Source organism: Coloeus monedula (assembly GCF_965178545.1).
Source record: "Coloeus monedula genome assembly, chromosome: 17".
Classification (NCBI taxonomy): domain Eukaryota; kingdom Metazoa; phylum Chordata; class Aves; order Passeriformes; family Corvidae; genus Coloeus; species Coloeus monedula.
The window spans coordinates 5,688,534-5,794,473 of record NC_138797.1 but is presented as its reverse complement, the minus strand read 5'-3'; the positions used below and the strand labels follow the sequence as shown (position 1 = coordinate 5,794,473).

Genomic DNA, 105,940 nt, shown 5'->3' with positions numbered 1-105,940 from the left:
GCCTCCCTTGTCACGCCTCCCCAGCTTTGCCATGAGAGCAGTGATGGAATTTCTGCCCCAAAGCCCAGTAGGCATTGAGAAAACAGTAGTTTTTCAGCTCAAATCCCAAGGTCATTTGGGTATGTGCACTGCAGTGGAGCCCATGGGAATAGCCCAGGGCTTGGCTGGGGTGGAAGGTTCATCAACATGTTCTCTTTTATTAAGTACCACCTTTCAGGGATGCCCTGACTGCATCCATGCTGTGCAGACAAACCACACTCGCCACAGCTAACTGGAAAAAATATTCTTTACAAAATAGTGACTGGCAGGGGAAAGTAATCATTAGCTGCCAAGTGCGAGCCTGGCACCACTCAGGGCTTTCAGGAGACTGTGGGATGGAGAAGCAGTAACCAGGCTTATGGAAACCCAGCGGGAATAAACAGCATATATTTTAAAATTTGTGATTTCTGGGGTCACCAAAAGGTGACATCGTTTCAAGCTCCCAAAGCTTTGAAAGTGCTGAATTCGGGAAACACACCCCTCCCCTCCCTGGGTGTGCACAGATGGTCTGGGCACAAACAAAATAGTCCAGGAAGGGTACAGATTAGCCACTGGGTGTGAAACTGCCTCTGGGCAAGGTGAGCTCTGGCTCACATGGACCATTTCACCTGCATATCATGGGCTTTTTTTAGCAGCCACCCAAAAAGCATCTATTTTGCCTAGATAATGACTCACAACATCACATATTTGATGTCTGACTTCTGGTTCAAAGCAATTACAACACAAATGGCCCCACTGTGGATAGACAGTGCTTTCTAATGATCTTCTGTGGGCGAAGCCCTGCTCGGTGTGTCATGTACACTGGGAGGACAGAGGTCAATTAGAGCATTTATTAGAGATTAATGGAAATTACAGGGTAAAAAAAACCAGCCTGCGGGTAATTTTCTGCTGGGAGGAGAATTGATAGCAAAGGTAAGAAAGAGGCAAATGGAGCTGAACTGGCCCCATCGACTGGGAATGGTGCAGTAAGGGGTTTCTGATGGTTTTTTTTTCTGCTTAGCAAATACACGTGTGCTGCAGACTCAGCTCTTTCCAGGAGTGTCAGCACAGTGCATTCATTGGACACAAGTGTGTTGCAGAGCCTTAGAAACACGGCTTGGGCTGTTTTTAATTGACCTGACCCTGATCCACTTTATCCATCTTTACCACTGGCTTGATCAGGTGGTTGCAGTAGCTGCTGTGCTGTTGGTATTAAATCTGTGTTTCCCTATGAGAACACCACACCTCTCTGCAGCCAGAAGGCTCAAGAAGAACAAATCTGTCTTTTAATGGTGAATTCCCACTTGGGAAACCAGAGGGGGACAAACAGGGCCCTGTCTGGACAAGCACAAGGATGCTCTGGGGCCATCCTGGACGAAAGCAACAGTTCATCTGCACATTTGTCTGGTCCCTGAGGTTGATTGTTTATCTTTTTTATTTTTAGGGAAAATTCCAAGCAGCAAAGTAGGGGTAAAACTGATCTTGGAAGCTATTCCAATGCTTATTTCCCAGGAGCTATATTTAAACCTGCTCCCTTTCTCTTGCCCCCAGAAGTTAATACCAGCTGTGTGTCAGGCTTGCTGACACCTGCAAACAGCTTTCCAAAAATAATAAGTAGTGTGTTTATGCTGGGCTTAGATCTTAAAAAAGGCACTTTTCTATTCTGGTTTGGGGTTTTTTGTTGGTTTGTTGGGGGTTTTTTTACCAGATACCAGCATCACACTACAGCCCATTCTAAATAGCTAATGGAGGAAGATGTGTTTAAATTCATTAATTCTACCAGTATAAATGGTAGACATCATGACATAAAGCTGTACAGGTCGAATTTGCCAGATGAGACATTCTCAGCCTAAACATCCATTGCTTCTGCAAAATTTTTGGTTTTGAGACAAAGCCTTAACTTATGTCAGCAATTCCCATTTAATTTCTGCAGCTTCCCTGCAGGGCAGGGAAAACCTCTGCCCCTGGGTGAGCCACCACTGGAGTCACTGGTGGGAACTCAGCTGTGTCCCATTTGGTTCCTGCTGGGGATCATGGGACTCTGTGGTCAATGAGAAGGGCAAAAACCCCGCTGAGGATCCACCCTGCTCCCCAAAGTGACTTCGTTTCCCCTCTGCTCTCAAAGGAGCTGGAAGCAGACACAACACTGGCCTCCAAAAGCAGAAGCAGATCCTGCATCAACCCCTGGTACCAGGCAAGCTTTGTCCCAGCTCTCCATCAGCAGGGAGTGAGTGCTGGGCTTTTCCTAAGGATATTCAGGCAACTGCAGGGCCAAGAGCATCAGGACAAACAGGGCCACTGAGCAGCTCCTCGGAGGGTTGATGACACTTAAGAGACACCACTGGGCAGACTCCTCTGGGGAGCTCCTGTCTGGCACTGCTTACAAGGAAACCACAACCCTTACACCACTAAAACAACACCAGCCTGAAAATAGAAAGAACCTCTGCAGTAGAACCCCCCTGAGACACACCCCAGGGAACAGATGGGGCTACCCTGTAAACAGGTTGCATTTTCTCATTTTGGGGCATTTTTGAGCAGCACAGAAATGCACACCCAGCTGATGACATGCCCAGCATAGGCACATCCCAGGATGCAGCCACTGGCAGAGCCACGTGGGCTGCTGCAAGCCTGCTGCACTGATCCCCTAACCAGATTAGGGCTGTAACACAGGGCAAATTTGCACCCAGCATCATGTATTTTAACCTATCCTGAACATCTTCTGGACAATAAGGCTTCCTGAAATGACCTAGGGGGCAATTGGACTGCTCCAGACCCCACAGGACAAGTACACCAGCCCCCAAGGCTGGTATATAGAACAGCTTTGAAAGTAATAAAGCAGAGAGAAGGCAGAGAAACACAGTCAGTGCTTTGGGCTGTGGGAAAGAGCAGTGGTCTGAGTCTGGCAGTCTTTCAGGCTTGGAAATGCCTCCAAGGCCCACCCTGGAAGCTGTGGGATGTCTAAGGATAAAGGCAGCCCCATTCTCACAAAGCAATTTGGGTCACAGGGTGCAGACAGACCCTCCCAGGTGAGAGGAGCACACAGTCCCTGTGGTGTAGAGCAGCCTCACCTCAGCAGGGGCACCACCCTGCCCTCTCCCCTACCTGCTTTGTCAGCCTGTTTCACTGTTAAAATCCAGTGTTCAAGTTCAAGAACAAGGGCGTTATCACCACAAATGGAAGCAGGGTTCACCTTGCCAGATAGTTCAGCTCCTCCTGGGCTCTTGGGCTCTGGCTACCCTTGGATTTCTCTTGTGCGTAAGGAGAAGAAGCCAGCTCCACCCCATGGAAAGATGTGGCCCTGTCCCTCTTGTGCCAGTGCTGTCAAGAGGAGCTGAGAGAAAATCTGAACCAGCCACAGCAAATAAGACAAAAACCTCACCGGGATGTGACCTCTGACCAGGACAGACCAACTGGTCTAGATCCAAGATCATCCTGAGGAGACCAGGAGATAAGGGGGTAGGTGGATACAAGGCTTCCCTGGCCAAGTGCACCCACCACCTTCACCACAATGGATGATGCCTCAGGCACTGGGGAAGGGCTTTGTTGCTAGGGAATTACTGAACTTGCTGCTGCTTGCAAGATTGGAACCGATCCTATCGATGGTGGGATGATAAAAGGTCCCCCTCCTGCCTGGGTCAGTGCCCGGAGACTCCCACCATGCCAGGATAGGGGACCCTTCTGCTGCCTGCACACCAGGGGACTCCAGCCCCAGTACACACCAGTCCCTTCCTGTCCTGACCCAAATTTTCAGAAACAGAAGCCCAGAGACAAGAGCAGCACGTGAGCCAGGCATGTTCCAGCATATCTCAGTGGCATGTTCTCAGCATATCTCATATCACCATGCTGGGAGGGTCTCAGTGCAGCTCAACCTGATTTCCAGCAATCAGGAGGTGGGGACACCTTCCTCTTTTGTGCTCCTTAGAAGAATGAACACATCCCTGATCGTGGCTGGCTGCAGCAGAGCCGTGACTCAGCAACACAGCTCTGCCACCCTCTTTGCCGAGGTTGCTGCCCTCCTTGTAAACACCTCACACCAACAGAGACAAGGTTTGCACCCAGATTCACCCCAGTCTGGCACAACAACATCCTCCTAAGGGTTTTTTTCACCATCTCAAAAGGTTCAGCTCACCTGCAAATCAAAACCTCCACAGGAACAGCACTGCTGTGTCCAGGCTGTGGCTGGAACATGGCCCCAGTGCCCCACTTTGACCTTCCTGCCCACTTCCACAGAGCTGGAACAGCCCTTCTGTGCCTGGCCCTGAGCACCCTGAGCCCACAACGCAGCCTATTGCTCTGGGGCCTGTTGGGGAGGAGTGGAGGGAAGCGTTCCAGGCCCCATCCAGAACACATTCCCCCCCACACCCCTTCCTGCAGCACTTCTCTCGAGGGAATTCCACTGGGAGCAGGATGCCCTGCTCCAGCAAAGGGTCATTGAACAGGGCAATACAGATGCAGCTCCCAGGCTGAGCACAAGCCCAGCTGTGGCCAGCTAGCACATGTCTCTATTCAAGTTCACTTTTTGAATGAGGACCAAGAGACACATGGGCTGACACCTCTGATTTTATCTCTGCAAGGCAGGGCCCAGAGAGCCAAGGCTTGTGCAGTTTTTCACGTATGCAAAGCTCCACAGCCCCAAACCCACAGTGTCCCCCCCAGCTCTTCCCCCCAATCCAGAGCTCTACAAGGAGCAGCTCTCCATCCTCACAGGCAACTCACAGCTACATCCAGCAAAGGAGCTAGATCAGATGCCACACCATGTTCCATGGCCAAGTGCTGCCCAGAAGTCGCAGAGTCACTGGGCAGAGTGACAGGGATCCCAAAGGAAATCTCTGGCCAGGGTGCTGTCTGCACACCCCGCAGCTGTGACCAGCAGGAATAAGCTTCTCTGGCCCCAGCAGAGACTCTGCATGCCCGGGGTTTAACAGCACATGTTGCACTGTGGAGGGCTGAGCTGTTCTCCAGCCCTCAGGGTAAGCAGGTAATTAGATTATCAGCACACGGCCAGACACTGCCACCCGGGCCACTAAAGGACAGAGAGGAGCTGAGGACATCGTTTCTCAGGTGCTCACTGGAATGGCACAAAGAAAAAGAAAGGGAAAATGCTTTTGCCAAATCTGACCTTCTTAGAGATAGTTCGGATGGGATGGAGCAGCAGGAAACAGAAATGATCAGCATAATATTGCCCCCCTCAGACTCTTTCTAATATCACAGCCTCAGCCCATGCTGCTGCCACAGCAGGAAACCCCAAATCTCCCCAGCTAAAAGCTGGGGGAGATCCCCTGCCCAGGGGAATTTGGGAGCTTCCAGCTGAACCAAATGCCACTTCTCACCTCGCCACAGGGTGCCCAGACAACACCTTCTGGAACCTGGTTTGTTGGGTTGTCAATTCCCACATATCCCAGGGATCCACAGGATCAGCTTTGTGCTTCCTCAGGGTTTTTAGCTGAGCTCTCAGCCCTTCATCACACACTCATTTTGGGTGGGACTAGGGGAAGAGGGGTGGGAGCAGGGCTGGTCAGCTGCTGCAGGATGCAGGAGACACGGCTCACAAGTGGGGAGGCACTCTCTGTGGAGCCCCTGAGTACTGGGGGGAGGTGGGCATTTCATCCACTCAAAACCCCACCACAGCAGGGATTTAACGCCTCTGATACAAGCTCTGACCAAGCCCTCCTGCTCAGACTGTAACACAGCAGTGCCAGAGCTGAAGGGGTTCCCTGGTCTTCTCAGCAGCACTCACAGGCCAGGGCTAAAGGGTCCATCATTGCACCATAACTTCATCTCCATCCCAGGCCCAGCCAGATCTTTGTGTCTGTGCCCAAACTCAGGTGTTGGGCCAGAAAAGAGAGCAGCACGGACCCAGATGTGGCAGCCAGGTCCAGCTGAGAGCACAGATAATGAGGCAACACCACAGTGATGGGGCAGGTCCCAGGCCCAGCCAGGAAGTCAGTCTGACCATCAGGGCTAGGATCAGGTCCAGGAGCACCAGCAGGTCCATAGCAATGGTGCAGGGCTGACACCAAGCCAGGAAAACAGTCAACAGGTGGAAGTCAAGATGAAAGGACCTATGGCCAGGCACCACCGTGGCTGTGCAGGAGCCTAGTGTTCCCCCAGCATAGCCAGGAAGACTCTGAGGCCCTGGGCTGAGCTTAACTACAGCTCCTGGGCACACAGGCATGGGGCAGGTGAGGCTGGTCAGTTAGTGCTTGCAGGTCACATCCTGCAAAGCAAAGCTGGGGGAATTGTCCTCACTCTTCTGCCACCCTGACCCTGCAGAGCCCTTAAACCTGGCAGACAGCAGGGTTTGGTCCTGGCATTGGTCCATCCCTGCTGCTGCCCCACCCTGCCTGTAGGTGGCTTTGGTACAGGAGCTGTTTTCATGCCCAGATTTAGGATCTGAAGAGCAGAGCAGTAACTTAAATTGTCCTCCCTGATCTCAATTCAAAGGTGCCATCCCAGGATGTCCAGATCACTCACCCTGAAATGCCAGTGAGGGTCTGGCTGATTCCAAACGGAGGATCCCAAACTGAGTACTTACATGAGATATTCACTCCTCAAACAGGGCTTGCTGAGCACCAGCTGAAACATCAACACTAGGAGCTACTGCAGGTACAGAAAGGCAGGTGAAGGGGAGAAGAAGCAGAGGGAGAAGGGGAATAACCAGGTGTTCCCACATATCTCCTTAATGCTGGTTCCTGGCAGGACTGGTACTAGTGGGCTATCTGGGGCACTGCCTGGCTGCTGTCATGGCAAAAGTGGCTGCAAGCCCCAGGGCCAACTGGTCGCAGCCTCTGCTTCTGCAAAAAAATGTTTGAAGAGCAACCAGTCTTCACTGTTTCGAGCTGGAATTTTCTGGAGCATCTGGAGATGCTTTAATTTATCTAATCCAGGGCCCTGACCCAATTAATATTCTATAGGATCTCCTGGAGCTCTTGTTTTGTTCAGCTCTTGGCTTCAAGGGCAGCAGAAGAAATTGAAAACAGATTATTGGGAATAAAACAGCTTCAACTCCCAGGCAGCTGTCTCTAGTGAGGTTGGCTTAGTATCCAACCAGGCGTGATGCAAGACTGCCTGTAAAGAGTTTTCCTCCAGGGGCAGCAGAAAGGTTTTGCTAAAAAGCAAGAGGTGAATGTCCAGGAGCGGTTCTGGCCCCTCTCACACCTCCAGCACCCGCCGGCTCCGGCTGGGATGAACCCGCGTGTGCTCCCAGCGAGGGCCACGGGCCGGCACCACGGGGTGCGGGGCAGTCGGGGAGCCCGGAGCGCGGCTGAGCCCCGCAGCCCCGGCTGAGCCCCGCAGCCCCCGGCTGAGCCCCGCAGCCCCGGCTGAGCCCCGCAGCCCCCGGCTGAGCCCCGCAGCCCCGGCTGAGCCCCGCAGCCCCCGGCTGAGCCCCGCAGCCCCCGGCGAGCTCCACAGCCCCCGCTGAGCCCCGCAGCTCCCGGCTGAGCCCCGCAGCCCCCGGCGAGCTCCACAGCCCCCGCTGAGCCCCGCAGCCCCCGGCTGAGCCCCGCAGCTCCCGGCTGAGCCCCGCAGCCCCCGGCTGAGCCTGAGCACAGCGGCCACCAGAGGGAGGCAGAGCCCGCGCGTTGCCGCGGGACCGGGGCTGCGGGATTGGGGCAGAGGGATTGGGGCAGAGGGATTGGGGCAGCGGAGCCGCCACCGCCCGCCCCGTCCCGGCCAGACCACGGGTCAAGCCCCCTGCCCTCCGCCCCGGGAACCCTCGTTTGTCTGCTCGGCCTGGCCAGGTGAAGAGGCCGAGCACCTGAACACACAGGTTATGGCTAAAGTCCTTTCCAAGGGCTGTTTTCTTCTCCTCGGATGCCAAGGCTTTGTCTCATTCCCAGCTCACACCACAGCATGGGTTGTGGGTGGGATATCTCGCAGATGAGCAGCAGGACCGGGCAGAGGGGAACACCTGGGAAATCCCTGTGGTTGAGCTCCCACCTGTAAATCCAGGGCAATCACCCCACTGTGCATTACAGAGGGACTGTCAGACAGACAGTCTGCACTAAGCAGGGCAGGAGCTCCTCACGATGGGCAGTCAGTCCCCATTGCCCACCCTCTGTCAATGGTTCTGGCTCAGCCCCAGTTAACACCATGACAGATTGCACCAGGTGGGTGCAATCCCAGAATCCCATTCCTACCACAGGTAGGAATGCACAAAAGCACAGTCAGGAAGCCCCAGTGAAGCTCATCATTGTCACACTCTGTGAATCAATGATCCCTTTGGATACTGCTGACACACCACTGCTGAAAAACCTGAACGCTCGCTGACAGCACAGACTGGGCACTGGCAGCACCAGACACGCCCGGTCAGGAAGAGGCAGTCGAAAAGCTGCAGAAGTGTGTGGGCTACCCAAGGCCAGACCTATGCCAGGGCCAGGAAATCACCTAGTGGAGGGGAGCGAAGCATGAGGAAGCTTCTTGTTGTTTTTAAAATCACATCGTGCCAGGTTCAAGCACAGACTTTACAGTGACACACAGGAGAACTGGCTCTTTGACACAAAAATGGCCCAGACAGCGACTCACAATAGTCCAGTGGCATTTTAAACACCTGATTTTCAGCTAACTAAGAACAACCTGAGGTCAGCCCTGTAAGCTGCCACGTTATGAAGAAACCACTCCTTGCAAAAGTCAGCCTTTTGAGGGATGTTGCACAAGGGGTGGCACCTGGACATAGTGGAGCCAGTCCTCTGGCACTGTCAGCATGCTCATGTGGCCAGGACAGTGCCAGCAACACTCCAGGCCAGCGCTTGGCTGCCTCGTGGATTTCCAAGACAGACCAAAAGTCCAAGGCTGCCCACCCTCCCCATTCACCAGCTCAAGAAAGAGACTGGGGATGGCAGAGGAATGTAAACCAGGCCAGAGAACTCATTCATCCTCCCGCTGCCGGCTTTGGTGCATTCCAGGCAGTCTTACTACAACGCAGCATTTTGTGTGCTGCAATCCATCCGTACACACGCCTGCCTCTCATCCTCTGCCAGGGCTTACTCTCCCGAGGCACCTCGAGCTGAGTCTGTAATAAATCAGGCAGCAGCCTCCATCCAAGACACGCATTCCCTGGGTTGCTCTGCTGAAAAATGAGTGCTGAGCTTTTCATCTGAACACCTGCAGCAACCAAGCAGCCGTGCTGAGCCCGGGTGTGGTATCGCCTCCTGGATTAAAGGCACGTTGCTGTTCAGATACTGTGTCCCTGGCAAGTTTGCTGTGCTCAGGCCTGGGATTTGGCTCCCACACCTGATCCTCCAGGTTCTGGGAACCCTGGTCTGGCTCGAAGCCGCCAAAGTGAATTTGAATCCATCAGCCTCTGAATTTAGTGATGGCCATTGCTCTGTAATGAGCTGGTGAGAGATTGGCAGCAAAATCCTCCCAGTGGAAGGAGGCTGGAGAGAAACCTGAGAATGGGTATATGCAGTGCATGCTAGAGGGATGTGCCACAGGCATCTGGAGAAATATCTCCAGCAGAAGAGGTGGGAGCAGGGAGATTTTCCCCAGGGCTTCTGTAGTAGCACCCTGGCAGATCCAGCCTGGGGCAGGAGCACAGCTCTGTCAGCCATTGGAGGAATGGCAGCAGTGCTGCTCGGAGCCCACTTGTAGCACTGATCCACTTGGGAAAGTCAGAAGAGTGACCAGAGCCCGAACACAGGGTGCAGGAGGGTGGCCACACTCGCAGTGAGTGGCCAGTTCTGCAGCAGGGGGGTCAGTGCTGGTCCCACTGCAGCTGGACAGAGCCTGCAGGGACAGTGGCTGGAGGTGAGGAGTGCACAGCCTGAAGATCCCTGTGCTCCACAGAGGAGCATGGCCCCACTTGGGGAAGCTGAAGCCAAGACAAAACTCATCTGGCTTTGCTTTGCACACTGCTGAGATCTTTCCTGGGTTTATTTTCATGCAGAGCCCCAGAATGCAGAGACAGGCGGGAAAGTGAGAGCTGAAAGCAAACAGGAAAAAGGCAGGTTCTCTTCGTTTCTATTTTTAACACTGCAAACAACATTAGTGCCATTATATTTAGAAAAAAAAATATTCAGAGCGTTTCCTGCCTCCCCTTTCAATACCTTCAGCTATTTCCTTGCAGATGTTTCCAGGGGCCAGGGCTCAGAGGCAGGAGGAGCAAGGCTGGGCTCTCACCCTGCAGCCCTGGCAGAGGTAGGTTGGCTCAAAGCAGGTGCCCGTGGTCCTGCATGGGGACAAGGAAGACAATCAGGCTGTGGAGGATGTATCCAGGTCCAAGCAGGAGCTGTGTGACAATGCAGGACCTTCAAGCTGCCTCTCCATAGGGTTGTAGCACCTTTGGTGCCATCACAGGAGGCACGAGGTAAGTGTAACGCAGGGGAAGGCACAGCAGCACTGTCAGGTGGAACTTAGGGAGGGAGGCTGCAGCAGCCAAGGCTGGAGGCACGGCTCTGCCTTGCTGCAGGGAGCCTGGGCTGAGCAGAGCATCCCTGGACCAAGCTGCTGGGCAAGGGACTGGTCTGCAGCAGAAGCTGCACCACGAGTCTGGGAACTGTGGCAGCAGCGAAGCGAGATCTCAAAGCTGGGGCTGCATGTAGAGGGTGGCTGGTGTCCCTTGGAGTCAGAGCCTCTGCACTTGTCCCTTGCCCACTTGCATGTGCCAGGCTGGCTTGGCTTCTCCTGCACAGCTCCGAGGATCTTCCCTTTGCTCCGACAGCCCTCGGCTCGTTGCCTCCCGCTCGAGGAGTGCGGTTTGGAAGTGTTTGTGTTTAATCCTCATGCAGTTGATCCAGAGCAGGATTTCTGGGTGGCAGGCCAGCAGGATGGCAGACCACAGCTCAGCAGGACCAAGGGATGCAAAGAAAACCAGGATTTGAATGCGGTCAGCTTCTAGCAGCTAGAGAATGCGGACAAATGCCGGGGAAACGCTCTTCCAACCCCAACCACGTTGTGCTACATGTGGTTTCCAGCAAAATCACAGACCAGCATTTCTCCATGTGGCCTGGGGAGCTCCCTGCTCCTGGAAGAACATGGAGGTAATGTCAGAAAAATATCATGGACAGCATACACAGCAGCCAGATCACCTCAAAATATCCTCTGCAGCCTAGGCCAGTAGGGAGGGCAGAGGAGCAGCCTGGCTGCCCCATGCACTCACTGCTCTCCACACTCCAATTGCTGCCCTGGTGACAGGGGTTCCAGGATGCATTTTCCTTCCTGGGGTTTGGTTCACGAGAAGAGCTGCCTTTGAAGAGCTGCTGCATTGTAAGACATTCCTCTGGGGCTCTGGCTGATTCCAAACTGGCTGGGAGCAGCTCCTGAGACAAGCCGAGCCATAGCCAGGCTGCCACCACCAGCCCTGGGTGACCAGGCGCAGACAGCCACGTAAGTCAAACACTCCCTTTCTCTATTTCCCTCCCCAAAGCCCTTCAGCAAGTGGAAACCCACCCCAAAGGGTCTTGATTTGAAAGTACAGGAGGGATGCTTTGCAATTCCCAGCCCAGCCCAGCCCATCCCGGTTCCCAGCGTGGCTGAGGCAGTGCTGCTGCAGCTCCACCACAAACTGCCAGGCTTTTCCCAGCTTGGAAGCAGTGGCTGCAGATGGGAGCCCTGCTCTGGTGACCCCTGATAGAAGCTCCTGATATTTTCCACCTGGGGACACAGAAATCTGGAATGTTTTCACACCATTGCACTACCTCCCTCCATGATGTCTCTGCAGATGGCCCTGGCGGTTTGTGGCCAGCTTGGTGGGGCAGCAATGCTCTGTGAGGCTCAGGGGGCTCCTCTCACTCTGGATTGTCTGATCTCTCAAAAGGAGATCACCAGTGGGCTCCTTGAAGGAATCATTCCTGCTGATGTGGTGAGAGCCAGGGAGGTGCTGATCTCTCTGCCAGAAGCAGAACTGGACCAGTTATGCAAGCAGAAGAGGCAATCCACAGTGGCAGTGCTCAGAATGAGCAGATTCTAATCCAGAGCCTGACACATCCCACTGAGTCACGAGTCACAGGCTTTTCTTGCCTTTTTTTTTTCTTTTTTTACCCATTTTTTAAGAAAATCATAAACACTGTACTCAGAAAATTAAAAACCTCCAGAACAGTCTCCTTCCCGTGGCCAGGAGGGCTGTAGGTGCAGGGACCTCACACAGGCAGGGCTTGCATGGCTGAAAGCCAACAGAGTCCCATTCAAAAAGAACCAGGGAGTTTTCCAGCAGTTGCTAATCAAGTGTCCTGTGGGAGAGAGACAGCAATAGCAGCATCAGGTGGTGGCTGTCACTTGCAGCCTCACTGCCACATAAAGATGGAGCTGTCACCACCAAAGACAGGGACTTCAGCTTGTTTGATGGGCAGTGGCAGCTCGGAGCCTCAAGAGCAGCTCAAGTGGGAGGGTGAAGCCCTCACCACTCCATCTCCTCCTGCCCCGTGGTGCCAGAGCACTGACAGCTCCTGGCCCAGGAGAACTTATTTCCTATTTCTGCCTCTATCCCTGCTTTTGGGGACACTGTCCTGAGAAATCTCGATAGTGGGAGACATTCACAGTGGGGTTCTTCAGTCTCCTGGGGAAACAGCAGGACAAAAATGAGACTGTAACAGCCCTTCTTCCCTTTCCTCACCATGTCAGAGAAACCACCAGTTCATGGGAGACCCCCATGCCCCAGAGCACCTTTTCCCCAACCCCAGCTTGCTTTCACAGGGGGAAGTTCCTACCACCTTCATATGGCCAACAGGCATCATTCTTGGGGACCTGCTGCAGGGGATCTTAGAACCACAGGATGGTTCGAGATGAAAGGGATCTTAATGATCATCTACTTTCCAATCACTGCCACGAGCAGGGACACCTTTTACCAGACAAAGCTTCTCAAAGTCCCATCCAACCCGTCCTTGATCTGCAGGGATCTCCCAGGCTCCTCCTCCTGATCTGCCTCTGTGGGTGCGGTTCCCTAAGACACAGCCATGCCCCTGAGGAGGCAGCACCTCTGCCGTGCGGGTTGACACGACACTTGGCACAGCTCGGGCTCAGGCGGTAGGAGGCCTGAGGGCACTGTCCTCTCCAGCTGTGTCCCCATGCTCCTGCAGTTCTCCACTGCCCCCTCAGTGCCCACACAGAGCCCCTGCCTGGGCTGTGCTGGGTGCCAGCCCACCAGCACCTCCCCATGCTGTGGGGGCCACCATAAGCCTGTAAAAGGCCAATCTTGGCTCTTGCATTGTGGTCAGAGCACAGAAGAAGCCCAGCCAAGCAGGCTGGTTGCTTTTATTTAGACTCAGGACCTGCATGAGGCAGTCCCCTCCCTGTTCCTTTGAGGGGGATTCTGTTTGGGGACCACCAGTTTGCAATTAGCAAATCACTGCTCTCCCACCTCCCACGGCATCAGGTCACCCTGCCCTGGGCAACCCAACAGCCAGGGGAGAGCACACCCAGCCAAACACCTTTTACAAATCATTCTGCATAGTTCACATTCTCGGCCGGTTTATGAGCATTTTAGCTCCTCATATTGATCAGGGCTGGAGCCGAAGTAATTACATTAATCAGAAATAATTTCCCGTGATTTTGAGTCATATTTGAGCTGCTGCCCGGCTCCTCTGCTCGCCCCTCTGCTCTCTGCTCCCTGGTACATACTTTCCAGGCGACATCGCTGCTTTCATAACCATAGTGAGACCCAGAGGTTTGTTTTCCTCGACTGGATCCCACACACACTCTAAAGGTTTCAGTCATGTCTTTATTGATTTGGCTGGGGAAGGGGACAAGAGGAGGTGGTTTATGTGAAGTTCATGCTTGGGAAATGTCTCCAGATGTCTCTGGCATCAGGAGGGGGCATAGGGAAGGGCTGGGGGCCTGGGACTCCTTGGCACATGGAAGCGTCACTTGCTTCAGCTTTTCCAGTCTTGCTCAGAAGATGGAGAGCAAGCCCAGCCATTGCTTTGTTCCCTGGGGTGGAATTTGGAAGTGGGACTCACCTGCAAAGCCTTTGGCATTAGTCCTGGGGAGAGGCAGCATGTCCCCTTGCCAGCTGGTTTGGGTGGTGACCAGTCATTTGGGGTTTTCAAGTGCTGGGTGTGAAGGGTGAGCTGGCAGCCCTTCAGTCCCCCCCAGCCCAGCTTCCCAATGTGCCCAAGGTCCATGCTGAAAGCTCCTGCAGGAGCCAGGCTGCTTCCAATCATCAGGGATGCTGAGGAGTGCCCACTTCGCTGCCTTTGGGAAGGTCCCAGCCACAGCCAGGGGTTTGCAGAGCATCCACTGGAGCTGTACCAGCTGAAGAGGGCTGTCTTTGACCCAGGTCACCGCCCTGTCCCACCATCCTGGTTCCACCAGCACCCTGAGCTGCTCCTGCTGATGGTGAGCCAAGAGCAACCCTGGGGATGTGAAGGGCTGTGACATTTGGGAACAGACACAGCCTGTGTCACCCAAATCTCTTGCAGCAGCACATGCTTCCCAGGCATAACACCGGCTGCCTCATGTGTGCAGCACTTACATCTTCAAAAGCCTTGCCAGAGTCACAGAAAGCAGGGCTGGAAGGGAACACAGCCACCACCAAACCCCTCTCAAAAGCAGAGCTGGCACACTTACAGGGTGAGTTTGGAGCATCACTGGCTGCACATCAGTGAGTGCCTCCATTTGCAGCCTCTTTGATGCTGCAGGGGACATGGCAGCTGTGTTAGAACACCCAGCACCCTTGAGCTAGACAAGAACTGAAGGAAAAACACTGTCTATTTTAGCCTGAAACCATGAGAAAAATAGAGATTCAAAAAGAATGACCAATTTGACCAGGAAACATGAGTGAGCCTTCCAGTTCCACGGAAAATATAAAGGGTCTGTCAGTAACCACACAAGGTCAGGATCTGGGGATTATATCTTGTCTGGAAGATAAAACTTCTAGTGATATTTTTTGAAAGAAGTTTATGTTTGATGATGTTTGATACCAAAAATAAACTCCCAGAGGATCACAATGTTGAATGCATGATGATTTCTGACACTGTTTTCCAAATAATTATGGAAAACCTCATCTGGCTGAAGTTTCCAAGCTTTGTTTTACAAAAGTCTTATTCTTTGAGTTATCTGATTGTTTAACTTAGGGGGACAATTATGAATTGCTCTTGTCTGGACTGCAGAAAAAAAAATCATACAGAAGTTTTGCCCAGGGTTTGATGGGTTTGATATGTCTCTGTTGTCCCTCCACAACAGCTGATACAAGGCTGTGCTGTGCTAATGAGAAGCCCCTCGGTCTGAAGGATCAGGTCTCACTACAGTTCTGGCTAAGCCAAGCTTTTTCTTGGTTGTGATAGTCCATTTGCTCCTCATGTAATTGCTCAGCTCCTTCCTCTTGGCAATGTCATAGAGCAGAACCAGCCCCAAGGCCCATTTATCAGTGCTTCTTTCTAGTGAAACCTACCTAAAAATGTCTGGGAAGTGGTGAAGGATCAAGTGTCCCCAGCACCAGGCATCGTTCCTGTCTCTCCTTTGGCAGGGGCGATGCCCAGCTGCTGCCTTGCTGGGCCTTGCCACCGTGGCTGGGAGTTTGGAGGGGTCAGCTGGTCCCAGATGTAGCCAAGGTTCCTGATGCAGTTGCCTGACCATCAGAAGCTGGACGGCAGCCCTGAATTCTTTTCTCACAAGTCACTTGGCCAGGCACCAGCTGGTAAATACTTTCAGTCCCTGCATCCCGGGTCTGGGGTGGAAGCAGTGACCTCAAGGTAAAAGACTGCCTGGCCCATCCCTTGTCCCTTGGGGTGGCCAGTCCTCTCAGCCTGGCTCCGCTGTCCAGTTAAGGTGTGAGACCCAGAGGGAATAAAAATGACCAGACAGGGATGGAAATAGCCATCACCACCTCTCTCGGCTCTTGCTATTTGAAACTGGAGCCAGATTCATTCTGGGTAGGAAACAACTCTCCCATCCTGCCAAAAGCAGAGATATTTCAAAATTTCCCAAAGCCATGGTGTTTTCCAGAAGTCTCATGAAAAACATCCAGCAGCCACCCCAAAGTGTTCAACAACTGAAAGAGACCTGAGGCATCTCCATTTCAGCTCATGGCTCTTGGTTTTTCCAAGCTGGATGTATGTCCAGCTTTCCCACCAGTGCTGTCCACCCTCCATGGGCAGCCCTGCTCCTCTGCAGTAGGGATTTGAGCCAGGAGTGCCCAGGGAATGTTCTCCCCACTAAGGTGTGAGGCTGGGCTCACCCTAGACCCATGTTTTCACAGCCAGGACCCAGGACAGCCTCAGTGCTCCCTGCCAGAGTTGGACATCCAGATCCCGCTCTGACTTCCCCCAGCTCTAGGGAGAGTGTTTAACACATGACATAAAGAAGGGGAGTCTCCAGCAAAGGAAAGGCATGAAGGGATAACATGCTCAATACCCATCCCAGATGGATGCAATTTCAGCTGAGCAGGGTGTGCAAATGAGAGCTTTTCTGTGTTATTCACTATGGCACGTTAGAACAGCAAACACATTAAAAACTCAGCGCTCTGAAATGTAAATTCACTGGGGCAGTTCCTTCATTTCTATAGAAACAGCAGCGCTTGCCAGCGGCTAACTCAAAGGAAATGTATTCAGATCCCTGTATCAACTATTTTCTTGCACAACTGACCACAAAAAAAAAAAAAAAAAAATTACGACCCCCCCAAAAATCTGACAATAATGCCATGGAAACTGTGGAGTGAGACATATGGACTTAATTACTAGCTCTGAAATCACACGTATGGTACAGAACACATATGGGGTACATACTCCAGAGGGGAAGGGCTATAACTGAGTATTTATAACCTGAACTGCTAATGTGCTGATCTGGTGCAACTTTGCACATCAAAACTGGTGCAGGTGCTGATTCCCTGTGCCAGGCTCTGCCTGCAGCCCCTGCAGCCCCAGCACAGCGACCTGGGCAGGCAGGTGGGACCTGGAGAGATGGGAGAAGGGAAGCTCAAGCCCATGTCACCCATGGAGAATCCTCTTTGGGAAAGCAAATCATGGGAGATTTTGTGGCTACCCCTCCAGATGGCTCCACTGGGCGCTTCCAAAACGCAGCAAGGTACCGGTGAGGATTGCCAAAGGCATCGGAAGTGTGGGCAGCTTGCCAGGCATGGGATGCTGGGTTTGGCCCCACCTGGCTGCTTGACTCCGGGGTGTTGATTTGAGTCAGGCTTGACTCGGGCTCTCTGTCACTGCCTGAGCTCTGACAGCTTCCTGGTGATGGCAAACCATCGCAGTGATGTCACCTTCCTGCATCTAAATCCCAATGACAGCAGGTGTGGGGGAAGCAAGGCCCCCTCTTGTTCAGAGGTGAGGAGAGGGTAAAGAAGGGAGATGACCCTGTACCCAGGACACATCAGGTGACAAGGATTTGATGTCCAGTGAGCTTTCCTGGGCAGCCCTGAGCCTCAGCCTCTCCTAGAGGTGCCCTGCTGCCTCCTGAGACCTCACACACAGGTCTGTCGGCTGCTCCAAGGGTCATTCATTGTGGGAAATGAGAGGTTTTTATTTCTGTTATGAGCACTGTCACTTGATTTCTAACTGGGAAATGAACTCATGGCCATTAATCAGGAGTCCCTAATGAACACAAGCCTGGAGTAATTAATTGAACTGTCCTCCTGTGGCAAGGCTGGATCAGCACTTTGGCTCTCCCAAGACACTCCCAGGATGTTTGGCTGAGCCGTGGCCAGTGTGGGGGCACTGGCTCTGGTGAAGAAAGTGGAGCATGAGAGGTGTCTCCAGCCTTAGGTATCAAACCCTCGGCTTGTGAGCACCTGTCAGTGGGTCCTGAACCTCCCTGCCCGTAAGTTCAGAGCAATGTGCCATCCTCATGCCTCCTCTGCCACAGGCAGGGCTGCCAGAGCAGACCCCTGGATCTCCAGGCACGGCTTGGGTGATGCACGAAGCTGGGGCTCCAACATGCAGAGCAGAGGCTCCGGCACTGGGATAAGTGACAGCAGCCTTTGGAAAGTGGCCTGGTATTCGAACAAGCTGCCATGACCTCGTTAGCAGCCTGATTGCAGCTAATGAAGCAAAGCCAGAGCGGAGATTTGGGGTGGTAATGTGAGAGATCAGGCTGTGCTCCTCCCTGCTGGGCTGTGCCCTCCCTGCTCCATGCCCTGGCTTCCAGGCTCTGGCAAGCGTGGAGCTGAGGTCAGGATTGCTGCTCAGGTGACTGAGAACCTGCTTCACAAAGGCAAAACAGACAGAATAAATCCTGGAGGGAGAGATGGGGCATCACTCTTGGTTGCCTGGTTTTGGTGATCTGCTTATAGCACTCAGCATCTCCTGTGTGTTTGCCAACACATACCTGATATCCAGCAGCAGTTCTCATCATGCCTGAGTGATACAGAGAGTCCTGTGCACAGCCACCAGGATCCATCCCTTGGGCCAGCACAGGAGCAGTAGTCCTGGCCCCCAGAACACAGGCAAAGGGCAAGGGTGCAGGAGAGGAGCCAGGGAGAGCTGCAGGACAACCTGCATCCTTATGCTCAGGCCTTTCCTTTGAGCTCTGGGCTCACCACATCTCCTCTCACATCTTGTGATAAGATCTGGGGAATGGGAATATGGAGAAGTGGCTCTGTCTAGTGGAGGTCTTGAGGTGCTTAGGTTTGTCTAAGAGCCAGCCTCACACCCTCGATCACAGGGGACAAGAGAAAAGCTTGCACAAGACAGACTGAGAAAGCGTTGGGAGGCAACTGCTGAGCACCTGCTTCTCTTCCCCAGACTTGGATTTATAATTCTCACAATTGATTAAGATCGTCATAATACTTCAGGGGCTGAAGTTGCATTTACAAGGCTTAAAATCAGCAGGGTCAGACTGCAGCCTTCTCTGCATTACATACCCAGGACAATGCAACACAGTGTGCACCCAGCCACCCCACCCCAACAGCCTCCCCAGGTGGCCATAGTCCCTCTCAGGATGGAGATGATGTGGCAGCAGCAGCAGCACCACCACAGCAAAGCCATTTCCAGCTCCTTTGGGTGACACACCCCTCTTCCACAGCCTGCCATGCACTGGGTGCAGCACTGAATATAGGGGTGGGTACCCTGTTCCTGCCTGGTCATGGCATTGTCCCACAGCAGCAGGGACAGTCCTGTCAATCCCTTCAAACCTCAGGAGGAAGATACCAGCTCTACCTGGACAGACCTTGATCAGTAGGATGGGGCATGAACCTTCTCTGCCAGGCTAGGAGAAGGGAGCTGGGTCACCCCACCAGCCTGGTTCCCCAGCCTCTCTCCCCTGCTCCCCAGGGACAGCACAGCATCCCTTCCCTGCCCTCCTTCTCGGCAGACACATATTCTCACCTTGAGGAGAGTGGAAATGGCAGCTGGAATGTGGGCTGGAAAAAAAAAGAAAGGAAAAAAAAAAGAAAATCTTGAGGCTTGTCCAAACCTACTCATGTTTATATTGGAGCCTGTGAGTGACATCAGAGCAGGGAGAGTATAAACACCAGCAGGACCTACTCTGGGCTTTCAAACCTGCGAACACACCACTGCCTCCAAACTGCCTGGGGGGTGATGTGCTGAAGTGGCAGAGGGGAGAGCACCATGAGGCTCCAGCTGGAGAAGCAGCTCCTCTTCCTCTCTCTCCTCTGCGTTCTCTCCAAGGTAAGGGAGATGGGGCACTGGGGCAGCTTTAGCCATGAAGCACCCGGTTCTGGCAAAGTGAGGTGCAGGGGGACTGGGGTGTCACCACAAGCCCCGCGGCTCTCGCCGGCCGGCAGCCAGGCTGTGTTGATGCAGGGGGCAGAGCTATGCTTGGGAGAGGTGTTTGAGATGAAGCAGCAGGGTCTGAGCGTTCCTGGGCCCAAGGCTCCGCTGTGCGAGTCCCTGGGGCACACAGGAATGCCAGCAATGCACTGTTTGCTCGCCGTCCCTGCAGCTCCCCGGGCTGGGCTACGTTCGGTCCCCGCGAGCCAGCGAGCAGCAGCTGGGCGGTAGCGGCTCCTCCAGGCTCCTCCATCCCCGCCCAGGCTCCCGAGGCAGAGGCCAAGCCACGAGCACCAGACCTGGCATTACTCAGCTCTCCCCACTTCTCGGAATGCTCACGCCAAGCCAGTGCCTCCGATGGGATTTGGGTTGCTGTAGCGATTTTTTTTTCTTTCTCTTGGACTCTGTGTGAAAATATTTGCCTGTGCAGAGAACAGGAATGTTGAAAAGTTTGGGGCATCTCAGCTCCAAGTTCTAATTGCTGCTTGAATCCCCAAGCAGGGATGTCGTGGCAACGTGGTGCCTGTTTGACTCTCTCCCCAGAAAGTTCAGGTCTCTGACAGGAGCCACATTGTCATCTAAAGACAAGTAAATTACAAGGAGCAGGGGGAGATGGATTTATGGCTTGGCTAATCTTTCTAAAACATCAATTTGTAACAGCAACCTCCTGAAAGATGAAAAATGCCCTTGGCTGCCTGGGTAAGATGTAACAGAGCAATGATTCTTGCCCTAGGTGCTCACGAGTGCCTGGAGGATCACCAAGGACCATTGTGCTGCCAGCCCAAACCTGGCCACCACAGCCAGCCCCTTGGTCCCTGCCACAAGTTTCTCTCTGGTTTCTGTCACATTAATAATGCTGCTCACTGACAGAACTAGAACAAGACCCAGATTACCCAATCCATTTTGGATATATTTTAACTCCAATTACTGGCACTGACACTTCTACAGCCCCATGAAAAGCATCTGAACTGCTGCAAGTGGGGAACAGATAGTGCACCAGTAGCTACCCTCTCTGTCTCACTCATCATGTCAGACCTGATGCCACTGGGAGAAACTGAAAGGAAAAGAAAAATGGTATCTAAAACCTACACGGCCTGGCTGAACCCATCACTCTCCTGGCAGACTCAGCAGTCACACCAGTACCTGGACCAGGGCAGGGATGAATGTTTTGGTTGCATGCTTGCTGTGCTGCACATGCTGGCCCTGCATCCAGCAGCATGTGCATGGTGTTGAGCAGCGTGGCTGCTGGGGGCTCACATGCACTGTCAGGCCAATACTGGTAAAAGATTCGCTTCCAAATTGCAGAGCCAACTCTCGTGGCTTCAGGCTCTACATGCAACAGCTCTGTCAGACCTGACATGATTGGAGCTCAAACGCTGCCTAAAAAAGCTGTTGGTGCCAGGGTGGTTGTGCAAGCAGGATGAGCCGAGGGTACAAACATCCACCTGCCCAGGTGAAGTCCCATGGGCACAGCCCTGGCAGGCAATTGGCTGAGCAGGCAAAGGACCGCAGTGCACAGCCCTGTCAAAGTGGTTACTCAGTCTAGCCACGAGGGAAAAGTCCTTGAAAACCTGCCTATCTCTGGGCTCCTCACCCAGTGGGCCACGCCAGGTGAGGATGCTGCAGCCAGGGACAAGCAGAGGATGCAGCTGGACCAGTGAGGAATGCAGTGAGGTCTGCCTGGCTTCAGATCCCCACTGCTGATGCAATGTCTTGTTTCTTGGCATGAATGAGAACTGTTAAGACCATTAGGAGTGAGGTGCTGTGCACTCACCACGTGGATTCAGTCCCTGCAAAGCCACCTCTCCAGCTGGGTACAGCCTGCTGCCTTGGAGGCAGGCATGGGGGTGGGCTGCTTTCCCTCCCTCCCTTCCTCCCTCCCACTGGGCTGCCTGGGGCTGCTGACCTCATTAAATAACCACCTGGGATGTTCACCTTGTAGCTCCATCCTCCTCCTGTGTGTTCAGAGCAGTGGTACATTAACATCTCCATCTTGCAGAGTGCTGAGCATCTGAGCATCCTTGATTCTCCGTGGTTTTCCACAGGTGCCCTTCAAAGGGGACAGTAGCTTTCCAGGCTGCTTCGACATATTCCCATGGATTTGCAGAGCCTCCCTCCACCAAAAATCTGCCCCCATGACTGAGCCAAGGTTACCTGTCTGTCCCAGTGACAAAGCAGCTGTTAGCCAAAAACCACCTGCATGGATTCAGCTTTGCCTCCACAGGTTTGTGCCCAGCTGTGCCGGAGACCATGCTACTGCCCCTGGGTGCCACCCCGCTGCCCCCGCGGGTCCCCCCTGGTCCTGGATGGCTGTGGCTGCTGCAAGATCTGTGCCCGGCGCCTGGGAGAGCCCTGCGACTTTCTGCACGTCTGTGACCAGAGCCAGGGCCTCGTCTGTGACTACAGCTCAGCATCTGCAGGGACAGGAGCCACCTGCAACTGTGAGCACAGGGGTGCCCATTTTCCCCGGGGATCCCCCCACACTCCAGCCCAGCTCCAGCCATGACCTGACTTGGCTACAGGCATCCCACAGCACTACCCGGGGAGTGGTTAAGGCTAGGAAAGCAGCTTTCCTGAGGATGATGCACACAGCTTGGCCATGGGGCTGTGCCCCATCTCCTGCCAGCTCTTGTGCTGCTTTCTGACAGAGGATTCAGGGTGGCTTCAGTGAGAACGGACAGGGGGGTCCCAGGGATGCTGCAGTCACCCAGTCCAGGTCTGGAGCCTGGGGGTCCAGCAAAGAAATCTCAGAGAAACTTCTCCTAGCCTGGAAAGCCTGAAGGCAGGGTCAGAGCCAACGGGCAGGGAGCTTCTCACAGCTTGTGAGCTGTTGCTTTGAAAAACCTCAGAGATGAGGAGAGAAGGCAGGGGAGGGGAGGAGGCTGGGTGATGAACATGCTGCTGCACACCCACGTCTGCCCTGCGCACCTCTCAGTCACTTCTGTGGTCCCCCCACTTCAGCCCCTTTGTGTCAGCCCCGCAGCCACCCCCAGCAGTGCCCCTGCCATCCCCATCTCTGTGTCACTCTGTCCCTGACGGGCTCCCCGGCTGTCACTTGCAGTTGAAGACGATGAGGAGGGCTGCGAGGTGAACGGCCGAGTCTATCGAGAGGGGGAGATTTTCCAGCCCAGCTGCAAAATCCAATGCCAGTGCTTGGACGGGGGCTTCAACTGCATCCCACTCTGCCAGGAGGATGTCCGGCTGCCCACCCCGGACTGCCCCTACCCCCGGCGCGTGGAGATCTCAGGGAAGTGCTGCCCTGAGTGGATCTGTGAAGCCCAGGACCAGCACCTCCTCCGGGATGCCAGGGCAGGTAAGATGCAGGGCAACTCCAGGGAGGGGATGCCCACGCAGGTCTCTGGGGATGGCCCCTTCACCCCAGGCTGTGAAACATCAGCAGGAGACACCTCACGGTTCGCTGCCACGCAGGGCTATGCCTGCAGCACCACAGGGCATCTGCACAGCACCTGGCTCCAACCACCCTTTTCCCCTCCCATCTCCTTTCTTGCAGCCCCCGGGGCAGTGTCCCCACTGCTGCGATTCCCCTGCCAGGAGTGGGGCACGGAGTGGAGCGCCTGCTCGGCCACCTGCGGCGTGGGCTTTGCCACCCGCGTGTCCAACCAGAACCGCTACTGCCGGCTGGAGACACAGAGGCGGCTCTGCATGGTCAGACCCTGCCCGGCCCTGCCGGCAGCGTTCCCGGCGGTGAGTGAGGGCTGGGTGGAGCTGCTGCCTCTGGGCAACACCTTTGACTGACAAGGGGAAGTGCCAACCAACAAGAGCCAAGGGATTCCCGCTTACCTGTGGGCACCCCATCAGCCCTCCTCAGCTGTGAGCTGACCGTGCCTCAGGGACACATAAACCATCTCCTGAAACTTTGCTTGGAAAACAGCCGATGGCAGGTGCAGACCTGAATTTTGGGGTTTCTGGAGGTCTGAATCCAGGAGCACTGTGGATCCCACACAGGTGAGCTCGGCCTGCCCCTATGGCCAGAGATGGATTTGCAGCTCCTGCCTGGCTCCCTGGGCACACCCGGGAGGTGGTTCTGCCACCCCTTTATTAGCCTGGCACAGGCCCAGCGTGGGCACGGTGCAAATCTGCCTTGCTGGCATGCAGTGGTTTCTGCCCACTTTTTTCCCCCGGCACCGCCACTTGCCCCCGCTCCGCAGCTGCCAGGGACACACCACCACCCCACTCCATCTCCCATCGGTCTCCATTCTGCATTTCCAGAGGGGAAGAGGAGGTCGTTTGTAGCTGTGCCCACCCCGGATTCACCCTTGAGCCAACGCCTCATCCCGGCAAAGAGTCTGGCACGAACCCATGGCACTGTGGTTACGGTGAAGATGGAGGATGTTTCCATTGGGAAAATAGAGAAGAAATGATGAACTTTGGCTGCAAAGGAGGCTGGAAAGAGAGAACAAGATCCCCGTGTCACCCATCACCTGCCTCCTCTGCACACCCCACTGCCCCAGGTGGGGTTACTGGGCAGCATCCCTGAGCTTCTTAGGCTGAATGAAATGGGAAACGGGGAAATCCTGCTCCAAGCATAAACCCACCCAAGAAACCAGGAATTGGTCCTTCCTGGATCAGTGGAGCTTCTGAAGAGATAATGCTGCTTTTCCACCACATCATGCAGCTCTGCTTTGCAGGGCCATCAAGAGAGACCATCTCCAGCACCTGGAAGCCAAAATCCCTGGAGGGAACCCTCACGCCCTCGCCCCCCCAGGGAGGGAACAGGTCATCAAGCTCCACCCCACAAGTCACTGCCACACCAGGCTGAGCTGCTCGACCATGCAGGGGCTCAGCCATCCCATGGTACCCACCCCGCAACCCAGCAGCCGCCTTCCCGGGCACGGGCAGGGTCCTCCTGGTGGCAGCTCTAATTCACCTTCCCCTCATCCCTCCAGAATAAACACGAGCCTTCCCGCTCTGCCTGGCCTCCTCCTCTCCCAAGCGCTGGTGGTTTGGCAGGGCTTCGGCCAGCGAGGAGCTCAGACACCGGAGACTCCGCTCCGCAGCACCAGACATACCGCCTGCCATCCAAGCACATTCCCTGCGAGCCGGAGCTAAGGGAAAAGCAGGAAAAAGGGAAAACAAATCGCAAAGATGAGTCGGGGCCGTCTCCCGACGGGCTGGAGCTGCTCCAGCCATGCAGGAGTCGGCGCAGGAGAGCTGCTCGGCTGCTGTGGCTGTACTTTTTCCCAGTGAAAGTCCTTCTGGGTGGTGGAAAATGAAGCCCAAATGCCCTCTAATGGCCTCGCACAGATGTGCAGAGGGAACGCGCGTCCCACCACGGGAAGGGCAGCTGGAAGGAGCAGCGGTTTGGGTGACGCGTCCAGATGAGAAATGGACTTTTTAGATGCGTATTTCTGAAACTAAAAATAAAGATGTGCTCATCCAGGTGTGGAGCTTGTCTGTGCAGGGTGGGCCCAGCCCGGCTGCTCAGGTGGGTGCAGTAAAGTCCTGGCATAGGGTGGGGCAGCTTGGAGGTACCTCAGTTCAGGCTGCTTAGAGTAAGACAAGGAAAAAGAAAAAAAAAAAAAAAGTGAATCAAAGCACTGAACACATTTTATTACATCCTGGGTTCAACCCTTCACTTTTACCCAGCCATAAGCTCTGCTGATGGCACCAGCCCTGGCCAGGTCTCCAGTGTTGGGATGTGCAGGGCAGGGCATGGCACTGGCTGCACTGCTGCGGGGTCTGCAGCCACAGGCACAGCCCAGGCCATGCCTCTTCTCAGCTTCCCAAAAATCAAAGCCCAAACTCCCCTGTAACTCATCCCTCATTCCACACTTCCTCCAGTTCGCCTGGACTGGGGTTTCTCCAGAATGATGCAACCATCATCACCAGCTGACTGTCCTCCTGACCCAGGGCAGCGTGAAGGGGCAAAAGGCTGACTGGCAGAGGGAGCTCCCCTCTCCAGCCCAAGGAAAAGCCTCCCCAGCAGCAGCAGAAAAGGCAGCAGGGCCAAGGCAACTCACCCACTCTGTCAGGCCCTGATAATAATTCATATTATTATGAAAATAAAATGAAAGTCAAGGATGCTGTTCAGTCACCTCTCGGGTGAAAAAAAATATATATAAGAAAAAAAAGAAACCTCACTGCTCTTGCAGTAAAACATTGCCTACAAAGAGAATTATTTACTGCAATCATCTGGTACTCGGCCTGAATGCAAATCATTAATTCTGTTTGATACAGGGCACATGGTGAACCTCCAGCAGGCAGCAAATTGCAGAATGAACAGCTTTGGTTGACTTTTTTAGCTCTCTAGTGGCCATGCCAAACAAGTGGTGACCTAAAGCTCATCTAGACTCCAAAACCACTACATTCCTCGACTGACACAGATAAAACATGTTGTGGGTACTGAAAATCCTGGTTTTAAGCCAGTTCTTGTTCAAGCATGTTGGGACTCAGCCACCAAGGCCGGGTGAGCTGCCAGGGCTGTCACACACTCCCAGATCCTGCCTAGCCACCTCTGGGTGATGGTAAAAATCAGAAGGTCACTTTTTAGGCAGCAACCTGCAATTCTCATCTCAAACAAATGACTCAACACACCTCTGCTATAATTATCTTTTTTTTTCCCCTGCAGAATGTCTCCCTGATTCACTAAGCAGCAAACATCTAAATAATGAAATAATGATTCCAAATAAATCAGAGTTATTTTTCCCTATGAATACAGGGAAATCAACTCTTGCAATTTGATTGCCAGTCTCACAATATTTGCCGTTCCCTCTAAAGCCCTGCTACCCTGGAAACATGGTTATTTGAGGCTCTGACGCAGGGTCCTGGCTTTGCCTGCTCATGTGGAGCAACAGAGAAATATTCCACCCCATCCACAGGTAACGTGTAAAGATAAAAATCCCCAAACTAAAAGAAAATTCACTCCTGTCCTCAAGGCACAAGGCCACATCTGCACACAGTCTGAGATCTGCCAACCACGTTCCTAAGCCAGTGATGAGCAGCAGATCACAGCTCATTTCTGTGCAAGCACACGCAGCAGCTGAGAGAAGACTGTCCTGCTGGATGAGTAAACAGCATGCCATCAGAATGTCTTTTCCAAGCCATTCTCATGATTGACGATTTTTAAATGCGTGGAGTTGGGTGAGAGAGGGCTGGATGAGGCCCTTATTAAAGCAAAATATTTTCAGAAACTGAGCACAGGAATGCAGTGCTCAATGAAAAAAAATAAAGTAGATCAAATGGGTTTTTTATTTTTCCTGGAAACACATGATTCAGGTTATGTGTTTGTAGGAGCTGTCTTGGCCCTGTGTGCTCATCCTGGCATCAGAACTGCTGTTCCCTGCCAGAGCCAGGAGCCAGAGGGGAGCGTCCTCATGCAGAATGTTTGGGCAGAGCTGGCAGTAGCACCTGTACTGCGAGTGAAACCGTGGGTCAAGTGAACACCTAAAACACACAAGAGAAAAGCTCTGTGATTGTGCCTCCAACGGGTCCAGGGAGCAGGAGATGTGGAGGGCACGGGGCTGCAGCCATTCATGGGCAGTGCTCCTCTCTTCCCCTGGCAGGAGGCACCAGCTCCAAGCTTTCATTCTGGGGACAGGAAAAGCTTTGCCTTCACTGCTGGGAGCAGCTCACGACCCTTCCCATGATCACAGAAGTCCTCCCAGCCAGCTGTTGTCTCTGCCTCAGTTTCCCCGAAGGCTGATGCTCTGGGACAAAGGGAACTGCTCCCAGTCTGTTCCTCTCCTCTCCCTGCCTTTCCACACCTCCATAAAGTTGCTCTGCAAGTGCTACCCCAAGCCCAGCTGCAGGAGCAGCTTAAGTGCACAGAGGTGAAGGGGACAGAAGCAGGGCAGGATAGAGAATCACTTTCCTAAGCAGTGCACCCCCATGGACCCCCTCCTCTGCTGTTGTCACTCCAGGAGCACAGACCCACCAGAGCCTCTGCAAACTTCAGAAAAGCCATATCCTCACCACATGGAAACACCTACACTTCACCTCTCCGGCATACCCATGGTGGTGAGATTTTATTACAAAGGCAGGAAATAACACACAACGTTTCCCCATCGCTTATCTGCTCTAGCAAGCACTTTTTGAAGTCAACAAACACACTGGTACTCTCAACATGCGGCCACCGCCGCTCCATTGGCATCCTGGGCTTCCCCACCGTGTCCCCGAACTGCCGTGCCTGAGCGTGGTCCAGCGGAGATGTTCAGCTGCTCCCAAGGATGTGCGGTCGGGATGGCTGGGCAGGACTCACCCTCCCTCCTCCTCCTCCTCCACACTGGCTGCTGAGATATCAGCCTCCTCCCATCTCCTGCCCGGATTCAATTCCCGGAAAGCAGGCGGCCGTGGCCCTTCCAGAGCTTTGCCTTTCATCTCAAGTCGTTTTCCCAAGGTCGTTTTCCTATGGCTTATCAGGGTAAACATTCTCCCTGCTGATTGCTTCCCTGTTAACTCCCGCGACTGCAGATGCAAGCGATTTCTGGCCCCGTTTATGCTGCAGCAGCTGCTCAGCAATGCAGTCGGGGCTGCCCTTCCTCGAGGTCTGCTTTGGGGTCGCTGGTTTTAGCTCTTGCCCCAATTTCACAGTATCTGAGTGTCTTCTGCCTCACGGTCCCTGTGACAGAAAAGGAAGGGGGTAGCCCCTCTCACGTCCTCCCTGCACGGATCTGAACCGCTCGAAGGAGGAAGGGGGACAGGGTTTTTGTGTTTGGGGAGGGAGAGAGAAGTAGGCAGCAGGAGCAGCTGTAGGGAGGGGGCAGCTCTTGAGCAGGGCTCGCTTTGCCTGTGCTGGGGCCAGGCAGCCTGGCACATCTCTGCCTGCTGGCACTGCCTGCGGCACCGGGGATGGCAGCGCGAGCCCCATGGAACACTGCCAGTCTCCTCCTTACCTCTGCTCCCGGTATTTCTAGGCGTTGGAGCCAGGAGAAGGGCTGTCAGGAGTAGCAGTGAGGGCGGCTCATGGGGTGCAGGCTTCCAGGTCTGGAAAACTGGAAGGTTTCCCCTCACCGCAAGTGGGACAGAACCGAAACGGGCTGAAAGCTTTGGCTCCGCTCCTCAGACATCTCCCAGCCGCTCCGCGGCAGAGCCCCTCCGCCCCTCCCTGCCTCCTGCTCCCTCCAGGCAGTCCCAGCACCCAAAATAGCCGAGGGGCTGCGTGTCCCCGGTGCCCGGCTCAGGGTGTCCCGAGTGGGCTGGGGGGAGGCGCCGAGGGAGTGGCGGAAGCCGCCCCGCCGGGGCTGTCTTCGGCACATCCTACCCGTGCCCCGGGGAAAGTCCAGCGCCCTGCAGTCCCAGGCCGGGCTCAGCAGGAGCGGAGAGGTGAGGGGAGCCGCAGCCCGTGCCAGAGGCTGGCACCGGCGCCTCCGGGCACTGCCACCAGCCGCCACCCGCTGCCACCCCGGGCAGGGCCGCCGCGGCGCCCCATGGCTACGGAGGCTGTCTCCACGTGGCCCGGCAATGGCAGTGGGGCTCCTTGCCCCGTGGATTCCGCCTTCGCCCAGCGCATCCTGCCCTCCGTGTACCTGACCGTGATCCCCCTGGGGCTGCTGGGGAACGGGCTGGGGCTGTGGCACCTCTTCACAGGGCCCCGGGAGACCGCCCGCCAGCCCCTCAGCCTGCTGGTGGGCAACCTGGGGCTGGCTGACCTGCTCTACGTCAGCACACTGCCCTTCCTCGTCAGCTACTACCTGCGAGGCAGAAGGTGGCTCTTCGGGCAGGCCTGGTGCCGCCTCACCCGCAGCCTCTTCCACCTCAATCTCTATGCCAGCATCGGCTTCCTCACCTGCATCAGCATCCACCGCTACCTGGGCATCGTGCACCCGCTGAAGGCACGGGGCAGGTGCCAGGGTGCAGCCTCTTCAGTGTGGCTCAGCGTGGTGGTCTGGGTGTGGGTCATTGCCCAGATAGCTCCTGATCTTGCCTTCAGCAAGATGGATCACAGCGGGACGCGCTGCCATGACACGACAGGAGATGAGCACCTGGATGTTTACCTGCCCTACACCTTTGCTGTCACCGTGACTGGGTTCATCATCCCGTTCCTCATCATCATCGGGTGCTACTGCCACGTGGTGTTTGTGCTCTGCAGGAATGACAGCGTGGACCCCAGCCTCAGGAGGAAGAGCATCGGACTGGTGATTCTTGTGATGGTTCTCTTTTCCATCTGCTTCCTCCCCTACCACATCTTCAGGAACCTCAACTTGTTGTTTCGTCGCTGGAAACTGCAAGGGTCCTGCACACAGGCTCTAAAGGACGTCTACATTTCCTACCAGGTGACTCGGGGCCTGGCCAGCCTCAACAGTGCTCTCAACCCCCTGCTCTACGTGATTACTAGCAAAGACTGGAGGTCACGGATGAGAACCATCCACCAAAGCGCCAGACAGTGTCTGAGGCCACCCTTCCAGAGCAAAACCTCTTACCAGGCATCTGAGAAGAAGAGGAGCACCATTCTTTGTAAGGGGGAGGCTTCTGACAAGCTCTGAAGTACCCGATACCCCTGCTTCTGCCATGCCAGCTTGTGCTTGGCCCTTCCCTGGGTGCAGCCCCCCGCCTTGGCACCTGCTTTGCAGAGATGGTGACAGCAGCATCACGGGCTCCATCCACACAAGGGATAGACAGGACTGCCAGCATCAGAGAGAAAACTGGGACCAGACTTTACAAGCAAAGCTGCCCAACCCAACCATTTTGCCTACAGTGTGCCTGGAGATGGAAAGAGGTGAGCATCAGGTTTGCTCCAGTACAAAGTATTTCCCTCCAGCCTCTCATGCAGCAGTCTGAGCTGATTAACATCCCCTTGCTTCCCAGCTCCTCTGTGACTGAGGGATGGGAGGGACTGACCCCTTGTCCCTCCACTGCATCCTCTCTACCCTAGTGCACATGGGTTTGAGGCATCTTTCACCTAAGGAGAGATCCTGCATTGCAGGACAGCTAAGAGGGTGAATTTTTGCAGGGGGGAAGTGCTTTGGCAATGGAAATTTTCATTAAAAAATCAGGTTTTAAGTACATGACTAAGCTGTGCCAGTTCCTGGGTGACTGTGCTGTTTCAAGACGTGTGGGATCCTCTATTGCCCACCTCCTCTGCAGAAGGAAAAGACATTTTTGGCATTACTCCCTCTCTTTTGGAAGAGCACTTAGCAAAACTAACAAATGGGCATTGTAAAGTTTTTGGAGGCTAATGGTTGGGGTTTTATTTTGGAAGGTGAATGACTGCAGTAGCCTGAACTCCTGCTTTTGGGGGGCATATGCCAAGAGAGTTTGCAAATCTTCAGGTGGGTGCTTGCATCTTGCATCCAGCCTTGTGAGGGCATTTGATTTGACTTGTTAAATTAGATATGCAAAAAGTAAAAGAGAAACAGCACTGGCTTGAAGGCTTGTGAAAGCAGGATGTGATGATGAGGGCAGCTGTCTGTCATCACCAGGGGTGACAGATCTCTGCTTTGAGCAGAGGCTCCCAAGCAGTATTTTGGTTTTTGATCTTTGTGTTACCCACACAAACAGCTCGAACATTTCAATTCAGTAATGTGATTTGCAGCAACAGCAGCTTTTGCAGCCCAGCTGAAGGAAGTGGCCTGTGAGTTAAAATCAGCCCTTTCTGGGAAAGCACTGGCCCAGGGATGGACATTGTGCTCTTTTCCTGACATTTGTCTCTGTCAGCTGTTCCTTGCACAGACCCACCTTAGCTGGGCAGCGGAGGGAGCACGCCTGGCTTTCAGCGCTGTTAATATATCTGAAGTGCAAATAAACACCTCATGCTTTCAGTTGTGAGTTGTCTGCCTTCTTTTAAAGCTTTATGGGAACCTGGGAGCCAGCTGGCCTGCGGGTTGGAGCAGGGGCCTGCCTGCTCAGGGAGTGGTGATGATCTTCCCAGTGTTCTGCAGACAGGGAAGTGCTGGGAGACTGCAGGCAGCCAGTGAAGAGTGATCTGTGACAGGCACACACTGAAGAGTCTGCTCAGCGCCGGTCAGGGGTCCAGCAACATCCAGCTCCCACCTCAGCCAGAGGAAACCTGAAGATAAAGCTTAAATTCACCAATGAGATCTCTCTCTGTAGTAGGAAGGTTGAGACATTAGGGTCACATCTGGTCCCTTCTCCTTGCACACATGCTCCAGATCTGGGCTTCTCCAGAGCTCTGAACTCTTCTCCTTTCCTCAAAAAACACCCATGCCTCTGAAAGCTGTCCAGCTCTTCCATCTTCACACATGGATCCTATCTAAGATGCTACAGCTCCCCACAGAACCAGCTTTGGCTCCTGCAGCCCATGGGAGCTGTGACACCCTGTCACTGCACCCACTTTGGGCATGATTGATTGAAGTAAAGCATCACCGCATGCTAGGGAGAAAGCACTGCGTAGGAGGTGCCAGCAAACTCTGCTCTCACCCCCTGCATCTTTGTGCCCAGATACATCTTCTTGTCTTCTCCAGTGCCCCCTCCCATCACTGTTAACAATGATTTAAAGATCTGTGTCCTGAGAAGCATCTCTGAGCCCCAGGGACAGTTGCAGACATAAATCTGCACATTTTTCTGTGTCCTGTATCTATCAAATCAGCAAAAGCCAGTAAGGATCTGTGTGTTGGGCTGACATCTCAGATATTTGGGGTGGAATTTTTAATTCTTTTGTTAATCTATAGCTTCACACTCCCCTTGATTCTCAGACAGCGCTGCTTCCCACTGTGAACTGAGGAGAATGAGCTCTTTCCCTTTATTAGGTGTGTGTGTATAATTAAGGCTCAGCCACTGGCACATGAGCCTCTTCACAGCTGGTGGTGGGGCAACAAAACAGCCCTCCTTCCTCCCGCCTTCCCTCCTCCATCCCTCCTTCCTCACTGCCAGGGAGGCTCCTTCCCTCCCAATGAGCAGCCACTGCTCTCTGCAGGACATGGAGGTGTGTGGTCACTGCAGGGATCCTGCTCAAAATGTGTGGGCACTGCTCACCCCTCAAAACCTCCCAGGGCTCTTTATCCCCTGGGATGGGACCAGAGTGTGGGACTGTCCCTGGAGCAACCAGCATGGGCAGCTCCCAGTCTGTCCCAGTTCCCACTTGTGGCACAGGAAGAACTTTTGGGAGTGGGTAAACGGGCAGGAAAGGAGGAGGAGCTGTCATCATCCCCCCTCCCCTTCTCCCAGCACTCTGCCAGGAATTGGCAGGGCCACACACAAGCATATGCTGCTGGCAGGAGGGGGCCAGTGGCACTGGAGAAGCTGTGCCATGGTTACCTCCTGAATCTTCACCCCTTTTGGGCTCCTGGCTTATGATGAGCTGAGCATTCCTCTTTCCCTCACTTGGCTTTCTGTTGCCAGACTTTGAAGATGTCTAAAAGCAGGTGAGAGGAATCCCACCTGCACTCTGTGCTTTTCCCACAGCCTCTCCGGTACAGCAGCATGGAGCAATGATCTCGTCTGCAAAAGCAGATTTTTAACTCCTTTACCCAGATTAGAGCCAACCAATAAATCAAACATGGTGGAAATTCTCCTCTTGACACTAATGGGATCAGGATCAAGCCTGGAAATTTGGCAGCATTTCTTGCTTCATTAAATAAACCACTCTTGGTTGAGGGTATGTTGCAAACACAGTCAAGATTTGTTATGTTACAGAGAACTTTTGAGCTGACAGCCCAGGGAAGCCAGTCAGGCAGAAATAACAGGCACACATACAGATGCACAGATGTACAACCACTTTCTTCCTCCAGAATGCAGAACTGTTTTTCTTGGCATGCAAAACACTCTACAAGAGGAAAATATTGCTATCAGCAACATCTAAATGCACAGAACTCAACTCTGATTAATTCTTTATTCCATTTTGCTCACGTTAGCTAAAATCTGGCTCTGACTCAGTTCAGGGGTGTTGGTATGGCCAGTGGAGCCCTGATTGCTAAATGAGTGTGGGTTGGCTGCCCTGTGCTGAGAACATGGGCTCGTGCCTTTGTGTCAGAGACTTCCACAGCCCAGGAGAGCCGGAGCTGCTGCACACAAGGGCTGGGAGTGCCGGGGACATCACTGTGGGACTGAGATGGTGCACAGGTCCCTGTTGGGGACCCCATGGCCATAACATGAGGGCCCTCAGGCCCAGGCGAGGTGTGAAGACCATGTGTGAAGCTGGAGGAGAAGCAGTGAGAGCAGGAGGCTCCTGCAGGCCTTGGCTCCCCATTGCTCCAGGCACCCAGCACTAGGACTTTGTGGAGCATCTTTTGCAGCGTGGTGGGAGGCTGCAGTGTGCACACAAAAAGGGATGAGTCACTCAGGTCACTAATGAAAGGTCACAGCATCCTCAGATTCTGTGAGAGGCATTTATTTATTCAGCAAAACAATTTCATTGCTAAAGTACCTTTGGCTGCAGTGACAACAGACCTGACAGGTTATCCTATTTACCAAGGATATTGATCAGACTGGGAGGGAAGAGTAGATGCAATTATCCAGGTGAACTGGGAAAAATGGTAAATAAACCTGCCACTGGGGTGCTGTTGGTGAAAATTGTAATAAAAGAGAAAAATCTGAGTCTTCGTCTATACTACGTGGAGCGTTCTGGCATCCGAGAGACCAACAGCTTGTGCAGAAGAGCAAGTGACACAAATAGAACAACACTTAGCGTGCCTGTGTGAAGCCATCAGTCTAATACTACTCCTGCCGCGCATGCAGTTATAAATAGGTGATGCCGTGCAGCCTGGGACCTGGGGAGCGTGTGAGCCGAGGAAGGCTCGGCCAGCTCCCGGCCGCGGCGCTGCGCCGCTCCCAGCCCCGACGCGCATTTGTATGTGCGCTACAGAGCGACTGCGGCTGCACCCTGCGGGCACAGATTTGTCCTGGAGGACTCGCCGAGCCCTCCGGGCTTAAAGGAGTTGTGCCATTTTTTACCCCATTCCTCTAAATATCCCCCCGCAGCAAGCCCTCCTTGCCCCGGATAGCCAGCACAGGAGCAGGGCAGTGAGAAAGCCCCGGGAGCTGCTCAGTGCACCGCGGCCTGGTGCTGCCTCCTCAGCACCCTGGGAGGAAGCTATCATTTGAATTTTGCCCAACACCTCCACTCTGTCATGAACAGGAGACATTCAGGTCCAGTCTGGCTCCCTGAAGAGCCCTTCGTGCCAACACACAGCCCAGCCAGAGTGAAATTCTTCTGCTTGTTTGGGCTTATGGGCAAAAAGTTTACCCTAAGAAGCATCAGAGAGCTCCCAGGCTTCCCAGAGGCACCACAACTCGTCCTTGGAGAGGCTGCTTCCATGCTGTGCTGAGGACATCCAAGGACAGGAGACAGATTAACTCTGTCCTGGCAGCCTTTGCTCGGATGCAGAGGTGTTGCTCCCTTTTGCTGATCTAGAATACATTTTAAAGAGTCATGTGTTCTTTCAACAATGGCTTGACTTGTGGGAGAGTAAGGAACACCAAAAGTGTGCCAAACCCACCACAGCTCCCAGTCTGGTCTTACCAGCAGAGCCCACCCTGCGGCACCTCTGTGTCTCCAGGCCAGGCAGTGGGGAGACAGTCCCATGGCAATGGGAAGCTGCTGGCATGGAGGAGAGCTCAGGGGTAGGTTCACTGATGGGGACACCAAGATCCCTTCTCACTGAATGAAGTGTACTTGGTTTGAAGGCAAAAATCCCCCTTTGAAAGCACATAGCGCTGGTCACACAGTGCCATGCTGAGAGCCTAGAGGAGATGGGGATGCAGTTCCCTTGGGATGCAACTCATCCGGGAGCCTGGGGTTGTCCAAGAGCCCAGCAGGTCTGCAATACCCATCATGAGATGCTGCATCTTCCTCAGGGCTGTTGGAGGAAAGAATTTTTCTGTGTGCAAAGCTGAAACAACAGAACCAGCCCTGTAGCCACTATCCCACTGCACTGAGCTGGGATGTGGGACAAGCTCAGGCAGGGTGCCCCAGGGCAGACACCAGCTGCACAAGGGGCACAGTGAGCGAGCTGAAATATTATTTTCCTTTCCAGTGGGGCATGGAGAAGCAGAGGGTGGCCCATGGATAAACAGCAGACTCAACCTGGGAGTACGGGACACATCCTCTCCCAAAGGCACAGCACGGGGATGAGTGCTGGACTTGCAGCCACACCAGCATGTACCAGTCCCAGCCTGGGGGGAGTTCTTATCTGCCTCCATAAAGGGGGCTGTTCACACGTGGGTCGCAAGCCAGAAACCCCAAAATGGCCATGCTCTGAGTCTGTGCCTGATCCTGTGTGGAGATGCCCAGGGCATACCTAGAGCATCACCTCCTGTCACTGCTCAGCGCCTCAGCTCCCACCTCAAGAGACTCTCAAACGGGACCCAAAAGTCAGTTAAATATTTCAGAACACAGAGAAGCCTCTGGTTTATTGTTCCATTTACCTCAGGTGGTCTGCCTGCCTCCAAAAAAGCCTACTGTTAATTTAATTCCCTCTAACTGATTCATGGCAGATCTGGCGTCCCAACGCCTGGAACAGCTGTGATTCCTGTGGCACCATTTGCTGTGTCCCAGGGACACCACACAGCTCCTGAGCATGGCTGGAAAGAAAGGGCCAGGGTGGGAGCAGGGGACAAGCAGCTGGGCCAGGCAAACACAGGGACATTTTTGCATTTGCAATTCGGAGAGGATGTGTCTTATCTCCCCAATTAGTCCTTCCAGAGAAGAGCCTGGAGAGGACCAACCGGAAACCCTTTGTATATAAACAAGACTTAGTAAAATCTGCAGGTTTAAGGTGGAGGAAGAAATAAGTCCCTAATACGGTGCTTACACTGCAAGAGAAAACAAATATTTCATTTTGTTCCGTTCATTCCCCACTGGGAACCTGCTGTGCTCTCAGGCATGGGCAGCAGGAAAATTTTCACGGGGCATTTACAGCTCCCTTGGCTGGGAAATCGCTTGTGGCCCCAAACCCAGAGCCATTCTGGCCAGTGGAGTGTGGGACCAGCCACGGAGCATTGCTGGCAGGGGAAGAAAAATGAACCTTGGAGGAATCAAACCCTGCACCGAAAAAAGTCGGTGCCTGGCTGGGAAGCTCAATCAACCTCTCAGCACCGGGTTTTCAGAGGAAAACAGGAAAGGACATCTTGAGTTTTACTAATAAATGCACTTTACTCCAGTTGAAGTCCTGGGGCCTATTTGCTTCCTAGCGGGTTATTTTTAGCATCGAAAGGAGCCATTTGCTGTAAACCGCCTGCTCGGGAGCGGAGCGCCGGGGGCCGCAGACGGGACTGCGGCAGTGACCGGCCCGGCTGCCCCACGGCCCTGTCCCACCCGGAGCGGGGCTCAGCTCGCCCATGGGGCACGACCCACCTCCGTTCCTCTCTGAAGCACATCCAGGCAGGCACAGGCACTGCCTCCTGCCCCACCAGCCCACGGTGGGGGCACCTTGGGGAGGGAGGTGCCATGGGATCCGGGGGACCCGGTTAACGCACCCACCGTGCGGGCAGACGCCTTTGGCACTGAGGCCACCCGGTGCTCACCGCATGGCAGACAGCAAACAGCATGGCAGAGCCCATCCCTCCCCCTGGGGCGTCCCACAGGATCCCTGCAGCTGTTCAGGACCTTTCCAATCCCTGCAGTGCAGTGGTACCATGGCGTGGGCTGCCTCGTAGGACAGGGGAGAAGCTGTCACCGGGGAAGCCTCTGAAAGAGCCTCACATACTTGTAATTCCTTCCCAGACCCTTTGTACCCACCGCCCCTGACCTTCCTGGCAGTCCCACAGACTGTAATGCAGGGCAGTAATTTATAGCATCGTGCTGCTGCCACCTGGGATCAGGCCCTGCTCCCCCTGGGGCCACGTTCCTATGCTGAGTCTGTGGTGGTGGTTGTGGCAGCTCATCTCCAGATTCACCTTGCCCAGAGTGGGACCCTTCTCCAGACACACTCCCAAAGTCTCTCTCCTTCATCACTAGGATCCAGGGTCTCCTGGCAGAAACCAGTCCACCCTGGCACCAGCAGCAGCACCACAGAGCCTCCCACCTCCAAAACCCAATCCAAGCTGGCTGACAGCTTTAACAGGCTCTCTGCAAATATTCCCACAAGCTTTTAAGTAGAGGCATTATGATTTTATCTTATTATTTTATAATTAAAGCCAAGATCCTCAAACAAAATAAATGAACCCACTAAAGCGCCCAAGACCAAGAACTTGCTAAAGCAGAGCAGCACCTCTCCTGTTTGGTTGTGGTCCAGGCGCTTTATGGCAGGTACTTTGTGCCTGGCTGATGTTCAGCTGACAGCTTTCCAAGCATATAAAAAACTTATTAGGCTGAAAATAGAGTTTGTGACCATAAACTGTCAAGACCACTGTCAGCATTTCCAGCCCAGGTCTGCTTTGTGTACAACCACTGGCAGATCAGGCTGCTGGGCTGGGAGGATGGGGCTGTGTGTCCCCTCATAGGACCCATTTTGGGCAGGAAGGGTAGTTGGGAAAGGCTTCCTGATGAGCTCTGGGGTTTTAGGGGGTGGCATGGTGAGGTTTAGCATGGCTGGTACTGGGCAAGGTGGTTGAAGAGTCATACATGGAACTGTGTCCACCTGCTCTGGAGTTGGAAACCTGGAAGTCACATCCATTGGAGACTGTGCAGAGGCAATCTGCGTTTACAACCAGTTTATATCCAATGCTTCATCAGTTCCCTTGCTGAGCTTCCAGATCACAATGCAGAGCAAACTGCCTGCAGCCATCTGAGCTACAAAGAGCCCAGGAGGGAGGCAGCGGGAATTCTCCGAGCCGAGAGAAAGCCATGAGGTTCCTGAGCCTGCAGGAGCTCTGAGCATGGCCGAAGGACAGATCCGAGGCTCTGGTGTGCAGGAGGATGTTTTACAGGATGATTTGTGGAGTCTTGGGACAGGAGCAAACACATCCAGCCAGGATCCAATCAGGGATGCTGTGTCTGCAGAGGAAGGCATTGCCACAGCACACAGACAGGAGGGATCACTCCCTGTGCTCAGCTCACAGTGCTACCTGGCTGGGGGCAACCTAGCAGTGCCCGGAGTCTGCTGTGGTTTTAAGGACATCATCTGGGCAGCTGCAGCTGGTTATTCATACCCCAATACCTAATGCTTTCTAGAAATTAACTAATCTGTTACTTTAGAAATACCCTGTGGCTTTGCCAGGCTATCTATAATCTAAGTATTAAATGGCATTAAAGCTAGAATAGCTGATGTTTTTACTAAGGCAAACAAAAACATCAGTTTGGTGTTTAAAAACAACCAAAAGAAGCAGAGTACATCAGGATGGTCCCCAAGCCCTCAGGGAGCTGGAACACCTTGCAGCTGAAACCAGGAAAGGGGCTGACACCTGATGGGATGTGGGATTGACTCAAGCAGACCCACACAACTGGTCCCTGTTTAGTGCTTTTTGTCTGAGACTGCTAAGCAGCTTTGCTTATTTCAATCCATTAGAACTAGAAAAGCTTTTTAATAAACTCCCTGCCAGCCTGGAATTAGTAGATGTGGGCCAATTAGACACATTAATTAGGCACTGGTTTAAACACAGATGAGGTTTGACTTTGTTTACCAACCTCAGAGGAAGCAGCTTCTCAAAGTTCACCTCCAAAGGACTGGAAAAAAGGCACATTTGCCCCCAGTCACAAGCACCTCCCCATATAAACACAGCATTTGGATTTACGTTTTATTTTCAGAGCTCCTGCTTTTTCTTTGCCTCCCCATGCAATAAAAATGAGACATTTAATCTCATAATGTAACTTCTCACTGAAAATCAATGATAAAGTACATTATGTTGCCTGCCCTGAACCCACGGCTCCAGCTTGACCTTCCTCAAGCAGAGTGAAGTTCGCGGAAACACAAAGGTTGAACTTAGGGCTTCCCAGCAGGAAAGTGTGAAACTTCCCTGTGCCTCAGGAGGAACGGGACAGGATGGCCCTCCACACCAGCTGTCTGACACAGTTTGGTGTCACTCATGCCCTGTGATCACTGCAGGCAGAAAAAAGCAGTGTGTGAGCAGTGAGAGGCAGAGCAGGCTGAGTCCAGCCTGAATTTTGAAGCCTCCATTCCCACTCCAAACACAGTCCTGGTTTGTTACGGGGGGGTTCTCATTAGGAGATGGATCCTGCTACCCTTTTTCCTGCTGAGCAGCATTTATTCCACAGGGGCCTCTGACCTGCATGGGGTCAAAGCAAGCCCCAAAAGGAGAACCCAGTGACATCCCAATCTCTGTAACTCCCAGTGCAGCAGGGAAAGGCTATGCTGAGGGAAGACCTGTGTCCCAAGACACTGCAAAGTAAGGATTTCTTCTGGCATCAGGAGAAGACCTTGGAGCCAGCCAAGGTCAGCCCAGTGCAAGCCCCAAAGAGAACAGGGCTAGCAGAAGGGAGCACTGAGAGGTGCTCATACAGTGGCAGCAGAGATGTTCCCCCTGTTCCCAGTGTCCCCAGCCCCAGCAAGGGGGAGATGCTACCCACAGACCCTTCCCTGTGTAGGCAGCACCTTGGGAAGGCTGTGCTGTACCATCTCTGCCCGAGCTCTGCTGGCTCTCATCACCAACAAGGGTTTGGAAAAAAACTGTGCAGGATTTAGTTCATGATCAGCTGAGATTGATGCTGCTCCTAAAGGAAACTGGGCAAGCACCTTGTGCCTATTTTCACCCACCGTGGAGAGCATCTCCCAGGGTTTTCCATGCTGGAACCTACCATGGCATGTTGGTCCAACATCTGCATAGAGCAGTTTGCTTTCAATAACAGGCTACAGCATTAGCTTAACCCTCCAAATATCACCCCAGGACCCCAGAATTTGATCTGCAAGGCACTGGAGGCCCCAGAACGCCTCCTAAAAGATGTGTGACAGGCACCCAGAGATGCAATCATCGAAAGATTTCCTTCCTCTCTAATGGAACCAACAGAAGCTCAGTTAGCAGCTCTGGCTCCTGTCACCAAGGTGGGATGTCATTGCTGACCAGTGGAAAAAATTACCAGCACCAGGTGAAGTGCATCTTCTCGAGCAGGAGGCCCCCACACATCTTTGGGGTCGGAGGTTTGGCAGCATCCCAGGCCTCGTTAGCAGGGCTGGAAGCACACCACGGAGAACACAAACCAGACACATTCCTCCAGCGGAGGCTCTGCCACATGATTTAGGAGGCTGCAAGCACTGCGGTGCTGAGCAGCAAACCGACAGCTTGTGCTACTCCTGATGGATGCCGGAGTCTATTTTTTCTTCAATAACAACTTTCACTAATGGTGCTGGCACGGAGGCTCAGCAAGGAGGAGGGAAGTGGCAAGTGGCCAGGGTGAAAAAGAGTTCACAATTACAGTAGGCAAGGCCACTGCGTCCCTTGGGCTGGCCATGGAAATGCTGAGGGCAGTGATGGAAGGGGCTCTAGGAGAGCATTGAGTCATCTCCTCCTTCAGCAGAGCACCCACTGTACCCAGAGCATTTTCAGCAGACACCCAGACATCTGCTTATCTTATTTTTAAACTCCTCAAGTGATGGGGTGCCACAATCTCCCCCAGAAGTCTGTTCCAGTGTTTCACTATCTTCATGGGTCAAAAGTTTTTCTTATGTCCAGTTCAAACCTTCATTGCTGCAATTAAATCCCAAGGCATCTTGTCCTCTCCAGAGAGAGAAGCAAGATGGATGAAGAGGGATGTTGTTTTTTTCACTTCTGTGTTTTATTCTCAGCCAAAAGAAGAAGAGTTTATTTTCCTGAAAGAGATACTATCTCCTGCAACACACAACTCAGAAGTATCTTTCTATTTTTAAAAGTGAAGTATAGGCGTTATGTAAAAGCTATGGAAACCAGCAAAGAGAAACAGGGTCTTCAGTTTGTGGGCTCTGCCTCCTACCACAGCTAATTTCCCTGCTCCTTGGGGCTGACCTGGGCTGTCCACAGCACATCAGTGCAGAGAGGCTGAGCTCACTGCCCCCCACACCAGCACAGGGTGGACAGGCCCCACATCCCCTGTGCCTGCAGTCTCTCACGAATGTGCCAAAGAAAGCGGCAGAAACACTGAATCTGTTTTTTTTCCTTTCTGCCTTCTTAAAACAGCACTGGACACGACAGGCCAGACTCTCTGCTCTGGTAACCAGCTGGGAAACGGATGACACAGATAACGCAGACAGATAACACAGCTAACACAGACAAATAACACAGTTAACATGGATAGATAACACAGATAACACAGATAGATAACACTGGTGACACAGCACAGATAACACAGACAACACAGATAACACAGTTAACACAGATAGATAACGCAGATAACACAGATAGATTACACAGGTAACACAAATATATTACACAGGTAACACTGGTAACAGTGTTCCTCAGGGCCATGGGCGTGAAGTGGCCCAGAACCGTGCAGAGCAGCAGGAGCGAGGGCTGCCCTCGCAGGGATGGTACCACAGGGTACTTTGGGACAGCCACACAGCCCCAAAGGCCCCTGCTTTTGGGAGGGCAGGCCAAGAGAGTGTAGGCATGGGAAACTCCTCCAGCCTGGAAGCATCCAGGGGCAGCTTCGAGAAACGGGGCTGTTACTGCTGTCACTGTCACGAGGATGAACCGTGGCCTCGCTAGGGCTCACCTGCAGCCGGGCACTGCCAGCACTGCCCGGGGCTGCCAGGCAGGGAGGGCTCGGAGCACACCGGAGCCAGCCTAGGTGTGAACGCCAGCCGGAGCCCGCAGGAGCCGGAGCCCGGGACGGGCAGGAGGGGCTGCGCGGTGCCCGGGCTCGGTGCGCGGTGCGGGGTGAGCCGTGCGCGGTGCGCGGTGCCCGGGCTCGGTGCGCGGTGCGGGGTGAGCCGTGCGCGGTGCGCGGGCTCGGTGCGCGGTGCGGGGTGAGCCGGGCTCGGTGCGCGGTGCGGGGTGAGCCGTGCGCGGTGCGGGGTGAGCCGTGCGCGGTGCGCGGTGCGCGGGCGGTGCGCGGGGGGCGGTGCGCGGCCGGGGGGTGCGCGGGGGGCGGGCGGGGGGCGGCGGCGCCGGGGCCATGCGGAGCCCGGGCTGAGCGCGGCGGCCGCCCCTCGCCATGAAGCGGCAGAACCTGCGCACGGCCGCGCTCATCCTCTGCATCTTCTCCTACCTGCTGGTGGGCGCCGCGGTCTTCGATGCGCTGGAGTCGGAGGCGGAGAGCGGCCGCAAGCGGCTGCTGGAGCAGAAGCGCGGGGAGCTGCGGAGGAAGTACCGCTTCTCCGCCGACGACTACCGGGAGCTGGAGCGGCTGGTGCTGCAGGCCGAGCCGCACCGCGCCGGCCGCCAGTGGAAGTTCGCCGGCTCCTTCTACTTCGCCATCACGGTCATCACCACCATCGGTGAGTGCGGGCAGCCCGGCCGGCGCGCCCGGCATCCCTCCATCCCTGAAGCTCTGCACTCCGCGTCCCTCCATCCCAATCTCCCTACGCCCAGTGTCCCTCCATCCCTGCCTTCCATCTCCCTCCATCCCCACGCCCCTGCATCCCATGTCCCTGCGTCCCATCCTCCTCCAGCCCCACACTTCCAGTACCCCGGGGAGCTCCAGGACAGCTTGGAGGGTGCCCGCATGGCAGAGGCAGGTCTCACCCTTGCAAGGCTGGGACATCTCTTCAGGCCACCCCCGAGCTGACCCTGTGGGGCTCCCAGTGCCCAGTGGCAGGCGAGGCTACCACGGGCAGGCTGGGGCCACCCTGTTCTGGGGGTGCTGCTATGGCTGGGGCCACGAGACACGATATTGTCCCACGGAGGCAGCAGCTTGCGGAGCTTCTGCGGGAACCTTTGGAGCAGGCAGCTGCCAAAGTTGGCAGCGGTGTGGGAGGGCAGAGGTGGGGGACATCGGTCCCCGACGCTGGCTGTAGCCAGTGAGCTGGGTGAAGAGCTGGGCAAGAATTGTTGGCTTCTTTGCTGGCTCAAAACTCTGGATGTTTGGCTGTGTGAGACCTGCTTCACGGAGCCAAGAGAGCCACAAGCCACTGCCCGAGGCTCTGCCTGCACAAAAACCTGCAGAGAGATGGATGTCAGCTTGGACGGGAGCGATTGAATTGCATTAAACTCCTGTGTAGACCTGCTTATCCATACTGGAGCCCAGAACCTTGGTTTGTCCACTTCAATTTTGCAAGAGAATGAAACTAAATTGAATGAAGGTTGCCTTAATTTAGGTGAAAATAGCCACATGGGAGTTGAGCATTGTTTAATTAATCCACTTTGATTAATCCATGTACCCTTAGCATCCCGTGGGGGTAGACAGGGATCCTGTGCTCGTGTCACTGCTTGTGCTGGGGTTTCGGTCAGCAGATGTGTTTTGGAGGCAGGAATCCTGAGGCTGAATCCTGCCCCGGCACAGCCAGCAGCTGCCTACTGTTCTTCAGGACAGGACTTAGCCTTACCAAAGGGCTTGGGATGGTTGAAATACTTCTGGTAGCTGGAAGCATCGTCCCTCAGGACAAGGGTTGGTGGGATCAACTGCACTGTGTTACCAGAGGACAAGAGGTGACAGAGGGACAGGTATCCTGCAGGCCCTGCCTGGGGTCTCCATGTGCTCCCATGGGATGAGGTGTGGGGTTTGTGCAGCTGGGAACACACATGGCCAGCAAACCACGGTGGGCTCAGGGCACGGCTCAGGTCAGACCCCAGCAGGAAGGAAAGATGAATGGCTTCAGCAAAAATCCCCTTCATCACCTGGCAGGTTATAGCTTCATTTACATGATTTTCCTGTTGGCTGTGACAAACAATGGCTGTGCTTATCACACAACCTGTGTGCTAATTTCAGCCCAGGTGCCATATTTCTAAAACACTGGCATGTTAGATCTCTTTATATTGGGCTGTGCTCCAAATCTCAGTTTTAACATTATTGTAGCTGTGTTTACTCTAATTCCCTTTGTCATTTTGAAACCATCAGTCAAACACTCCTTCAGCAGTCTCTCAAGGTATAACAATTGTTTTTCCACTTACAGCTCTTCTGGATCATTATATTTACCTCCTCATTGTTGTCATTGTATTATCTTGTAGCCTGGGACCTGGTGATTGCACTCGGTTATTAAGCTTGGATCTGACTGGGAGATTTTGCCACTGCAGTCTCCTGTCTGCTCTCTATTTCATGAAATGTGGCATGCAGGCATTAAATTCATCATTTTTTGTTGTGTGAATTTGTGAACAGAGAGAGCAATTACAAGCTGGTCCCTTGCTGCCTGCTTGCAGTCCAGAGCACAGCATGGTGAAGGATAATGCTGTCATCAGCCCCTCAGCCCTGTCCCATGCAGGAATTTCCTGGAGCAGGAGGTGTGCTCAGGAGCCCAGGATAACATGGTTATCCTCCTCTAGCCCTTCCATCACTGGGTGCTGCAGCTTCCCCAAGTGTCCTGGAAATCCAGGGGCAGCAAGGACTGAGGTGAAGCCAAGTCACAGCTTAGAACAAGACTGTGGGGTAACAAGAGGGTGTTTTTCCCCATGCTCTCCATGCAAAAGTCACACAAATTCCTGCAGAAAGTGAAAATACAAATAGCTGTTTGTGAAAGGCCTGGCAGCAGCGCAGGAAGGAGCTGGCGCTGTCCTGCAGGCGCCTTCAGGAGGGAAGTTTCAGGCCCTAGCAGTTTCTTGTAAAAGCAACTCAAAAGAAAGGCTCAGATGCCTTTGGATGCTGTTACTCCCCACGCCATGTGACTCCCTTGCACTGAGTTCGTTACTCATCCGCTGAGGTCAGGGGCCACCGATTTCTTCCAAGCTGCTGTAATTGAGGTGGGCACAGAATCGCTGGAGTCCGGAAGATTGCAGTGAATACCTCACAGTATAATTGTGTGTGTCCTTGAGTCACAGCTCTGAAACTTGGGCCAAGGTGGAGAAATTAAATCTCAGAAGGCGTTCAAGGAGAACCTTGTCCTCCTGGAGCTCCTTGTCCCCAGGAAAAGGGCTGACAGGGCTGCGGTGGCATAAATGCTCCCTACCCTGCATCTAAAACAGCACAGCCCCTCCTCCCCAGCGGTCTGGCGGTGCTTTAGGTCTGAGTCTTAGTGACATGGGAGTAAATCTGGAGGGAGTCTGCAGAAGTCCTTCCAGCTGCCCCTGTGGGGACTGTACCTATAGCACAGGGTCGCTCTAGCTCCTGTCCAACCGGCCACACAGCAAGTGCTCATAGAGCTGAGACTCAAATGGGCATGTGACATTGGATGGCCTGGGAGGAGGAGCAGGTGACAGGGGAGGTGGCAATGCCCCTGCAAGGGCAGTTGTGGATGGTCCTGGCTGGGTGTGTACCTCCCCACAGGGTGATCTGACACTGTTGGTCTCAGCATCTTGCAGAGCCTCTGTTCCCCCTCGCCGTGGGGTTCAGGTTACCCTGCACACCCGCCACTGGCACAGCATCATGGCCTCTGAAGTCTTTGTGAGCTGCAGGAGGCTTGCAAGCCCCAGTCCAGCTCTAGGCCTCCTCCTGCCATCTGTGACATTGGGGGCTATCAAGAGGGTACCTTTTCCCGTTAGAGGTCAAATGAGGTTCTGCCTATGCGATACTGCAACGTGCCGTCATCCCAAAGGATGTGGCATCCCATGGCCCCATTAGCATTGCCTACGGATCTGTTACTGAGTCATTTTCCAGGCTTCCCCCCATTTTTCTACTGCTCCTCTTGGTCACAGGGCAGCCTTGCTGGAAACCCCAGTGAAGGCTTGACGCTGCCTTTCCTCTTTCCTGTGTCCTTCACAGGTTATGGGCACGCTGCTCCCGGCACGGATGCTGGCAAAGTCTTCTGCATGTTCTACGCCATCCTGGGCATCCCCCTGACGCTGGTCATGTTCCAGAGCCTGGGGGAGCGCATGAACACTGTCGTGCGGCTGCTGCTCAAGAAGATCAAGAAGTGTCTGGGCATGAGGACAACCCACGTCTCCATGGAGAACATGGTCCTAGTGGGCTTTCTGTCCTGCATGGGCACCCTGTGCATCGGCGCCGCAGCCTTCTCTTATTTTGAGGGCTGGACTTTCTTCCATGCCTATTACTACTGCTTCATAACCTTGACCACTATTGGCTTTGGAGACTTTGTGGCTCTGCAGAAGAACGAGGCTTTGCAGAAGAAGCCCCCATATGTGGCTTTCAGCTTCATGTACATCCTGGTGGGCCTGACTGTCATCGGTGCCTTTCTCAACCTCGTGGTGCTGCGGTTCCTGACGATGAACTCGGAGGACGAGCGGCGGGATGCCGAAGAGCGAGCCTCGCTGAGGAGAGCCCGCAACAACATCCACCTCAAGCCCAAAGAGGACAACCGCAGCAGCAATGCCATTTTCCTCCCTGCGGAGGACAGGACGAGCCAGATGAACCTGATCCCGCTGGTCCAGGAGGACGCGGAGAGGCAGCGGCGCCAGTCGGCCACCTCTGCGGCCGCGGTGCCGTCCTTCTGCACATGCCTGTGCTACAGACCCCCGGTGTGCGGCAGCCCGGCACCCTCCCACCCTGAGACCCTGAGCTGCCACACCAACCCTGTGTATTACAACTCCATTTCCTACAAAATCGACGAGGTGTCCCTGAGCACACGGGGTCAGACCGGCTCCTCCCCGGGGAGCACTTTGTCTTCCAACAGCCCTCGCTGCCGGCAGCACCCCCGGCTGCGGAGGAAATCCATCTAGGAGCGCGTGCCGAGCTGTACTCAGCGCTCGAGTCTTACTATGATGATTAATTAAGAACAGAGATGTCAGGTTCTTCTTACTCATTTCTTCTGTTCCTCTCCCTCCCCCCAGCAGGAGCCTCTAAATCCTGTCGGGAAATAATTATTCCTCTTTTGCAGGCACTGAATGACATTGTTCGTTTTTCTTTGCTTTTTCCTCCCGAGTAGGCTCAAGCATTTGGGACTGGTAAGAGCCGCCCCCCCACCCCGATGTGAAGCCCAGTGAGCTGTAGGTTTGCTTTCCCACCTCCCTGCTCCCCAAAGGGTGCATTGCTGCCTTCCCACCCTGTCGAACCTTGGCTGTGGCTGCTGCCAGCACATGACTGTTGCTCCATGGGCAGGGCTGCATTTGCTGTCAAAAGCAAAGCCTGTGTGAACAAGCCCTGCAGGGCTAGGGACCTTTAAGTTGCCCCCTGACTCCAGGTGCAGGTAAGTCAGTGCCACACAGTAGGTTTGCAGCTGGTGGGTGGGCAGGGAGAGGTGGGCAGGAGGGAGAGGGCTTTGGTCCTGAAGCTCAGCACATGGGGGCAGCTTCATGGAAGAGCTTAATCTCCTGTGAGCAGCCCTCTGGGTCTGAGCTCAGGTTTGTGGCTGGCTCAGTGCTTTTGGAAGCTGGAGGCCCATGCACTCACCCACTTGCCCACCAGCACACCTTACCTCTTATACCTCACCACCAGGTGTAAGTCCTCCTGGCTGAACTGGCTGGAGGGATTCGTGTCCCATTCCCAGGGGAAGCTGAACTCCTCCAGTCCAGCTCAGCCCAGTCTAGCCCAGCCCCAGCTCTCCTCTGTGCTGAGCCCACACTGTACTAAGGGCAGCCTCAGGGAGAGCCTTCCTGATCTACACAGTCACCTGCAAAGGGCTTGGTCCTAAGGAGATTTTTTTTTTCTTAGCTAAAATCACCCCTTCCTTCCCCACCTTTTCTCCAGCTGGCAGCCCAGCAGCTGTGCCGGCTCCTTGCCTCCTCCCAGCCCCTGTGAGCCCATGGGTTTGTGCTTGTTGCTGCTGGGGTTATGTGAGGTGGGGGTGGTCCCACCTCCATGTTCACACCTGGGGATTTGTTACTTCCACAGCCACACCTGGGAGGCTCTTTCCAGCTGGTGACCCCAGTGTGGCCTTTGTCCATCCTGTCTCATCTGCACGAAAGCAGGACTGCGCTCTGACAGTGGTAGGAGCTCCATTTCATTTTTTTTCTCCAATAAGGGACATTTCCACTCTCAGTTCTATCTAAAATACCTCTGAGGGGGTTTTTGTGGAGAAATAGCCCCTTTTCCTGGTGGGGAAAGCATGCAGAGTTGCCAGTATTGGGAAGGTCTCAGGGCAGGCTTTGCTCTCTCCTCCTTTTGTTTTGGGTGGCAGCTTAATAAAAGGTGAATCCATCTGGTGGTGGTTGGTTATTTGTCACGAGGAAGAGCAAAGGGATGTGTCCAAGCCCCAAACTCCAGGCTGGCTCCCTGTGGGCAGGCTGCACAGCCTGGGCACGCAGGCAGGAAGGAAGATGCAGGTGCTTCTGGGCTGGCACCAGGGGCTGGTTTGTGACACCTTCACCTGGGTGCTCCCCAGGGCCCTTTGGGGTGTGTGGCATTCCAGGGGCTGGGGGGTCCAGCAGCTGCCTCGCTTTGCACCAGTGGCCCCAGGTCTGCACCAGCTGGGTGAGCACAAAGCAAGCTGTGAGCATGGAGAACAGGCTTAAAAACGAGGCTTTCATTGGCTTCTCACCTCCTCAGTGTGTTACTTCATGCTGATCCCACCAGCTCAGCCCTTTTGTTGCCATGCCCCATTTCCCCCACTCTCTCCAGTTTTCAGCCCAAGATTTGGCTGTGCTGTGCTGCCCTTTGCCATCAGAGCTGAGCAGATGAAGTCTCTCCCTCTTTCCATATTGAGCTTTGGACATCCTCCCAGTGGCCAAGATGGAGCCAGCACCTCTCACCCTCATCCAGCATTGTGGAAAGAAGCAGGCCTTCAATTCCTGCTCAAGTCAGACCTGCATGGTATTGCCCTGGTGAAACCCACCTCTGGCAGAGCTGGAAGCAGGAGAAAACCCCAATCCAGAGGCTGAGCCAGCATTGCATTCTCCCTCTGGATTCAGCATGGCACTGCCCAAGCTCGGTGGCTCCATGGTTGTGTCACAGAGCCCACAATGCAGCCCTAGGAAGGCACAGCCTGGCAGAGGCAGCGGGGCTGGCAGCGTGACCTCCACACCCCGGAGGGCAGCGCTGGTGACGAGGTAACAGCGCAGGAAGTCGGGCACCTGCTCTGGTTGCTGCTGCTTCCACGTGGCCTGAGCCTCCAGGCAGCGCTGCTTGGCTGCTCAGTGACAGCCTGAGCCCCATTCTGCTTGGAAAGCTGGTGGGGGTCTGAGGGTGGGAGACACTGGGCTGCCCCCTGACACTCTAGAGAAACCTTCCTCCTCCCCTTTCCATCACTGCTCTCCCAGGGGCTGTAGCTGGGGCAGGTGGAAAGCTGCCCCTTGGTCTCGCCCTGATGACCTGCAGAGGGATTTGGAGGCATGACAAAAACCTTTCAGAAATTCTTAGTGAACTATGACTTTATGATCCCTCATTCCCATGGGAAAAGGACTTGCAGTAGCTCCCCAGAGAATGCTCCCTGTTCTCACCACCACCTCCTCCCACAGACCCCTCCAGCAGGATCCCCCAGACATTTCCCACCCAAGGGTTCACAGCTCCAGGTCATCCAGGCGGCAGCTGCACACCCAGTAACATCTGAGGGTCTCCTGCCCCTGGGGGTCCCCAGGCTCCCCTTCACCCACACTGGGTATTCCTAACGGCCTGGGCCAGGGGTGGGGTTTTTTTTCTGCCAGTAGTCTTCACCTCAGGAGTTTCAAAATCACCCTTGAATGGCCAGCGCTGACCATTAAGGGTCTTGGAAAGAAAACAGCAGGAGCTTTGGATGGGGGTGGCGAGCAGAATACACCTGGGAGCAAACTTAGCTCTGTGCCTGGAGATGCCCATGGCCAAATTACATCCAGAAGTGGCTCGGGGAAATGCAGGTTTGAAGCTGGGGCTGATGGAGGGAGCTGGAGTGACAGCCCTTCCACGGAGCACTGGGACACACCAGGCTGAGCTGCTCTCATGCCCTATAGGCACAAGGAGAAAGAAGGGTCCAGCTGAAATCTTAGGCTGAAGACAATAGTGGTGGCAACGGAGAGGGCAGAGACACTCCACAGAAAACCTCCAACACACCGTAGGAAAAAAAAAAAAGGTTTTATTATCACCATTATCAACGTTTTCATTAGCTTAACACTGAATTGTAAATCACTCAATCATTACATATTGTCTGAATAAAACCTACAGACAGGAAAAAAGTATAGCAGAATCCTCTCCTGACTACAGACGAGTGGCCAGCATCCCACCTTCCACCCAAGGCAGCCCAGGCACCTCGCAAGCCACTCGCCACCTGGGCAAGCAGGCTGCCCAGCTCCATTGCCTGTGTTCCCTCTGGCTCCACAGAGATTACATCTCACCAAATGATGTTAAAAAACCTCCAGAAAGTTTTGGAGAGGGTTGCAGAGGCCAAAAAGAGCAGATCTCAGCTGCCCCCACTCCTAGGGAAAAGCAAGGAGTGCAGCACACCTGCAAAGTTACTGGTTTTTGTGGAGCAATTAATGAAGTAAGAAGGTTTAACGTGTGAAAGCAGATTTCCCTACAGTGGCAAGGCCCTGGCAGTGGGGAACAAGGCAGAGCTCCAGCACGGTGGCAGATGGGGTGGGAGCATGGATGGGCTGGGGGTGGCCCCATCCCCGAGCAGAGGCCAGCTCTGCCGCACCGCCCCGGGGCTCCCGGCGGGCAGCGTGGGATGGGTGCGTCAGTGCAAAGAGATGCTGGGGGCAGCCTCAGTTCCCTCGGGCTGGAATAAGGCCTCGTGTCGGGAGGGAAGTGGGGACCCATGTAAGGAGCAGAGGGCGCTGGGGAAAGCAAAGGGAAGGCGGAGGAAAGCTTGTTGGGAGCTCCCCTTCTCCCTGGCCAGCACAGAGGCAGCTCCCTGTCTTCTCCTGGGCTGTTGGAAATGGCACATCGTGCCTTCCTGGGCTGCCAAGCCCCTGCACAAGACCCCTAGCTCCTTCCAAGGATGGGAAAGGAAGGATCCCCTGGAGTTTGAATGTGGGACTGCCACAAAACGTGGGCAGGACACGGGCATCCCTGGTGGGTGGCAGGCCATGGCAGTGCTGCGTGAGGGGGTCTCGGGGGAGGCACTGCATCCCCAGGATGCCCTTTCCACTGTGCAGGGAGCAGCTTGCAGGGAGCAGGAGGAAAACAATCCCAGTGTGGTGAGGCATGGGGAACATGCCTTAAGAGTCACTCTCCAAACCTCACTTTCCCTGGCTCCAAAGCCAAAACCAGCTCCAGGTCAAGAAGATGGAATCACCAAAGCAGAGACCAGTGTGCAGCACTGGGTCAGGAGCAACAGCCCCAAAGGAAAAAACTGCTGAAGGATTTGAAGCTCCAGGCTGGCATTTAGTGGGACCTGAAGCCCCAGTGGGCACATATCCTAACATCTGGTGCCCAAGCTCTTGCAAATCTTGTGGGATGGCTTCAGCAAGATGTGCCTCAGTCATCCCCTTGGGCTGCTTCTGCTCCCACCACGGCTCAGTGAGTGGAGCTCCCAGCTGCCTGGGCACAGTGTGTGCCCACATGGCTTCTCTGCCAGACACAGCCCTTCCCTGCCCACACACAGGGGGCTCAGCCCACATGACATGCCCAGAGTAAATGCCAAGGCTGTCCATGGACCTGGCCAAGCTGGGATTAACAATACTGCTTTGGTTGCCATTTTAGCTACCGGAAAGTCACAAAGGGAAAGTCCTTGGGTCATTCCCTCTGTTTGCTGGTGCTCTGGAAAGGGCTGGTGCAGGGTCCTTCTGTTTCAGCCACTAAAGTGCACAGAACCAAATGCTACAAAGAAACTCTCCCCGGCTCCTCTCCTCCACCAGGGTAAGAGCAGCAACCACGGGGAAGGGAGGGCAGAGGGGGTTTGTCCCATGGGAAGAGCTTGAGGCTCCCCAGGGATGAGTGTGATGCTGCTGCCGTGGGTGAGCAGCTGGGGATGGACGTGCAGCTGCCTGGTCACTGGGGTGTGGCCACTGAGCAGAGGAGCCTGGCAGTGAGAGCTAAAGCCACATTTTGAGAACACCTAATCACTTGCAAACTCCCTGTGGAATTACCATATTCACAGACACACACCTTGGCTGGTGTGCACTGGGAACACAGAAAGGCTTTCACTGATCATTCTCTTTTCACCGATCATCCTCTTTTCTAAATGGTTGACTCAAATTCGGCAGCTGCAATTTCATTTTAGATGCTCCCTCCAGGTCTCAATATGCCCTGGACTCCTCTACCGATGGCACTTTGCATTTACACGTCTGTCTCTCTCTTTTCAAAGCATTTCACAAAAAACAGGAACTTCCAGCATTTCTTGGGGCTCCCAGCACCACTGGGACCTGCTGCCTGCACAGCCAGCAGCCTGGCAATCTCGAGAACAACACGGACACTTGTCCTGTGAGAAATGCTGGGAGGAATCCACAGGCAATGGACTGGGATGCTGTTTTGAAGCTCTTTTATTCTATGCACTGCATCAATGATGGAGCTGACTTAAAATCCAGTATCCTGACCCTGCCACTTTGGAAAAATCTTTAGACAAGCCCAGCACTAGCAAATTTCTGAAGAAAGGCACAGAACAGCCTGTGCCTGTTTTATACCTTGGTCCCCTGTGATCCCTTGCAAAGGTGCAACCCCTCTGCCTTGGTTGGAATTTTCTAACAAAATGGACAAATACCACCTATGAAATGGACAAAATTACCCACAGAGCCTTTAAAGAAGAGCAGCCCAATCTGCTGCTCTGAAAAAACCCTCCCTTTAGCCTGCCCCAGGTATCTCGAGGAAAATAGGCAGCTGTCAGGCAGAACTCAAGTGGCCCCAGAGTGCAAAGGCTTTTTTGCTTTATCAGGGCTACAATGGCAGTGGGAACCATTCTCGTCGAGTTACAAATACTAGATAGCCTAAGAAAAACAGGAGATTGAAACAGTCATGAAGTTTATACTGAAACTATTTCTTACCTCTGCAGTAAGAAGTCACCTACAGCTGTTTCTTTCTTCACCTAAGAGATCTCATGTCGATGGGCACAGACACTCACAGAGAAGTCTATAGGATGAATATATCTCACAAGGCAACAGCCCAGTCTTTGTTTTGTACAATCAAAGTTAGTACGAATCTTTTTCAAAAGTGATGTTGTTGAGATTGAGGACAATTAGAAACTGTATCAACAATATGTACTACAGCCTGCAAGTCACAATCTGTGCACACCCAATGGAATATATTATTGCTTGGTAGCCTATTAGACTTTGTTTATAAAAAGATTTTTATACAGAGTACAGGATTATGACAAAACTAGCTAAGTAGTTCTCATCTTGAAAATACAACATCGATTCTTTCAACAAAGTAGCTGAGAGTTAATGAACGATTACAAATATTTACTAATAATTTTATGGCCAGTTTGAACAGAATTTCTTATAGGACTCTTTTCTGGTGTTTATTTACATATGCCTCTTTTCTTTTGGAAAAAAGTTGATAAAATATAACAAGGAACATAGAAATCAAAAGAATGAGTAAACTTCATACCAAGAACATCAAACATTTTTGAAAACACTAAATTATGTTACCTGTTAAAAAACATACATATCATTTTGTCTTTAAAGAAAAATATTTTTCCTGTTTTAAAATATTACCAACAGCATGTAATAAACTAACTTAAAATGAGTTTCATAAAAAAGTTGTCTTGCTGTCTAAACATTGCTAAACATGCTTAGGTTGAGATTCTGTTAACTGCCTCAACATCTTAAAAACAGCTCCTTTATAGGAACTTGTGATATTCATACTCCAGAAGACCTGCAAATTTAAAACAGTACAATGATAAAGGATCCGGTAGCTAGGAACAATAAATATATCTTTTTATTCAAAGCAAGTAATTCTGCAGTGTCCTTTGAAACAATCCATGGCCAAGAAATGCTGGCCCTTACCCTGCCCACAGTGCCTGCAGAGCAAAGGGATGCTCCAGCAGCTCTGGCTGCAGGATGAGGACCCATGGACTGAACTGCAGAGTGAGAACCCTGGGCATCCCAGCTGTGTTGGGGCAAAGGGAAAGAAACACCAGGAGACTGGGAAAGATCACATTTTTTTGCCTGAACAAACCAGGACCAACCATGGTCACAGCTGCTTTTTGTTTAGAGCACAAAGAGGACAAAGCCACATGAGAGGCTGCTCTCCCTGTGTGCAGGGGATTCCCACAGGGGAGAGATCATTCTGCTCTCAGGGATGCTCTCAGCATCAGGATTTCTTTGTTTTCCATAATGCAGGTAACATTTAGGCATTGGCTCTTCATGGTTTTTTTGGCCAGCAATGCTCCCATTACCTTTACAATGTAAAGTTGTAATGTAATGCACAGCTCATGCACAAGGAACAGGGAATCAACCCCGAGTTGGGCAGGTATTTATCTCTCCTCAGTCTCATCCCTCATAATCATTCACCAACCAAAAATACTGTGACCTTTTTTTTTCCTTTTATTTAAGTCTCCTGCTCTTCCTCTCTCCCTCCCTGACTGTAACCAACAGCAAGACTCAGGTACAGGAAAAGACTCAGCCAGGACTTGCAAAGGGGATAAGAGTTCAGTTTTCAGCTGCTCATCACTCTGGCAAAACGCTGTTTTATACACAACCACACTGGTAATCCAAACTCTCATATCACATCACCTTAGACAGAAACTGGCCAGCCAAATTTTTTGGGGAAAAGTGGGTTAGGCTTTATAAAAATAGGCTATTCCAAGCCTGAGACTTGTCTTGGATGCTACACTGGGAGTCTTAAATCAATGGACAACTAGAAGAGTTATTTTTTTGACTACAACACACCATGGCCAGTGCAGGAATCACGGGTATGAGTGAAGCAAGAATTTAGACTGTAGGGTACCATGCAACTCCCCTGGCCTCACTCTGTGTCCCGTGGGCACTCACAGAAGGGCTCCTGTGAGTCTGCTTTGTGAAGGAAGGTCACCTGCACTTGCCAGTTCATGTGACTGTGCTGTGCTTGGCAGCCAGGGATTGCAGTGCTCACTCACTGGGGAGAAACAGGACTTGGAAGTGAGTAAAACAAAAACGAGAAGCACTGGACCACAACCAACCACGTAAAGAATGCAGAAGAAAATAGGATGGAGCAGACTGTGAAACTGCCTCCAAACTACAGAATTGGAGATGTTAACAAAAATAACACAACTAGAACTGTAACTTCTTTATTTTACCCTGACAGTGACTTTTCAGCATGATTAAAACCAGACGGAAGACAGTCCTCGGTGTTAAGGAGTCCTGTGATAACGGACTTGATCATCACTGAGCCTGCAGAGATTTCAGAGGGGCAGGAAACAGAGACACGTCGCATCTGCCAGGCACACAGGAACTGAGCTTTTCAACAGACAGTCATTAAACAAAGCTTTCTGGGGAAATATTTTTGGCATATATAGTCTCCTACTCCCCATTACAAACTGCAAAAATGCTGCATTTATCTTACTGGACACAGGAAACTCAAGATTAACTTAGCTCTTACTGGTAGATAATGTCCAAACAAAGTACCAATACAAAGGTTTCGGCATAACTTAAGACAGAAGCCCTGTTGCCAGGTCTGGTGTGTACCTGGAGCTCCCCACAGTCCTTTTAAAGTCATAGTTATTAAAAGATCCAGTGCTACAAACCACTAAATCTACCTAATCTATTCTAGTTCATACACATATTGTACAATATTGCCTAGTACTACATACCAAGAGGAAAAGATGCTGACTTGAATTACAGTAAATGTGCTTTTTTTTAAAAAATAAAAATAGAAGAGAGAGTGCCACAACATAGTTTGACCAGCATGCAACAAACTTTCTTCAGCTAATATATAGAAATTGTCTAATACAATTAGAAAAAATAATTAGTGAGAGGCCAGAGACATATTTGATCAAGGAAATGAAGAGATTTATCTGAAATGCTGAGGCTTTTGTCACTGAAGACTCAAAAAACTAGTCATTCTATGTCCCTTGTCCTCCTTCCCTCTCCTTTATATTATATAATTTTTTACAGATTATTGTAAGGCCTATAATTTTTTGCTTCTATCTTGTAATTTATCTCAAAATAATTTAAAATGCCATAGACAAGCTAGAACCAAAAGCAACTGCTTTTACCATCCACTCAACACTCATGCTTTTACTCTAAAAAAGCTGAGGTCCACATGCAGAAATAAATGCTCAGTATTTCTCTATGACAGGTCAAGAATCTGCTCATTCCTACATGGGACATGGGACCTTCACTTTTAAACCACAACGTAAAACATCTCCAAAAGCTTCTTCTGGGACAGCAGTCATCAAATCCTCATTTAGGAACTAAGACAAAACCTAGCCAAAACAGAGCTATTAACAGAAAATCTTCGGAGATTCTCTGTGATTCTGGATAATTTAATTGTCTGAAGGATTCAGCGCACTTCCTCCAGCACGTGGCTCTGCTGGCAGCAGCTGCCACAGCTCAGCAAATGTGCTTTACTCATTTAATGAACAGAACATATGTGCTGTGAGCACTGTGCCATCACACTCCTCACTCACCACCTCTCTGTACTTTGGGGATCACATCTCCTCTTGCAGGACACTTGACAATGTCTGTGTACTACCGAGACTGCCTAAAGCTTCCCTCTCTCCACAAGGAAAGTTATGGGCTCTCCAGCACCTTCTTCTCAAATGGCAAACTGAGGTTTCTTTCTTCTGCCCCACCAGAAGCCCCCATTTCCTCTCCCATGGCAGAATAAAACAGTCCTGTTTCAGGTCAGTGCACAGCACAACAGGAAGGGCAGCATCTCCAGCGGATATGTACCAGTACCAAGGAGATGAAGGAAAAAAGCAGGAGATAGAAGACATCATGACTGAAGGATGCACAGCAACAAGGGAGTCAGCAAATTGCAGAACATCTTATCTGCCAATACAAAACACCTCAAGCTGCGAGGGTGATGTTCAGCTCCCACTTCTAGTGTTTTGGGGTTTTTTTCTGAGCAAAACTGCGGTTAATTAGCCTGCTAAACTCGAACTCTGTTTAAACTGTCTGCTCTAAGTAGGCGCTACTTGTTCTCCCACCAAGTATGCTTCATCAGCAGTGTTAGACACGTAATGCAGTAAAGACACTTGCTGGTAATTTGGCACAGTTTGAAAACACAGCAACGACAGTGTTACAGCTAACATGACTCAGTGACAGGGAACTGATTCTAAAGAAAGAGTTGCAGGTTTCTTTCTTCTTCCTCTCAGAAAGAAAGACATTATAAAAAAACCTAATGCTTCCTCTTAAACTTTCTGTTCCTGCTCTTTTTAGGCCAGACGATGATCTCTGAATTTTTCAGGTACTTTCTTTGAAAGAATTCATATTAGAAATTTCTAAGACAGACAGTTAAGAGAAATTCATTCCTTACTCCCCCCAAATTCTTTTGAATGCTGCAACTTTCCAGGGTTAATATTGATCTGAAACAAGGGTCCAAGAATGACAGCGAGAGAAGTGAAACAAGAGGTGTATGTCTAATTTGACAACTAGGACTCATGCCCCATGGCACCTCCTCCTCGGACGGAGAGGGCACAGTGCCCTCCCCCTCGTCTTCTGTCTAAGGTCACTGGTTTATCCTCCTCTTCCAGCTCCACAAGAACTGATTGAACATGCATTGCGCTTGAGGTCAGAGTTCCAGCAAACAAAACCTTGACAGCATGTTTAAAAAACAAAAGCAGTTCCCCCTTCCTTACTCACTAAGACCTGTCACAGCAGGGTCCCACTGTGCTCTCCAGGGAAAGCTGTGAGGACTGACGCAGGAGCGGGCCTGTAGTGGGATCTACCATCGAGGAAGTTGGGAAGAGCTTGTACCAGCCGATTGCTAAAGTTGACAAATCCAGTTCCTCCAGGAGAACCCTGGCGACTCCCATGAAGTGCTTGCGCTCCATGCGTCCATAGTTTCCCCAGACTATCACCTTAGGGACAAGAACGGGGAGCACAATTAATCCTCCAACTTGCACACTCGCTTGGGAAGCACAAGTCTGACCAAGTCTTCTTCTACTCATCCAACTTTCTGGAGCTTTACTACAGCCTAAGAAGACCAGAAATATTTACTCTACCAACAGGTGACATGAAGCTCTGGCTGATACTACTTTTTCATTTTAAGCATGTATTTACAGATCCTAATGTTATCAGATTCTTTTCTTCCCCCACGGAAAAGAGGTGAATGTGCATGTGGATGACACACTGTTTTGCTGGGCAGGGACAGCATCTACACAGAGTATCCTCAGGGCTGCAGTCTAACACCTACAGGTAAAATCTGGTCCTGGTATGTAATAGGCCTTGGACACACCAAAAGGTGACCTGGGGGGGAAGGGCAGGAGGAGCTCCTGATCTGGAAAAATAAACCAATAAAAAAAAGGTGGGCAACAACTTGGGCCAAAAGCCAACAGTTTTAGGAGAAGAGCAGGTTTTAACTTCTGCACATGGAGCTCGTACCACAGGGCAGATGGAGACGAGGCACGGTCACTCACCTGGAGGAAGGGCAGGAACCGGGCGCTGCCAATGGGACCAGTGACATGAGGGGCACATGTGAGTGATATGCAGGGCAAGCAGCACAGCCAGCCAAGAACAGCTCACAGACACAGGGGAAGGGCTAATGAAAGAGCTGGCAGAGGAGCAGGGAAAGCTGAGTCACACTTACGACACGATGGAGACCAGTGGGTGGAAGAACAAATGCAGTGAGGGTCATGGGCTTAGGCATGCTGGAGGTCTGCACGTGGCCAAGTGGCCCTGCGTGGCTCAAGACAAAGGTGACGATTGACTGCAGAGTTAGTCCATGTTCTGGAGAGGAGAGGATGGGTAGGATGAGTTATAATGACAACTAGTGATCTCTGGCTAATCCTGACAGCTTCTTTCCCTCAACACAACATCACAATTTTCTGTAAAATGAGGTAGGAGAGACAACGAATGTCAACCAAAAACCAAAAATTCACACTCTAGGCCAGCAGGCGATGGAGCAAGACACTGCACAAAGTGGGTTTAGTGACATGGCCATCAGCAAAAAGCCAAGCTCCTCAATTTATTTTTGGAATAAGTGCCTTTCCTGGCAGCAAGGCAGCAGGTAAGGAAACCCATGCAAGGCAAGAGCAGACCAAACCAGGTCCCACTCCATCTCAGTCATAAATGTGCAGTCTTGTTTCATCAGGGGAAAATGCTTTTAATCAAGGTAAAGGGGATAGAAGTCACCAAAGAAGAGGGTCCAGCAGGTTAGCTGGCAATTCGTATGCCAGTGGAGGTAAACAATAGAAACTCATGGATTATTGCAAACAGATTTTAGCCAGGCTTTATTGGATGAAAATGATTTTGATATGATTTAACAATGCAAATCACTCTTTGCTCTGGGAACATAGGTACAGAGTTAAAAATATGAGTATGGCAGAAAACATATGGCAGTAAAGAGGTAGAAAAGGGCAGGATATGTGACTGGGTGATGGCAAAGCAGAGTGCCCAGAATGTGCATAAACACAGAAGACAAACCATGCTGCAAGACCATTTAGCATGTATAGGTACCACCTATCTCCTAACTGGGTAGGAAAAAAGGAATTAAAATAATAAAATCCAGCCTTTTCTGGATAGGCATTTATGGTACCTGGCAGGGTGTCAAATAATCATCAGCTTGAGTATAAAAAAAAAAAAACAAACCAGATTCCTTTCCATTTGCTACGTTCAGATCGAGTGCATTTGGTTCGATTGAAAACATTTGCTTTTTCTCATCTCTGTTAATTAACCAGCACAACAGGACTTAGCACCTTCCAGTACGAGATGTGGAAGAAAGTGAGGGGCAGACCTGAGACTTGCTCATCTTACCTGTAATACTTTGCCCTGGGGACTCTCAGCAAACAGTAACACCTGATTGTACAAAGGGTCTAACGACTTGCGAGCCACTTTTGTCTTCTTTTTCGCAATGCACACGCCATTCTCTAGCAGGTAAGCTTTGATGTAAGCAGCTGCAAAAAAGAAACACGGTCAAATATGAAGAAAATCTTCATGCTCACTTTAGAAAAGACAGAGTGCCATGTCTCAGGTGTATCTAAAGAAGGCAGTTACAGCAGGGAAAAGATCTGCCCAAGCAGCCTTGTTTTCAGTACTGTGCACAGGCTGCTTAGTCCTGCTGAAGCCAAGCAAAATTCAAATTTTCCCTGTTCACAAGCATTGTGGGAGGCTGGGGCTCAGGGAAGCACTTTAGGAGATCAAAGCATGCTACCTGGCAGTGTTTTGGAGCCGGGTTTTGGTGTCAGTCCTCGAGCCTGAATGATATCCACTTCAAGCTGTCCATTTCGCTCTTGCAAGCCAATCTCCACATCCCCTAAACCAAAATGTCAAAATATACAGAAGACATTCAAAACAATATATCCTTGGGTTACTAAAATGTTAAAAAAACAATCTTCATGTTCCCTCCTGCACAAAGTGTAACAAACTGCATGTGCCTGATTTTCTCCTGTGCTACTCTGCAGCAGCTCCACAGTGATTCCAAGCCACATTTTCAAAAGCAAACTCGACTAGGAGCTCTCTAATATGGCTTTGGTGGCTCAGTCTCCTACTCTTTGTGGCAGCAAGCCTCTCATCTCTCCCAAATGGAAGAACTTAGGATTGCAGGCCACTTTGGAAAATGCAATTGTGGTGGACCATAACAAAATTCTTACAGAGCCTGGTGGGCCTGAGAGAGAAAGAAAAAACCCAAGATGAAGAGGATGCATTTTCAGGATTTTAGCTGCATTTTACTCAGTCTGTGCCTTACAGAGCTGAGGGAGAAAAGCACAAAGCTGCTGCTCTCCTTGTAATGCCACATTTGCTGCAGTCAGCAAAACCTTTCAGCCAAGCTCACTCAATTTAACAGAGAAATGGAGCAGGACAGTGTTAGATCAGCAGATGCTGGACAGATTATTAGGTGGCTTATAGGAGCTGTCTGTTCAAGACTCAGTTAAAGCCACCCAATTCCTTTGTGTTCCTTACCCATCGAGGTGGTGGCCAAGGTCTGACGGCCAACAAACTGTGCAGGGCCCATGCTCCCCAGGAAGTCACTAAACTGCCCAGCAGATGCCAGATGGACTCCACTGAAATTCAAGCTGCAAAAGAAAATTGTTTTGGCAAGTGGTTAATTTGCATTTAAAAGCAACCCAGTAACTAAAGAACCAGATTTAATGTATCTTCGAAATGAATGACATCTAGAAAAGCCTTTTCTCAAGCAAAATTTGCTGATTTCCACACACTTTAGTTATATGGAATCCATTTAAAATCTCTTTCCTCATCTGAAAAACCCCAATAATGGCTGCAGTCACCAGCTGGTCAATATTTGTTTAGCTATAACTAATTTTCTCTAAGGAAAATCTCTGCCATCTCAGGATCACATCTAGCCTGTCACCTCTTCAGATAACAGATTCCTAGAATAACTTACAGGATCTCTCTTGGTAGCCATCCCTTCCCTGCCCTCATTTCTGGGGAGGAAATAATGCATCTAGAGCAGTAGTTAAAAGTGAGATGAGGAGGGCAAGCATCAATCCCCTTGGGACTCAATCCCCTATTTATTTATCACACACACACACAGAGCAATGTATCTCCTTTTTGATCAGAGGCTCCCATTTCCTACTGCTCAACACCAGAATCATCCACCCTGTCCACTCTGGTTTTCATATCTGCTTCCATGACTGTAGTCACAAAGAGGATCTGAATATGGGTGGCAAGGCTAATAGGAAAACATCCTCAAACAGCAGCAGCACCTCTGCCACAGTCACCACAGCAAAACAAAAGCTGTTGAGAGGACAGAGCCTTCTAATCTAATCTCCAGGCACTGAGGCTGGCCCATGGCACAGCTACAGGTGCTGGTCGCTGCACTTGTAGCAACACAAAAGCATCAAACTCTGTGGTACACTGATACAAATCAAGATTTACCCAGTTGTACCCTGATTTACGCAGCTGTTTTGGAGGTTGTGGAAGAACTTGCTGCAAATGATAAGGAGGAGGCTCGAGGCCAGCATTTGACACCTACATTTGTCCCACAGGCATCTGTCAAGCCACGACACAGCTGCTGAGACACACGTCAGGAGCTCTGTGCTGGGATACCCACGCTGCCGCACCGGGTGTCGCTCCCTGCCTGCTGCGTGCCAAAGTCAGGCACATTCACAAACCTCCTCCACTTCTCCAGGCGTCCTTGGAGGGGGGCAATTACCCACGTAACGATGCAGCCCCCTGCTCCCCAAACCCATTTCTCACAAAGGATGCTGTCAGGAGGCTGCACGTTGGGTACAAGTGACGGCACAGAGGAGCCCTGCCTGCGGGGTGGGCTGGGGACCGCAGGCTCTCACACAGCTGAGTCAGCCACAAAGACTTGGTGATGCCCCCCTGCAAGCCAGTTACATTTAAAAGACATTAAAAAGAAAAGAAATTCTTTTCAAACCCCATTCAACCAGCAGCGTGTTAATTTCAGGTTGGGATTTCAGCTCTCATTAGCTATTTGCAGACCTGCTCTCAGCCCCATGGGAATATTTATTTATTCTGACAGGGAAGGAGGATGCCAGCACACTCCCCTCAGCATTGTGCCACACGTGGGACTGAAGAGGACAGGTCACTAGCACAGGTTCATGGGGTGAGCCAGCTCCCTGTGACAGGGGCACTGCATTAAATGGCCTGGCTTTTCCATGGAATACTGCACCTCCCCTCTACATTGATGACCTGTCTCTTTGAGAAACCTGGTTATTGCTGCTACACAGGGAGAGCTGCTGAGCCATCAGCATGAAAAAACCTGCCCTTGAGCTCTTTACGAATGTCACCTTTGTGAAAAGGGATGAGGGAGTCTCGGTATCCCAGGTGACAGGCTTGGGAGGGGCTCTGCTTGGGTGTATTTTCCTCAGTTCAGTGGTTTTTTTCACCCTGCATCCACTGTTTGCACCAACACTCCAGGTGATATTTTGAGATACAACAGAAACAGCGCCATTTATTTGGCATTCATTGCAGAGAAGGCTTAACATTTTTCTCAGTTTCCTGTGTCACCAACTCCTCAGCAGCACAAGGTGCATCCCCAATGTCCAGGGCCACACTCTGCTCCCTGTGGGTACACAATTCCTGACCCACCACCCATCTGGCATCTGTCGGCCCCACCGGGACAGCCTCTGGGATCCAGAGGTGCTGGATTTGTGGCTTGGCTCCCAAGGATAAACCGTGCACAGAGAGAGACAGCCCCAGGGCTGGAAAATCTGCAGGGACATGGGATCGGGGAAGCAGAGGAAGAGGGATCCTGGAGCCAGACCAGCTTTATCAGGCTCGTGATTTGCCCATACAAGGAGGGAAGAAGTGAGTCCTGGTGCACATGAGGACCAGTGAGACTCCGTGACCCTGCTGGCTCAGGCATTTTGGGCTGCACACAGAGAGTCAAAAAAGGATGAAAACTAGTGCCTAGAGAACTCAAAATAGTGCAGGAAAAAGAAGGCCTGACAGACAAAGACACAAGATTCAGCAGGAGATGAATGGACCATCAGCCAGAAGGTAAATGTTTTCTTTATTCTCTTCAACTCATGGAAGACAAATGGGCCAAACTCGGGTCTCGCTCCTGCCCTGGGGAGCGTGTGACCTGAACGAGCACGTAAATAACAATCTGGTATGACAACTCACAGCCGTTCAGGGAAATGTTCACTGCTGTGCTCAGAACAGATGCTTGGGCTAATTAGCAAGATGGTAAGGACCAGGACAGAGGAGGGGAAGCCCAGGACTGAGCGAAGCTGAGGGCTGTGAGAGTTCACAGCACACCCAGAACCAGGTCTTGAAGCAATTCCTTTCTAGGGGGATGTCCAGCCATGTTACTGCAGAGGGGCCACAAAGGTGGGAGAAAACCACACACAGAAACCTCATGTGCTGCAGGACAGCAAGGAAGAGAAACCCCTCTGGCCCCTAAATACTCAATTCACTAAAACAGTTCCTCTTGCCTGCCAGGGAGAGAATCACATCAAAGGCTGATACCAAGTATTCCTCTGCACTTTATAACTGTGTGGAGAGAAGCCACCTGTGCTCTCACACCAGCCCACCCCTCCTCTGGTCTAGCAGGAGGTGTCCCTGCCCACGGCAGTGGAACTGGAACCAGATGGTATTTAAGGTCCCTTCCAAGGCATTCTTGTGATGCTATGAATGCTGCTAACTCAGGCTCTGCCCAGCAGCTGAGGCAGCTCAGGAGACAGTAAAAGCACCTGCTAACAGAGCAGCTGATGCTGCAGCCTGCATCAGTGATATAGAGGAAAACAGCAGGAGAGCATGAAGAACAACCTTAAAAGGCACAAGAATAAGAGCTGTTGGCCTAAAGGTGAACTGGTGAAATGGCAACTGGAAGTGTTTACAGCAAAGCAAAGGCTGCTGTTATCCTCCATAAATTCGAAGCCAGAGGGCTCTAGATGACCTTGAAATGATGAATGCTCTGCAGTGCAAATTGCAGCGAGAGGGCAGGACACTGCTGGAGGAACACCCGGGCTGGGCCACCAGCACAGCCCCTCACAAGGAGGGCAGCAGAGCTGCTGCTTGAATGAAGCTCCTGCTGCTTCATAACACCAAGGCTGATCCCAAGGGGAATGGCAAAGCTCACTTAGAAACACAGGCCAAGGTCAAGACTGCATCAGTCTGGATAACAGCCCCAGTTAATGGGTTTACTAGCACTGTATGAAACTCAGTATTAGATTAGACAGTTAATGTTCCCCACTGTTGTTATATTTGACTGGGAAGGGAAGACATAGGGAATTAATTCTATAATAGATTATGCCATTAACTGGGAGAACTGGCTGCTACGTTGCACAGAGGCTGACCTTTTGCAGTGCTGCTTTATTAGACACTAGAAGCAGCAGCTCTAAATCTTGGCTTTGACCAATTCCTGGACATATATTTGGGTATTGCCAATAACCCTGGAATGGAAACAATTTCTGTCTGGAAAAATCATAAGCTACCTCCAAGAAAGCCATTGCTTCTCCCTTGAGGGGAGAAAGAAGGGAAAAAAAACCTGCAGAAATTTAGTATGAATGTGAATTAAAAGCAGCAGGAACCATTTAGCAGAATAGACTAAATTTCAGATGCTCAAATCCAGCTTGGTGAGCTGTCTGTCAAATGCTCAGAGAGAAGCTGGGATTGTGAGGTGGGGGCACATGTACGGTGAGGTTGGTGGGACAGACCTTCCCCATTCACTCACTCGTTTTTCCTGCAGCTAAAGCAGGGAGGAAAAGACCTCCAGGGAGCACTGTGACTTCCTTCAACTCTTTAAATGCAACCCTGATGCTCCCAAGAGCCCTTTCCTGCTGCTCTGGAACATGCTGCAGGCTCAGCAGACTTTTCCTGCCTGTCCTCTGCAGATACTGAGCTGTTTTGACCTGCCCTTGATCCAGAAACCAGCTCTCCAGCACACACTGGATGTGCTGGAGACAGGCTCCTGAAGGCATCTGCCACAGATGACAGTGGTGTCTCCACCCTGGGTGACAGCCAGCAGATGTTTCATACACACTGGAGCCATCCTGGAAAGCCCTTCCCCTCCCACTGCCCAACATGCCTCTCCCTTAAGGGGAACAATCACTACAACCTGGTTATCACCAATATGAGATGTCTTTTTTTTTATTGCATCTAAAGAGAAATGTTAAAAATAGCCAGAGGAATAAAGAGGGAGTGTTTTGCAGCTGACTTGCAAACAGCAGCTGTCAGAGCCAGCAGGGCCCTGTGACAGGACCATCTCATGCTGTAAAGAGCTGCACACAGACAAGATTAACAGGTGACTCTTGTCAGCCTTTTGTCTAAAGGGCACAAATCCTCCACTGAGTGAGGGCAGCACAGCCTTTGAACAGCAAAGCAAAATTAATTATCTCTTCTCTGGCCCTTTGCTTTCACTAATCATGATTTACAAGCTCTGCTTTGCTATAGCCAAATGGGAATTATTTTAACAGAGTTAAAGATTATGGGTTTGCTGTGGAATTGGTCATAAGTTGAATGCAACTCTATTGACCAGAAGGCAGAGGGAGAGCTCAGGGAGGTCAGCAATGCCTCCAGGGTGTCAAGGACAAACGAAGGACATTCTGCTGGAGGATGCTCAGACCATGGTCCTTAGCTGTAGGTAAGGAGGCAGAGCAGGGACAGCAGAAAGATGACACTGGGTACTACTGACCCCGGGATCTCTGAGCCCACCAATGCAGCAGAAACCTGCACGAACATTAACACTGTCTGCACAGGTAGCAGCTCCCGCCACGGCTCAGCACAGGCTGCAAACGCCATTCCAGCCAAATGCATAAAATAGCCATTTCTATGCCCGAACCGTCCCTGGCACAACAGCCAGCAGGCAGGGCAGCAGGGACACACCTCGGGACAGACAGCAGGGAGCGAGGGGACAGCCACGAGAGGGAGACAAGACCCCACAGCAGCGCTGGCAGCAGCGCCCGGCAGCAGCTGCCGCGAGCAATCTCCATGCAGAGCAGATACCAACCACCACCCTGGCTTTATGACACAGATGACCGAGCCCATAAACCACTTTTGTCTTTTGTGACACGTTTATATGCAGAATAAAACTGGTTGTGTGTACGGACTGGGGAACGAGGCTGGAGAGCTGCGCTGAAGAAAAGGACCTGGGGGTCCTGGTTGATGGGAAGTTGAACATGAGGCAGCCAGGAGGGCCAACCATGTCCTGGGGTGCATCAGGCACAGCATCAACAGCAAGGGAAGGGATTGTCCTGCTCTGTCCTGCACTGGTGCAGCCTCACCTCGAGTCCTGGGGGAAGTTTTGACACAACAATATAAAAAAAGACATTGAGCTATTAGAGAGCGTTCAAAGGAGCCCGTGAGGATGGAATGGGACAGGAGGGCAAGCTTATGAGACACACTTGAAGTAACTTGGTTTGTTCATCCTGGAGGAGACTGAGGGAGGACTTCATTGTAGTTTTTAACATCCTCATGAGATGAAGCAGAGGGGCAGGTACTGATCTCTTCACTGTTGTGACCAGTGACACGACCTGAGGAAATGGTATAAAGCTGAGTCAGGGGAGGTTTAGATTGGATATTAGAAAAAGGTTCTTTACCCAGAGGGTGGTCAGGCACTAGAACAGGCTCCCATGGGCAGTGGTCACAGCAGTGATCCTGTCTGAGTTCAAGAAGCATTTGAACAACGCTCTCAGGCACAGGGTGGGATTCTGGGGGTGTCCTGTGCAGGGCCAGGAGTTGGACTTGAGGATTCTGGTGGGTCCCTTCCAACTCAGAATATTCCATGATTCTATGGATCTTAGAAACTGTGTGCTCGAACTGAGGCTGAAACTGCCCAGACCTTCTTCTTTTAAACACAACATTCCTAATCCTGATTATTTAGGAAATCTGTGCACCCTCTGAAGACTGTGTTCCTGTGCTGCACACTGTAGGTCAGGGCATATGAAATCTGTCCTCTGTAGAGTAATTTAAGAGTGGTTTAAAGGCTCTTTGCCAGCTGCTTGCTTCTCTGCTCTTTCAAGGTATCAGCATTTCCTGACCTACCCCTTGCAAAGATCTGTGTCCTTCCCCCCTCTGTGTGCACCATGCAGTCGTTTCCTTCATGGTGCAGCAGCTGCTCCTTATATATGACTGGATGGAAAACCAGTTTTTCAGAGTTTGCTTGTAAACTGATCAGGATTTGAATGCCTAGATGGACAACACTGATTTCAATGCAAAATGCTACAAAGAAAATGCAGAGCAGCTGTGCAGATCCCTCTCTCACAGCATATGTGGTTCTGCTCAGCCTCTTCCGCACTCCCGCCCGCTGGTGGCTACAGATTAGCATGCAGCGTGCAAAGGCAGACACATTTAGGGAAAATGTATCATTAATTTCTTTTCCTGTCCGTGCGGAGTTTGTCTGACCTCTTTCCTAAATCTATTTTTAAATTGCTTCTGGGACTGTGTATGCCAGGTATCCCATTATGCTGTTGCGAGCATTTGCAGGATCAGCTTGTCACAGTATTGTAAAACTCGCAGGAAATATGGTCAAAATGCATCTCCACAGGTCAGCCAGTCCACACCCAGGTCCCAAGGCTTATTTACACCATCCATGACAGCCGCTTTTCTAATCTGTTCTTAAAATCTTTCCCTGAGAATTTATTCTGGTGCATTGTTTTACTTTTCCTTCCAAATCTTTTTCCAGTCCTTCCTCTTTACACATCAGTCCTGAACATTATTTGTGAATTATCAGTTTGAAAAACAGACCACATATGCCCTTTCTTTTCTTCTTGATACCATACGTTTTTGCTTTATCTTGTAAGATTTTGAGACTGGTCTTGACTGTACTAACTTGTAACACTTGCTGCTGTGTCTGTGCAGAAGCAATACTGAGTGAGGCATTCATCTGCTCCCTTCACAGGCTGGGTGTAAGACCCTTTTGTCCAGAAGCTCTCTCAAGAGAATTTTGTGTCCTCCCCCTTGGACCAAATCCCCATTCCTGTCTCCCTATTTCACAAGTTGCACACCTTGACTCCCACGGAGCTCCACTGCTCCACTGCCGTGGCTTCAGCGAGGTGGGACGGTGGTGAGGCCAGACAGCTTCAACACAGCCACCCCCTGACACACCCAGACAACAGCTATTTTCAAAAGAAAACATTTTGTCTTGTTCTTTTCATGGATTCATTTACACTATCCACACAAACACCTATTTGCCATCATCTCAAGTCTCCAGAGGTGATACATTCTTAAAGAGCTGTTCCACTGTGTCTGGTATGTGTATGGTATGCATCTGGGCCCAGGGCTCAGAAATTATTGTTCTGTTCTTGTAAATAAAAAAGACTTTTTTTTTTTGTCCTCTCATGGCACAAACTTGCAATTAATAAGCAAGTTGCCTAAACACAGCCATGCATCTCAGTGGTTTGACTTGCACAGCTGAACTAACAGATACACCACACATCTACATCTAACACGGAGCTGAAGTGTCCAGCTCTATCTTTAAAAAACAGGGACAGCAACACATTCCTTCAGCCAGGAGAAATGGGGAGGGGGAAGTCTCCTCTGAGACTGATAACATATTTGACAGTTATTTTATTTGAGCATTAAAAAAAACCCCATCAGAACTCCAATTTCAGGGAGCAGTAATGTTCTGTGTAACAATCACACTCATCCATATTGCATGTTGAAGTCTTCTAGATCGCAGCTCACAGGCAGGAGCCAAGCAGCTATCTATCAGCTAAGGAGGAAGGCAGAATTTGCCAATCTCCATTACCCCATCTTCCAAATATTTATCGTGTGCACAAGGAATATGCATCCAACTGCACTGTCCAGGGACTGGGCACACAGCCCCTTACCCTGTCAAAGTCGATGTGAATGCTGCAGGAGCCTTCACTTTGGCTGGGAAGGTTTTCCATGAACATCTATCCCTGCAGGACCCAAACTCACCCTAAGCCCACCAACAGCACACCTCTCCTCTGCCAGGCAAGATCTCAAACTCTGCCTCTCAACAAGCTCTGTTTCTCTCTGGGCCACTCCACTTTCTGTAACATTTTTAGCACTGTGACGTGCTGTCTTATGTGCTGTAACACATTGTACTCTGCTCGCGTATCCGATTCCTTCTGCTGTATGAATTCTGCCACTGAAACAGTGCTATAAAAACTATGCAGCGAATTCTGTACAAAGACCTCCCCCATTCCCTTCCCCACCTTGCCAGGCTAGCTCCATTTTTAGCAGTCACTAGTCATCTCAGATGCACTGAATAAAAGATAGCTACCTGTCTTCAGTGAGCAATTCTGTCTGTTCCCAAGAGGTTGCTGAAGGTGGGATTCACTGTATTTCCTGCTGTAACTACAGCTCTCAAGGTCACACCCTTTCCAAGCTGTGCTGGTCAAGCTTTGCCAGCACAAAATGATGTGCTGTTGCCGAACAGGCTGAGGAATTTCTCGAGGTATTACAGAAATAATCTTCATGCCTTTCCTGGTTTCCATCTCAAAAGACACTGATTTCTTACAGCCTGAACTGATATTAACAATGTTTCATTACATTTTTTTAAAGGACTCAGATAAAAAGAGGCCTGAAGAAAATCTGTTATAAAAGAGTCTAGAAGTCTCCTGGCTTTGAAAGTCAAAAAAGAAACATTCAGTGAATAGCTGCAGTGTGAATGGGGCATTCAGGAACCAAGTCTTTTGGTCATTCTTGAATGACGAGGGATACTTTTTGCTGAAGGAAAAATGAATTTTCATGTGGCCATGTGGTCACAACCCAGGCCAGTATTTTCTCCTGCTTCCTATTAATTATTGCTCCACAGTAAAGCAGAGAAGGGCAGGCAGCTCCCCCCAGCCTAAGCCCCAGTGTTGGCTCACACCAGCCCAGCGGGAGACCTGGTACCAGAGACAGAAGGAAGCCGAGAGGTGTGAGATGCCCGTGCTGGTGGCACTGGTGCCAGGCTGTGTCCTGCCTCCTGCCACGGGCACAACACAGCCTTCAGGCAGAGCACAGGTGGCACTGCACTCACCATGGAGAAGAGAGGTGGGACAGCCAACAACAAGACACTTCCTTGCCGGACCTGCACACTCCTCTCAGATAATACGAGAGCAATCCTCCAAGTCTTTGTTAGTCACCACCTGCTGTGTTTTTCTAAGGTAAAAATCACCTAAGCTCTCCAGAACTTAATCATCCCAGCAGCAGCCGGCAAGAACAAAAACGCTATGAGTACCACTCACTAGGCACTGTGGCAGCTAGCAGGCTTTTGTTCCAGGTCCATTTTTATCTTTCTGCTCCATTTTCAGGAAGAAAAGTGTTTGGCAGGAACAAGTTACATGCAAGTCCAGAATCTACTGCTTTCTGAATGCTGTACATGGTCTCGTGCAGCTGCAGCAAAACCCAGCCAAAACAAGATGTAGATCGTGCAAGAGCCAGGATGGAGCTGAGATTCTGCTGAATCTCACAGGGTTGTTTGTGACTTATTCCTATATTCGGAATAGTATCCTTGCAGCAATCCTGCTGTCCTGAGACTACCCCATAGGCACTTACTACAGTGGATAACTGTTCTCTCAAGCAGATTTTTAAGTATATACATAGAAGAAAATATTCACTGCTGTAGAGATTTGTAACCAGTGCTAAGATTGTTCCAGATTAATTATGAATGGAAACATCTGTGAAAGCACAACCAGCCTGGCTGTAGCAGATCTGTTCTCCAATGACAGGGGAAGGATGGACAACAAGGTTAGAGAGCACATCACTTCCATGCCCTGTTTGAGGGCAGACTGTAGCCATAAAGATCCCCCCAAAAAGGGAACAAAACTGTGGCAGTGCTGCTTGAGATCTACAGAGATGAAAAAGAGCAAGACCCTGAAGTGAAAGATCACTCCAAAATAGCAGGTAAGTCCTAGAAAGTGTAAGAAAAACATAGTCTAAGAGCCAGTGAGTTGTAAAGAACAACTCAGCAGACACAGCAAGGGCTTGACAGATGGTGTCCCATGTCCTCCCTGCAGCACACAACCCAGCCTGGCTTCAGCACCTGGATTCACAAGGCGTGGTGCCTGCATGGGGTGGAGAGCATGAGGGAATGAAACCTGGACATGGGAATGACTGAAAGCAGTTTTGTTCAAAGTAAATATCTACTTCTCCTTCTACAAAGTTTCACATTGAGTTTTAGTATATTAATTTCCTATACTAGTGCACAACCACTGTGTGACAGAAAACCTGGATAAGAACGTTGGAGGGCTTTTTGTCTGGCAAAAACTTACATGAAGCAGTGTGTTGACACTGTCAGCATTTACTGGCATGCTGTATGAGCTTAAATTCCAGAAGATGCATCATTTAGCCCAGCTGGTCTCCAGTATACTTCATCTTCAGGTAAAGGGAGTATTTTGCTGAAAGAAGGCCTAGCATACCTCAGAGGTATACCCCTGCATAATATGCCTCTCCATGAAAAAAAAACCTGGATTTTATGCACTCTGGTGTTCACACGAAAGCAGCATTGCTCAAAATCATGCACTTCAGAATATTCTTTGCCTGTGATACCTTGCACTAGCACAGAGCAGCTGTGGCAGCTGCCACCAGCTCACTGCAACAAACATGAAAAAGCAGTCAGTGAGCAACTCTCTATAAAAGCAGTTTGTATGGCTGAGGGAAAGTATTTAAGCCTGCTGCAGCAAAGTTTCACCAAATCTTTGATCACTTCAGTGTGCCACCTTTGGAAGTTATCCTTAAATTGATAAGGATTATAAAAACACATGGAATTTGAGAAACAAGCCCTCTTGGAAGATGAGGTTTTCAATCCATCTTCTTCCAGGCGCGAACACATCAAAGGGATGCACGGGTGGAAAGAATTAGAACAGCCTCGCCTTGCTGAAAACCAGGGGTTTGACAGTCACTGGTGAAAACTCTCTGACCTGGGAGTATCTGCACCAGTCACAAACCCAGCTTTTATTAGAAAGAAAATCAACTCGCCACAGCTAACAGAGACATATGAATCTTCATTTTGCCTCCCTGGGAAGACAGCTACAGCAAACGAGAGAGGTCAAGAGAAATCTGATTTAGGAGAACACATTTCTGTTCCTCAAAGCTATTCCCCAAACAATTCCATTCTTTGCTGCAGGAAAAGAAAGCAGAGAAACTCCCCTCCCACCACGTTTTAAGAGAATTGAGCTCTCTTAGTTCTTTGTACTCCCAGCCCTGTTTGCTTATCACTTGTGGCTCAGGCAGATAGCTGCAATTCCCATTGGGTTCCCAGAAGAGATTAATTATCCCACCTAGGAACAAAGCATCCAGGAACCACTTAATCACACTTTTCAGAGAAGAAACTACCCCATCCCTGGCTGAGGTGCTCGCAAGGATGTTCTGGCAGCATTCAAGGTTGGAATACCAAATGTTAGGCTTGTTCTAATAAAGACACTTGGATTCCAAGACAGGCTTTTCCTTTCTCTGTTGAGCTGATAGCTACATGTCACCTGCCTTCAGGGTGAGACAGCACTTGCAGGGGTGCAGTATTTTGCTGGCAGAAATACTCCCTCTCCATGAAAGCCCAACAAAGCAGCCAGTGTGTGCAGTGAGAGGACACAGACTATCCAGGGAATTACACCCCTTCCCAGGAGGGTAAGCTATGTAAATATAAAAAGGAAAGAATTTTGCTCTGCATGAAAGCAGACTCTTGCTCCTCATTGCCCAGTGACTGAACTTAATCACTAATCCACTGCATCTAGTAGCGGAGGCAGAACTCCAAGCCACAGGACTGTGCTGGTGTAGCAGGAATATTTCCCTGGAGACAGCAGCTCACAGAAGAGATAAGGTACATCACAGCTTTGGAGTGACAAGATTGCTATCGCAGTCTGTGCCTCATTACTATTTTGAACCTTCAGCACAGATCTATGATGCCTTTCCAGGATTAGCCTACTTCTAAAGCTAAAGAAAGTCTCTCTTAATTTACAGCCTGTTACTTATTTAACACCAGAATCACATTAATTGAGAGTGCCTTTGGACTCTCCCAGCATTTTAACTGTACAGTGTACTTGGAATATCACACAGGACTAGAGACAGCATACAGAGTGATGCCAAGTGTGGTCCTTGGCTTAAACAGAACACCTTTTAGGTATAGAAACATTTTGGGCTCACACCTAGAAAGCACAAAATTGGATGGTATGCACTGCCTTCTTTTTTAAATACTGTGGGTTTTTTGCTTCCAAAGGTTCCCATGAACAGTCATCTTGGTAAAATTATTAAATTGCCCTATACAGCTTCAAGTAATGGAAATATAAAAACCAGAATTGGAGACAAGTCAGGTCCCAAAGTTCTGGCGGAAAGATCCCCTGCTTTGTACTCTTGTATAAAGTCTAAATGCAACAAAGTGTATTGTAACTTCTCTTGGGGTCAAAAATCTTTTCTGAAACACTTCATTTTAGGACCCTGTAACTCAGAGGAAACAAAATTAGGTTTTTTACCAAAGTACACACGGGCTCCAAAATAGATATATTTTGATATCAGAATTTTGCTGTGCTGTAAGGTATTTTATTACTTTCACCCTTTTCAGTACCTTGACACTTCTGCCTGCCCCAAACCAAAGGGCTATTTTGAAACAGGGGAAATGGACAACTATTGTGCAACACTAAAAACTACTGGCTTATAATTTACGATCAGTAATGAGCCTCTGCTATTGACCCTGAATTACTCATCCAAAGGCAAAGCGGTTAAAAGTAATGGGTATCTGCTTCAGCTCAGAATAATGAGGACACTAAAAAAAGTATATAAACAGCCAAGTATGTGCCAGCTATGCAGACAGAGATCTGCTCTAATTGGATGGGCAGGACACCTGCAGCATAGGCAAGTCAGAAAAACACATCGTCCATCATGCTGGAGGAAAATTAATAGGTACAGGGACAGTGCATCCCACGAGTGATTACCCAGCTCCCTTTGGATGACTTACTTTCCCTCTGATCCGTAACTGTTCATGCTGTCCTCGATGGACTCGTGGCTGGCTTGACGGACGGTCCTGCTGGGCATTTCAACAGCCAGGCCAGTTTCTGTGCTCCTCTGGATGGCTCCTTTCAGTCTCCGACCATCACCGTCTAGGAACACAAGGAGAGAAAAGGCAGTCAGCCTCTATTCCCAGAGCCTTTTGCACTGACAAGGCCAAGGAGAAGCAGAAAAGTTCTTTTGGAAGACCAGCCTGGCATCTGTCACGCAACATTTCCTTACTCAGCCCTGCTTCATCAGCACCTCCCGAGTCATCTCTGGAACACACTCAGTGCTCCACCATGCCAGGGCCAGCAGATACTCAGAGCATGCACACCTCCCTACCTACTCCAACCATTTGTACCAGTTAATTATCCTTTGAGCAGGCAGCCACACCAGAGCTGGCTACACCTGGAGCTACCCAGTCAGGGAACACAGCAGCAGCAACCGTGGGCTGAGGAGTACAGCCTGATGCCTCCAAGCCTATCCCAAATCCCATGTTGCTGCCTCAGGCTGTGTGGAACAGCAAAAACAGTGGCAGGTTGTGGTGGGCAACGAGTGATCAGAAGGGAGGGAAAGGCCAGGCAGCACCAGAGGTGCTGTGAAAGCAGAAGCCCTCCCAGACCGGCCACAGGGGAATAGTTGGGCACAGTCAAAATGTTCCCTGGTGGCACTGAAAAGGCACCAGCAGTGGAAAACCCTGGAGAGGACTATTCCCCTTGGTAGACGCCCTCGGCCACAGCATAGAGGGAATTAAGTAGGTTCTGGTTCCTCCTGGGTGCAGTCTTCAGAGGCTCAGCCCTCTGAAATTAACAGCTGCTATTTTCATCCTCCATCTCGAGCAGTCTGTTTCTCAGAACAAACCATGTTATGTAATGAATACGTAATGAATACCATTACTATTAATTGCTGTAGCTGGTGTTAGGAAGCTCCAGATTTCATCCCACATAGAGCACTCATCCTGAAACACATCTGCTACAAGTTTTCTGAACAAAGCAGAATTATCTAAATCCTCTAAAGATGCCCAGTCATTACCCAGGACTCAGGCAACAAACCCCTGACCCATGGTGCTCTCAGAAACCTTCCAGCTTTTTGAGTACCACCTCCAGAGGAGAAATGACCTGGCTACTGAGTCTGGAGAACTCAAGAACACCAAATATTAAAGGAAACAAATCTTTCAAAAAATCACAGGATGGGTGAGGTTGGAAGGGACCAGAGTGGTTCATCTGATCCATCCTCCCTGCTGAAACAGGGTCATCCTAGAGCACACTGCACAGGATTGCATCCAGATGGTTCTTGAATATCTCCAGTGAGGGAGACTCCACAACCTTCTGGCAACCTGTTCCAGTGCACCCACACAGTGAAGACATTCTTCCTCATATTCAGGTGGAACTTCTTGTGAATCACTTTCCGAACTACTTTGGAAACATGAGGGTATCTGTAAGAACCTGCCTAAAATACCCTGTTATTTGTGTAGCAGGCTGCTTGACCTAAAATACTTTTCTTTAGATCTTGGTGTGAAGAGAGACTTTGAAAAAAAAATTTGGTAAGGTATCAGAAATGCTTCCTATCCTACTTCTCCAATTGTATCTATGCCGAAAAGCAAAGACAAAAATTCTCCTATAAATACAGCTGTAAAGTACCTTTTCCTCTGGTATCATGAGGTTTCCAAGTGGGTAAACGTGCTGGCCCCAGGGCTCTGTACCAGCTGCTGTCCCCACATATGGTGCAGCATGTGTACACATGTCCCTATGAGCTAAGGGGATCGAATTTGCACATTCTGGGTTAACATTAACTACAGTTTGCACTGTTTGTGTGCCTAGAGCAATGCATGAAGCACATTGTATAAATCAGGAAGTTACACAAACGTAAAACATATTTCTCATGTGCTTTCAAAATCCAAACCTTCAGGCAAGAATAACAATATGGGCACCAATAAAAGCGAAGCCTTGTGAAACGGCCGTGCCTATTCTCCCAACCAGTGTAGAGCAGCTCCCTTTGATGCACCCTCTTTAGCCTTGTGCAGCTCATTGGAGCCTCTGATGGGGTTTGCAGGCTCCTCTGAGGGCACATCCCCCAACCTCGTGGGCAGACTTGATGGTCCATTTCATTTCTCTTGCATTCACCTCCACAAACAATCTTTGAGTCATCCACACGCACCAGTGCCCATCCCTCCTTCACATGTGCACTCAGAGCACTCATCCTCCTGCCCTTTTAGGTTAGTCCTCACAAGAGCCCTGCTGGCAGCCAGAGTCAAAGCATCAAATGACAAAAATGTAGGAGACAAATTAAAAATGCCCCATTGCCCAGCCATGCAACATCTGTTTGAAAAAAATCTCTTCTTTCCCCAATCTAATGAGATGTGCCTGGAGACACTCAAAATCAAAAGACTATTCATCCATAGCTGGAAACAAACAAGAGGCTTGGGACAGAGCAAGGGTTTGGAGCAACACAAGGTGCTTGCTTGCTTTCTATCGGCCATCTCCCGATTCAAAGCCAGGGACATCAAGAAGAAGGGCCCAAAGGCAAGGAAAGGCAGCACTGTGGGAGCACCAGGGCACTGTACCAGTGATCATTTAGCTGGCATGGGGCAAGTTCAGACGTAGAGCATCACATGCACAGCCTTCCACTGCTGGGTGGGTCATTTTCTAGTAGTCCTGATTGCTTTTGCGGGTTATTAAAAAAAAAAAAAAAAAAAGGACAGACAAAGGAGAAAAAAAGGAAATAAAACAATTTAATCGAGAATCTCTGTAAAACAAGACAATGGGAATAAAGGACAAGAATCCTTTGTTCCTTCCTCTTCTTCCAGACAGAGATGCACAGCAACTCCTGCATCTTACAAATGACCTCTCTTTATTCTGGAAAAAGGATTCTCCAACCTTTCTCCCCCTACACTTTCCTTTTGCCAAAAGTTTCCCTTGCACAGAAGGGGAGTGATTTGTTTTACCAAAAAGGCAAGCTCCCAAACCACAGCGGCCAGAGGCATGACTGAAACAGGGTAAGAGATCACCATAAGCACCAGAGATGCCATCAGAAATGAGATACAGGTTCCTAAACTATCCAGCCCCATCAGCTGGGAGAGGCAGACAGATCAGGGACAGCACACCTGGAAAGGAAATATATATGGGCGACATTGTACTTCTCATCTGTGAGCCAAAAACATTTCACAAGCAACAGTCAGCTGCCATTAACCTTCTCTGGTCAGCGTGGAGCATGGCACGGGGGCTGTGCCTCCTCCAACCAAAATCTTTGTGCTTCGACACCTTTGCCAATCAGAAGGTAAATCATATGCATCGATGTGGGCGTTGCCTGGCAAAATCATTTGTCTTAATTTGTCAGTGGTATCTGCAACAAGTAAGAGTAGTATCGACATTTTCTGCAGTGTCACCAGATTTATTCTCTGCACCTCTTCCAATCAAGCAGCAAACAACAAAGGTTAAGCAGTCAGTCAAGCCTGCAGTGCAACACATCACTAAGAGCAGATTTTACTTTGGGATGACCTTGGGAAGAAGAAATGTTTTGGTCAAATATCCAGGATGAAGATACACAGCACCTTGCTGACCCCAACAACCAGAAGGGCCCAGCAGTCACTCTGCCAAGTTCTCAGTGCTGACAGGCGCTTCGATTTTGCTCTGTTCAGCCAAACAATTTATGTTTGGCTAAAGAATATCTTCTAAAGCACTATCCACTCCGGGTTTGAAGATACCGAGATGAAGAATCTGCCATTTGCCTGCACGGTTTATTTTACTACCTGACATTTAGAGATGTGGCTTAATTTTGCCTGGTTTCAGCTTTCACACACCAGATTTTTTTAGAGCCCTTCTCCACCCTGAGAGCTGCTTTGTGTTTTTGCTATAAAGACTTTTCTGCAGTGCAGGTGAGTTTTCTCTCAATGTTATTTTGACAAGTTAAACAGACTGAGATCTCTATGTCTCTCATGCTCTGGCATTTTTTTTTTTCTCCTGGCCTTGGATCTTTTTAATGACCTCCCCAGGTTTTAAAAGCCCTTTTGAGAACACACACAGCAGAACTGGAGTCTGCATTTTAGTACAGAAACACGTACAGAGGTAAAAATCAGCTTGTACTCTCATCTTCACTGCTTCTGCTGGCATCTCCCAAGACCACAGTAAGCTCCTGATCACATCACACCTTGCCAGGAGGTTGTGTAATCCCTTGCCCATCCTGCTGGTACGACCTTGCAGAACATTATATTAAAAAATAGGTAAGAAAATGAATTTTATTTGAGGAGAAAGAAAGCAAAACTTCAGACAGCTCTATACAGCTCTCTCACCCTCAGTACTATTTACTCTCTTTCTAGTGTCCACATCACTTGTGAATTAAATGAGGTTTAAGCTCATGCTTGCTCCAAATCAAATGAAAACACTGAGCACCACCAGGCCTTCAAAGAGTCTTCCTGCCTTTGAGGCTTTTCCTTGACAACTGCTTTTTGATACATGAAGCAAGTTTTTAATCCATTTATCACGATCACACTTTCAGGGTCATGTTGTTCTAGGACAAAACCCTAACATACTTATCACGTTTACCCAGATATCTGTGTCTTCTAAAACTTGGAGAAAAATGTTTCTCACAAGACCCATTTTCCCTACATTCTTCTTGACTGGTATTAATTATATTCCATCATTTTGTTCATTATTAATTAGATCTCATTATCATGTTTCCCCTCATTCCTTCCAACAACCCAGTAATAATCGAAGAGGAGCAAGGTCACCATGCAGGTGCCCTGTGCAGAGCAGAGCATCTTTTGAAGAGTACCCTTAACTAAATTTTCAGCTGTCAACCACACAGAGGGGCATCCTCTTCTCAAGAATGGTGCTGCTCCTGTAGAAGGGCTGCCACCAAGAATTGGATTTGCTCAAAATCACAGGGGTGGGAAAAATAAGAGTGGCATTGTTCCCTTCTCTCCTCCAAGGGAAGAGTAACCACTTCTCATGTCCTCTTCTATGTCACTCCCATGCACAACTCTTTGAAGCTCTTCCTCTCTGCTACTGACAGGGCTCTCCATGCTCAGAGGCCAGCAAGTCTTGAAAAATCTATGTGAATCCTGCAACAGCTCATCACAAGGTCATGATTATATAATTATTACTCCTACACAGAATTACTCTATGATAGATGCTTATTGATGACATTTCTGAGAGACAGCATGCCCCTTTCACTGTTATCCCTACACTGTTTCCTCCCTTGTCACTTCCTTTTCCTCCACCCAGGTACTTGGTACCATCTTTCTCTTTTCCACTTTGTTTTCAATTTCTTCCTCCATGCTTGCAGTTTGCTGGATACTACCAGCACAAAAAGAAATCAACATGATGCATGTGCTACAGACCATCCTGTACTTTAGAATTAATTGGTATTGATTTAGGCCTGAGATTAGGCATTGACTGAATCTCAACTCCATCAGCTTTGCTCCTAAATTACCCAACCACTTCCAAGCACAGAACACAGTGGCACCCAAAGCACATGGACACACAGCACCAGCACAGGCCACCCAAGACACACCAAGGGTCTGGCAAAACAGCCTGGGTAGCTGTTATCCTTTCCCAAACTTGATGAGCCAGGGGAAAAATCAGAAAGGGAAATCCGTTGGATGCTTATTTTCATTTGTTCCTATTGCAAAGCTCTGGAAAAGATAACATTTTGTATTTTCCAAGGAAGTTTGTCTGAGCTTGAGCAAAGAGACTACATCCCCACTGCTTTTCTTACCCAAGTCAAGCAGTATGGAACAATTCCCATCCAAACATGCTGCAGGGCATCGACCTGGACAGACTCTGCTCTCTGGATTCACACCTGGGTTCCTCAGCACATGAATTGCCTGTTTTGCTCCAAAATACCAACTTGCACTTATGAAGCATGAAGAACTGACAACTCCAGCAAAGGAACACAGAAAAACCCATCTGGCAGAGCCAATGAAGCCTTCAGAGCACGCTGCAGATCACATAGAAAGCAGAGACAGGACAGGACCCGACTGCCTGCAGAGGAGATTTGCCCTGAGCTATCTCCTTTCAGTTCATGCTGAATCTGCCTGCTCTACCCTTGGCTCAAACACGGGCTCACAAGCCCTTTCGCTTTCCACAACCACTAACTTCACTCTCTGGTTTTGACCCTAAAAGTTGTTTCTATCTCTCTTCCCCATGAAGATCTGCCTCTGAGAAAAGACAATGCACGTCATCAGAAAAGATGATGCAGGTTTGGGGCTGAAAATGAAGAAAGGAAAACATCAAGCACCCATCTGGATGGTATCAACTGCTGAGGTGAGGAAGGTCCCCAAGTCCAACAGCTGGTCTTTGGCATGTCTGTGGGCAAAAAGCAGAAATGGGAGTCTCAGCTCAGCACCCCATCAGACTGCTAAAACACTGACCATTTGACCTCCTACTTATTTTCAGGTACTCCGAGAAAAGAGTCAGCACATTAACTTCTCCACTTCAAACTTTGTCACTGCACAGTTGTTCCTGAAGTGTTTAAAAAAAAAAAAAATTCTGTTTAGTCAGATGCTGACTCCCTGTGACACCTACTAAGATTTGTGTGCCATGAATCAATTCTGAGATGAATAAAAATTCCATTGTTCGCCTTCAAAGGAGAAAAAGAAAAGTCTTCCCACAGCCTTGCATGAATACCCAACACCTGTGCAGCCTGGCACACGCTGAGCTGGCGTCTGCCGGGGTGGGCAGCACAGGCCCCTTTACAGGGGTATCTCTCTTCAGAGCAAGCCCTGATGCTCTCCTAAGGGGTTGCTTCTGCTGAGGAAAAAAAAAATAAATACTGGATTGTCACTTCAGCATGCAGTTTAACGAGATGAACTCAATCTCATCATGCCTGGCAAGCCCTGACATCCTGCCAAGCATTCCCCACATCAACATCCTAATGGAGTGTGAATTATGAGCACCTAAAGAGAGGCAGTTTGTACTGTGCTCCAGAACATGCCAGGCTATCATCACAGCCTGAGTAATCCACCAGAATGACAGAAAATGGCTGGGGATAAGCAGGGGCACTAATCAGGCTGTTTGCTTCATTCCCCTTGTCCTAGTTTCAGACAGCAACAAAATCACACCCTTTCTTTCCAAATTAAGCACAGAATCTTCTATGGGATGGAAAAAAGTATTTCAACATGTTAATTCCTAATCTGTGGAGGTTAGGTACCTTCACAGGGTTCAGAAAGTTCAATCAGCTCTTCTTGTGAGAGTCAGAAAATAGTAAAATTAGCCACTATTTTCACTGCTGTTACAGCTACCAACTCCAGTGAAGGCAGAGCAGGGCCAGGACACCCTGCTTGTATGGACAACTTCTGGAGATGCCAATGAGACACCTCCAAATTCCCAATGGAGCACAGTCCCAATACATCCCATTGCTGCTGGCCCACAAGGGTATTTTAGCACAAAAAAAGCTTTCTCTCAACCTAGAGTTCAGACTGGCCTGTCCTCACCCACACCGACAGGCAGTGCTGACACCCCTGCCCAGATGTGTGGATGTCAAACCAACTCCTCCTGAATCCAGAGTTTTTTGTTCTTCCCCCTCACCATTAGATGAGGACTAAAAATCATTCATGGGGTTATTTTCATGAACAGCCTCTGAGGCTGCCTTCCCTCTTTCCCCCACAACCCAGCCCAAACCCCATCTCTTCAGACACTTAAAGCAGCATTTTTTCCTCCATCCTGGCCTGAGCTGCAATTTGGTTTAAATCCTGTATTTAAGCAGGTCTCCACCCCCGTAGATGTTATCATCTCTTGTAGCTTGGCTGGGGCATGGGTAGAGCAGCAATTTTTCTTCCTTTCTTCAAGAGCTCCATTTTCATATTTTAAACATACTTTTTCTCCTCCTTTTGAGGTTAAAATTAAATAGTTCCCATGATACTATTTTTAATTTTGACCTTTTTGATAATCCATCTATATAAAAAAAAAATTTAATGGCCAAAATTTTCATTTAGAAGTATCTAAAGAAAAAATTCTGCAACAAACATGTAGCCAGGAAAATCACTTGGAGATTTTTCCCTTCACTGTCAAAAGAGAGAAAACCAAGAGCCAAAAAGGTAAATACATATGTTCCACTGTCAATGACTTTCAAATGGAGTTTTTGACTACCATAAAAAATTGTTCAGCTTTTCACTATAAAAAAGTTGCAGTACCATAACACTAACAAAAACATTTGGTTCTTTCAGAGTTATTTCATGGGAACTACTTTGCAGCTAGATCCAGCTCTTCAGAATTCTTTCCATGTCTCTATTTTGTTTGCAGCAGCAGGATCCAAATAGCTTCATCTGATGGCTGCTTTTGCATTTTTATTTTTATAAGAAAATGGAACACACTGCCCCCTTCTCTTCCCCCAATCTGCCAGGCTTTGCAGTAGAGCCTGATTAAATGAAATGGCCATATCCATCCAGAACATTCACTGCTGTAATATTTCTGCAGCAGCCTAGCAATGAAACCTGAACACTGCCCTGTCCACAGCCCAGGTCTCCAGGGAAAGACAAGCACGGAACTGCTGATGCTGCACCAGTTGTCCCTGGAATGGCTGCATGTCTGGGACAGACACATCCCACATCCCAGGCCTTTCTTCATCTGCTGCTTTTGTGCTTGGGCAAGGGGTGATGACTTAAAAATATAATCTTACTATGATATTTATAATGCAATAAACCACAGATATATATATACACACACACTCACACATTCTCACTGCATGGCAATTAGGGGATTCAATCTTTCCACTTCCTGGATTTTGGTTTTTAGGCCTCACCAAGGGTTAAACTCCCCTCTGACATCAGCCCACCTGGGAAGCCCTGAGGGTCTGTAGTCCAACTAGGTAAGGAGAATTTAGCTGATGGGCTCAGAGAACAAGAACATTTGACACAGGCAATTAATTTAACTGATTTATTTAAGCTACTACACTGTAATATTTATTGCTTAGAAAGCTGAGGGAAGCATCACACATAGAATCAACAACCAGCAGTGCTCTACACATTCTCAGTTCCAAACTCTTAGAACTTTGCCAGCTACCATGATGTGGGTATCAGGAAAACATGAAAGTAGAAAGGTGAGTGGCTGGTTTGTGTGCCAGCACCATCCCAGGGCTTTCTCCTTCTTAATTGACAAGGAGAATAGAGGTGGAGTCAATTTGTGTCCCCATGGCTGAAAGTCCTCCAGCTAACCAACATAAGTTGTGAAGGCCAGGTGAGGCTCTCTACTTAATTACAAGAGAGTTGAACCAGAGCACCCTAATGTCCTAATTCTGCCATCCATCTCACACTATTAATAACTGTGGATGTTGCTTAAGTCCAGGTTCTGAAATATGAATGAGCCTGAGCTGCAGAAAACCTCTTGATTTAGAAAAGGATCACAAAAATGAGGTGAATTCACAAAAATAAAGCTACTAGAAAGAGCCGTTGTAGAGAAGGACGGCGTGAGATGAAAGAGTTGCCCAGCCTACACTTCACTAAGCCAAGAAACTTTGCACGAGGCTGTTGTGCTCTTCCCGAGTCCACTGGATCTGCCTGCTCACCGACTGCCCCTCTCCTGGCAGAGCCCAGCATCCTGCTCTTCACTTGGTAACTTTTAGGAAGCAAGCAGGGGTAAAATAACTTCAGCAGCCTGTTTGCAAGCTGTGCATTCCTACTGCAGAAGAGGACTCGGGTCATGAGCCTCCTGAAGCCACCAAAACCCCCCAGAGGTGCTGACACACCTTTCTGTCCCACTGGATGCTCAGCTCCAGTGGTCTGCTTTCACCCACAAGGTTAATTTTAGACTGAGATTATATATCAGACCTTTTCTCCCAGGGGCACTAGTTTGTGTCTCTCTCTCTACCCAGAGCCATCTTTTCCAGCATTTTTAGAGTCTGCTCATCTTGGACTTCTCCCCCAAATTTGGCTGAAACTAGAAAGTATCTGCTACATAGTAATGATGGGAAGAAAGTCAGGACAGCGGCTTAAGCACTGAAGAAATACTTGTCTCCCTCAAATTCACAGCTACTGCACAGCAGGTGAAGTTTAGTTTTGGTACAGACAAAATTCAGAGGGAAGCAGTTGACAAGACCATATTTTTTAATGAGATTTCTTCCCTTTTCTTCTGTCCTACTGACGCTCTTTTAGGAGCAAGCGGCTTTGTCAAGACTGTGTGTGCGAGCACAGAGAGCAACAGTCTTGGCACAGTGAATGAGTCATGCAACCTTTTGTTCACTCGTTATAAATACAATTAAAAATACAGGCCCATTTCCTTAACAGGCACGAAGCCACAGAACCCTGGAGTCATTCATAAACTAGAATCCTGGTGCAGAATTGCATTTAGAATAGCATTTGATTTGTGTTTAGCTTGGGTTGTAATTACTTCATCATATTTTCCTTAAGGAAATGAATGATCAAATTCATAAGGAGTTGACTTTAATTATACACACTGCTTAATAACTTGTGTCCATTTGGAAGCAATTATTTGATCCACTGTGGAAGCAGAGAGGGGGAGCTGATGGTCTGGTTTCCAGAGAAGTTAAACAATTTCAGGCATTGAGTTCCTAATTCCAGACAATCTCACCTGACGATACAACTACCTGTGTCAGGCTTCACCAAAGGTGCTCTCATGGGGTACCTGTAGCAAATGCTAGAGGAAGCAAGCCAGCATGTTTTTCCCCTCTAATTCTACATATTGCTTTGACTCACACGGAGACATCCCATGACAGCTCCATGGCCATGGAGCATCTATTGTGCCAGGCAAGGACCACAGCCTGCCACAGCTGCACTAAAGGGAACCCTTTTCTTCCCAAACGGTACCAAGAACTGTACAAAACCCCCTGTTCATAGCACACCTGTGCTGCTGAAGGGAGAGCTTGGAGAGTGGCTCCATTTCCCAAAAGCCTGCAAACAGATCCATTGCACTCATACTGCTTCTCTCACACAGATCACTTTCCAGGAACAAGTGCCAGGTTCTGCTTGGGTGGAGTGAATGGAGAGCACCCTGCCCTTCACAACTGTGGTAATCTGGCTGCAGATACCTCATGACAGCTGGAAGGTCAGGCTTCAATGCCCAGAAGCAGGACAGGAGCATCAGTTCCTTACGATGCAAAGTCATTCACAGTGACTAAGAAATCAAAGTGAGTTTGTATCACTGCAAACAGCCCTGCCAATCGTACATCGTAAGTATCTTCAGCTGGGGACAAGTCAGGCCACTACACATGGAAAACACCATCCAATACCAAAAACAGAGGCGCTGAAATTTAACTAGTAGACACCTAAGAAAAAACATTCAAGCAAAAATTTCACAGCCCAAACCCTGAAGAGACACATGCAAACTCTCATCTGAGTGACACACTCTCCCACAGACGAACATGGCAGACACATAACTGCCTCCTACATCTGCTTTCTGCATGCACAAAAGCAGCACTCAGATAGAAAAACACCCCAGATTATTTGAAGTCCTTCGGGAAATTCAGTTCACTGTTTGTCTATGCAGAGTATTGAGCTTCCAACAGCGGAGAAAAAGCCCTTTGGCCAGAGCTGGAAAATAATGTGTTTATCTCTGCTGAAAGATACTGCAGAATGTGGGAAACCAACCAAACTATCATGCCTGGCTGCAGATTACTGAGGATTGAAGTAAAAAGTCATCAGACTAACACAGATTAAAAAATACAGGAGATTAATACACTTTAGGAACAATACGAAAATCTAGTTTTCTCAATTACCAACAACAAGATGCAGTAAGAATCAGTCCTTTGTGAAGAAGAGGCACACCAGAGTGTTCAATATCGTATTGACTGGAATTTGCATTGATCACTCACAGTGTACAAAAGCCACACACCAGCACAGCATCCTGAGAAGCAATGCCTGTTTGCAGCATGGCTACCCCATGACATGTACCTGGCAGAATGTTCACCAAAATCCCATGATTTGTGCCAAATATTTCTGAACAAATTCTGTAGAAGGAGCAAGGATTAAAATGCTTTAGAGTGCTCTGCTAATCTCTCTCTACTATGAGAGCAGACAAGAGAACAGATGAAGAAGCAATTGTGATACAGCCAGCATCAGCCTTGCAGGCAACGCTAACAGCTCAGGGAGATCAAACACGCATTAAAGGGCAGTGTGTGAGCAAAAAAATAGTTCTAATGTAACCACCAAAAAAAAAGGTTGATGGGAATCTCTTTATAAAATGTGCAGGCAACGACTGCCCAACAGTACTGGAAGAAGGTCAGGAGAGGACACCCTGCTTACAAAGCACCTGCATCACCGTCACTTCCTGCCTTCTGACACCTGCAGGTAACTTTCATGTTTCTGTTCTCAGATTTAACAACTGGGCTGACATAAGGAAGCCTGGGGATTTCTCCAGATGTTACTGGCAAGGTCAGAGAAGTACAATCCCCTTCCATCACCGCCTGTGCTCCGAGGGCTCCGTTTCACTCCGCTGTACAGTAACTGTGCCAGCGACCTGAGCCAGCCACCCACCCCACCAGGCTCCACCCTTCACACTCATCTCAACACGGAAACAAACAGAAGGAGATAGGACACACAATTTTGAAAGCGAGCTTGAAGGTGAGACCCTCAGTCCCAACCCATTCACAGTCCCTGATCACAATTACAAATCGAGCTCAGGAGTGAAATAACATCCTTTCCTCCTCCTCCTGGCTGCAGAGACAGGAGTTCAGGGCTCTGTTTCCTTGGCAACAAAAAAGAGCATCACAACAGCCTCCTCGCTAGCAAATGACATACAAAAACGTGTCATTTTTTTTCTCTCCGGTGTCTTTTATCACTAGGGAATAAGCCTGAACTCAGAACTCCCCACTCAGCAAGAATAGAAATAGATATCCATTATTGCTATTTAAACTGCAGTATCTTTGGAGCCTTTAAGCTTGTCCAGAGGTAGGTAGCAAGTGAGGGATTTTAATTTATTAAGTTAAGCAAAAAAAGAAAAAAACCCTAACCTTGCTGAAGTTCACCTTTTAAGACAAATTATAGAACTTGAATTTGGGGAAAAAAATGCACCTCATAAATTTATGATCTGCATTTTAGATTCTGTTAATATTCACTTTTGAAAAGCATTAGAAATGAAGATTACAAATTTAATAATGCAACATATGGGAGGAATTATCCTCCTCCCCATATAAAAAGGCAATTTGCTCTTGCCTATAAATTGACTTTCTATTACTGTCATTAAAGCAGCATAATGTGCTAAAATTAGGGTCTGCCCTGCCACAGCTCTGTGGCAACTCACAGCCAAGAACCCATCATGCCAATACTTCAGCAGACATCCTCATGAGGTGGCAGGAGCAGTGGCACTGCTGGGTATCTCCTCAGTGCAGGACTTTGGGATGCTCATGGACCTTTACGAGGGGTCCAAAAGAAATTGGATTAAATCAATGAGGAAAAAATTCAAGAGCAGAGAAAGTCCCTAAGCCACAAGGCAGTGGAAGCCGGGTCAGCATCCTGAACAAGCATCCTAAGAAACCTTGCCATCTCCCTGACTTTGTCCAAATACCTTGACAGACACAAAAATCTCTTACTCCTTCCATTTTGCCACAAGAGAGAAGTCAGATCACAGTCCTCAGCCTGCAGTAGCTTCCCATGCATTTTAAGCTGCTTCCAAGTTCTCCTCCTCTATAGTTTGTGCAGACTGGATGCCCTGCGCAGTCTGTGTGCCCAGACCACCAGTGCAAGCCCTGTCCCACCTTGCAGAGCTGATTCTCTCTTGCTCAACATGCTCATGTCTAACTCCCCATGTGTCTGGACAATAAGGGATGATTTTGCAATGCCCACATGAGAATCTACCGAGCAGCAAAAGCATTAAAATCTATATTCAGTGGCTTCCTCAAATAGGCAACTACATTTAAACAGCTCAACTGAAAGAGCATTAAAATTGTGCTGGCAGGTATTTACTGTCCCATTTCCCATAACCCTTTCTCCATCTTTAAGTTACTGATGGGTTGTGACATATTTCCATAACAGAAATCTCAATAACAGAAACCTCTTTGCCACTTCTAAGCACTAGCACCGTTCTTCCCTTTCACCAGCCATACAGTTACATGTTAATTCTGTCATCTGCCTTTTTTTTAAAAACCATTTTCACCCATACTTTATGCAGCTAGAAGACTTGCTCACATCTCAGTTACTTCTAGAACAAATCTGAGCACCTAGCACTGAGGGAGTGAGTTGACACCATCTGCTGATGGTTCTTGCCCTTCCTTTGCTCATGAATTGCGCTGAGTTTTAAAAGAAAAGCAGCTGGTGCTTGTTCAAGATTACCCAAAAGTATCACTGGTTAGTGCACCCCCCCAACAGGTTATGTGTCTGCCATGTTCTGTGCCTGAAGAAGCAGTTTGGCAGGCCAGGCCAGCACCGGACCTTCCAGCACCACTGGCTGGCTTTGACAAGACGTGCCCTTTGCTCCATGACAAGTCAGTTCTTAAGATTGCTGGGTGACCATCAGTCCACTTAAAAACTTCCCATTTACCCAAATATTCATTCAAAGAAACTTAATGGTTTGAAACGAACACGAAGGGGACTTGTGATAATGAAAGTGAATCCATTTGCAAGTCTGACACATGCACAGAAAGCACTTTGCAGTCTCCACCAAAGCCTGGTTTAGTCTCCCTGCTGAAGCAATTTTTAGGTCAGAACATGTGCAGATGTTTGGAGGCCTGTGCTTTGTCCTTGGCCTGTTTCGGAGAAAGATGTAACATTTTGCTTCTGCTCCAACTGCATATTTCCACCCGAGAAACCGCAAGGCCACACTTGAAGTCACTACTGAATTCTAGTCCTCTGGATCCATGAATGAGTAGTACATCCTCCTTGTATCCCACAAGCCATATTCCTGATTGAATTGTCCTCCTGTTGTATCCCTTCTCTTTAGAAATTTCCCTTTATGAAGCATGACTTGGCCCTTCTGAACATTACACAATATTTGTCTTTCTCATGTATCTTCTGCTACAGATACATGACTTTTCCCCAAGTTTTACTGTCATATGGAACAGCTTTCCCTTTCAATAGTCACAGCTGCTTAATGAATTCAAAGTGTGACATTTTGTTTTCCATGGTGAGGTGTGTGAGAAGTGTAAACCGTGGCTGAGAGATGAACTAGAAAACACAGAGGGCACTGAGCCCTTCCCACCAGCCAGACACAGCACTCTCAACAGCACCCATTGCACCCTGCAAGACTCAGCTTTACACAATTAATCAACAAACTTCACTAAACAAATCAAAATGTCAACTTTAGGAAGTATATACAAGCTTCTATACACAATACAGTTTCACAAGCTCCAAAGAGATCCTCTCATGCTTGATACTCAATGTGCTATCCCACCAGGACACTTGGATGCTTTGCTCAAACAACAGTTCCAGGATCCAAGGGGATTTAAAGCCTCGAAAGACTTTCCAGAGCACTGCACAAATTCCTCTGATGTCGGCCACGTGGGAGGCTACAAATTGGCACCAGTAGTTGTCAACATTTTGTTTTGATCTTCTGGCAAACAAATCCACCCTCTGAAATGTTTGCAGAATGCCAAGATAAAAAGCAGTAATGAACAAAACCCAAAGAAGTTTGAAGGGTTTATTTTTACCAAGTAATCAATACCTTCTGGCAGTCTTCCTCCAGCTCTAATAATACCAGTGAGGACAGTGACCCTTGGCAGGTTTTGTACACTGCTCTACAAACATTATCTAATTAACTATCACAGTCCACTCCTAAAGAAAAGAAAGCATGCTCTGAAGTTCTTCTACAGCAAGAGAGAGAGAGAATGAGTGTTGGGAAGGGTTACTGATAACGAGGTCATAGGTTCAGGAGTTGCAGCTCTTGCACACCCAGCTTAACCACACTGCCCCTCAGGGGCCAGCTCCAGGGAAATGGTGCATTTTTCACACAATCTGTGTTTAGCACAACCCTTACTTTCACTTAGCTGTGACAAAGCACTAGGACAGCGTCCAAGCCAACTCACTAATAAATCAAACGACAAGCAGTTTGGAGGGAGATGAATTACTGAAATCAAAGCAATTCAGTGCTCAAAACTAAACTTTGTAAGCTGGGAGCTACTGAACACAGAGCCTGATTTTCCTCGGAACAGCTTTACTGACATGTTGCACACTGCCAGTCCTGTCCATCTGTACCATAGCTCAGAAGAGGATTCAGCCTTTCACTGGAGTACATGACATCTTGAAGCTATCATTACTATTAAAGATGGAAGAGGAATCCCAGGTCATCAAGTCAACCAGGAAAGCATCTCAGGGGATTATCACCTAAACCAAGTCTAAGAAACAGGTCTAAACCCAGAGTCAGCACATGTGTCAATATAAATCCAGGTCTGGATTCTTTCAAACAGACTATTTTTCTATTTCTTTGGGGCAGCCATTACGGAGTCACAATATTTAGTCAACCTTTTACTTCTATAGTCATTAATCATGCACCATTTAACTACTGGTTTGTCATTTACTCTCTTAATCCTTTTCAAATCCTTCTGCTTATTTTCACATCTTTTTTCAATCCCATTCTATGTGTCTTGCTAATTACACTCCTTAACTGTCGTAGGCTGTTTCAACAGACACGTTGAGCCAGACGTGGTTTGGTTACTTGCTGTGTTATGTGCCCAAGGAATCTTCTGCTATTGAGATATTTAAAATATAAACAGTGTTCCTGGAATATGATCAATTGTACTTAATTATCTGGACAGCTGCCTGTAACTCTAGGGAGGAAGGGTGAATGACCATTTAACGATGGACTCAAACCCAAGATTTCTAACCTTGTAAAAAAGAACAATGAAAAAGGAAAGAATAGGCCATGGGTTTTCATCTTCTCAAAAGACGGAATTTTGCTTCCTTCGCAGACAGTACTGTTTTCAAAGGACTGTTATTTGCAATTTTGCTGTGTCCTGAGCCAACCTTTCCTACCAGTCTCAGAAGACTCCATCTCCAGAAGTCATCACACAACACCCTAAGAGTCACAGGTCCCCAAAAGTAAGGTCACATCCAAATGAGAGATGCCAAAACCTGGTGACAGATGAATGAGACAGAGCAGACATCACCTGAAAACTTAAAGAAAAGGGAATAATTCATGGCCAAAAGGAAGAGAAGAAGTACTGTGATATATATGGGAAAGAAGGAACTGAGGGAAGTAGGTGGCCAACTGTGATGGAACAACTCTCAGAAATACCCAGAACATTGGAAATGTCAGCCCAGCTTTACCTGTCCACACATTCACTTCCAGTGACAAGCCTGACCTACACAACTTGACACTGAGCAAATGCCACCCTGAACACTTCCTCTCTTGAATCTCAGTCTTCATTTCACTTCTACAACCATGTCCTGACCTATCATGCTGGGGATGCAAACCTTAAAACCACATGTATGTAATGAAGAGACAACTTTACTAAGAGCCTGAAAGTGCAACCAACTCATTCAGCCCAGAGGAGAGCTAACAGAGGCTGGAGAGGACCCTTACATGCCATCATTGTTAGCTACTAATTCAGTATCTTCAAAAATAGGAAGAACTGAACACTTCCTTCTCTTCCATGCCCATCTCCTCAGACATAGCTATCAACCCACACAGAGGAAAGCATGCAAGGCTCGGAGGGGAGCAGAACTCCCTGCACTTGGTACACCTTGGAGAATTCTGTCTAGGCATGGTTTGCCACACCCATTGAAGCCAAAACGTGCAGCTAAAACAAGTGAAGGAACAAACACCTTCCAAGACATCGCAGGAAGATTGTGCAGCTTCCATGTGCCAAGGAAAACGTCATGGACGCCATAATCCCCAAATACACTCACATTGTGTAACCCCATTAGATCAGCACCTCCTAATTAAATTAGAGTGTAGATCAGTCCTCAAACACCTTTTGCTATCACTAAGACCTACCAAAAGTGATGAAGAGGAATTATTATGCGTAACACTCTCAAGAACTTGCATTTGTAAACACACTTGGCAGCACAGGGAGGTTCCTTTATGGCATAATCCATTTTTATATACACCTAATATTTTCAGGTTTTCAACTGATTGTCAAGAGTGTTTGTAGAGGCTGTTAATGAATCTCACTGCTAAAAGCAGTTACAATTCTGTAGCTATTAATACAACGTGACATCAGTTATATCAGCTTCCAAGTGAATCACAGTTTGCAATCTTGTAGGTGTTCGATAGCTGTTGTCACATCGAAATAGAACATTGTTAAATATACTCCAAGTCTGTCCTAGTTCTGCAGCTCTTTCCCCCTTTCTGCACTGCAGCCTTAGTGGACTGAACACCTGCAGGTCTGAAGAACTGAGCACAGGAATGTCAAGAGGAAAGAACAGGTTGACTATTAGACCACTCAGATCAGCAAGGTTTAAAATGTTCACTTTTGACTGCAATTTCCTCTCAAATCTGATGACTAGAAGAGGTCAAAAGAACAGGTCACCAAATCTTTTACAATGTCTAAACCCTCCAAGATGTACTTGTATCAAGATGTTAAGCTTTTTTTTTTTCTTCCTTGTAAGCCAAAATAAAAGGCTGATAATCTTTCCTGACATAGTAGTTTAACATTAAAGCAGGCAAAATCCAGTTTTCAAACCATTATCTGAGTATCAAACACCAAATGCTGCTTTAATTTGCATAACTGACATTCACAGAACACTCCTGTCTTGGTCAGCTTGCATATAAAAGCATATTCTTAACAAAACCAGCATAAGACTGTGAAGTTATTAATATTTTGCTCAGTGAAACATTTTCAGACCATCACATTTTCCCTGCTTCAGGATTCAACCCTCCCACCAACATTTTTCACGCAGGTAGTACCCTGTAGGGGTAATCTCTGGATACCCAGCTTTCGAGCTCCAGAGCAAAGATGTTTTAGAAAATATGCTTTCTAGATTTCAGGAAATTAAACAAAATTATGGCCTGAAGTAAGACTTCCTGATTTTTACAGCCAATGTGTCCAACAAGCTTGCTGTCTTTGTAAAGCAGACAGCTGCAGTGAACAGGCTGTGAAAACAGTCAAAGTCACCACATAAAATGGACTGTGGATAATTTGCCTGGTATTATTCCTAGAGCAACAAGCCAGATTTTGCCTCAACCAACCATGCAATATTTCACAGAGTGTTTTAGTAGGTAAGCCAGGCAGTACTGAGACAGAAATAGAAAAATATTGAAATAGGGCCCACATGATGCCAGGTTTAGAGGCACTTGGATTGGCTCTTGGGAAAAACTGAGTTTAGGACATAGCAGCGTCTCCTGTGCAGGAGCAGTTAAAGCGTTTCTGCAGAGACTGAGCAGCCAGGTCACAGGAACAGACCTACTCCTGTTACTAGGCAGATGCCAGGAATTCAGTGGAAACAGATGAAAAACAAGTTTTTAGAATGGTAACTTGGGACTCTGGCACAACTCAAAGCAGAGCACTGGGCAGAATGGGAGAGCTGAGAATTACTGTGGTGAAACAGTTCAGAAGTGGGTTCTGACAAACAGATATGATTGAAAAATCAAGTTCTGCTCCTTCCCCCAGCCCCACCAGGTACCTTCTCAAGCCTTACATTTACACTTCTCGGACCCTTTAGACCAGATGTGAAGATCACAAGCTCTGGATTTTATCATAGATGATCCCTTTATGCTGTAGCACCACTGTGAAAAATAGCTTTGTTGTGTATCCACATAGCTTGAATTGCACATCCACAGCCTGCATCACTGGGTACACAAATCCTTAGTTAAGCATCTCCTTGCCCATGCCATTTTCAGAACCTTCACATGCACAATAACTAACCCCAGTTCTCTCTCCTGCTCTTACAAAGTACCAAGCAGAAGTGAGAAACGTGCACTGGTGGAAGGTCCACAGGCTGCCATACAGGAAACATCTCCACCTTTGTTATTTCTTGCCAAGGCTCTAGCTTATATTGAGAACAGCCTTCCCTATGCCAAGGGAAAAGAGCCAATAAACATGTGTGAAAAAAACCCATGATGCTAATTTTGGAATATGTCACCTGGCAGAAATACAGAAATATAGGAAGACAAGGGGAAAATAAACCACGGGGAACACTTAAAATCCTGGCGGGACACAGAGGTAGCAGCAAAAACTGAAATATTTTTAGGCAGGCCAAAAACATTGATCAAAACATGATGAAACCTCCAGGCAGCCATGAAGGAAACTGCACCCAAAGGTGTGAGGCTGCTGTCCAAAACCAGCCCCACAGCCAACAGTGCCCAGGGCAGCTGATGGCTCCTGCTAAGGAAGGGGAAGAGGGAGCAGACCACTGCAGGCTGCAGATGGACATCAGCAATAGGCTTTCTCTGGGCTGAAAGAACTGGTTCCAAAACAAGACCAGAGTGTCTTTCTAAACTGAGTGATCTCAGAGCTGCCTGTGAGAGTGTGGGTGCCTCTGATGCCAGGCAGGACACAGCTACTGCAGTGACCATCTGATGGAGGGAAAGCTGCTTCATCAGTGCAGCAGAAAGCAAATCCAGGTGCTTTTGAGCCAAATCATGTGAGAGTTGCTATGCTAGAAGGAGGAATAATTGCCTTAAGACACCCAAAAGCCCAGGGAGAGCGTCTCTGCCACCCTCAGCCCCATAACTGAAGGAATCCATACGATCCATACCACCCTCAGCCCCATAACTGAAGGAATCCATACAATCCATACCACCCTCAGCCCCATAACTGAAGGAATCCATACGATCCGTACCACAGCATTCCTCAAGGCCCCAGCTGAAGGAGGAAAGTGCACCGACGACAGCATGCACTGACACCGCAGTACGAGAACGGGTGTCATGGGATGCTAACGTTGCCATGGCAATGTCCTCGTACCACGTAACATTTTGACACTGTCTGTTTTCCGAGCAGCAGCACCGATGTGGCAGCCTGCAAAGGCAGCACGAAACGGCTGTTTGAGTTTTGCCACGCTTGTTCCTGCAGCCGGCAGCCAATTCAAACTGTCTGGGCATTGGAGTTTGACCAATCTGGCAGCTCCGCTTCCTAAAGTGCACGAGGAAGCTTTTAACAGAAACTGTTCCATAAATCACCCTGATTTAACACGCGCTGTCTGCCAGGCTGAGCGCTGGCCTGCACGCCCACTTTCAGCACTGCTTGCCCTGCTTTCCACACCAGCGTTTTCAATGTTCCCCCATCAACTTTCTTGAATTGCAGAATCCCAGGGAGGGTCTGCTCCTCTGCTCCAGCTGGCTTTGCACAACCAGAGCAGCAGTCTCAGCCCCACACTTGCAGAGCTGTGGGGTGATTTTCTGAACTGCCAGAAGCAGACACAGCCCCAAATCCCATTCACTTTCAACAAATACCAGAGACCAAAACTCACAGGCATTTTTGAAAAAGCCCAACTTTGCACACTTAATATTTAAAACAAGCACTGACTCTTGTAAGAACTATGCTCATGGCAGAATACTTGTTTTTATCTCAAGGTACATCAAATAATGCAATCTAAGCCTTTCCCCTTTACTTACATTGAAACAAAAATCCCGTATCTGGAGGGGATGCACTGCGGGCTGTGTGATCCACAGATGTGTGGGCACCAACCCCCACAAAGATGCCTGGGTTTTTGGCAACCCAAAATTGGTAGCAAATTCACCACTGAAATGCAACAGTGGGTTGTGACAGCAATTTCTGCAATTCCTTCTGGTTTGGAGATATCTGGGGGAAAGCAGAATGCTGACAAGCTTCAAAAGTTAGTCTGGAGCACTGCCTACCCGAACTGTAAATTTAATTCAAACTGCTATAAATGTGCAAGGGCTCTGCAGAAGTGGTGCAGAGCAGTGGCTCTGATCTCACAGGCTAATGGTGAGATCTCATGGCAGCAGGGCTTCAGCCAGAGGGACAGCAGCACAACCTGAACATAAGGGATAGGGAAAGCTACTGGGTCTGAGTTATGGTATTTTCAGGAATTTATCAACTACAGCAGCTGGAAATCCAACAGGCATTAGAAAGGAAAAGCCTTCTCTTTTTTTTTTTTCCTCCTCTCTCCTGACAATCTGATTAAAACACAAATATGGATATAAAGCAGACACCTTAAAATCTTGAGTCAAGGTTTCCTAACTTTTCACTGGAGCTGTGATGACACGTGTAAAATACAAGAAAGGAAAGGTAAATAGCAAAAATAAAAGGAAAAAAAAAAACACCCACCCACCCAATCCTCCCAGGATGCTGAGAAGTGCTAAACAAGGAGCTGGATTTACAACAGGAAAAAAAAAAAAAAATCTTAATCTTCTTAGACATCTTGGCTGCAACACAATTAACATGTTTTTCATCCACATGGCAGGATACATTCCCTGCTAACTGTAAATATGCATACTGCTGGTGGGCAGCTGGCACAAGTCCCACACCACTGGGAAACTGTCACCACTGGGAAATGTCAGCCTCATCCATATTGCCCAGGGAGCTGAGCGAGGGACAGCCTGTGCCCACACTCCTGTCCCTTGGTGACACTGCTGCTTCCTTGCTAAGGTGGGTCATTCTGCAAGTCTGACCCCACCAACAGCTGAGCTGCTGCTCCTCAGAGGATGGCCAGCTCCAGAGAGGGACACAACCATGTGTTCCTTGGGGAGAGAGACTATAATCTCTTAAATCAGACATCACCAATGTGAAGCACAGGAAGAACCACCATATTCCTCATTCCAGCTACTAACTGTGAATGACACCCAAAAAGCACCCTTGAAAGCAAATGTTTTCAAGGATGCTGCACTTTGCCCAGTTACTGGATCCTCAGTTAGAGAGCATCTCCTCCAGCTCCCAAAATTAACCATAAACAGTGCTGTATTCCTGGAGCCCAGGGGATAAAGCACCTTTTCTCACAGACATTTACCCCACCTCCCAATGCAACAAATATCCCATAAGCACAGGTCTTGCTAAACAACAGATACTGATTTCAGGCCAATACCCACGGGATAAAATAGCTCAATCCTCCAAAGCAATACAAGGAAAATCACGGAAGGCACGTGTAAAAAGTAGTAACTTCAGAGCATTGAAAAAATTAAACATACAAATGCCAGAAAGGAAATGAATAGCCAAGCAGCACGCATGCAGGGAATGATCCGGAAAACAGCATGGATCATACCCTGAGTTAGCCAGGAGCAGGGACACTCTTGCAAAGCAAGAGTGTGTATTTACAGGAATACTGCACACAAAGTGTGGGAAACAGATACTCCCCACTGCAAGGGGCCAGACAGCAACCAGGGCACTGTCCACACTGCTCCTCCTACACCATCCTGAGTCCAGCAAGAAGGCCAACAGGACACTTGGAGAACTGCTCTACACAAAAAAAAAAAAAAACCCCAAACCAACAAACAGTAAACAACCACCCAACAAAAACAAAACCATCCATTGTGTTTCCTTGGACCAAAAAGCAAAAGGAGGGAGAGGGAGGCCAGGCAGCAATGGCTGTCATTACAGTCATTTCCTGACTTGGAATTATCAGCTCAACGAGGAACAGTTTTGCAATGAGAAGAGCTGCTTTGAGGAGAGCAGTGATCAATGGCTTCCCATTTCGCTGGGAGCAATGCAATGGCAATCTGGTATTTCCATTCGGATTTAAGCTAAATTTTAGGGTAAACTATCCTTCTGATTAGGAATAGATTAGTTACTTGGGGAACAGATACAAGCAACCCCTCTACCTCTACATTTGCAAGAATAAGGACACAGACAATAGCTTAAGTTCCTCTTAGTCATAAAACAGTTTTGAGAAAAATGTGACATTTACCTCTGTACACGGTGTACTCTCCAAGTTGTTGAGCACTCAGACATTTTAGACTGGCTTCTGCAAGGCTGTATGAGTGCTTTGTGTTTTGGACAAAGCTGATATAACACCCTGATGGCATGACAGTGGAACATTATCCATCTCAGTGATTTAACTGTGGCTGGATTTGACTAAAAGGTAGGGCTACAGAGCTTACTGTACCCCTCTGTGGTGAGGCTGTACCAGGGCTTCCCAGCTTTTACAAGCGTGCTGTTTTGCAAAAGCAAAGCCAAAGATATAACTTAAATGCAGATTTCAAGGCAAGCATGGTTTGACAGAAAGCAGAGAGCGCCTAATTTGTGTGTCATCAGCAGATGATTTAAGCAATGGCAGAACTGTGGCTCATTGTGTTGCAGAACCCCTATCGTGACACGTGTTGCCACATAGTATAGCATTCTCCCAGAAAATAAATCCAGACCTCAAAGGAACATCATTTGGATAGATGGGATATTCAAAATGTGTTGAACGCTTCCACAGAGGAGCAGAAATCCTTATTCAAATACGCTAACAGTGCTTCTCAGCAGATGTCTGTGGGAGAGAGGAGGAGACGGCAGGGCTGAGAGTCTTGAGTGAGTCAGGTCTCACTGCCCCACTAAAACCATCAATGACTTGCAGACCATTTCCTAAATTAAATTGTTCACATTTCTAATCTAACTGAAGGCATTCAAATACAAGCAAATAGCGCTTCAGAAAACAATTGCACGGATAAATTATTCCTCAAAACAACTACTCCAATCAAACTTAATTCTTCCCTACACAAAGCAGATCCACACATCCTGTCAAACAGAAATATTGAAGCAAAGTAGTTACAGCGTTTCACAACTTGTCCTGATGCAAGAATCTGACAGAGCAAAGATAACTTTTTTTTGCCTGGAGAACAGAGTACTTTTGAATTAATAAATGTTGCATTAGAATTAACTGCACATGAAATAGAAGCAGTAAGAAAACAGTGTCTCCTGGATAGAAAGCTTTCCAGGGACAGATTCTTCTACTCGGAAACTAGGTGACAGCAGAATAAGAGAATGAGATATCCTTTTCCTGTGGCTGGCAGGGGTCACACATAACCCACCCTCAATAACTCCTGCACACGTGGCTGGAACTCAGCATCACTCTCTGAGTATCTGTAACGCAGGTCAGGCCATCTTCGAGGGAAGGAGACAACACTGAGCTCTCCATGGCTGCATGTGTGTGCTGCAAAAGCTGAGGGGACAGCACAGAGCCACCACAGCCCACAACCTCATCCACATCCCCTCTTCCCTGTAAACCCACACCCAGACGCCCACCAAAGAAACTTCAACGCAGCACTTTGTGGCACATTGCTTGAGATCCCTGGGCTAGCAGCTACCGCTCTTCCCCCCACCTTACATCAGTGTTTCTAACAATTCAGCACGAGGCACAGGTGGATGCTCCAGGCTGGGGCGTGCTGGAGGACTCCGCAGGACACCCCATGGGAGACAGGAGTGGGAAGCAGCTGGTGGCCCAGGAAGGCAGGCTGCCACGCTGAGCGCTGACCGATGCCACGTCACCCTTCCCCGCGCTTGCCCATCTGTCCCACCGTCCCCATCTGTTGGGTTCTGCCACAGACCACGAGCGCCCTGGGACTGACGCTGACATTTTGCTTTGCATTTCTACAGGCACAGCATGAACCTGGCCCAGGACCACAGCTCTCACGTGCAGCCACAACACCAAGAGCAACACAAACAAGGACAAGGTTTCGAATCCCTTGTTCCTAGTGCTGACTCATTCTCAGGGCTCCTGCTCCGCTCCAGTCTCCCATGGCCACAAGAGACAAAACCTGTTGTCTGTACCTGTGGTCCTCTGATCACCCGTGCAGCAGCAGCAGGGCCTGAGAGCAGAAAGCTACCTCCAGTGCACAGGACAGGTAAGGGACAGCATGGACTGTTCAGCTCTACCCTGACCAGGTGGGTAAGAATGACCCATGGTGTAAGAATCAGTCACTGTATTTAGGATTGGATTAACTCATAACCAGGTCTGGGATCACCAGCTTCTGCAGGTAATATCCACAGCATCTTCTTCCAGGCCGTTGGTCCCTTTCATACACTTCCCTCTGATGATTGATTTGACATCAGCTCTTCTAGAATTGTTCTCATTTTTTATTTCAACTTAATCCATTTATGAAACAAACACGTTTACCAAGAGCTAGAATGTGCCCAGCAGGGAGAGACGCATTTCTTACAATCACTAGGATAGCCTACAGACAAAGATACACTCCTTACTGTGCAAGAAAAGAGAAAAGCCCTGGATTTTGCTGCCTCCTGCACCAGCTAAGAGAACTGGCACCCCTGGGGTAATGCATGGCCAGGTGAGCTCTAAGAGCTATCTTTGGAGGGTTACAGGGATAAAGCATCCTTTCATTTATAAAAGACTGATTTACAAAATAGCTAACATTCCAGATGGAGGAATAATTTCCCTTGTTCCCTATATGTTTGCCACATGAGCACGGTTACCTACCTCACGAACAACTAACAAAACCGGTTAGAGGCTTACAGAGCTCCAAAGGTAACTTTGGATGAAGCAAAACCAAAGTAAGTACGAAAAGGACTTAACACACTTGGGCTATATTTTTTTAAAAACGTAAAAATTGAGTAGTTAAGTCCTGAATCATAATTTTCTTTTAAACCATATGTACCCCAATACAGTGCTGCAACTGAGAAATATCCATGGCAACGTGAAAACATACATAGGGGCTCTCTCTATTTAATAGCTTTGTAACGCTTTAATGTTTGAAATTATAGAGAAGGTCAGTGTTTAAAATTATGAGGAAGTTCAATAGCTAAAACCCAAACAAAAGAATATTAGCCTGAATATCCACAGCCCATTCTTACACCCCAACAGTTAAAATGTTTTTATCAATCCATTAAATTAATATTTCACATACTTGCTCTTCAAAGCAATTGATCGTAACACAGTGCCTCTGCCAGTACTTTATAGTGTGTGAAAGCAGCAGCCTGGGCTGAATTTTATCTCTAATTCAACTCTTTTCTGAATGAGCAGCTGACACGAGGAAGGCTTACTGTCAGTATCTAGGAGACATTTTGACTTTGGAAACCATTTTCTCTCTGCCAGACACTTGGTTCCAGCTGGCTGAAACACGATTTGATTCTCCTGTCTTGCAGCCAGGGCAGGGGTCTGCCAAGCTGGACAGTCCCTGTGCTGAGGTCCCAATCAAAGAGAGGACCCTTACAAGTCCCTCACAGCTGCTCTGTACCTTCCCCTGCTTCCTGACCAGAGCAGCCCTGCTCTTCACACTTGTGTGTGTAAGGAACAGGCGTTTCCCCTTGTGCAGATGCTCAAGCTGGATCTGGATTCCAGGGTAGCTTCATTTGCAGTGTGACCCACAGCTACAGCTCCAAACATCCAAATCTGCATCCCTGTGAGGGCATGCCTCAGATGCCTTCTGCCAGTGCCAGCAGGTGTCCTTTCCAAGAAAACCAGGATTAGGATAAAAGGAGCTGGTGCATTACAGTGTCTCACCCAGCTGAGCCACAGCACAGCTGGAGCACACACCCAGACCCAAGAAGCGCTGCAGTTTAGGCATAGGAAAGGAAACCCCATCCTTTCCAGTGATTTTTCGCATTTCCCTACCTGTCTTTCTTTAGGTGCAGTTCTTGTCCTCTGGAGTACACTCGTCTGGAAGCTCTCACCTCTCCAGAGCTGAGCATGGCTTTTGACTTCCCAACAACTCCCAGTGGATTCACCACTGTTACACCGACTGTCCCAGCTACTCAGACCACCTCCTCTCTCCTGCCCAAAGCTTGCCTGTTCTGTATGTGCAGCTCCCAGTCAGTTCCTGTTACTCTGCAAAATCCTTACTTTCTGTTCTGCTTCAGCCAGGTTTCCAAACTTCATGCTCCTCCACACCAGCAAACACAGCCCCGCTAACCTCAAGGATGACCTTCATCCTGGACTGGGGAGGGCTGTGCTAAGGCCACTGCCAGTCAAAGGGGGATTTCATACACCCCATTCGCTCAGTTTTAACGATGAGCTGCACCCAGGTGCACCACAAGCTACCTACAAGGCAGGTGCCCACAGTCATCATGGATCCTGTTATTAACCCACATGCACTTGCCACTTGGCTGTTCAGTCCTCGGCAGTTTGGTTCCCTCTGATACGTTTCCACAGGATTATCAGCATTCCAAACGGCTGATTCCAGCCAAGACCAAGCGTATGGCAGATCCTCAGAACAGCTAAGATTTGTGTTCACAAGATTTGTGTTAGAAACACGCATTCTAGACATGTGCCCACAAAGAGTGCATGACTGACTTTTACCTCTTCTTACTCTACTGCTCCACAACTGAAATGTAGGATAGACATTTGCATAAGTTAAACCAACAATTATTCTGATAATAACTGCAGTTTAAAAATCCTTAAACTTCACTGACATTGCTGGGGACCTCAGTGGAGCAAAAACAGTGGCACTCAGCCAACAGGAAGGCCAGAAACATTACCATGCTGAGATCAAAAGAGTTGTTAACCCCGAGTCCTTGAACTGCTGAGTGCAGACAGTCATTTTGGCTATTTCAAAGCCCCACTGCAACTTCCTGGCGAACAAAGCTCCGTGTTTGCTCAGAGCATCTTCTTTGTAGACGCAGCTGAGGAATGAAAAGGGTATTAGAACACTGAAGACCACATCTGCCTCTTTGGAGAGACACATGGACATGAGGTATCTGAAACCCTCATGCTCTGGAAGCACTCGAATGTGATCCTGTCTCTTGCTCCGAGCCCTGTTGCTCTCCTGCCTCCACTGGCTGCCTCCTTCTGCACACTAAGAAATCATCTGCACCCAGTTCACTGCCCAGAACTCAGTCCAGACACAGTGCAGGTGTAGCAGGCAAAGGAACTGTGAAAGATGAGAAGAGTCTTTTCACCTTATGTCCACAAGGTAGACAGCAAAGAAGAACAAAAGGGAAATGGCAGAAAAGGAAACAGCATGTAAGTAAAAATGTATTCTGTATTTTTCAAAAGCAGAGCCATTCTTCCAGACTAAATGGGTGAAATACCGGAAGTCAGAGGTATTGTTACCACTGCTCAAATGTGTCCACGGCTCTCAGCACATCTGTATATTTCCTTTCACGCTCCTTTGATATGACCCACCCATAGTAACTTAAATGTAAGACCTCAGAAATTTTTCTTGTTTGTTGATTTAAACAATCATTAGACTGCTTTCCTCCTTCAGAGGAAAACGTCAAGTTTCCTTTAAGCTTGGCCATTTATCAGCTCTTCTCCTTTTTCCGTAGGATGACTATTCTCTTAAAGATGTGGTTCTCAGCTTCAGACAAAATGGATGATGTGTCTGTTTGAAATAGGATTGTTTATTTTGTCAGTGCTCCTGGGATCAATTTCATTTTTTTCTGCCATCTCCTACAGAGGATATCTTGCCAAGTGCAGTATTCATCTCCCTGAATGAGCTATCGAGAGCTATTTTTTTGACAGAAATCATGCTGCAACCCTAACTGGTAAGAATCTCTCACAATTTCAGAAGCATGCATGGGTTTGAATAATATAGAATCTTATCTGGCAGAATTTCAGCATTTCTCTTATAATTTCTCTTTCATGACATCTATTTGCTTGAGAAAATTATGCACTTGTAGTTTTAACACCAGAAATAGAAAGCAGCACATGTTCTTCCTGGCTGGTTGCTCACATGTGTGCACACAGGCACAAAATACAGGAGCAACACTGCAACATCCCCATTGCACTGAACCCACCCTGAGCAGCTTCACTAACGAGACAACTCACACAGGCAAGATCTGCTAATAAGCTGCTGGAGAATGAGGTCTTAATTGTAGATTTATTTAATTCAGGGACAAGTACTTGTGTTGTATGAAGAGCAGCTGATTAACATTCATGCATGAACATTCACTAAGTGTTGAATAAATAAAATTCAGCGCAAAAGCGCTTTTTTAAGCGCTGGAAGAGAAAGCATTCACCTAAACCATCACCCTGCTCAAGCAGGAGCAGTTGGACACCAGGGAAGGAAATGCTGTCCCAGGCATTGTGTTGGGTTCTCATACTTGAGCATGTCTCACTATCAATCATTCCTGAAGCAACAGCGCTGAGACTTCCCAAAGCTCCCATCATTGTCTTGTACGCTCCTCAGCATTCAAACCAAATCTGAAGTGCAAATAAATCATCAGCAAAATTTTTACACAGAATTTTTAAAAACTACATCTGTTGGAGGAGACAATCCTCTGCCTGCCACCCCTGCATGATGCTGATGACAAGTCTAGGTTAATCACACAGATGATGAATTGATTCTTACGTCAACTCCTTTAAAAACAACATCATTACAGGTGTAGCAGCTGGCAGGCTAATGTATTCCTGCTGGCATCTGCACATCTTGGGATGAGCCACTAGACAAAGGAGCATGCCGGCATTTTGAGGGATGTGACCACGACCGTCAGTGTTAAAATATACCTTCGTTACCAACTTTCATTATTTGCCACTCACAAGATTCACTGACAGGTTCAGTCTCTGGTACAGTGTGCACTGAGAAAAACACCCCTCAATTACCAAAGAGCCACTGGGAATGGACAGAGTGCTCTCCGATCGCTCTCCATCCACTCCCACGCACGCCCTCCCTATCCACGCAGCAGCTGTGCTGCCCTCTACTCCCAGCACCTTCTCCAGCACCCACCACCCTCCCTCTCCCGTTCAACCCAGTATCTTTCCTACTTTTCCCTACCAGTGCCCCCCTTCTTTAAGCTTGGTCTCATTTTATGACTGCCGCCAACTGTTAGAGGCCGGAAAGGTCTTTCTGACGCCGGCAAAAAATCACTGCATCCATTCTGAAAGGCTTTTGGTTTGGGATTTACTTTGCCCTCCTTTAAACTGAATCCCTTTATTCCCCTCTCCAAAAGCAGCACGGTGTACGGCGCTAACAACCCCTGGGAACAATGAGCCCGAGAGTTCACGGTGGATAAATCAGAGTGGACACACCACCCGGCAGAATGGACGCCTTTTCCCTGAGCGCTGCCCTTCATTCACACAGAGGAGGATGGAGCGTGAGCCGCTCCATTTGCAAATAACCCGTGTTTCCTATCGATTAGCAGCCGGTGCGTGTTTCACCGCTGGAACACGTTCCCGCTTTTAACCTCCACAGGCACACGCGTCCCTTCGCCAGCCCTGCAGTCCCCGGCACCCCTCGCACACCCCCGGGGATGAGCCCCCGGCCCCCAAACCCACGGCGGGGTCGGGGGTAGCGCTGACGCGCTGCACACCCACCCTCGCCTGCCCCCATCGCCCACGGCGGACGGACACGGAACCCCGGGAACCACCGCCCCGAGCGCCCCTGCTCCGGGCCCCCCGTACCCGCGTCCTCCTCGTCGAAGCTGTTCATGCAGGGGAAGTAGATGGCCAGGGCCTCGAAGGAGGCGGAGAGGCTGAGGCGGCTCTGCGACCGCTCCATGAAGAGCCCGGGTCCGGGGGCGCCGCCGGGGGTCTCGCCCGCGGCCGCGGGCGGCTTGGCGAGCTTGGCCGCCCCATTCTTCACTCGGAGCACGGCCCGCGGCGTCTTGGCGGCGGCGGGGCCGCGCTGAGGCGGCGGGGAGAGGAGAGGCGAGGCGGGCGAGGCGGGCGGCAGCGCGGAGCGGCGCGGAGCGGAGCGGAGCCACCTGCTGCCGCCCGGCCCTGCGCACCGCCCGCCCCCGCCCCGGCCGCAGCGCCGCCAATCGCGGCCCGAGGGCGGGACGGCCCC

General features: G+C 49.7%; 4 protein-coding genes across 4 annotated transcripts; 3 read left to right on the top strand and 1 right to left on the bottom strand.

Annotated features, from left to right (window-relative positions):
- Positions 1–19,469: 19,469 nt before the first annotated feature.
- On the top strand, positions 19,470–23,885 carry CCN5 (cellular communication network factor 5; the record flags this gene model as incomplete). Its single annotated transcript, XM_082293020.1, has 5 exons — positions 19,470–19,529; positions 21,856–22,072; positions 22,693–22,944; positions 23,143–23,336; positions 23,862–23,885. 5 exons carry the CDS (start codon positions 19,470–19,472, stop codon positions 23,883–23,885), a joined length of 747 nt encoding a protein of 248 aa, XP_082149146.1.
- Positions 23,886–29,017: 5,132 nt separating this feature from the next.
- LOC309579506 (P2Y purinoceptor 1-like) lies at positions 29,018–30,636 on the top strand (the record flags this gene model as incomplete). The annotated part of the gene is made up of 1 exon (XM_082292886.1): positions 29,018–30,636. The coding sequence occupies one exon, from the start codon at positions 29,018–29,020 to the stop codon at positions 30,071–30,073; it is 1,056 nt and encodes a 351-aa protein (XP_082149012.1). The 3' UTR covers positions 30,074–30,636.
- Positions 30,637–42,498: 11,862 nt separating this feature from the next.
- Positions 42,499–47,057, top strand: KCNK15 (potassium two pore domain channel subfamily K member 15; the record flags this gene model as incomplete). Its single annotated transcript, XM_082293074.1, has 2 exons — positions 42,499–42,790; positions 46,144–47,057. The coding sequence occupies exons 1-2, from the start codon at positions 42,508–42,510 to the stop codon at positions 47,055–47,057; spliced, it is 1,197 nt and encodes a 398-aa protein (XP_082149200.1). The 5' UTR covers positions 42,499–42,507.
- Positions 47,058–57,904: 10,847 nt separating this feature from the next.
- On the bottom strand, positions 57,905–105,652 carry RIMS4 (regulating synaptic membrane exocytosis 4; the record flags this gene model as incomplete). Its single annotated transcript, XM_082292918.1, has 6 exons — positions 57,905–58,123; positions 60,018–60,157; positions 60,415–60,516; positions 61,164–61,276; positions 74,533–74,674; positions 105,556–105,652. The coding sequence occupies 6 exons, from the start codon at positions 105,650–105,652 to the stop codon at positions 57,905–57,907; spliced, it is 813 nt and encodes a 270-aa protein (XP_082149044.1).
- Positions 105,653–105,940: the final 288 nt, after the last annotated feature.